The sequence below is a fragment of the Helicoverpa zea genome, chromosome 31 (genome assembly GCF_022581195.2).
Source record: "Helicoverpa zea isolate HzStark_Cry1AcR chromosome 31, ilHelZeax1.1, whole genome shotgun sequence".
NCBI classification, from domain to species: Eukaryota; Metazoa; Arthropoda; class Insecta; order Lepidoptera; family Noctuidae; genus Helicoverpa; species Helicoverpa zea.
Window position 1 is genome coordinate 1073473 of NC_061482.1, and position 116795 is coordinate 1190267.

General features: G+C 35.9%; 3 protein-coding genes and 1 long non-coding RNA gene across 5 annotated transcripts; 1 reads left to right on the forward strand and 3 right to left on the reverse strand.

Annotated features, from left to right (window-relative positions):
- Positions 1 to 843: 843 nt before the first annotated feature.
- LOC124645185 (L-galactose dehydrogenase-like) lies at positions 844 to 23594 on the reverse strand. Its single transcript, XM_047184958.1, has 7 exons — positions 23415 to 23594; positions 19109 to 19226; positions 13111 to 13272; positions 7508 to 7741; positions 5719 to 5850; positions 3167 to 3339; positions 844 to 1116 (listed from the first exon to the last, which is right to left on the reverse strand). Exons 1-7 carry the CDS (start codon positions 23495 to 23497, stop codon positions 1032 to 1034), a joined length of 987 nt encoding a protein of 328 aa, XP_047040914.1. The 5' UTR covers positions 23498 to 23594; the 3' UTR covers positions 844 to 1031.
- A 1393-nt stretch (positions 23595 to 24987) lies between these two features.
- LOC124645180 (alpha-mannosidase 2) lies at positions 24988 to 102570 on the forward strand. 2 transcript variants are annotated; one of them, XM_047184946.1, is made up of 8 exons: positions 24988 to 25142; positions 25976 to 26110; positions 82791 to 82867; positions 84535 to 84618; positions 94191 to 94283; positions 97051 to 97245; positions 97835 to 97946; positions 98044 to 102570. In XM_047184946.1, exons 2-8 carry the CDS (start codon positions 25984 to 25986, stop codon positions 100752 to 100754), a joined length of 3399 nt encoding a protein of 1132 aa, XP_047040902.1. In that variant the 5' UTR covers positions 24988 to 25142; positions 25976 to 25983; the 3' UTR covers positions 100755 to 102570. The 2 variants fall into 2 exon arrangements, with proteins under 2 accessions (XP_047040902.1, XP_047040903.1); XM_047184947.1 differs by lacking the exon at positions 24988 to 25142 and adding an exon at positions 25174 to 25401.
- On the reverse strand, positions 102567 to 116350 carry LOC124645186 (ADP-ribosylation factor-like protein 5A). Its single transcript, XM_047184959.1, has 5 exons — positions 115997 to 116350; positions 114872 to 115080; positions 110970 to 111095; positions 107237 to 107346; positions 102567 to 102810 (listed from the first exon to the last, which is right to left on the reverse strand). The coding sequence occupies exons 1-5, from the start codon at positions 116040 to 116042 to the stop codon at positions 102762 to 102764; spliced, it is 540 nt and encodes a 179-aa protein (XP_047040915.1). The 5' UTR covers positions 116043 to 116350; the 3' UTR covers positions 102567 to 102761.
- Positions 103301 to 107230, reverse strand: LOC124645188. The gene is made up of 2 exons (XR_006986174.1): positions 104519 to 107230; positions 103301 to 104403 (listed from the first exon to the last, which is right to left on the reverse strand). It is a non-coding gene; the product is annotated as an uncharacterized LOC124645188 (long non-coding RNA).
- Positions 116351 to 116795: the final 445 nt, after the last annotated feature.

The window sequence follows — 116795 nt, forward strand, 5'->3', positions numbered from 1 at the left end:
TATGTAATGGGATTTGTGTTAGGTAACTCTCCGATATTTTTCAAAATAAACATTCATGTAGGTGCACTGGTTGGTTACCTTTAAAATAGGGTTGCTAATATACAGAACAAAGTTATTTTAGTGTCTCAGACTTCATAATCTTCTTGATATATATTTTCCATCAAGGTATGTTTGTAAAATTTTCGATATTTTTCACTATTAAAATATGTTAAGCATTTTTTAAAGATGACAAGCACGTATGTATTTTAACAAAAAATAACATTGCAAGCATTGATTTTCGAATTTCATAGCTCATCAATTATTTTTCCTAAAAATAATGGGATCTAAATAAAAACTTTGGCTTCGATTTCTTAAAATACAAATATTGAAGGTGTAATGCTTGCGTAGAGGTGAATATAGTTTATTTATTTTTTAATAAATTAGACTTATTTCATAGACTAAAAAAAGCTGTTGTGAAATAATAAAAACATGTTTATTGGACATATATGATAATTTTATTGGCTTGATAAATGTCTTCTAACATTGTGTAAAAAAAGCAAATACTATACATTAATAATATTTTCAATGGTAGGGTAATTTAAATAGTAAATTATATGAGATTCTTGAATCTTGTCGGTTGTGGTATGACGATATTATTACTTTGTATTATGCTCAAGTTGTGATTCAAAATTAGACTAACATTTTCAAAAATGTCCGATATACTTCAGCGTGTACTAACTAGTCGATTGTGAACATGAATTAAATGCAATAAGCAATATTGTTTTATCTTATTGTACCATTCAAGCAATCTTTTGTGGTGCATTCCAGTTTGAAAATCTTGAAAAAACAATAAAAAAGTCAAAATAATAAAATATAGTTTTATTTAGCTTTTTATTTTACATACAATATGTTTTTAATTTTCGACAATGATGTATTTTATTTGTCTTTAACATAGTATTCTTTTACCACGAGGCGGTAAAATTGACATCTAAAATTAACAAAGAAGCAAGGTTCCATAATGTTTCTTTGATTCTGTTATATTTCCTCGCATATTACTTGTTTTTTAATGCATTTAATTTTGCCCTATAAATGGGTAGCTCAACGTTATCCCAGTGCAACGCCACATTGTCGAAGAACCTAGAAACAAGAGAAAAAAAGTAAATTATAGGTATGTAATAGATCCTATGAAAACCAGATACCATGGTGTAATTGGCAAATACTCTTTAACTAAATCATCTGCCTAGCCTTTTCCCAACTATGTTGGGGTCGGCTTCCAGTCTAACTGGATGTTACTGAGTACCAGTGTTATACATGGAAGCTACTGCCTATCTGACCTCCTTAACCAAGTTACCCTGTCAACCCAAATACCTCTTGGTAAGTCTGGCTGTCAGTCTTTCTGGCTCCTAAGTACGCAACGACTACCAAAGATGTTCAAATGATGTTCTGAATTATGAGATTATTCTGTACATAACAATTAACATGTAATTATTGATGGCAAACAAAAAATGGTAAGCGCATTTTTTTAACAATCTAGTAGAACGCCATCTATGATTTCATACGAGAACTAAAACGAAACCTAGTGCTTCGAGCAAGGCTAGTCTATACCTATCCTAGGTCGTCTCGACGCCGATGTTACGTACTTCATATATAGTAATAAACTTTTTTACTACGGACTAACTAAACGAGTCACGCGCGTAGGTGCGTTTAGTAGATTCACGCACGGCGGCTTCCATTTTCAAATATACACGTCACGCCCATTCAAAATCACGCGCGGCAATGCGGGATGCAGTGTGCCATACCTTGCGTCTCGCCCCGCACCTACGCGCGGGGGTGCGTGTTTCTCCGCATGTATGTGCGTGATCCGCATGAACGCGCGTGGATGCATTTTCAGTGTGTTGGACTATGCGTGTTTTCCATACAAACGGAGATATTTCCGTACAACGGAAAACAACGCATCCACGCACTACGCTGCATCATGCGGGGCAGTGTGATAATCGCCTAAATTATGTGGTTACTCTAGGTATCTCGTTGCATGGTAATTAAACGCATCATCGCCAAAAGGTATATTCATTAAAGCAATTAACTTCTAAGGTACTGGTATCTGCGTCTTGATAGCTAAAAGACTGTTTCATTGTCCAAGACAACTTTTTATTATTTGCAACTATTGCAACAGTTGAAATTAACGATGACTACTACTAAATCTTCTATATCCGCTTATTTACTTTATTTCTGCGGGATTAATCCTTCTTTACCTACATAATACGATACGACGTCAAATATTGGTCATCAGGTTTGACCAAAACTAGCACTATTAGATTATAGCCCATTTTCATAAATAACACAAACTTGTGTTTTTTTTTTTTGAAAACTTTAAACATTTTACGTCACAGTAAGAAAACAGTTTTTTTAAGAAAACTTATATTTAAGTTGTCTGTTTACTTGAGCCTAAACAGATTCATATAAGTGTTCTTTGGGAAGCACATTTACTTGGCACATGTTACATAGGACCTAACTACGACATTCGCGTTTGATTATACAACAGAAATTGTCTCCATGACTAAGAGACTTGGAAATCTCCAGCGAAACAAAATCGCGACGGCGTGCCTTCCAGACACAAGTAAGTAAATACCTGCTCTGGTTTATTGATATTTGTTCAGTTAGCTCTAGTCTCTTTGGTAAATATCACCTCCTACCTGGCCTTGCCTTATTCATGCAGTCTCTGACATGTCTAAGATGTTCCTGTAGAACGTACCTATGGCTATAATTTGTTTATCTGAATTGCCTGCTATTCTGTATAGGTATGTCTGCGGTAATATAATATTCCCGATGTAGAACAGTTTCATAGGAAAATTGATTCAACTATTATTGTATGCGAAACTAACTCTGTCTGGTAGTGTTCACGGAAAAACTGAGAGGCTAAACTAACTTTTAAAAAGTTGAGTGGAAAGGTTTGTATATGAACTAGTAAAGCACCAAATTGTTACTGAAATCACTAATAGAAAAAAAAAACAACCAAGTTAAAGCTAATGAAACGCCTTAACTATGAGGCACTACCATTCGGACCACAAAAGACCTTTTATCATCCGATAACCAGAACAAAATGAAATGTACAATCAAGGGACACAACGTGGTCGGACACCACATTTCACCTCACCATCCCAATGTGGCAAAACGGGCAATTTCTCACCTTAATTGGATGTCTTCTAGCACCCGTGCCTCGTGCTCAGTCAGGCCATTATCCAGCACGTCGACGGTATCCCTTAGCTGTTCCACGTTGTAGAAACCACATATGTTAGTGTCGATGCCTGGCTGGTTGAGCGTGAACCAAGTGGCGAGGCGGGCAAGCTCCACGTTTTGTTCCTAGAATTGAGAGGGTCTTTAGGCTGTGTTCGAAGCAAACTGACTGTCAGCCGCTGATTGTGAGCGAACGCGACGCATTTTTTGTATTTTATGAAGTAACTATTAAGGTAATATGTGTTTCCACACATGTTCCCTTTTTCGTTCACATCTAACCGACGATAAAAGGCGGCTGACAGTCAGTTTAGTTTAAACGTAGCCTTAGAAGGTCGTAAATTAAACAGACGATGTTTCGGTATTTTTTATTGGTGAATGTAAACTAGCTTCATCGATGTATTCGCTCCTGAAACCTGCTGAAACCTACTGAATTTTATAAATATCTTTGGACTCGTTTCCGAGATTCATAAGTAGATATATATTGATTATATTTACAAAACGTTAGTATAAAATGAAGTCTAGGAAATATACGTAGACATATACCTATCTATAATTCCGACATTATTTTTCCGTGTACCTATGTTTTTTCGTGACTGAGTCACGATTATTTTTTTCTTAGCTAAAACCACAAAGCAATAGGTACTAGTGCTATAATTATAAATACTGGTTTTAAATACCAACATATGTTAAATTCGCAATATTCTAATGCATGTGAATATTCCGTCTCTTAAGTACCATCTACCGTCTGAAATTGCGTCCTAAACCAGAAACTGCTTCATTCAAAGAGACAGCACACCTCTCTAGTTTGTGTGATTTTCATCAAAATTGAATTTAGTGGAGCGGTTCGAATTTAATAAGCAGAAAGCATACATCGGTCGTCTCTCACGGACGCTTTGCACGATGCAGGGTGCTTAGAAAATGTATTTAATGGTAGAGATGCAAGTACCTGGTATTTGGTACAAAGCAAACAAAAGCAGTGCTTGCACATGAAGTATGGGACACTACCTCCAGGGTCTGCGAGTCATGGAGAACGAAATGATTAGCGAAGATGCCATAACGGAAATTTGCCCAAGAAAATGTAATAAAATGCGGCTGTGCGGGGGACGAGGAACGTTACTGACTTCGCCCTTATACGCCTTGAGACCCGACCATTTTTGGTAATAGCAAAATTCGTTGACCAATGTCAATGCGAGAACCCAATCGCCCCGTTACTGGTCGTTTTGGTCATACTCAGCGAACGAATTTGACCTAGAAGAAGGCGCCCGACCTACCTGCATTATGGTATCTCCGCTCATCTTACTCTGTGGCAGGTATTTACCGCGGACAAACAGTCCCCTCGTATTATTATCTCTTACAGATAGTGCACTTATTTGCTGAAGGTAGCGTGCAAATAACCGCTCGACCGTTTTGCAATATGAATCTTCTGATATGACCAACTTGAACAAATAGAATAGGTACTTTCATATGGAACTGCGCTTGCTGTAATGAAGTATCGCAAGCGACTGTGGACTGCATTTGTTTATTTTCAGGAACAAATATAGTGACATTCTCCGATGGCTTTTGCATAAAATTATCGTTTTGATCAAATTTATGTGGAAAATGGGCTGACATAGCGTAGTCTCAATGTATGACATGTCATCGACATGAAAGAAGAAGAAGAAGAAAAATGTGGGAATTTTAGTTTAAAATACTGGACGACTTTTAACCTAAACATAATTGTTAGGTAACTGACAACTTAAGTACTTATCCGTAGGTACTAATATTTGATAGAGTTTGTTTGTATGTTTGAACGCGCTTAGGGTTGCCAGGTCCTCAGACGCAAAAGCCGGACAGACCTGTGAGTTTATCCTGACATTTGGGTAAAAAATCCGGACACCTTGTTTTTTTTGTCCATATTTTTATAAAAAGTGTAAAACTATTTTTTTTTGTCCTAACATTCGGTCGAAAAATCCGGTCGCATTTTTGAAAAATTTTGGTGTTACTTAAAAAAAATGGAAATCCGGGATTTTCTGATTACATTTTAATAAAACAAAAGCAAAATAAAGCTAATATTTCTTTATTATAAATCAGTCTCTAACTCTCTTAATCATCAGTCGTTATATTACAACAAAACAAAAATTATTTTGTTACTTAACATTATCAAAATTAAACACAACAACAAAAATAAATCAACATAACGTAAGCGAAACAAAACATAACTTCTCCTTTATTTTTAATTGAAAAATCCTACCTAAATCCTAACAGGCCGGATGCCGCTTATTTTGGCCGGACAGGCAATCAAAAATCCTACGTATGTCCTGCTTTATCCTAACACCTGGCAACCCTAAACGCGCTAATCTCAGGAACTACTGGTCCAAATAATAAAAAAAATCAGTGTTACATAGCCCATTTATCAGGAAGGCTATAGGCTACTTTTTATCCGGGTTCGTGCAGAGGTTCTTACGGGATGCGGGTGAAACTGCCGGCAGAAGCTAATTATACCTCTAGATAAATGTGAAAAGTTACCTTACAATAGTCGGAAGCTCTCTTACAAATGGCCTTGATGTCATCGCTAGCAGGATGCCATGGCTGCGGACCGTGGTTCGACAGCAAACCCATCCCCGTAGCAGCCGCGTTAATTACGCTTATACCTTTGCTCTGAAATAAGTTTGTAAATGTATCAAAATCTGTCTATACTTAATAACTGACTATGAATCCTCTCACACGGAGAAAGATTAATTACTACGATTTCTCAATGCGGGTTGGTGATTTCAGACTTTATAGTCCAGGTTTACTCGAGATATTTTCCTTCACCTTTTTATCAGCTATAGGTGTCTAAGATATACCTACTTAGAAAGTATAAGGTAATAGGTACCTATTCATTAATCGAGACTGATGGAATGATCGACGGAACGAGAGGTGCGGAAGCGAGATGGGGAGGCCTTTGCCTAACAGTAGGACTTTAAAGGCTCGTAAAAAATAACGAATTAAATGACTTTAGGCAGAGAAACATGGGACAAGCATTAAAAACTGAAACAAGGGTTTTTTGTTACTATAAAAAGTATGTAAGCATAAAATCCTGTAACTATTACATTTTCAAAATGTTATTGACGAGATCCAGATGCAGGTAACATACTCCTACTACACAGTAAACACAAGTTCATCTAATTACACAAGAACTCGGCCTACATACACGCAGCTGAGGCTAATGGTGCATTCTCTGATGCACTCAAATAATTAATTTGTGCAGCCGCATCGCGGTCATCATTACCGGCAGTAGGTATGTAGCTGAATTATTGCATAGGTAGGTAGGTACGTATGTAGGTAGTACGTCGGTGTAGTGGTTTACACTATAGGTACTCAGTTATATGGATAGAAATACCTGCTGTGTTCATCTATGTAAATGTGTGCCATATTAAAGTACGAAATTAATTTTATTGAATTTATTAACATAACTAGGTTTATAATACTGGTACTCAGCTGCCGAGCTAACCGAATGTTAGACTCGAAGCCGACCCCAACATAGTTGGGAAAAGGCTAGGCAGATGATGATGATTAACATATCAAGAGCTCTGCTTATACTAAAATTGAGCCCTGCTTGCTAAGCTCTTGCATCAGGAGTTACTAGTTATTACAGCGTTTTCACACTACACTTTGTCGCGCGTAGAAGGTCGATTTTCCTCCGTGCGATACATTCGAGCGGAAATTTCTGTCGCATGATTTCAGGCGTTATCTTTCACACCAGTAGGTAGTTGTCAATTGTTAGGTGTAGGTGGTATTATTAGGCGCTCCACCGACTGTACTGCGCTTCATAGCATAGCAGATTTTTTATATAGAAATCACGCCTATCACAGCACACTGCCGACGCGGAAATGCGCGGGAAAGCACAATAGTATAAATCTGCCATCCCGCGCTACGCGACGGGGCGCGGTGCAATGGATGGAGTGCCTTACAAAGGTATTGCTAAAGGCGTTACGACACCCGGACGACCCGCGCTGGAAAAACCTAGCCGGAAAATCCGTTTAATAGTGTGAAAACGCTCTTACGATATTACAAAGAACCAAGTCTAATAGGTTTTAGAACACACTTGTTCTTTTAAGACGTAAACAATAATAATTCTTTGAAAACGCATGAATAGATAAAATGTCATTGTTGATACAAATAACATAAGATATAAGAACTCAACAATACTATAAAACACTTATAAAGTCTATAAAATAATTCTATAGAAAGAGTCAAGAGTCTTTCAAGAATGTATGTAGGTACTTACACTCTATTCTTACACTACTATTCTTTAAATAAACCACATTCTTACCTTAAAATACTTGGTGTAATTCTGCAACCGATTATCACATAATGTCGACTTCGCGTACGATAGAATCGAAGATATTTTTACATCAGATTCCTCAATGATCTCCTTCATAAGATCTATGTCGTAATCTGCAAGGCCTATGTACAGCGCTTTACCGTCTTTCACTGCTTTTTCCAACATCGGCAATGTCTCTTTAAGGACAATTGATATATCTGGTGCAAATGTAGCGTCGTGGACCTAAAATAAGGAAATTAAATTAATAAAGACTAGAAAACTGAATATTGAGTAAGTAACTTAAAGACAAAGCTTTAATAAATATCGACAGAAGACGTCAGAAAGGCTTTATGTTCCCGTAACTAGTCTATCAAGTTCTAGGAATAGAATATCATGGAATACCAACACTTCAGACAGGCCGTCGCTCCATTTTAAGCACAGGTACCTACTCTGCTGATTCCACTTAGACTGGAAGACGACCCAATGTTGATATAAATACAAGATTTCGCTGTAACTAAACTTTTGGTGACGTGTCTATACGTTCATATAGTTAGCAATTTACTACACAGCCGAACGGGCCAATCAGTGTCAATCATCTATTCATACCTGTCAGTCCATTCACACTATCACACTACATATTCCGTAGTACGTCGATACGTGATAATAAGCGTCCGTAATTTCACGATTAACAGTGGTACAAAGACGACAATTTCACGCCAATCCGGTTCGAAATTAACTGATCATGTGCTTGCTTTCGGCTCAAAGTCAGACGCATACAACATGGAAGTTCACGTCGGGCATTATTAGTTTTCGAAGTACCGGGAAACGGGATGCATGTATCATGTCAACTGGCATATTTGCCCGTAAATAAATGATTTATTTTTCTTTCTGCACATGATGAAAATAGATCTCAGTGGCGTGCACTTGGAGAGGCCTATGTCCAGCAGTGGACTGCGATAAGCTGATGATGATGATGAGAAATGATTTATTAGATGTGTTTTAGCTGGGAGCACTTCAAACAACCAATACGGCGGGAGATGTGAATAAATTATATTATCAAAGAAGATGCATTTTCAGTTTCCTCAGGTAAAGTAATCAAAGTTACTCAGCCCTCTGTTTACCTGTTTGTTATGCTTTCCACGGTAAAGAGGATTGGAATCAAAGAAATGTGTAAATAAAACCTTTTCAAGGCAACTATCCGGGTGCAAGATTTTTTTTCTACGTTGGTATAGGTATCAGTGAAAAAGGAGTAGTATAAAACATACGATTAATAAGTGTGTTCAAATAATGAATGGTAAACAATACGCTAAACGAATTAATAAAATGATGTCCGAAATGGATTCATTTAGTTCGGAGCACCGGTAAGCAAACAGTAAGTAAATGGGATTGGGAAACGGGACCACCGCGGCTTTACACAGAAATATAAACTCGGTTCAATCGGCGATTGCAATGCGAGAGACAGATCATGCAGAATAAACCATTTTATTAAAAACGAGTCCAATAAATACAAGTTTTTTATACCTACATTCACACTTAAACGCGTCATATTTACTGAGAGAGTTCACGTTGAACTAATCGAATTATATCTTTATTCATTTTACCTACATTACTGCAAGGCTTTGCCATTTCGCTGCATCGTGCACTACGAACTTTTCTAGGTTTTATTTATTTCCTTGATACCGTCAATGCAGAATGTTCCAACAGTATTTTTATTTATTTGTACTTTAATGGTGTAAAAGTTCCTATCGAAATTTTAATTGACGAAATGAGAAATGGAGCATGGTATCTATAGTTTTGTTCAGCCGTGAATTTATTAACATTGCTATTTACATCAGAAAATTCAGGGAAAATCTATACATATAATCTATACATATAATAAATCTGTAGAAAGTGATTGTTTGTTCGGGATTCACGTAAAATCTACGAATTTAATGCAGACAATGCTTATATACAAAAGTTCTACGTAACTTGGGGTATTACTTAGGCTTTGTTTCATCGAAATCGGTTCACTCTATCAAAAGATATGATTAATTTAGTGAATTCAAGATGTAAAATATTACGACACGCAATCTGTTTGACAAAACAGTACAGGTTAAAGTAGCTCCATCTGTGGTAAATAAAATACATCAAGAAGCGAGGTGGTAAATAACAATGAATTACCATTTACATTCTTTATATACTATTATTTCAATAGATGGAGTTGTGTATTTTCCGTAATTCACCATATTTTAACACGTAGTGTAATTTTTCGATAGACATTTCAATAGTGTTTGTCAGTTTGCCGTGCCACATCAAAATCCAACTATAATTATTACCTTGATGAAAGGAAAATTAATAGATCTCAGCCAAATTTAAAACGGTGCCATCTAAATTATTTTTTGAACATTATGTCAAAAATGATGACTTTAGTGGAACAATTAATTATAATTTAAAGTTACAGATGGAGTTCATATCAGGATTTTTTCATAAACATAGTTTAGCTTATCTTCCACTAATGTGGTGGCCTTAAACAAATTACTTTGAGTGAGTAGTATTATTTTTTCTGATGCAAAATATGAAAACTTAATCCTAGAAGAAATCAGGATCTATCTCTCGCAAGCGCTGCTAAGCGTGAGATAATGTAGGCTTCTGTAGCTTTAAAAACCAGCCCAGATACAAAGTGCAGATAAGAAATGGGAGCTGCCTTATCGCGTCTGAAAACGTACAAAATACGCGTCGCATACCAGAGACATGCTTACTTTCAACTTCCGATCGCAATTAATACACTGTTCACGATTACGAACAGTCTCAGTTAGACCCGAGCCAAGTCTAAAAAAAAACCTTTTATATAAAACTACGTTTGATATCATTCAATTACAAAGACAGAATTATTCTCTGTTGCAAATCCTATCCACCTATATCCTATCCTAATCCAGAATGCATTGCAGGTGTGCATTGCACAAAAACCAATGGTATCCTATTCGAGAAGTCAAAAGAGTTGACCTGCCAACGTCAGCTTCTGCGCTAAGCAAGTGTTCTTAATAGTACCATCAGAATTACATTCATCGTTGAATGAGGTGAATAAATTTTCAGAAACCACAATAACAGTAGGAGCCAAAGCGTATTATCGCTTCATAGAGCTCTGATTGGCCCCAGGTGACCAAGTCAGGTCTGATTTGTTCGTTCATCAGATCTTTGAAAGTGTTTCGGTGGATACTTACGTCCTGTTTACGTGTGACACAAAATATGGTATATAAACGTCCTCCGCAAGAGCGAAATTTTCCCAGTGTGCGATAGTGACGCACAGTATACAACACTTATGTTTCTTTTGATTTGCTGGCTCCACCAAGAAATGACAAATTGCGAGCGTACATTTTGAAAATCTTGGCAAAACTGCAGGTTTCAAGTACGAACACATGAAGTGGACTCTCTCAGATACGTACATTTTGCCTATTCGTGAACTAATGCAAACATTTCGGTGGAGTCCCAGCTTAGGCCACCACATTAGGCGTGCGCGATCCTCGGGCGTGTGAGTAGCGCGGGAGCCGCGCGTGCGTCGCGAGCGCGCCGCGTGAGCGTCGCGTTTTGCTGCCCTGCGGCACTTGCAGCGCGCTCGCGGCGCGCACGCGCCGCTCTCCTTGACGTTTAACTGCTAAGGCGTTTAGCGGGCGGCGGGGATAGCGGGCGAAGGGGTAAGAACGCAACTCGAGCGCCGCGTGCTCGCCTCGAGCGCGTCGCTTGCACTCTTCACACATGCCGCAGGGCAGCAAAACGCGATGTTCACGCAGCGCGCTCGCGACGCCCGCGCTACTCACACGCCCGAGGATCGCGCACGCCTAATGTGGGGTCAGCCTTACCATAGTGAGTAAGTGAAACTATCCTACCCTATGCGCCTGCTGATGATGATGACTCATTTCATCATCCATCCAGCCATGTTGGTGTTGGCTTCCAGTCGCCGAATCTGTTCGAGTACCAATATTTTGCTTGGAGCGACTACCTATCTGATCTCTTCAATCCAGTCACATTACAAGACATTATCCATGGTAAGACTGACAGACTTTCTGGCTTCTGATTAGTCACAGCAGCTGCAGAAAATGTACAAATGACAGCTTTGTCAGACTCAAAGCATATAGACATAGATTATAGCTGTTTCCTGTGAAAATTACTTACGCACCATACGTAATAATTTTCCAAATTGGCTGACTAGATCCAGAGATATTCACAACGTCACAAACTTTACTTCTTTTGTTTAGATAAATGGTCACATCCACAACACAACCTTGATCATTGAATCTATGCGACTGCTAAGTGCTAATCCTAATTATACTGTCACGTGAAAGAATGCACCTACGGGATAAGTAGTATTTTGACGATTCTATATTGCCCACGCAAACGAAGTTGCGGGCAACAGCTAGTCATTGTACCTATAATTGGTTTCCGTCATATTTTAATTAACTGAAACGCAGTTCTGTTTGGACAAAGAATTGAGTGCATTCGGGGAAAAGAGAATACCTGCCTATCCACCTATAAGTATGCCAATATAATTAATGTGTGTATTCGTCGAATCACTCTTTATGGTTCAAGAAATCAGGAATATCCAATATTGATAGATACTCGTTTATGCCAATCAATGCTGAATCAACTGTCCGTTGGAAAAAACAATTTGCAATAATTGGCAACCATTTTAAACCTTTACTTCCACGTAACTTTGAGTCCACACCTTTTCTTTCCATTCATATTTATCAACTCTTACCATTAAAAGATAATTTGTACATGTATACCTAGCAGACAGGTTTTTTACATAAGGTATTCAAATAACATCAGACCCTTACTTATATTTTGCCTGTAATTGGCGTACAAAATTTTGCAAAGCGAAACGTCACAGTGTTCACGTAAATAGGCATCATTCATTGAGAGTATAAAAAACATTTGGCAATAAAGAACTCTTTCAATTCAAACTTATTTAAGGATAGTGTCTTTATCCGTTTCGGTACTTTAATAGGTACCTTGTCCACGTTCTTGCGTCTATGCAGAGTATCTTTCGCCTTCAACCTGAAGTCACGGTCATGCAGCTACCAACCGGAGCTGCAATATAATGCAGCTGTCAACTATCCCGGCCGTGATTCCAACTGTCATACAGAAGGTCAAGTTCGCGGGTACTTTAGTCTATTACGACGCCCCCTCTGTCGAGATATTAATAGCCGGAACTATCAGTCTGGATGACGAGTATGACTAGATTAGTTCGTGGATGCGTGACAGATGCATGCTCCAAGCTGGGGACCTAATGCTTGTTGATGGAAGCCCGTGGATCAGCACATCCGTCGTAAATGCATACGTGAACGTGAGTCTGCATGCTTCGGCAAGCATTTTAAGATGTTGTAAAAACTTTTGGTTCTGGGAAAATCTTACGGTGGTAAAAAGTATGGAATCTCCAGTGGTACCTAGAAATATTAGTCCTTCTAGTATTGATGGTCGGTCATCCGCCTCCATATTATTATGCATATGCAGAGGCAGTTAAGTAGCCTCTTTACGTAAAATACTACCATTCAGCAGCTTCTAGTCAGACTGCAAATTACTTCTAACAAAATTGTTTTATTGCATAATGAATAAATAATTGGATCCTCCAAGCTGACCTGTATCAAATCCACATAATCCAAGCCGAGTAGACGCAGCGTGTTGTCTACTCCAGCTTCGGTCTTCTCTGCTGAGAAATCGAACATTCTCTCTGTCGCCATCTCGTATCTGCCGACCTTACTGCCGATGAAGTACGTGTCACGTGGTACTCCCACCAGTGCCTGTAACAAAGAATAGATATTTTTAAAGTTACCGGTACAATCTCTACTAATATTATAAAGAAGAATACTTTGTATTTTAGTTCGTTTACTTAAATCGTTCGTTTAAAAAAATACGGGACTGATTTAAAAAAGTCTTTCACTATTACAAAGCTACGTTATCAGCGAATAACTATATTTCATCCCAGCTCAGAGATGCGGGTAAAACCGTGGCGTGGTAAAACAGCCAGTCTATAATAATATTGTAAAACTGAAGTATGTTTGCTTGAACTGGCTAATGTCGGGAACTTGGGTATTTAAAAAAATAAAAAATCACACTTTAATTTATCGACAAGGGTACCTATATTATGTAGGCTAAGGCTACTTCTATCCGGTTATCCAAGGTCGCAGGAGATGTATCTTGTGAAACTTATGTAAGGAAATATTGAATCATAAACAAAGAACCATATAATGTAAACCTAGATAACGTAAGTACGATCCAATCAATGGGATCACAAATCGTCAGTATAATACTCGATCAGTGTAGGAACTAATTATTACAGCTTTAAGCTTAAAACTTACGCACACTGCCGACTAAACAGTCGCCCGCCATTTGTTTTAATATATTATTTGATAATTATTTTGTCTCTCACAGAGTGTCAGAAGTCCAAGTTCAAGGTTTGCCAAAGAGCAATGGAGCGTAGTATTTTAGATATCAAGCGGATGGACCGAGTACGCATTACCGTCATAAGCTCCAAAACAGGAATCTTCGATGTGGGCCAAAAAACAGCAAAATTAAAATAGGACTGGGCTAGGCACGTCAGCCGAATGCATCCAGACAGGTGGGCCAATGTTGTTGCTCAGTGGATACCACAGGATGGCCACCGCAGACGTGGTAGGCCCCGGAAGAAGTGGCGTGACGATCTGGACGCCTACAACCCTGACTGGTGGGAGCACTCTAAGGATCGAGAGGTGTGGAAACAAAATGGGGAGGCCTTTGCCCAGCAGTGGGACAATAAGGGCTAAGAAAAAAAAAAACTTTTTAGTCGGTTTGATACCGGACCAATGCCTGATCGTTGTTACGTGTGTACTTCCATTCATCTTCATACTGATTTATGAGCCCAAAGCAATTGTCGACCGACTAAAAGTTTGTAATGTGTATCCCTTAAGTGAACTAGTGTTGATCCTAAATGTAATTATGGCTTGTAATGCATTTGTGTTTCAAATCAGGAATTATTCGGAGGTTTAATTAAAATTGACCAATCCTATTTGCTAGGAAGTGCGTTGATAAACTAAGTGCCAATAAGTATAATGCGATTATAGATGATAGTGCATCACCATCATCATCATCTGCACAGAAGGGATGAGCGTTAATCACCACGCTTGCTCAAGGCGGATTGCCGACGATTTCAGACTCTCTAGTCCTTTAAGTAGCACACTTAGAATATTTTAGTTATTCGCATGTTCTTACACTAAATGAAATAGCATAAGAACTTAAGAACATTCAGCTATGAAAGGCAAAATATTAAAATTTAATTTTTGACACAGAAAATCTCAACAACTCTATACTGAAAACTTCATGTCTATGACTATATTTTATGCACAAAAGCTAACTTGTTGCGAACGCTTCGTGTTCCTTCTACTTACTAAAAGTTTTCTGACTACAATGCATTGTACATCGTATTTGATATGACAACACAGTCCAACATTTATTTCATTCTCCATTTTTACTTAATTAATTAATAAAATTCTGTCCAGAAACGTGCAGGCATAATGGATTGGCCACCAATCCAATCTCTCGTCTCTCAGTATCACAATACCCAATACTCGATATATTCGTACAATTCGTTAACAAAATACTCGTGAAATCATAACGGACTTTATTGACTTATTTCATCAGCTATATTTTATGAAAACTGATTCGATTGGTTCGGTTGCAAAAATATGATTTTTGTGATAGAACTAATGCAACCATGCGGTGAATCAGGCTTATATAAGTAATTCGTACTTTCAGTAAGTACATCTTTCATTGTTATGTTGGCAAAACTCTTACCTCGTACCACAAAAACTTTTAAACGTCTGTTGAACACTTGTCTAAAAAAAGACAGATTATGACGTCGAATCCAGCCAGAATCCAGCAGTCCGATTTCCAGCCACGCGTTTTTTAGACAAGTGTTCTACAGATGTTTAAGTTTTTGTAGTAAGGCTGTTAAGTTTTCCTTATAACCACTGTTCTACCAGGTCCTATGGAAGCAGAGCTACATTCACCCCTCGTCGACACGTAAAGAAGAAGTATGAAATACTTAGGACTGAAGTAGGTGCAAGTTACAACTTTCAAACGAAGTTCGTACTTTCCTATTGTACTTACAGCAAAGCTGATTTGTCCTGTAGTCTACGCCGGCCGCTCTCTGAAACCTGTACGTACGTAACTAAAAACTGGAAATAGCCGCTTCTGTGAGGCACAACTATGGAAAACTTTTACTTAATACTGTATGCAACTTTTGATATAACTTCGCTACAGTATTAAGTACTTGTTTTGTTATTAAATGTTAGTTTGCTATCGTTTGACGTTTGTAGTCAGTACTTTTGGGTACTTAGTGACTTTAGGTGCCCCTGCGTAACGTAAAACTTTTAGGGGAGCCGTGGTGAATTAAAATCACAGCATGGGACATGGACGTTGGACAAGTTCCATACTTCGAGAAGGATTAATAAAATGACAATGTCATGAGGTAAGTATACTATGGTACTATTATGGACAAAAGACAATGTTAATATAAATGTAAAGTGACTATAGACTGGACAAGTATAGTGTTTGACATTAATTTATAATTATTAATTAATTTGTAAATTGCATGCCGACAGGCGAAACATAGTGGACTTATATTATGTATGCTTCATCATGTCTTATGTACTTAAAGTTATTACCCATGTTTGCAATAAATACATTTGAGTTTGAGTTTATACCTACCTATATATTATCAAATCAGCCGACTCTGGCTCTGCGTCACTTTCAAGGATTTGATCAATTAAATAAATAATTACATCTTTTCGTGCGCAGTCTGACTGGTTTTTATCTAGAGATCAATTTATAACTAGTACTAATGTCAAATGAAGTTGACTCATACAGCGGGAGTTAGAATTACTGATGATAGAATTTGGAAGTGATTTTGGAAATTAAATTTTATAATTATGATTTGCAAAATGGAAATTATAGGTAAGTACCCCAAAGATAATAATAATCTTTTATGCAAATTAAAATGCTAAATGAACAAAGAACATTAATGAAGTTGACAGTCACTATCCATATATTTAAAACGAGCTTAAAACTTGGGAATTTCCTCAGCTGCCAACGACGCCTAGGAATCAATACCTATGCCATACCTTACTTATGTTGCACTTAAGCACAGTCAAAAAGTTGTACCTACTTATGACCACGGCTAACTGATGATTGTTAGACATAAAATTTCAAGCAAGTTTCTGTAGCCGTCAGAATCAGCGAGAGCCGCTAGGTACTAAACAGTTGGTCTAGAAACAATTTTTTTTAGCAAATCTTGATTCAAGTCAAAGTTTTCAATCGGACTGACACCAGCTAAATACCTGATCTTTATAATATTAATCATTTTCATATTGATTCATGAGCCCGAAAAAACTATGGGCCGGCTAAAAGTAATTATTATTTGGTATTGAAATGGGATACTGCAGAACTTTTAGTACTGAATCTCTGAATTTTGCAATTGTTGATTGCAAAACGAAAGCGTGCTTCATTAATTGTTTTATCGGTTTCCTACCGAAGCAGGATTGTTTCTTGTACAAACTTTGGGCTCTCGCTTGTAGGGTAAATTGACAGAAATCCCCTTCCGAAGTTCATTGTATAAAATCAACAGACAGCTCGAATTTCTGTATATTGATTGGTGCTGGGCGATGCAAATAGAATAGAAGTAGAATTGCAGGGAACATAAATACAATGCGATGAAGTCAAGTTAAATACATTGACGGACACTTTAAATTTTGGAAGAGTACGTGGCATTAAATCTCGCATGGTACGATCGATCAGCAACTTTTGGCGCTGTTTGTCCGAGGATCGGTAAGTTACTTCGCATTTCGTAAGGCACGTTAATTTGATGGGTCTCGGCTGCTAATCTTGGCTGAAAATCTGACAACCAGTTTTACCTGTTCAGCCGATGATCTGGTATCAATTGCCTACGTACACATATATTAAGATTTCTGACGACACCAACATAATAACACAGCTAGCAGTAGCTTGCACTTAGTTGACTAAGTAATATATAACTTAATAGTTACTTGAGCTTTGCCTTTAAGTTAATTAATGTTCGACGGAAGCTTTAACCTGACGATTGGGTCGATAGAGTAAGTCCAAATAAGTCGAGCGTTGGTGGCACAGATGTTTAACAGATATCATGAAATTATTTCTATTAATTTTTAATATAAGATGATTATGATAACAACATTTGTAAGCTATTGATGGCCAAGAAACAGCGTTCTGTTTATGTTTTTCGACATCTTCACTTTTGTTTACCTATGTTCTACCAATAAAAATATTTGATTTAATTTGAAAGCGGGTGAGCCATAGGTATTTGTGTATGTAGGTAAATGCACATGCACATTGTCTTTGTATGTGTAAGCTCAGGAGAGCTCAGTAATGGTCGAGTCACTAAGTCATACATAAAGACAATGTGAATATACTTACCTACACTCACACGTAAGTATGTATGGCTCATCCGCATTCGTGATCTTTAATCATCTTCATAACAGGGATGATTCCCTTAAACCCTAAGTTTTTTCGAAAACCATACAAAGCACTAGAAACCCAGAGTTTATTTAGTAAGCTTAGCACGAATAATATTGACACGGGGCTTCGGGACGTGGCTGAATTTTGTATCGGAAATCCTTCTTGCAACTTGCATACTGACTGTTGTTATGATCCGACTGCGAAAGAAAAGGGTTAGGTCTAAAACTTTTATGAATAAATAAAACCGACTTCTATAGATATATAGACCTAAGTGCCTAAAACAAAACCTCCTCCAAGTCCGCCAAATACTGTGCTGAAAATCGTATTAAAATAGGCTCAGCCAAAAATTAGAGATAGGTAATTGCACAAAAATACACATGCACACTTATACACACAGGTAAGACTGAGAACAACCTTTTTATTAGTTTGGTTAAAAAATCGAGAGTCAAATAAGTTGCAAGAAATATGTTACTGAAACAGTGAAGATTGAAACTTCATCCCCACTAAAGGCGAATAGACTTATCCCACAAATGTTAGTTACTATCCTTAGAGCATTAAACCAACCGATACCGCCATGAGAACAAGCTTGCCTATGTATTATTTTCGATCGCATTGTTACACAGCTACATGACAAACCACCGTTCCTAGTATTCTATCTTTCTGTAGTTTTGCTAACTAGAGGTATAATTTTGACTGTAGCCCAGTACAAGGAACGTCGAATTCCTATCTCTTGTGAGCAAAACAAAATACGTACATATGGAATACTAGCTTCTGTCAGCGGTTTCACCCGCATCCCGTAGAAACCACGGCACGAACCCGGATAAAAAGTAGCCTATAGCCTTCCTCGATAAATGGGCTATCTAACACTGAAAGAATTTTTCAAATCGGTCCAGTAGTCCTTGAGATGAGCGCGTTCAAACAAACAAACAAACAAACTTTTCAGCTCTATAATATTAGTATAGATTGGGAATGGCCGAAAATCGTCAAATACAAACGTAACTTGGTGTAACTTGATGACATGTATGGCTGGCAGTCTCGTACTTTTAGTACAGCAGAGGAGAAGACAGCATTGGCGCGTCCAGTTAGTTACATGATCTTTGTGCTACCTACCTTCCCAATAGTTCGTTCGGAAGTTCCGCCGCCATACCAAGGTCCAGTTTCCACATAATTCACTCCGCATTTCAGCGTTTCTCTTATTAGTTCCAAGCCCTTTTCCTCGTCGAACGATCTGAAACAAGTTGCAGTAGAGAAATTGTTAGTTAGTATTAAAATGCAACTAACATTGATTTCTGTCGCAGCTAAGTATGACGTAGATTTGGTCATATAATAAAATGTCGCAGGTTCTGGTTGGACTAAAAAACACCAAATGATCTGAAGTGATCGCGGCTAAGTCGATATGCTATGAAATGCAATCATTTTATAAACTGAGCAGGGTAGGTACTTGGTACTGGCTACAACATAGTATATTTTTGTATAGTAATAATTTTGTCTTTTTGCAATGTTTTTCACCGAAGAATGGCTTAATAACGGTCAACGGACTGGCTTGTCGTTTTAATTAAATTAGTTACTGTTACAGCCTTTTTTTTGTCCCACTGCTGGGCACAGGCCTCCTCTCACATGGAGAAGGATTGAGCATTAATCACCACGCTTGCTCAATGCGGGTTGGTGATTTCAGACTTCATAGTCCAGGTTTACTCAAGATGTTTTCCTTCACCTTTTGTCAGCCATTGGTGTCCAAGATATACTTAGAAAGTACATACCAACTTAGAAAAGTTGCATTGGTACTTGCCTGACCTGGAATCGAACCCACACCCTCATACTCGAGAGGTTAGTTCTATTAAATTATTTTATTTAATTAAATTAGTACGCAGACGAAAACCTACGGAATGGAGTCCAAAGTGATACGATACGAATTTAACCGCACAAAACAGCCAGTATCTTAACAAACATACATACGTTCTAAACTCAAGAAAATATTGCAACACCATCATCAATATTGGAGTTACAAGCCAACAAAAAACCTAGGCACACATAGTCCGCGTACCTCGAACGTGGAAGTTAAACAAAATGGACTAGCACCTCCAGTTTTGTTCTATTTTCGGCTGCCAGTTGCAAAACGCAGTGGCTTGTCGTTCGTGTGAAGGGGCATTGGAGGGCGTTCCCCCGACCAGGCAATCAACCCGAGACGGCAACACAGGGATGACAGATTATTGACAGAATCTAGTTTTACTTAAATTGAAAACGAAGTCTGGACTCCGTTTAGCGTTTGTGCTCCGTGGTTTTGATGGTTTAATTTTCGAATGTCAATTGTTTGTTCCGAGTTTAGGAAAAGAGGCTGTTTGGGAAATTCGATCTATTTTTAAAATCACTTTTCATTTCGGTTGGTCAATGTCGATATTTTTATTGAAGACATTTTCTGAACCTTTCATATAATTTCTATCGTTTGCACGCCCTAATCTCAGGTATTTTTAAATCTGATTGCTAACATCAAAGAAAATACCTTTAAAGATAAATGAAGGAATAATTAACTCTGAATATCAAGCCGTTCCTGTTTAGATGCCAAGAGTCAAAGGACGCATGGTGTATGGAGTGCTATAGACGGGTGAAACCGCGGGGAGTGGCTGGTAGCACGTCGAAGGGTGAAATTTCCCTTCGTATTCGGCTAATCTCTTGTCAATGGTGCAACGGTGACATTGTGCAGTTGACAGGACACGGCGGGTAACATTAGCGTTATAAAAATGTATTTGTTGATTTGCTTATAGACTAGAAATAGAATGCAATGCCAACTTCCTATCTCTAACAACAGATAGACGGAATATTGGGATGCATTGTGGTGGCGTAGCTTGTACTTTAGCATGTACAAAATGCTTATAATAATTTATAATATTAACGAAAATATGTGAAGTTTAACAATTGTATTTCTTTTCTAGTGTAGGTAAATAACTCCGAGGCTATTTCGTATGAACTATTGTTCCAGACAATATTTACCACACACATAGTCTACAAAAAATACATACACACCTTTCCTAGTATTTGACTGGCTTTCCAATATCGTATTACGGTAACAGCAATGCTTTCTGTGAATTAAACGTCCCGCACGCGCATAGTGCAGCGGACATCTCCGGAAACCATGCGTACAGGACATTTCATTCATTCATTCATTCCTAGGAGTTGTGCACAATGACCGATTTCATACATTTCCTGTAACATCTACGCGTACAGTGCGGCAGAAAATTATTTGATGTTTTTTTAATTTCATTCTTTTTGTACTTCTGTTTTGGATTTGTTTTTTGAAAATTACTTGCATTTGATGTTTTTTTTTTTTTATCTATTTCTTTTTATTCTCCTAACAGCTTTGAATTTGTTTTTCTGAACGTAAAACAGATAAGGCGTCAGAAACACTGGTTCTTAAATGCATACGTAAGGTTAGATTGGAAGCCGACCCCAAAATAACTGGGAAAGGCTAGGCAGATGATGAACAAGACTTAAGATATCATTAAAAATATATAACTGGCCGTCTTTGCATGTTTATCACACTGTATTACATAAAAAGTCAACAAGCAGTTGTTACGCAATTACCTATCACAAAATTGGTAAACAATATAAAACCATATCGTTTTATTGTGCCGTAATCTGCTAATCATTGACGTTCGCTGATGACCGAGGCTTTAAAACAAAACAATATTTTTATTTCAGTTTGTAATATTTTAGTATTTTAAGTTTGCATGCCCAGTTATAATTTTCAAAAATTATCATCATCGTCATCGTCCTCCTAGCCTCCTGCCCTAAGCCCAATTGTATTTTAAATAAAACCATCATCATCAGCTGCCGAGCCTTTTCCCAATTATGTTGGTGTCGGCTTCCAGTCTAACCGGATTCAGCTGAGTACCAGTGCTTTACAAGGAGCGACTGCCTATTTGACCTCCTCAACCCAGTTACCCGGGCAACCCGATACCCTTGGTTAGACTGGCGGCGTCAGACTTACCTACTGGCTTCTGACTACCCGTAACGACTGCCAAGGATGTTCAATGACAGCTGGAATCTACAGTTTAACGTGCCATCCGAAACACAGTCATTGGTGTCTAAAATATACTTAGAGAGTACATACAAACTTAGATTTTAAATAAAACCATTATTTTCATTTTACTCTGTAACATATAAGTATTATAAGTTTGTACGATACCTAATTACAGTTTTATAAAAAAAAAAACATCATAATTTAGTTATTATACTACGTTAGCAACCATGTTTAATACAGGTATAAAGCTGTGGTCTGACTTGTAGCGGGGTAGAACGAGCGGGGAGGCGACAGCGATATTCGCCTACCGAGCATACCGCCCGCTCGGCGTTCTCGAAATACTAGTGATATGGAAATATCGAGCAATTTCATGTCGATAAAATTCAATAAGTAACATTTTATGTCAAAAATTTTCATTCGAAATTCCCGTGCATCGCATTACTGGTAAACGTTTAATCGATTGACAAGTAAGTATGTGGAACACGAGAAGAATTTGCACATGAAGGGTTCCGTATTATCCTAGTTACGTGCTAATGTTATTAACGCGAAAATTTTGTAAGGATGTGCCTATCTTTGATACTCTTTATAGGTAAGACAGAGACTACCGAACGGTTTTAAATAATTGAACTTGACACAGGCTAGTTATCTATGTGCGGGAATTAGGTACCTAACCTACCTATAATACGGCCTAAAAGCGTCTACCTACTTGTTGCTGTACCCACTACCAATGGGAGTCAAAAAATCACGTTAAATTTTTGATGAACACAAAAAAAATGTTATGTTCTAGCCTATCTATCCAGATATCAAGGTTCAACACATATGCAGGCTGGTGACAAACAGACGGACGGTGAGCGAAGTCTTAGTAAGATCCCGTAACGTTTCATATAATATATTGGGTGCAAAACCCTAAAAAGCGATGCGTCTAAAATGTCCACAGTCAATGTGTGTCTGTGTAGTTGTAGTAGCATGTTGGCGTAACAAATATAATCAATGTCAACGATCTATAAAATTCGACCTTGACCTCTACATAACTGAGTGTTAAACCGAGCACAAGTCATATCCCAACCGCTCCTCCCACCAAACAAACTTCATACGAGCTGTCACGCAGCACGTTAGGGTTAAAACAAAAATAAATTTGCAAAAAAATCATAAACAATAAAGCCAGCCGCCGGCCGACGTATACTCATAACTACAACTTCATAAATCCAAATGTTTAACGACCGATGATAAACAATACCTACGTACGTATCTTCAGCTGCAGTTTATTTTTAAGTTAATAAATATGTTTAAAACGTTGCGAGTAATGATAACTGGCATGTTATTCGATAAAGAAACGTCACAACAGAAGAAAACAAAGTATATGCATTCATTAAAAGTATTATATATGAGTATAATTACCCGTAAAAGTTACTGAACGCTGCACCTCCCAGGCTGATATGAGAGACTTTCATACCAGTGTGTCCGAGCTCGTTATATTTCATCTTTAATTGAAACAAAGTAACTAATTATAAGACACGATACGTCGCCTTACTAGCTAGCAACAGATTGCGCGTGGACTCGGTCCAACCAATACTGTGATAAGCTACTAAACATCCATACTACTTAATAATGCAGCTATATTTATATAAACACCTACAATCTCTATTGTTTGTTTCCCTGTAAACAACATAATTAAGATACTTGGTTACATATAGCTATCATACTTTAGCTACTTACTTATAAATAATCTATAAATACGGCACCATTTATTATTAAAATCTTAATGTGCCTAAAATTAAAACTCGTGATTAAACTTGAGACTTAAAACTTGAGACTTAAAGTGTAATAAACACAATTACAGTCTGCATTTCTTTTTAGATACTTATTTTATCCTTCTTGTGCTTTTGTGATGTGCAATAACATATAATAACTTCTTCAAATAAAATAAAACAAGCAACAAAAAAGGTCCGAAATGTGCTTACAGTTTATAAGATGAAGCTTTTCTACTAATACGGTAACTTTCTTCTTGGGCTGGTATTCAGAATATGTCAAATAAGGAACGGTGCGTTCAGAAACTGAACACGGTATCCTAATCAAAAAATATTATTTTTTAAGTTTGTACCAAAAACATCAATGTAAATTATTTGTCCGAATAGGTACATTATCTGTGGATACAATAATGGCATTGTGAGAAGATGTCAACATCATAGAATAAAAATGCAGAAGTGACAGCACTTTTTTAGCTGTAAATTCTAATCTATACAACTAATATTATAAAAAGGATTATTTTTATTTTTGTTCGTAATGTATAAACTTAAAAATGACTGGACCGCTTTTATTTTTTTTTCTCCATTATAAAGCTACATAATGTGGTAATGTGCACTTGGAGAGGCCTATGTCCAGCTGTGGACTGCGATAGGCTGATGATGATGATGATAATGTGGTAATAAATCCAAATATATTTTATCCCGGTTCGCGGGAAAACAGCTAGTTACTAAGTAATATATTACCCATTCTATTCCAAAGCGTTGTAAGTTCTTCTATCGCAGCCGCAGCCGTCTGCACTGCACAAGACGTCCTATGACAGTAAAATAGCAACTATAAATATAATAAATATATATTATTTAGTCTTGATAATAAAATACCATTTTACCCTCTGGGTAAAAAATAAGCGGATGATGACAGCACTATATATATATCTAGTTTGTAATTGAGAAATATTCGATTAAAAAACAAATAGCATTATTTCCAGGAAATTGAATCATTAAAAAAAAAACTTTTTTAATACGTTTTTCAAATTGTAATTAAAATTTCAGTTTTTTGATTGTTTCTACATTTTAAACTGACCAAAAAAAGAAGGAATATGATGCAGAACTAAACAATATAATTTCAAGCGGTGTGCAATTTTTTGGCGCTTGGTAGCATTTAGGAGCGCTCCTGGCAACCCCGCGGCAAGCGAGTTGCCATCGCCAATCGGTATTGTAGCCGTAGTCGTGGGTTGGTTAGAGCACGCAGTCGTCAGTGGCGTCTAGCTGCTGCATGCAAGCGTGAGCGATAACTTACACTGCAGATAAATAAATAATCGAGTTTGTTTCGAATAAACTAAAATGTCAACTTCGTTTTTAATATAGTGGTGACAGATAAAATGTGAGTAAATTTATTTTAAGTAGTTTGAAGTGTTTGCCGCATCTTGGCTGTTTACTATTTACGCAAAGTCGATTGAAGGAAGAAGAGCAAAATTTTTTTTGGTCGTGACTTTTTTGTGCTTAAAGTTTTATTTTAGTTTTAAATTTTAAGTTTTGATGAAACAAGGTAACTTTTATTATTCTTGCACGGTGATTTTGTGTTCTGTATGGCTTGTGTTAATCGTCTTGACGTACGTAATCTTTGGTTTTCTTCATATCTGGTAAAGTATAAGATTTTTTGGTTTTCTTCTTGTTATTTTTTGGCTGATATTTGCTTGATATTTAGAGTTGTCTGTCGGTAGTGATTGTAATTTAATTGGCAATTAGATAGATGGATTACGGGAGTTTGAAATAATGTAAACAAGTAGAATTCGATGGCGGTTTTGGGGGAATCTGTCGGTGTTTTAGAAGGCAAGCTAAATAATAGCACTTTTTAGAATTATTGGAATTATTTAGTCTCATGTTGTTCGAGATTCGTAATTTACCTCGTGTTAGAAATTTAATAAAATAAAATAAAAACATTTACACTTAGACATTTTGTAAAAAATCCTGAATAATGTTTAAATAATATCCATTTTAACGATATTAAAATCGAACACCAGTAAAAAGTTTTTACTGGCATTTTTGAGTCTGTGAGACTTTATCTAAGTATGAAGAATACCTATATTAAAATTGAGATTTGTTTCAACGTTCTTTTTTACTTCTAATTTATGTTAATTAAATACTTTAAATAGAAATTAATATAAAAATAAAGGCTTTAAGGAAAAAATTGTAAATAAATTCCTTTGTTAACAGTTTCCACAATGAGGACCCGCATCCTCCGTTGTCGGCCATTTTCCACCCGCATCCTGCTGCTCATCCTCTTCGTGCTGGCTTTTGGGGTCTACTGCTACTTCTACAATGCATCACCCCCCAACTTCACCAAGCCAAGTAAGTGCTTAGAATAAGTTAAATGTAAATTTTATTTCAGTTGAAAAATATTTTTTTAGTTTAATTTTTTTGTAATTTTTTTCTATGTTGTCTATAATTTTGTTAATTTTATTCTCTGTTATTATAATGTATATTTTTCAGGTTAAGTTGTAAAAATAACATTTTCTAGGAAGTTCTTCAAAACACTCACCAACATCTTTATATTTACAATTATTTATCCGTTTCTATCATCAACCATCTTCACATAAAATGTATTGAATTCAACTTACTCAAATAGTAAGCTAGAATTAAAAAAAATACATATTTTAAATAGGCCTTTACAAGCTGTTTAGAAAAGACAAACACATATTATAGTTACATGATTCCATAAGGGTATCCCATGGAAAACAACCGGCAAGAAACATTGAAATTATTTTTAACAGCTTAAATAGTTTCTTTTTAACTATATTCACATATACAACTTCATTTTACAAAGGAAATATTATCAGCAACTCAGTCAGACAGTCAATATACCAAGCTGGGATTTCCCACACAACTAATATAAACAACAGATACCACATACATGTGTATTGGTATAAGTTCTAAGTCTCATATGTACTTAACTAAACACACATATGTAATCTCCATCTCAGGTAATTGTAACCTTGACCATTCCACTACAATTTTCGTCAGCTATTACCTTGTAAAAACTTGCTCAAACTACTCACATTATTTTCTATTCAGTAAATAGTAGGTACCTACTTTGTAAGCTATCTTGAATACAAACTATTTGGTATAATGTAGCCGAAATTATCCAACAATGCGTACGGACGTACCGACATAAGCACGTGAGCCGTATTCACAAGATGCTGAACTATGACTCAGTTCCTAATTAGTCTGTAATAGAGATAATAGGCATCTGTTTGATGAGGAAGGTAACTCGTACCGTACACAGCAGAACTACGTCAAACTTTGCACACAAGTGCACCGTAATTATATATATTTAACCCCATTAACACGCCGAGTAAAATAAAATGAATATAACAATGCTACGGTCTCACTCCAGCACAAAATTTCATCAATCCTTCAATATATTAGCTGACCAGGATTCTTGGCCGTTCTCCAGTTAAATATCCATTTGAATCGACCCCTACGCCCGTCTACGAGTTTACTATGAGCTACAGATATTCGTGAAAGCAATTTACAATTATGAATCATATGAAATATATTTTCAACGGTGTTAAAGTTTGTAATCGGGCAACCGTATAGCAAACAGCACGATGGAGTGAGCAACGACAAATATTGGCCTAGGGCAAATAAAAATATACTTGTAACTAACGCATGTTGCATTTCCTTGATTTAAAATTAAACATAAAATAAACATGCTAGTTCACCCGTCGGTCGGCATGTCGCGCGTCGCCGACATTTTCATATGAAAAATTAATTCATTAAAATATTATTTTCATCCACGTTAGCTGGGGTAACCTTATTACTTTTATAATTATGATAGTTATCCGACGCCAGGAAGATATCTGACGGTTATTAGGTTGCTAGTTAGCTAGGAATTAATTTTAAAATACATGGGTAAGGAGGTCTCTTGCTGACACTATTTCGGATAGAGCTCCATAAAAGCTACCGAGAGATTCTGAGAAATAGGTATATCGGATAGATTGGCAGATGTTGTCGAAAAGCCCCGAAATTCGGTATTGATAGCGTTTGAAAATCAACCTGCTTCGTCCGTAGGTATCGGTACTAATACAGTAACAATTTAACGTAACGCCAGAAGCGAGCATTACTGCTACAAATTCGCAATGAATAGATTGCTCTTCTATCTGTAGCACAACGGCAGCTCGCATTTCCTATTAAATTTCTCTACAAATTCATTGCAAAACACCTGAAGTTGACCGTCAATTGCACTCAACGTCCTGATGTCCAAGCTTCGATTAATGGTGTTCGCCAATAAAGTTTTTAAAGTTCATCAGAAACTGTTACAAAAACCAATAAAGCTGAAAAAAGTCCATGAGCGTTTGTATGGGACGAGGGGGTGACGAGTGGGCAAATATGTGTGGAATAAGTGTGGACAGCAATGGGTTCCGCAGATTTGATTCGTGCGAATTCCAGATTTTTTAACACCTCTTTGAACGCTTGGATTTTTTGAAAACTAAAAAACCGTTCTGTCCGTGATAATTCTTGGAACTGAATCTTGGCCCAGTTTCCACGTATTGTGGATATTGTGCACTATGCTTATCGGTTTAACGGTACACCCGTGTCAACGTGTAGCTATGACCAGATTAGTGAATTACCTGTGTTGGAATCTAGTCAGCTTGCAATTGGTCGGTAGGATTACGACTAAATCCTTTCGGCATATTTAACATGACATGGTTTCGAACACTTTACATTCGAGTGCATTTCGAATGCAAACTTTATTGCTTTGGAAACACCATCAATTAAGATAGTGGTTACTACGGAATTTCTCACTTCAATGCTGTGACAAATTGGCTTAATAGGTGTGACTGTGACATGAGTTTCAATATGTTTCTGAATTGTTCTCCGACTGACATCCACAGCAATTTTCCTCGGGTCATCATGATACAACTTTGTCACGCAACGTGGATAAACATTTTTAATATTATTTCAGTTAAAAGCCGATTGGCCTATAATATCATTGAATGAGTTTCGACGAATTTAATTCATTTATAGTGTAATACTTTTTGATTCAGATTTACCACTGTAAATACCGTAACACTCGGTAATTGACATTTTATACGCGGGTAAATGTTTGCATTTTTCGGAAAGTAATTACAATTTAACTGGAGAACCCTAAAAATAAATGTCGTCTTAGTAATGCATAGTTATTCCTTTTAGAAACAAACTAGTGTAAATAGTGGGAAAGGCAGCGGATGAAACTTTCTGCATAGGAATGAAACATACGCAGGTATTCTCGACGAAGGGAACCGCAGCCACCTCGAGTTATTTACGATATGACCAGCCGCAGTGGAGGGACTAGATCAAACTTATAATTCATGGGATCTTCTGTTATTCTAATCTTGTACGTTGACAATAAATATTAATGTTTTTATATTCAGGAAATGAAGCTTTACTTATATTCTGAAGTAAGTTTGGTGGATCAAGAAAAGCAAAAAAAAGTTCAAGTCGTTAAATGTCCGCTAAAAATTACCCATCATCATTGTCAATGCAAAGGGTAAGTTACAAAACAGAAAAGAGTTTCCTCCTTTTCGAGAAGTCGGTTTAAAATAACATGGAACGGCAGAAAATTATTTACTCTAAAACAATAACGTGGCTTCTAAACCTATACTTATTATTAACTTTTGTTTTCCATGACGGGCTCTATACTAAAGGTAAAAACCCCAACTTCCTTATTTGCTTTGACAGTGTTTTCCTACCCTTACGATCTGAACGAAAAACATTGTAATACACTTTTGTCAACACGATTTTAGTAAGAGCACACTGAAGACAAAACAGTCGGCCAACAGTTGGCCCAATATTTATAAAAAAATGATTTTTTAATGTCGTGAATTCAATCAAAGTTTTTAGTTGGTCTGATACCGGCCTCATACCTAATATGCATACTACTTTTCATTTCTATACTGATTTATGACTCCGAACAAACTATCGGGCGACTAAAAGTTTGCAGTGTGCTCTAAGTATGTACAAATAACTGAGTTCCTATTCGAAGTAGAAATAAATGTATTTTTGTTTATCTAACATCGTTTTACCGGTTGGTGTAATTAGTAACGTTATTATTGGTTCGGATATTTAAGGCTCGTCTCGTCATTTATTTCTTAGCAAAAAAAGAAACATGCTCGAATACGTACGATATTCTGTTTAATAGTTCTTATATTCTAAATACGGCCATTACTTTTTATTTAAGCTAATTTAAGAAAGTTAGGGTTAACACCGGAAAAGTACCTACCATTGAGTTCCGAGTTTGAATTTATTGGAATTGATTCGAAAGTGTCAGAATCAGTATCATTTATTTGCCAACAAGGCGTGTAAAATTGCATATTTGGGCTCGACATAATAAAATAACATTTCATAGAATGCAACGAAAATGTAGCAAAAGCTCTCCAGTTAAATTGATGTAATGAGAAATATAGCAACACACAATTATTTCAAACAAACATTCACTACAGAATTCTGAACACACGATCGAATTAAAATGGTCGAGTGCATTTTGCTGAAATTTGCTTAATTAAAATTATTTACCTTACCCGTTAATATATTCTGCAGAACTTAATGCAATGTTTATTACGAACTAAGGTAAAATGTATGGACATTAGTAGACGAAGCTGAAAACTCATCTAAACTTTGGAAAGTATCGATTTAAATGAACCTGCGTAAACTTAGTCTTAGCTGCAGTATTTAGTTGCAATCAGAAAACGTATTAATGAGAACCGAAATACTGATAAAGTATAATTGAAATTCGATTAGTTTCGTAGCTGGGTTCATTCGATAGTGGATAATCTTATCATTCGCTTAAAAGAGTGTCGTTAAATTATTGTTCCAACTAAAATCGATATTCATTTTATAACAGAAATATCGCTATCAACTATTTTAATTAATATTTTCAAGCATTCAAATTGAGTCGGCATAAATCGTAAACTCTTTAATAGCTTATATTTCTCTTCCTAGAAATATCATATTATGAAGTTATAAGTATACCTAAATATCGAATTGTCAATTCCGCTAGGTTTTTTCTCAATTCTTAACCAACTTGCAAAAAGTACTTAGAAATAGTTAAAAGTAAAACTAAATAAAATGGTCAATACCGACCTCTTTCTACGAGGGACACAAGAATAGACGCCGTGACATAAAAGAATAAGTACCGTAATTAAAAAAATAATAGCCTTCAATAGACGGTTTATTTGAACTCTGCAAAGATAGTTATTAAGTATATCTATATTATTGAAACATACTCGTGTGAACTAAGGACAGTGTTATATTGTAGTGGTAGGATTTATTGCTGACTAGAACATTTCTTCTCACGATTTGTGTCATTGTGAGATCGCATAACACGTGTCGATTCGAGATGAGCCGTGAGAATTTCATACAGCCTTTTTGCTCAACTCAGGTAGTTGAGTAACACATACAATAGCTTCTTGCTGACAATGAAACCATGATCATCCTCCGAGCCTTTTTCCCAATCATGTTGGGGTCGGCTTCCAGTCTAACCGGATTCAGCTGAGTACCAGTGCTTTACAAGAAGCGACTGCCTATCTGACCTCCTCAACCCAGTTACCCGGGCAACCCGATACCCCTTGGTTAGACTGGTGTCAGACTTACTGGCTTCTGACTACCCGTAACGACTGCCAAGGATGTTCAATGACAGCCGGGACCTACAGTTTAACGTGCCATCCGAAACACAGCCAATGGTGTCTAACATATGCTTAGAAAGTACATACAAACTTAGAAAAGTTGCATTGGTACTTGCCTGACCTGGGATCGAACCCGCGCCCTCATACTTGAGAGATTGGTCCTTTACCCACTAGGCCACCACGACAATGAAACCATGATATACTGCATAAAAAATATCTCTTAGTTTGTAACTCGGATCTAGTTTGGCGCACGTACGTAAAAATAGGTTAAATAAAACTCTTGTCGGAAAATCCAATTAGCAATCAAACCCGCGATCTAAGTCCACGGTAGTAAAACGCGTAGGTAACGTTTGCCAATTAATTACAAGGTACTCTTTTTTACGGATCTCTATCGCAATTTTACCTTATAGTAAGGAAGCTTTGTTCCTATTTCATACACATTTTTAGCTCTTATTCGCTAAACGCTCTCTTAATAGCCCGATGCAATCACATAAAGAGTGATTTTACGGCGCGCATAAAATTTGAGAATTTATTTGAACCAGGTTTATGAGCGCCGAGCGTGTACCTCCCATACCTGTATTCATATTTAATCTTATTCAGATTACGCGAAGGCGTTCTGATACTCTTGCTTGCAATATGTCATGAAAAGCGTATGACCTTCCGCGGGTCTGGCCGGCGATATGGCAGGATCTGCGCTACCGCTCGTCCGTCACTCGTGACGAACAAACTTGTTTGACAAGTTTCGCGACGCTTAAAGAAATCGAAATTGTAGTTCGGACATGAATTGCCATCCGTAATTGGTATTCGATTGTCTAATACCTTTAAAATCACTGTCATCGTGATGTTTACATTGGACGATTCAATAATGATGTTTATTTCTTAGAAGAGATTCGTTAATCGGGTATTCAATTCATTTATGATATGGATTCGCTTTAGAAGCATCGTTCTCTCGGGTTAATTGGAGCACAAAACTTGCCGAATTTGCCCATACCAAGGATGCAGCGGAATCTGGCACGTAACTGCCTGAGGCGGCAATTGCCATTGACACTGGCGACGAGCGTAGGAGGGCAGTGTTCTCCGGCCTCTTTGCCAGAAAACTTAGTATTTGAAGACAAATAAACCAGTGTCTGAGCTGTGAAAACAAAAACAATTTTTGCATCAAGAATCGCTCATGTGAACATCAGTTCTCGTTTTGTTTAAAAACTGCAATTGAGACACGAGATCTAAAATAAAACCAAATAAATAATGCGCAATATAACTAAAGTATTTACTTGTTCACTGGTTTAGGGAAATCAGCAAACTAACGATTACTTGTATTTCCATTCGGGTAATCTCGGCTCGAACTTACTTCTACATAACAACTTTAATGTCAACAGTTGTGGGAAACAGAAGATATTGAACCCACAATAATATAACCATTTAATATTAAATGACTTTGTAAGTACATATTCCAGTATAAATATAGCTGCGTTGTTTGCCATCGGTAATTATTTTTGTAATGAGGAAATATTCGTTTGCACAATGATATTCTGTGCTGTGTGAGACGATTATTTACCTTCAATAATTATTAATAGCGTACGTAAAGGCTAATTATAATGCCCAGAAAATTTAGTAATTTTTTTCCGTCAATAAAAAACAATGGCTTCAAAAAAAAAACGTAAGTCCTATATATTGGAAAATTCAAAAGACTGCAGAGCCTTGAATGGTGCCGAAGTCGGTCGGAATGCACTGGCCGTTGAAAATTGCGTTCAAGCTATTGTGAGCCTCGGAAGGCAGTGTTTAATATATACCCCTTCCAATATTTAAACTCTTTTAGATGTGTAACTTATGAAGATTTTTGTACATTGTCAATGGAGTATTTTAAAGTCTTATTTATGTGTTGCCGGTTTAAACGCAACTTTAATTTTCAATTTTAACGTGTCAATGTTTTTGTCAAAACCCTCAATTCGTCTTCAGATTATCATCAGATTTTGTGTAGTCTTGCGTATAAAATGTTGCAATACTTTGCCCATTCTTTTTACAAACCAACACTAGATTCGCTGAGTAAAAAACTGCAACATTGCGTGATCAATTAAAAACTACGGCGAGATAAAATAGAGACACGACAACACATCAATCAGTACTTGACAGAACGAAATATTTGCATTTACAAACATGGATAAAAAATGTTCTTATCAGTTTTATTTTTATATTACTTTGGTTGTCTACCAATACAGATAATAATTGGGGTTTCTTTAATTAATTTTGGTTACTAAAAATCCGTCATCATCTGCCTAGACTTTCAGCAAGTATGTTGGGGTCGGCTTCTAGTCTAATCGGTGCAGCTGAGTACCAGCGTTTTACAAGGAGCGACTGCCTATCTGACCTCCTCTAACCAGTTCTCGTGCAAGACAATACCCCTTGGTAAGACTGTAGTTTAAATCCAAACGGCGAAATACACCTTCTTTCGTGAAAAGCAGCTACTGACTTCAATATTGTAAAAGGAAACAAACAAAAGCCTACGTATATTTTAATTAATAGGCAGTTGAATAAAAACATTGCATTTGCCGTGTAACAAGTTACGATAAATAATAACTGTTATCGCGGCGAGCATAACAAAGCACCTTTATAACTAACTCTATCGGCGAATGTAACACTTTTCATATAGTTGCTACGACTGTTTACCCGACTACAGGATGTAGGTTATGGTTTCATACGTACGTCGTATTGTCTCTTTGTAAAGAGATAAAACGTCATTTGTTTAGGTTCGGCTGAAAATCAGCACTTTTTGATGGTCAAGTTTACAAAAGACAGGCCCAAAAAACTTTTCACCACTTCCCTCACGTTGAATCTTAAAATTACTGAACATGGTACATACATTTTTATTTAAAAAAATATAACGTCATATATCTAAAGTCTGTTTAATTCATTTGTTTAGGGACAGCTGAAAATCAGCACTTTTTGATGGTCAAGTTTACAAATTAGAGCCTCCAAAAACACACCACTTCCTTCACACTGAAACTTAAAATTAATGGCCATGTTACAATTTATTATTAAAAAAAGTAACGTTATTTATCTAAAGTGTGTTTAATATTTAATATTAAACTTGACTCAGTAAATAAATCCCATATTCACTTACACTAATCAAATAGCATTTCACCACGGCCGGATCTAGTTCTTTCTTTCCAATTATTTCCACACTAGCTTCTGCCAGCGGTTTCACCCGCATCCCGTGGGAACCTCTGCACGAACCCGGATAAAAAGTAGCCTATAGCCTTCCTCGGTAAATGGGCTATCTAACACCGAAAGAATTGTTCAAATTGGACCAGTAGTTCCTGAGATTAGCGCGTTCAAACAAACAAACAAACTCTTCAGCTTTATAATATTAGTATAGATTTAGATTTAGCTTTTAAACAAGTTTGTTTTCTTACGTGAATGTTTTTACAACTAGAAGCTGCTATCTTGGGCGTCTTTTCATTTCAACATGGTGTCTTCACGTCTTCTTTTATGGCGTGCGTAAACTTTTAACAGCAAACTGCCGACTAAAAAGTCGCCCGACAGTTGACCCGATTTTTGGCAATTTTGTTTTAAGATAATTTTGTGTCCAATCAAAGTTTTCAGTCGATCTGATATCGGTCATATACCTTTTTGTTTTTTATGGGAAATCATCAAAAGACCTCTCCAGCTGTGGGTTAGCAGCGTGACGTGAGGAAATGTCTGACTCTTGCTGACTAAAACCCGTCATGTTCCTTCTTAACACCTTTGTGTACCAGGGCCGCTGTAACTCTTTCGAACAATCCCTCAGCCGGCATGACCGGTCAAGCACCTGATCTTTGTAATGTGTGTACTACCGTTCATCTTCATACTGATTCAAAAGCCCGTTCAAACTGTCGGCCGACTAAAAGTTTGCAGTGTGCTTGTGTTCTTAAAGGTGTCATAAAAGATTTATTGTGACTGTAAAATCTTGGTACAGCGTTGTCGTATAGGTTCTAATCTCGCAATTGTGCCCGTATTTGATACAAACTCTGCTTATATATTTTCCAGTATTTATAACAATATTATAAATCTGAGAGGTTTGTTTGAACGCGAAAATATCGTTAAAATTAAAATTATTTCAGTGTTAGGCTAGCCCATGAAATGAAATGAAATAATTTATTTGCTGAAATGAAATTATATTTATTCCATTTATCGAGGAAGACTATTACTTTTTTCCCGATGGTCGGAAAAGTTTCCAATGATAGTTTTCATATGATAGAAAAAAATCTTCCCGTTTATTGACTGTAACTAAAAAAATACCAATTAAAAATATTAGCATATATCAGTCATTACTTATAATTAAAAAAATAAAATAAAATCAAAACTTTCAACATCGCTCGCTTGTCCAATTAAGGTAATTAGTCGTTTTCAGATCTCTTTTTGTCAAACTGAACTCATTCGAAATAACTTAATGTGGTTTACGTTATTTTTATTAACTGTGGTAACTGCATACGCCTTTATCAAGCATGGTAACTAATTTGCAGTTAGTAACATTGCTATGATACGCTTTGAAGGATATTGGTGTCAGTACAATTAGAGTTGCTTTATCTCGGCCTAGGCTGACATGCGATGTCTAAGCGGATTATGTTATGTCCAAGCCTGTTTTTGTAAAAGAAAGTTACTTAAACGAGAAAAAAAATTGTTAGAAGTCATCTTAGCTCATTTTCGCTACGAAGATAAACGCATGATTAAGAAATATGTCTGTTTATTTGAACTTATATTACCCCCAAAACTTGGAGTTTAAAGTTTTTATTATTTAGGGCTTTTGTTCCTAAAATGATTCATTACCAAAGAACGTAGGTTAGTAAGAACGTAAGTAGTAGGTTTCATGAAAATTCCATATTAATAAAATTGTTGTCTCTTAACCAACAGATGACAACATCGAATGTTCTTAGTTAGTTTAGTTTAGCAAAGGGCTACTTTAACAAGTTAAATGAAAAAGCAATATCTATTAATACTATGAGATAATTCTGTAGCATAGTAAGTATTAGATAGAGGTAAACACAACGTTGATTTAATTTGGACATTACTGGCATGCACTACCGTAAATTAAAGGATTGTTGATTCAATTTTGATTATAGCTTTCAGCAAACCGAATTTCCAAGAATTTTACCATAGATATATTCACAACAGCGAAACGGACTAACGTAATCCCTATTCCGTTCGTAATCTAATTTGGCTGAAACTAATATGTTCTGAATTCATTCCGAATTTCTATTAATTCACGATAATCAGAGCTAACATTAGCAATGCTATTAGTAAAATGCTCTGAAATACGTCGAAATGTATGGTGAAAATGCTTTTCACTTTGACGTACCTAATTATTTGGTATTTGCAATCGCATAGGATGTGGTGAAGGGTGGGAGTTTTGGGGTCTGTCTTTTGTAAATGTTGACGTTCAAAACGGTTTGCAGACAAGTTTGAATAATTGAATTTGAAATTGAGTTGATTTTTTACTCTATGAAATTAAAATATTAGAGCTTGTCGTTTGGTTCACGTTTCATAAACATGAACTTTTGCTTTGCTGCACATACACGAGTGGCTTATTACAACGTTGTCTATGTTAACAATGGTCTTTTGTAATAATACCTAGTAAAATCCTTACTTTTCTTTCTTTGCAACAATTATTTCAAATTCTCGATGTGTCCTATTGATACGATGAGTGATTTCAATAGAAAGAATTGCAATCAGAAAGTATCAGTTAATACTCTTTCCCCATATTGAACTCTTGTAAGACCATTTTGTATTTAATTTAATTGCAGCAACAGTAAGCGGTTTTACAGTCATAAGTGAAATTGAAAAGCAGGTACTGTAAACTGCTTTTCAACTGTTTCGAATCGCATTATTTTAGATCGTTGAATGCTCTAGGGAAGAACTGAAGTACATTTTACTTACTTATCTGAACGGTTTCGAATGTTACGGGAAATTGTTGATGCAGCTTGCGAAACCATTTGGCTGAGATGAAATGTGTGCAGTCTTAAGATTTTAACGGCCTGTAGCATTGTTTGGAAGAGATACCTTGGTACGTAAAGGGCTCAAGAAGGAACATGATGGGTTTTAGTCAGTAAGTCTGACAGACTCTCAGTCATTAGTACCTACTGTATATGCGTCTACGCATACACAGCAGTTTTGTACATTGTAACTACAATTATAAATTACTCTTAGGACAGTTTTTAATTAACTTCACGTCCATGGGCGAATTTTGTTTTTCGCCAACGTTTTTTGTCTTTATTGCATTTTAATTTGAGTGACTTCCTCATAGTCTCGACTATTATTCTTTCATAAAGTACCTGCTTTATTACTAAACCTAAATTTAAACAATTCTTTGTGCTGTACTAAAAAGATAATTAATAAAATTTTGAGACCAGATTTTTAATATGATGTGGACTGAATTTGTGTTAAAGAAAAAGAAACGCACATTATTAGGTAAGAAAGTAACTTTGATTCAAGTACTTTAACTCAAGTATAAGTCCATGAAGAGAAATCGTCACTTTTTATGAAATATAAAATAATTTTGTCGAAATGAAACTACTTTTTTTATTAAAAAATATTGATATCTTCTGTAAAGTGTGGTAAATGATTTTAATCCCCATACATTAACGGTGAATCGATTGATGCAAGTTAATAGGATTTGCTTTAAATTTCACATTTTACAGAAAATATTGGCTTTCCGATGGAAATTCATTTTTCGCTTTTCATTGCCATTCAATATACATGAGCCTGAAATTAAAGTTCAAATAAAAAAAGGTGTGAATCGGTTAACGCTGCTGACTTATTAAATTAAACATATTTAATATTACGAGTATTTCAGAAAAATATTTGTCTTTTAATTATGATCGAGTGGTGCGGTTTATACTTACTACACCTACTTCGTTTAAAAAAAAATCTATGTGTATTCTAAGAGTAATCCTTCGGTATAAAAGGATTGGTTTCATCATTGCCCCGAGAGCCCTACCTACTTCCCGCAAATGGGTAAAAAGTAACTAGGTAATGTCCTTTCTCGGGCTTTAGTTAAACAGATTTCCTAGCTAGAAATTGGTTCAGACAGGGATACTTTCGCGACAGTCATATTGTTAACGGGGATTTTTTTTCACTATTGTTTCGAATGTAAATGCATTTTTTTCAATTTCAATGCGGTATTTCGATGCTCAGTTGATTGACAACAAAGTCACAAAGTATTGGTGTGGTCTGAATGTTTTACATAAAATTAAATAAATACATGCCGAATGAAAGCCTAGTATGTTCAAAGGATATAAAGAGGCCATTGAATGCTATGAATATGTATCGAAAAGTATTCAACCGTGGACAAACAGTTGATGCAATGGTATTCAGTATGTGGCTTGTATTAATGACAAAATTCATGGAATATTTATTTTTGCAAAAATATTTGCAGCTTCTGGCTATTAGACGGTAAAAGCTTTATAAAACTATACTGATAATACTCTTAAGCGCTTCTTGAGAACTATGTTTGCGCGCACTTATTACAAAAGTTGAAAGTGCATCTTTGAAGCATTAGTTCGTGCACAATGGCCGAGCCAATATTGAAAATGTCAGTCCAGGCTAGCTTTGAACATTTAAATTAAATGGCTAGGCAATTCGTTGGACCATGAGACGGATATTATTTTTGTTAGACTCTTTGGAAACTTTATTTCCTGATGTGGCCCGTTTCTGCTGTCTAATAGTGAGGTGTGCACGGGACGGCTGTGATACATACAGTTGACAATATAAAGGATCTCCTACACTGTATTACGTAGTGCGTTTTCATGACGTTTATCTTTGAAATGAGTTTGACCGCAATAAGCTGGCTTTGTTTATATTAAAATTATGAAAAGGTACGGCTGTCATAGATACAGTTGACAATATAAAGGATCTCCTACACTGTATTACGTAGTGCGTTTTCATGACGTTTATCTTTGAAATGAGTTTTACCGTTATAAGCTTTGTCTATTTTAATAGTATAAAGAGGAAAGAGTTGATTGCTTGTTTGAATTGAATTCATTCAGTGTAACTACTGAACAGATTAGAAATATTCTTTCACTGTAAGGAAGTTACACTGTCTCAGTTACATAGGCTATATTTTATCTGAGTATGGAAAGTGCTCCCAGGACGCTGATGAAATCGCTTGATAAATACGAACTTTCATCAAACTTACAACAGCTTTTAAGTCTTAAATGTATTTAGAATTGAAGCCATCTCAAACAGGCGATGTTAGCCGACGCTAAAGTGCGGTTTAACTATGTACACCAGACTCCAGCCAGTCTAATCGACGTGTTCACCTACGAAGCAATCGCGTGGCTCAAGCGAATTGTATGAACGCTGCGTATGTGCACCGGCAGTGTTGTGACGCCTTTACAATAATGTCCAGCACTTATCTCGGTATAACTTGTTCCCATCTGCTCTACAAATTCCATCCCAACGGGTCTAAAGCGAAACAAACAATTCTTTAAAAAGGATAAAACCCTTCCTCTAAAAAATCTTAAATACAGAGACGTAATTTTAATATTTTGCTGACGATACACACAATTTTTGGAGCCATAGAGAAGGAATTTGAAGATATATTTCAATTTATTTATTTTGTTCTACAAAATTTTGAACCCATGTCGAAGAAATGTATGATAACTTTGCTAACAGAAAACAATGGATTTGGAGTAAATGGCAACAAGCCGTTGTGATTAGCTGTCGACTGCAAACTATAATTTGCCTTTTATTTACTTCTTGAGTTAATAGACATGTGACAAACAGTTACGTGCCATATCTCGTGTAATGGTAGATCAGACACACAATCTCTATGGCGTGAACTATAGTAACATAGCATAGGTTTGCTTTTAAATGCTATTATTGGAAAACGTGCTTCCAACGTACTCTGCATATAAGGAAACGTATCTATGAGGTAACGTAGGTGGAAACCCCGCTTCGGAAACCTTGTTGATAGTTCATGACTAGCCATTAAATTTTTGAAATCATATACGGATTTTGAGTGCAGTGCGGTCTAATGCATTTTTAAATATGGGTTATGGTTTTATTCGTTCACGTATTCTGAATCGGTTAAATCTGTGAAAGAAGGAATAGTGTTGGATTTTAGAGATAGAGTAATTTTAATGTCTGTTATATTATTTTACAATGAAATCCTGTTTGTGAGAATATAATCGCTTCCAATTTACTATGGCGATTAGCGCGGTGTTTTGGTTTAATTATGATATCGGTTGAAACAACAGCGCCTAATTGTTATTTATATAGACAACGTTATTTGTAACAGAATAAGTTATTTATAAAATAATGGTCTAGTCTTCCTAAATTATCTTCCATGTAAATGCATAACGAAATGCCGTGTAGTTTTGAGCCATTTTCAAAAATATGGTCTTAGAATAAAGCATATTCATATTACGTTCTAAATGAGGTCTCAGATTTATTCCCGGTCTAGGCATCTCGGGTATAAGTTGCCTTATTAGGGTGCATGTAAGCGGAGCCGCGGGCGCAGCGAAAGACAGGGAAATATTTCGCTGTACTGCATTAGAGGCTTCTAGAATTTTAACAAGCGTCATATTATTATGTAAGGTGAATGTTTTGTCAAATATAAGTTATGTGAATGAAGCTTGTGGAGTTTTGTTACTAATATCTATCTTATCGAAGTGAAGTATGGATATTACTGCATTAAAGTCTTCTAGAATTTTAACAAGCGTCATATTATTATGTAAGGTACATTTGTTGTCATATGTTACATACATATTAAGTATATGAATAAAGTTCGTGTAAAGGTTTTGTTGTTATTAATGTGTATCTATCTTATCGAAGCCAAGTGCGGGTATGTTAATTGATTGCGTGTATGATATGGTGTATTTATTAGTTTTGTATTTAACCAAAACACTAATATAAGGCTTTTAAGTACTGTAGGACCGGGAGACAATTATCTTGCTCAAAATGAAAAACTGATTCGATATCACGACGTTTATTGTTTGGGCTCGAGAGGTGAAGTGACATACTTCAATATAAAAATTCTAATCTACTATTTTCCATAGAACGCATTTAAAATGATTGTCCGGACAGTATCAATTATAATGAATAAAACCTTACTATATGAAAAAGTTTCTAATTAAATACTACATCTCTACAGTACCTACACGCAATTATGTGGACAGTTATATTGAAGATAAAGTTAAAAAAGTTACAGCTGTTGATTTCAACATCTGATTTAAATGTAATTAAAAAGTTTTAACTAGTTCTGACTTGATCTACCTAGGTTCACTTTCTACTCGGTTATTTCGCCCAGTAAGTTAAAATTAACACGGCAAAATATTTTTCTATCCTTATGTTGTCAAATAGGTACGTCTTACAAACAAATTGGAATTTTCAAGTTAAGCTTCGTTTACTTATTAATAGGTCAATGATCTTTACTCGAAACGGAACGAGAATCTCAGAATTCCGTCTACAGTACAAACAATCTGTAACAATTAATTAACCATGCCTCACTGAGGTGCTACAACAAACCAACCGGCATTCGTTCGCTTTTTATATAAACATTCGTAAAGCTCACTATCTCATAATGCAGTTTTAAGACAAACTGCAAAAGACAGTCGGCCGACAGTTGACCTATTAATTGGCAAAATTAAAAAAAAAACTTTTTTCCTATCAAAGTTTTCAGTCGGTCCGATACCGGCTAAACACCAGCCGTCGCGTCGTACCACAAAAGCTTTTAAACGTCAGTTGAACACTTGTCTAAAAAAATTACAAATTGACGTTGAAATAAGGTCCATTTTGCAGTCACACTTTTTTTTGACAAGTGTTCAACAGATGTTTAAGTTTTTGAAGTATTCAGTTGTTGCTGTATATCTTTGTAATTTGCGTACTACCATTCATCTTCATACTGATTCATGAGCCTTTACAAACTATCGGCCCACTAAAAGTTTGCAGTGTGTAGACCAGTGTTTCCCAAAGTGGGCGATAACGCCCCCTTGTCGGCGCTGCAGGTCTCAAGGGGGGCGGTAAGAGACCCAGAAAGAAAATAGGGGCGTTGTGTAGAGGCCTGGGGGGTGATTTGTAATTTTATTTAGCTAGGAGGCCTCTTAGACAACGACTTGTGAACATCAACTAATATGAATTACAAGATTGTTCAGACTCGGTTCTATATTTCTCTCCACGTAGTTCATATATCTGTCCTATTTTACTGAATATAGAAAAAATAAAAATCATGTCAATGTCAATCGGTCGCTCCGTTTCGTAATTAAAGTAGACACAAACAAACAAATAAAAAGGCAACAGACACACTTTCGCATTTTGATAGTTATAAGTACTCGTAGATATCTATCATGTTTTAACAAGTTTTTGATAAATAACCCGAATTGTGAATTCCTGTATCAGTCGGCTGGTTCAAGTTGTACGACCAGGATGGCACGGGCAGAAGAGACAAGTCACTGAGGGTGCCATTCTAATCTGCAAAGCCTAGGTTCACTTCATTATTCAAATTTTAAACAAAACTACAACAGTGCATGCGCAAACAAGGCATGACGTCGAGGCGGCACTGGAGGGGTGCCAGTCCGGCTGTCACCCCTCTCTTTCTCGTTTATTTATGTTTTTTCCCGGTTTACTTAAATTAATTCCTCAAAGTTATAAAAAAAAACAGTTTTTTCAACATTTCTGGTTTATTCTGCGCCCTTTGAGTCAGTCAAAAAATTTTGCGCTCGCTGCACTCGCGCCTTTCACTTAACAGTGACTATTTTCTAATTTCTTTAGGTATCATTGCGTCACAAAAATAAAAAAATTTGCGCTCGCGGCTTCTTCTCTTTGCAGTGTTTTTTTTTCCACACTTGTTGAGGTACTTTTGTGTCCCAAAACTAAACAATTTGCGCGGTTTTTTTTAACTTGTTTTGGTACTTTACTCTTCCAAAACTCAAAAATTTCGCGCTCGCTTCGCTCGCGGCTTTTTCACTTGTGACTGGTTTTTATAAAACATGTTTGGGTTCTATTATGTCCCAAAACTCAAAAATTACGGGCTCGCTTCGCTAGCGCTTCAAAAGTTTGCAGTGATCTGTCTCCGGTTTGTTTATGAGGCAAAAAGCACCATGAATGACCATATTGCACCATATTTTGTCGTTTTTTTTGGAGGGTGCTCAATAGGTAGTCCGCCCCGGGTGCCACCCGATGCTACGCCGCCACTGTAAGAGTCAACTTGAGACCTAAGCGCCGCGGTATGTTACCTACCTGCGCTCAGGTTTCAAGTTGCGGGTTATAGTAAAAGTTTCGTTTAGAACTCTCCGTTAGGTCACAATAATTAATTAATTTAATTTGAAGTTATAGTGGTTTTTAAATAGGTGAAAAAATGGGGGGCGCTAAAAAAAATATTTATTCTCAAAGTGGGCAGTAGACAAAATAAGTTTGGGAACCACTGGTGTAGACTCTTAGACCTGTTTCAAAAGCAAGAACTAAAGACTGCATAATACAGGAGTATTATGCAGTCTTTAGTTAAAAGTTTACTTTCGCATATTTAGCAAACTGCTCTGAACGCTCGCATCGCTTTACTTACCTGCTCTTAAGTGTAATAGCGTAATGGTGAGCTTAGGAATTGCAAAAAGAAACTTCGGTGGCGATGATTGCCTTTTAACAAATAAATGCGCTTTTATCTAAATAAGTAACAAGATACAGGAGTTCCGCACGAATTAATCAATCTACTATTTTGTTTCTAATTGTCAAAAAAAGAAAAATCGCAACTGAAATATGATACTTTTTCAAAGCGAAGCCTATACAGATAACAAAGTCCAATAGAGCAAAAATAACTACTTATAACATTGTATGACATAAACAAACAACATGTAACACCTAAATACATCACTCGCGTTAATCAAATTTATATACATATTTACAACACAAAAAAAAAACTTTCCTAGTAGAATAAAAAAAAAAATATATATATATATACACTACACCTAAATAGGTTGCGGAAAATAACAATTGCAGTGCCGCCGGCAGTGTTTATTATGCAAATGTCAGTTATAGGCGTATGGCGTACAGTTGGATCAATTTCGCGTCAAACGGCTCCCCTACGAAGCGCGTCCGCCTTGGCTGGGGCAGGCCCGTAGAGAATGAAATCACTAGCGGAGGTGCCATTACGGACCAGACAGTCACTACAGACCAGACGGACAGACTAGAAAAGACCACGGGCGCCGGGTGTCGAGAGACGACTCCGACAGCAGCAGGGGTATTTGATGATTTCCCATAAAAAATACCATAGCGGAAAATCACCTAAGAAAGTAGCTCGCCAAAATGCGCGTGAGCGGGGAGCGAGGAATATGTATTTCGCTCTTATTCGCCTTCTTTGGTCTTTACCATTATTTGTAATGCTAAAAATCGTTGGTCATTTTGGTCACCGTACAAATTTGACTCAGAAGGAGACGCGTGGCTTACCTTCATTATGATATCTCCGCTCTTTCTTTACTCCATGTCGAAACCGCATGCAAAAGGCACGGCGATTATACTATCACCGCAGGCGTCGATGCTGCTGACCTACGGTTACTCTGTGAAGGGCTGCGGGATTGTTTCAAATAGTTACCCGCGGTTCCTGAACACACAAACTTCCAGAACTAATATATATAGGAGCGTTTTAGTAGTCTGCAGTCTGAAAATCTTGCTTTAAACATAAGAGACACTGCAAAAGATTCAGAAAATGTACAAGCTTATCACTCATTATCACGAATTTAAAAATAAACGCTTAAAAGTATAATAACAATATGTATTTCTCATGAATTGCGGACGTATAATGATTATCGGGCTTATCATAAAACTTTGTTGCAAAATAATACAATTACTCTTAAATTTTATGTCGTTTGCACATTATTCCATTAATACAATAAGTTCTTTGTGCAATGCATGTTTAATTCAATGAATCAGTAAGGTAAGACAACATAAAATAAAATCTATTATCTCTCACAATATCCCAGGCTTTGTATAAAATCCTTACTTCCTCTTACCCACGGCAAATCGGAACTTGTGTTCAAGATAGCAAAGGGTTGCACGGGTAATTGATTTACAATATTAATAAGTCTTCCTTTAATAATCTGCCTTAGACTAAACTTCATTGTAAACAACAAATTCCCAAGTTCTGAACTCATTAATCTGTAAGACTTATAAGACCTTACTTATTGCATAAAACCATGTGTGAAGATAATTCCTCATAAAAGATACACAGTTTTTCCCATGTTCGAAAATACATCGGAACTAAAATATATTATATTTGACAGCAAAAGTGTTTTCACCGCGGTCGTAAAAATGCGGACGGAAAAGTCAGTGCATTGGACACATTTTAAACTGTCGGAATATATTGAGACATTTTGCAAACACTTTTTGTTTGTATCATGGAAATGTTTGCTCTTCTCTCACACGTAGGTCATACAAATATTAGTTCTCAGAGCGTGTTAGACTGACAGGCAGCGCGAAACCTAATCCCCGCAGTCTAACACTGCCAATCTGATTTAATTAATCTGTTAATTGTATATTAGTTGGCAATAATCGAGGCAATCAAGTAAAATCAGCTATATATTGACACAGCTCGCCAATTCAAATTCTTTATACCGATATACACTTGTCTCAGACCTCATTAACTCACTAAGACGAAGCAGCGAAGTCTATTCAAACGACCCGTCCAATAACCGATCATCTCATTAATATACCGAATAAAACCTCCGTAGTTTGATCCTTAAGGCTTAATAGAGCTCTATTGATTCCAGTTCAGCATTTAGAAATAAAGCAAATAACAAACGGTGATCCCAGTTATTATTGGGAAAAATGAAAATGTAGTCAGCGAATACCGTGGCACCCTGGATCGCTCTATCTGCAAAGTCTCAAACAGCGAACTCGAGGTGTATTTTTTAATCGTGCGGCTTTTCATGATTCAATTTCGTTTGCTGTGCCATTTTTCGTTGGGCTACCTGAATTCTCTTTACCCACTACTTAAGTGCAGTCGCAAACAATAATAAACTGTTTATCTTTACAAAATCTCAAGTACCTCGAGTATACAGGAGCCGGAATTTTAAACAAATTGATCCATATGTGAATTTATGAACACCTTGATGTCAAAATCAATATTCGACCGCAACAACCGCCACGATCGAGCGACCGAGACCATAGAAACAAGCGGACATGCCACCATGTCAAAAGTAATAATATTATCGATAACACACATGAAGTAAAGTATGAAGTATGTATGAAGTAGTAGTGTAAAGTTGTTCAAGATAATATTCTTAGTATCAATCTCAAGGTATATAGCTAATACATTTCCATACGTTTAATTATACCTCACACGTTATTATGCTTACCGTAGTTAATTGGTACATACAATTTGTCCAAATATTCTCACAGCACCCCAGATTTATTAAAAACAATATGTCGTTGTATGTCCGCTAGTTTCTATGATCTCTACCCAGCGTGCGTGGATGCGAGCACTCCGAATGACAATTATGTTCGGTGCTAATGAAGTTAATATCGATAACAAGGTACGCATTATGGTGCATATTCGCCATAGAGTTTAGAATTTAAGTTATCACATCATCGGCTGACTAACGCATCGATAGCATCGCGGTCACTCAATTGTTGCGAAATACGCTTACATTATACTAAATGCGTTTAAAAAAATTCACGCTTCAAAAAATATGGTGAAAGGTATTGAAACGCGATAGTTGAAAACTAAATCTATCAATATGGATCATGAAACTGATTGTATTGTTTTGTTTCCGTATGAAAAAATATATTTAAGGCTTCGTTTAAAAAATTAAAGGGCATACCTATATGAAATATAGACTGCATACGTGAAGTTTGATGTAACCAGTCATAAACGATTGAAGGGGAACGGGAAATTCGGAAATGCAATCAGTCTCCTGACTGCTAATTCACTGCACATAGGGTGCTATAGTTACGAGTAGCCATAGGGTTTAGACCCCCTGTGCTGGGCAATTCCGAGCCGATGGTTCGGTAGACAATGGCCATGGTGCTAGTCATTTAATGCCTGCGCCATGTACCAATTGTTGTAGCGATATTGTTACTTAACTAGACTGGTTTTACTGATAGACGGTCTGTTCGATAAGCTGCCTAATTTTGAAGCGTTAAAGGTATTTCGGCAAGTGATGATGGTGTAAATTAATTTTGGCGATTAATGTGTTGGGAGACTACCCAGTTGTGCGTCTCTTTAGAAAATAGAATTTGCTTTTGTTGTTAAAACACAGTTTTTCGTTTAACGTGAACACAATAATACTTCAAATAGTACTTCAGCCTGTTAAATAAAAGGATTAATCAATGGGATTTGTGAAACTACGTGGCTTTGTATCGAACCTACGTTTTATTTTATAAAATGAAATTTCGTTGCAGATTGGAAATTGAATAGTTGACAAAAAAAAGTTTTTGTTGTTAACAAATTAATAGTTCTGGTGTTTTCACTCGCAGATTGGAGGACACTTTATACATTCGGTTCAAATTCCCTTTGATAATTTCTGGTTATGCTGAAACTGACAATTACAATTAATTTATTTTAAAAAAACATTCACAAAATAAAAATTGAAACAAACTAATTAATACAAAGTACATGAATTACCTTTTAATCATTTTTATATACTAATGAGAATGCAAAAAAAAATATCTCATTCGCGTTGTTGAGTACGGAGCTTGACATATTTTTAACTCCACAAAAGCTGAAGTTTTTTCATATTCTATTCATTTATGAATGTTTTATTCGTGATTACTGGGACGAATTACGCGCTTTTCTGCGCCTTTCAAAGCCCCCACAATCAGTATATTCTAGTTTTAACACAACTATAACCAGATTATTTTCGTCGGCATAACATAAATAGTAAATTCTGTGAAAAATATTTCCCGGTATTTGTTACAGGTTTTTTATTGCAACTAACTGAAACAAAGTTTATTAAAAACTGTTGGTAAACAAGATTTTTTCCATATATCTGCGTAAAGGTATTTTTATTTTTTTGTATTGGTCAATAGTATAGACGAAAAATTAATAGTTACAAATGTTCAGACATTTTCCCGGAATAATGATAAAATTCTAGACTAAGATTTAATTACATTCATCACGCAGGGATATTTTCCCCAAATATTTATATTCTTACTAACCATATAAGTATACAAGGAATTATCGGGAGCAACTGGTACAGGAACATTCTACCTCTTAATAACGTTAGTGTTTTCAAAACGGACGATAAGGTGCAGTAAAATAACTATAACTTGATAAGTTCTGGAAAATTGTTTTTGATCCGAACCGATGCGCTTAAGTTTGACTTGTCTGTCTAAGTTGTTTAGTTTCTGACAGCAATTATAATAAACTTACCGTGAATCTTTATTACTTCCTTTCCATAGTTCGTTACTGTTGCGAATTTTACGTCAAAACTGAAAAACGAGATCTAAAGTATAGCATGAAGCTGTATCAGAAGTTTCTTTTAAATGTTGCTGTAGTTATTGTAATTAGCAATCTTATAACATTGCCTTGCTCCATTCTTCTTAACGTGACGATGGCAATCGAATTTAGGAACACCCAATATTTCGCCATGCACACGCCCTATTAAAATAGATATTTCGCTATAAAATATAAAAAGAACCGCATTGTTTTTAATTGTTGGCTCGCGTATGACCACTATCTCACCTGATGATAAGCGATAGCACTCTTAGGCAAATTATTATTAACTTTCGTAGGATCCTAAGCGAAAGATAAATTGGAATTTTCCTGGGAAAATAAACTTCCACTTGCTAACAGATAGGTATACAACTGTAAGCCTTCATATAGCACTCAGCTCATAAAGGGTCAAGTGTGTAAAAGATTCAATTGTTTCACGCTTGAAAACTTCAGAATAATTGTATGTATATGGTTTACCATGCAGTTGGTGCGCCTATTAATTTTAATTGCTTTCCATTAAAGTGCTAGTACCGTTTACGTCACAATGGTTCTTTGCCAGCTCTCGTTATCGCGAATTATAGATATTGGCAGATTGCTAGTTGGGTATTTTATTCCTGATTTAATTTCAACACTGAATAATATCTCATTTGATTTATTAATCACTTTTTTTGAAAAATAAATGTACATTAGTAGAGGACTATCAACGTGTTCTGTAAACAATTGTGAAGTTCCAAGATTCCCACTTAAATAAATTAAAAATAACTCGAAACATTCCGAACAAATGGTTTTCCAACAATTTTCAAGTACTAAATTTAGTCGATCAACCGTTTACACCACTTAACACAATCTTTCTCAAATTAATGGGATTTTTATAGCGTACACGTATGCTAATGATTTTTGTAGTTTAACGAGAAAATGCTTCGTTCACCGGAGTTTTAGTAGCACCAACAATTAGTTAGATTACTCCGATTCATAGTACTAATAACTATTCACGGGGTTATGCACCAATTCACCTACGTACGTGCATTGATGCGACGGGACAACGTCACGTTATCATTTGCCTATTTCGTGATTAATATCTACAATAGGCTACTGAATGGATTGCTTCTCTTTTGAGTTTGGTGCGAATTAATCAATATTGTAATAGCTCGCATTATAACGGGTTTACGGGGGCTATATGTCAAATGTATACGTACTCGTATGTATAAAAAATATAACCTAGTTGGTTTAGTAATCGCGTAGCGTGGCTGCCGTGCTGCGATGACGGGTTCGATTCCCAGGTCGTGCCGAAATTACTTTCTGGGCTTTGGATACCTTCACGAACGACGAAGAGTCTTGAAGTATGTAAATACATACTTCAAGACTCTTGGCTGCTGTGTGCATTTGCAATTTTTGTGGGTATTTGTCGACCTTAAGCCTTATCTTTCTCCGGTTTGTTTATTCAGCGGCTATCATACATATTTTAGAGGGCTTTGTAAATATTATTAATTTAATATTAAATCTTTGCATCAACAATAAGACAAAAAGGTATCTGAAGGGAAAACTTTGATAACCGAATACAGCAAAAAATCTGCAGTTTATCGTCATTGATGTCCTGAAGTCCAAATTTTGACTGGACTATAGATTTATGACCCAATAAAAGTTTTTAACATAACCATATTAAATCTCAACCATGGTTTCAGTAAACCACAAAATGAATGGCAAAAACCACTTCCATTTGGGTCATTGGCTTTAGTAAATGTACTTTAATTAAATTTATAAATAGCATTAACAGTAATTATCCACCAGAGTTCAGAAACCTTTTCATAATTAATATTCTTGTAATTGTACATATTCCATTTTTAATCAATTCTATTAAAGTATAAAGTAGGAACCCTAACTAGTTATCTTACTAAAAAGTAGTGTATACTTTTTAGTTTAGTTTAGTTAAATAAATATTTTGGGGAGATTCTCATACAAATGATATGATTTTTTACCGTTTCATAATTGTACGAAACCCTACATACGCAATTCCGACTCTTACTTGACCTTTGTTTTGTATCAACAACTGTCATTTCTAAACCAGATTTGAATGCTACACTTTATTAAATTTCTTGGAGCCGTGTTCCTTTGATTTGAAAACAAATACTTTGTACATCTACTATATAATATTGATGTTTGTTTGTCCCGAGCTTCCGTACAGGCTTCGGAGCATTTCTCCGGTACAACAGTATTATCTCCATATAGTATGTTTGCTTGAACTAGCATTGCTTTAGATACATACAGTCATAGATAAGTCAAAGTGGTGTACGCTATGGTAAAGGATTTTGGTTCTATAGGACTGTTCAAGCGAATGGCCTTAATCTCTCTAGAAAACGTCTTATTGAATGTTACACAAAGAGATGAAGGAGGAACATAGATTGGTTTTAGTAAGTAAAAGTCTGTCACTCCAGCCTATTGCTCCGCTGCAATCACAGCAGGAGGGATTACCCACTTGCAAAAAGGGTACCTAGTAGGTACTTATATTTACTTTTTGCATTTGATATTACGGTTAAAACGAGAGCTAGGCACGATCTTTTGTTACGTCTACATTATTATTTCATTAAAGTTTCTAATAGTTAAAACAACAGTCGTCAACTACGCATCACAAAATATTTAGTCTCGGTCTAGTCGTAAAATGTTATTGAACCTAGTTTGCTAAATAGAAGATCAAATAACAGACTTGCTTTTCAGCACTGTGTTACTACATATAATTGCATAGTAACAAATATCAATACATACCTATTATCATTCTTGCATGAAAATAATAGACAAAAAAATCATTACTATACAAATGCAAACAACAATGAATAAATAGACAAAATACCTGGTAAGCAAATCGAATTTGCAGCGAGAAAAAAGGAATCGTATGCGTGTTACACACTTGTCTGCCCTACGCCGCACCGACAAAAAGTTTGGCGAGAACTATATCTAATTCCACTAACTTCAGTTTCACATTTTGTAAAGACTCTTCAAAAGCTACGCCAGGAATACCTTCTAATATTAACGGTCAGTTTCTTCATCAAAAGTAAAAGTCAAAGTAATGTCTAAAGTAAAAGTAACGGTCAAATTCGTTTTTTCAAGGCTAAAGTGACAGCAAAACTTATAAAAAAAATGAATTTGACCGTTACTTTTACTTTAGACATTACTTTGACTTTTACTTTTGATGAAGAAACTGGCTGTTAGTCTCCGTAGGACACATATAAAACATTCACTTAAATCTGCATTAAAAGAAACATGAAAGTAGAATATTTGCAATCGATACAAAGCTAGTTATCGTCGCAGTTGGCTCTTAGCTATAAACAAACATACGGATGTGCACTTTGAAATTACCGAAATAGACACGAGTGATACATTTGTATGTCAAGTGCAGGGCTACTATATTAGGTCAAGTTCCCCACAGTTCTGTATTAGTTTATGCTTTCTATCTTTAGAGAAATTCGTTCAGATTTAGGCCTACAAAGGCCGTCAATCATGAATGGACGCAACGAACAAATACGTAGGCACACGATTTTTTCACAGCTACTTGAGACCGTAGACTTTATTATATAGTTTTTAAAACTGGTTAACTCTGCATTATTTTTTAAGGGTTTCGATTTTTCCTTTTGAGTAACCAAACCCTGAAAACCAGTCGCAATAACAGCAACATCTCTATTTTGTTTTACGAGTGCATAGCCAAAATAGTTGTTGATCAACGATTTACAAACATGTACGCGGGCGGCTATCAAACGCCCGCTTTGTACCGAAATCTGACCCGCAGCATAGAAGCCATGGTTCAACCAACATCCGTTATCAAAGGTAACCCGAAAGCGTTTGTTTTTCACAACCAAACTTTTTACATTGCATTTTTATATTTGATATATGAACTATGATAATAGGCATGATGACAAATTTTTAAATTCCTTTGTATGATGTAGTTATACGTCTATTTTATACGGAAAATCATTAATTTAAAAAAAATGCGAAGTTTTTTTGTCAAATAATTGCATTTTTCTCTGTCCACTTTGAATCCGGCGCGAAAACGCTTGTCAGTGTCATGCCGTCACTTGTGACGTCACGCCTTGGGTTGACAAGATGCAAGTAAACAACGCTCGTTCAATAATTAAGTTTTTTTGTATTATTAAATATGAATTCGAAAGTGTATAAGTGGTGTGGGGTCCCCCAGTGTAAGAACACATCCATAACAACTCATTTTAAGTTATTTGTGTACGTTTCTCTGGTTTCTCACATTAAAAAATACGAAAAAAGTGGCTTAAACTTGCAAGGCGAGATTCAAAACCAATATTGCCCAGTATTTTTACCCACACCATTATTTTTGTGAAGATCACTTTGATGTAAGTTTTTACATAGTTTTCTAGATTCTAGTATAATATAGGTTTTGTACGAGGTCTAAATGGTAAAAAACCGGCCAAGTGCGACTCGGACTTACCCACGAAGGGTTCCGTACCATAAAAAAAATCACGTTTGTTGTATGGGAGCCACCCAAATTATTTATTTTATTCAAATTTTCAGTATTTGTTGTTATAACGGCAACAGAAATATATCATCTGTGAAAAATCCAACATGGACGGACGGACGGACGGACGGATGGTCGGACGGACGGACGGACGGATGGACGGACGGACAGAGGAGCGAAAACAATAGGGTCCCGTTTTACCTTTTGGGTACGGAACCCTAAAAAGGTGCACAACTGTCTGTTACTTTTAGTTTACACATAGACATAATACATCTTTTTTGCATCCTAAAGATATCTTTATTTGATGCCAAAAACTCTCCTAGCATATATCGATTCTAGGCAAATTAGCGTTGTTTGCCTAATAAATCCTTGCTTCATGATTCGTGTTATTTTATATTCGATTTTAATAACATTTACATTCAAATAGTACTCGTTATAAACAATTAATTAATGAAAACACAGAGATTCGCAGAGGAAGTTTACAATACGAAATGTGACGTTTGTGCGAGTTTTTAATGCGTCGACCAAAAGGTGACGTCACGCGCTCTGATTGGTGTTCAAGATATCATGGCGGATTGCCTTATTTCGTAGTTTTATTTTATAAAAATAAATATTAATCACATTATTAAAAAAGAAAACAATGCGCGTTTTATATTCCAAGCTTCAACTTTAATTTAATAAGTATAATATTTTAATGATTTTTAATTACTGTCATCATGCCTATTCTTTTTAACTTGTGTGTGTACACCAAATATTTTACTGAAAAAGAATTTTTAGGTGTGGACACGATGTGTTTGCAATCGAGTGTAAACGTTTTAGGGTATGGCTCTCGAAATAAAAAAACAAAACTGGATTCATTTTTTCAATTTCACTCGCAGATTTTTTTCAGTTGCCGATATTTATAAACATCAAACCAACATGTACCTACGCCTGAACTTTCTGAAATTCTTATAATAGACACTATTTGATACCGCATATTCGCTAAGTTTAGATGCACTCGTAATTTGGCGTCTAAATATTATTTCTACATATAAATACACAGACTGTAAAACACTGATACTCAGATGCATCCGGTTAGACTGGAAGCCGAACCCAACAGAGTTGTGAAAAAGCTCGGAAGATGAAGATCAATTCACAGACATTAATTTCTATAACCAGGTGTTACTAAGCCTACAAAGTCGTCATCGTAACACAAAGCTTCAGACTTCTAACAGCTATTTTCAGTGGATACGTGCCGCTGTAATCGGCAACAACACTTTTATTGCTAAAGGTCAAAACTCAAGTACACAGTTAGCACGCAAGTCAGAACCGCGTTAGACCGTATTAAAATAAGTTTTATGTGATTTTTCTACAGGCATAAATATATATTTTTTGTTCTAAAGTGCAGCTAATTTAAGCAATGACGTTAATTTTATCTTTTTGATTACTCACTGCATTCTTACATTATGAAAAGATGAATCCACAAAGGAAACGTCGTTCTTTGTTACTCATGACCGCATTTAGCTGTATTTTACGACATATTTTATTGAAATCTAAAACGGATGACAGTAAAAGTTTATTTAAAATCCAGTTACACACATACTTTCACATTTTATTTAGCCAGCCCATCATCTGGTGCGTAATCTTTCAGTAATAGGTACATTTTTAATTTATAGTACAGAAGAGAATAAAACGTTTTGGTGCAAAATCGTTAACGTTACATAAATTACAGTGAAACACAAAATATTCAGTCGTAGTCTCGTTTGTATTTAACCCAGTTACACTACTTGTAGTTTATAGCAATTTCTCTGTTTGTCTCGCATTGAGGCGGAATACAATTGTATCTGCACACTTCTTTTTGCTTTTTGTGTACCTCCTGCGCTAATTGTGCTTTTCTCTAGATTTGTGCTTCAACAGCGGCTGTGTGCTATTTCGCTTTTATGAACTTTTCCGAACCCTAAGCTGAGCGTTCAATGTGCTACTCTATATGAAATTGCCAAGTTTTTATAGTTATGTGCACTTTGAAGTTTCTATAAAGTTGCGTAACCGCTGCGTCTCATAAATCCCACAATGTGCATTGTATTATTTTTTAAAGATTGTTGTTGCGTGCGAATTTTGCGATGCATTATTTTTTATTCATTGTCGTCGGCGGAATGCAATGCGACTGTCTTTTTGTACTAGTAAAACCTATTTTTATTTGACGTTCAGCTCCATTTAAAATTGATTTTCAGTTATTCAATAATAGTATTGGTATGTGATGGATTCGATATCCATGTATTGTGTTTATTGGCACACAATGCAAACAGCAAAAACTGAAAGCACACATGCAATTCACTACTTCATACCAATTGTCGTTAAATTTTATAGGTTAAGCTTTCCGAATAAAACACGGGCGCTCGCAAAAATCCAATAGCTTTAAATAGATTGGCTAAGCAAAGCTTCAGTTTTTTGTGATGGAGCGTACAGGAGTCAGGGCTAATACTGTGAACTTGTCATGCACAGTCAAAGCGAAATCAAACAAGCCTGCACTCTGATTTATTTATTCTTCAGTTATTCAATCTAAACTGGACGATACTAAACTTTTTGCAACTTTTACTTTTTCACGTTGGGTTTATTCTGAACGTTAGTTTGTGTACCTGTCTAAGCGAATGCATTTTGTGCAACTTTTTAAATGTGATTTACCGTTTCAATTTATTATTTCTTTTTTCTGTTTGAAATCTGTCTGGGTCACATAAAAACCACTGGTTGCTATTTGCTACATTTCACTGCATCTGTCTGGACCCTTATTTTGTTGCTATCTGCATGTAGTACATAGACTCAAACTTTTTAAAATCCTTCTGTATACAATATACTTCTGTATTCTGTGAATAATTAACTTTATTAATACAACCTCACAATTAAAACCAAAGTTACTTTTGGTTATTAAGAAGCTTTTTCTCTTAACTTTTTCGTCCACAAACCAACCACCAACCAACTTGCATTAATGTGCAATGTTTTTTTTTTTTAGATAAAAACTGACACGACATCATTATTTCTGTTCTGTTTCTACTTTTAGATGGATATCGCTATAATTGTTGCTTAAAGGGATATTACAAAACGAGATTGGACGAGTAAGTGCTACGTTACTGAGCGATTACGTCCCATCATTAGGGCTTATTCATAGGAGCGATTATAAAATCGTTACTTCGATTAAACTTCAATATAAGGCTAGTTGTTTCGTTGTATTGTAACAAAATTAGCAATTAAAGGAAGTAAAAAAATGAAAAATTGCATTACCGAATGACAGCGATGAGGACCAATTTTTTAATACGCTGTATTTTTTTAACTGATTTTCACATAAAGATTAGTTTTAGACATGAAAATATGTGTATATTATAAGGTTAACCGATATTATTCGAGGTACAGAAAAGTTAGAAAATGACAGAACATTAAATATTTATTTTTCTATCTCGGCTCGACCACGTGGACGAGATTGTCACGGTCGAGTTGACTTTTTTTGTTGTTAGCCTGAAAGAGCTTTCAATCTATTTCAACTAAAAGCTATTTCAAAAGTTTCATCAAATGCACTCCGTGCGAGTGCTAAGTTTTTATAAATATGACAGTTTCTCGAAGTTCATTTACTAATATTGGCGACTATTAGTAAATCCAGATATTTTTGTACGAGCCTTATCAGTTTTCGTATATCGTAGAGAATATATTGTAGGAAAACCATTGTTTTATGATGTAATCTGAGTAGTCTTTAATATAATATTTATCATCTTCTCACTGTCACTTCTTATATAAACATATAATAATATTTATTCTCCAAATATGTTTTCTCAATTGTCGTCAAAAGTTAATGTCATAATACCTACATATAATTAAAATATCATTTTTATATTTACCCTTTAATTTTCATGCGTGAATTTTACTTACTGAGTATTATGAAAATCTGATTAACTTTTATATGGCATTAAATTACGTAGCGTAGAATTCTATAATTATGTATTTGCTTTCGGCCAATTGAATTGATCATAGTAATTATGGTTTTTTGGTGAGCTGATAGAACTAATACGAGTACAATACTAGTATTATGGTAATTAGTTACAAGTGATAATTACCGTGATCACACATTGCGTATGAAACCACACAATCGTGCCAAAACTGGCATTCTACGCGTCCTTAAAACTTTTTTCACTTAAGTATTTTAGCAAAAACTAACATTTATTATTAAAAATTACTAATCAATCAAGATTGTAAAATCTAGCATGCCTGAGTATGTTACCTACTCATGTTTACAAATTAATAAATCTATTCTATTCAAATATAATAAAACATTCTACACATATTTTTACCATGATACTTCGCAATTTATTACCTTCCATTGACAAATAGCTCAAGGAACTTCGCTAGATTACACAAACAATTAATTTCTCTGGTATTTCAAACACGCTAGTATCGGGCTCAATCGCTAATTAATATAATACGGCTCATTGGATTGGCCGAAACACCTCCGCAATCTGGACTAAAAGTATGACACTATAAACTTTACTCGGCCGACAGTTTGTTTTTGCTCATAAATCAGCATGAAGATGAATGGTAGTACGCACATAAGAACGAGCTGGTATTTGGTTGGTATCAGGCTGACTAAATACTTTGATTGGATTCACGATCTTCTTTACAAAAATAAAATTGACAACCATCGGGTCAACTGTCGTCCGACTGATTAGTCTCCAGTGTGCTCTTAATATTATTAGTAGACATTATTATTTCAAACAATTCTTTTAGCTGCCAATACTTGAATTACCGATTTACACCTACATCTGTTCATACACTAGTTCTCATTCAACTTTGTTATATTTTCGGCTGATTGACTGACGTAATTGTCTGAATATTTTCCGTAAAATTTCGGTTATTTCTGACTGTAACACGGCGTCTAATGTTACCGTTAATAGTTCGGTGAAGCTCTGAAGGATCAGATAGTATGAAACGTATATTATCAGAAATTCATGTCGTATCGGTAACGCATCCATTGCACAGAATACTCAAAGTTAATGTAAATACTTGATGTCTTATTTCTAAAATTAATATACGCTTCAAAGGACTGGGTGCATAATAAACTTACTTATATGAAATTCGGTATAATATAAGTGCATCACTAGCAACGGTAACTTAATGACTATGCCATAAGTACGGTAAGTTTACATCGCAAATGGAGTCTCATATTGACTACTCGGAAAGTGCATTAAGGCTGTTTATTTATTCATTAACAGCATAATATAAGAAGAAATATTATATGTGAAATATGGAAAGTTAAGTAACATATTGGAAAATTATTTAACTAACGAACTCAGGAAAATAGAGGGCATATTAAATTACGCTCAAGCTTACTTCTTCAAAGGTTTTAGATCAACTCGAGCCAGGCAATAGTATCGTGGTAGTATTAGTTTACCTCCGACACAGATTATTTAAACGAATTTAAATCTCCGGTGAATCTATTAAACGATGAGTTTATTCCGATTTCCGATATTATATTGGAAAGTTCAAAGTTGAAAATTGGTAACACGATATCAAAGTATTTTTTTATTTTATTTTAGTTATCCCAATCACAGCTCAGGAAATAAAGAACTTTGCTCCTAAAAATATCGAAATCGTACTTTCGTTCGTTGCTAATTATATTATCTAACTAATGTATATATAACCAATGTCAATGTTGAACTATTTAACATTCGATATGAGCATCGAGCGTTTACTTAAGATACTACGGCAGAGTAACTACCGGCGATGGCATACTGTGTGTAATTGCCAAACACTGAGGAGTTTCATGAGCACTTCATGAAGTTCATCCGAAAGCCACGAAGGCCAAGACTTCGGCTTAAGTCATACCGACAGATGCAAAATGTGCCCGCATAGGTTCACCTTACACTGCTCATGAAATGCCAACAATATTTGCAAGTGGGCACCCTACCGCTATACCAATATTGACTATTTACACTGAAAACAAATTACTCTCATTTCCCAGCATATTTTTTATTCATTTCGCAACATTTCCATTTCTATATAACTGAAAAATTTAACGTTCAAAACAAATTCGTGTGTATTTTTTTAATCATTAAAAACAACATGGGCAATATTTGATATTTATATTTTTGATTGATAGTGGAGAGTGCATAAATACCTATGCATGTTTGATATGGCAGGCAGACAATATGTTCTGACCCGGTCGTCAGGCTATCAGTCGAACTTGCTGATAGCACGGTCTTGAGTAAATCTGCGCATGACCTCGTCTCACACTGGGCTGGCCATGTACAATATGTATTATGTGGCTGTCGCCTTGAGCTTGTTTGTATAGCCAACCTGGAGCTTATTGTTGTGAAAGGTGAAAGCAAAACTTAGTAAAAGAAGTAGGTAAAAATTGAGAAGGGGTTGAATTTGTAATATTTTATATGTTACACTCGCAGCTTCACCAACAGCCAAGTTAATGAGGGATTATGTACCTCTAGAATCCTAATCTATAAAAGATTTTTTTTAAGCCGTTTTTGAATTTATTTGTTATTTTCCTCGCTATAGAGAGAGAGGAAAACTGGAAATATTATTTCGTTAACCGTTTTGATTTTGTCTAGTGCTTTACATTTGAAGTTTTGGTTTTCTAAGTACTAGTGTTACATTCATAGCTTTGTCAATTTGCAGCACATAGTTGTGGTTGTGGTTTCCTTTGTGTCAGTTCCAATCAATTATATTTGTAATAGATTCGATTAGTACCCAATTGATTAACTATGCCTAATACGGATTAGTTATAATTGCACTCTTGTTTAACACCTAAAGCTTTTCAATAGTACTCTGAAAATTTACGCACTCGTGAGCATTGTAGGGCTCGTTAATAAATCAGGATAATTGCCTAATGGCTAATTGCCTTATTTATTAACGAAAGTAATAGTTTTATACGCTTAGATATAACAAAATAGTGCACGTCAGTAAGCGATTGCTCTTATCAACTTCAATATAATTATGTAGAATAAATAAACTTACGTATTTTGCAAAACATACATCCATATCTTGGCATCGAATTAAAAGTTAACAAGGAAAAATATTTTTAAAGTCCTAATGATGTGTTACTGTACCTAACACCTCATCAGGTCTTTGAGGAAACTATACTAAGGATATGTACCTATTTAGATTTCCTAGATATTCCTATTTAGATTTTTAGAGTTCCTAGTTAGATTAGAGCCCAGTCTAGGTAAATGTAATGCGTCATTAAAATAGCGTCGTTGTTTTGTTTTATCACATCTTACGCGGATTTTAATCTAGGTATCTATCTTGCATAAGAGCACCGTGCAATGACATTTTTTTCCCTTTAGTAAGCAAATCAACGTATTTATATTATTATTTTTTTGACTATGAACTTGAAACAAAATTTGAAATTTAACTTTTCTGAATTTTAAATGTTCTGTAATTGAAGTAAATTACTTATTGATCTGTATGTGACAAACTAATTTGAAGTTGCAATGATTATTTATCTACAAGCTGAGGATGAGGAAATTAAAATAAACTTGTATTGAACAAACATAATTTACACTTTTCCCATTAGAAACTCAATTTCATACAATGTACGGAACTGTCAACGCGGTGCAAATCGTATTGACCAGTTAGAATTTGTTTCCTATGTGGTTAAAAACTTGTAAGTACTTTGTTACCGTTTACTATGGTTTTGCAACAATTCAATGGTTTTCCTGACAACCTGTCTGAAACAAACAAATTAACTCTGGGATAAACAAAGCATTTTTATTTATTTTTACGGTTTAACGTATGATTTTTGTTCAAGTTAATGGGAACCGTAGCTTCTCAACCAATTGCCTGCTAATATATGAAGTCAGAAAATAAAACGTTTTGCCGATTCGGTTAAGATGTTTTTCGAAGTGATATTTAAAAAAAATTAAACCTCAAATGCACAGTCAACCTATATTAACGGTTTGTGAGGCGTATGTATAATTACATAATAATATAAGTACTAATATCATACATTGGACATAATGTCACCAGGCATTGTCTACCAGTCAACCACCCCATCAGTAACACGTTACACGTCAAAATATCCAATTAAGGATCATTATACCAGAAAAGTAAATAATAACTATAAGCCGACCATTAATAATGCCGTTTCAATGGAATATGATAATTTCGTCCACTAAACCGATGGTAATTAAATCATTAATTTATACTATTTTGATGGATTAAACCTGAATTTTGAGGGTTTCCACTGAATTATGGTTTTTGACCACTTTTACTGTTTCAGTGATATTTGTTTAATGTATAGTGTTTATTTGGTTTTGTGGTAATTAATTTACATATGTGGGGTTTTGCAATCGATAATGTTACTAACAACATAAAATAATCCATAAAAAGTCCATGTAAATTGGATTCCTACAACATATACTCGTAAAACATGGGACTCTCAATGGCAGAGAGAGGTAGATTGGAAACCTGAGAAAATAAATAGTTTTTTATCAGGACGTTCCTTCAAACGAGGGAAGCTTTGGTAAAGCAGCGAGCTCATCCATGATACTTGTTTAAATAACATACGATTGCTAATGTACGTCCAGAACACAAAATAAAAAGAAAACGTTGTCCAGAGTTTTAATAAGCTCCGTAATATCAGTGAGTGTAAACGCCGAAAAACAAAATTCAGAAATGCGAGCTTTTGACTGTTTTATATTGGAGCCGAATTAGGTACGTAGATTTTCATTACTCTCGTGCGGTTGGTCGCGTTATAATCAGAGCTTGGTCCTTCACTACGCTTGTCGATATTTTTGTTTGTTCGTTTTACATTGCAAATTCACGTGGGGTTTTTGGTTGAAACGCTACTGGATTTTTTCTATCGAGTTACGATTTTCGCGTTTCATAGTAAACATGTAAGGGGTGTTCTGTTTGTTTTCGTCACCTGCCTGTCCTTTGATATCACATGCATTCCCCGGTGACTAGTTTTTGAAGGCACCTACAAAACAAAAAGCTAGAATTTTCAATTTAGTGGCGGTTCACTCGACTTTGATACTGAGAGCTGGTTTTCCACAAATTATTCTCAAAAATCATTTGTCAACCATTACAAATGAGAAATCAAACAATACAAATGAAGCATGTGATTGAAATTAGCGTCCAAAGCGGTATTATTTACCGGTACACATCACCTTGTTGGCTGCGGTTCGTGTAAATAGTCCACACCGGGGTGCATCGCGTCACCTGAATGCATGCCTTCAGGGCAGACACGCAGTTGACGGCCCGACAGCCTAATTTGAAATCACGCCACCTAAATCTGCCGGACATACTGTAAATTTACAGCTGGGGTCACATTTACCCATGATTATTCAGATGCAGTTGCGAGTTCTATAATTTTCATTTTACAATAAATAGTTACGTAAAATTCATGCATAGATTAATTTAATATGCATATTTCTGCAGCCTCTAGCCTTTTGCCTCAATTGTGTTTTCAATAATAAACGGAGAATTCAATCATATCGCAACAACAGTAATGCTACAAATTGAATACTAATTACTTTTAATTATTGCTTAACTCGGAATCAAGCGCATAATTTTATTTATTGAGAAGCTATTTGCAATTTCATTTACCTTTGTATCATGTCATTAAAGCTAATAGGGTTAACTAAGAAGGGAACTGAGGGTAATATTGTTATGTTTCATTTAAGTTCTCGGTGTCTGCGTTGCTTTCAATTAGATTGGTCTAACAAAGCGGATGCGATGGAATGATACTCAGAGATTCCATGCAAAATGAACCTTTATTACTTCTTTTCTCTTTAGAAATATCTTGCGTTGTAATGTATCGGAATTAATGTCTAATTGTTCTTATAACAATAACATTCAACCTATTCTTGACTAGCATATTTTTAATGACTAAGAAACAATTGTAAGCTGTTAAGTTTTTATTGAAAAAGATTTTTAACAATGATAGGTACACTACGACGATAATCTGGCCGGTACAATAGTTCGTTTAATTAGTGTCATCGTCATACTGTTAATACCTTCGCTAAATACCGTCGACGAATGATCGTCACGTACACTTATTGATTCGGCTTATCATCTGTTTCACCCTTCGATTTCTCACAGCCAGACATTATTTGTTCTACGAAATGCTTTTACTAAGAGTCCCACACTTTTAGTCGGCCGATAGTTTGTTTGAGCTCATAAATCAGTACGAAGATGAATGGTAGTTAGCATATATCAAAAATCAGGTATTTGGACGATATAAGACAGACTAAAAACTTTGAATGAATTCAAGATTTTCTTTAACAAATATTTTTCAACCTTCGGCCAACTGTTTAGACTGCAGCGTGGGCACGCTTAAGCCGATATAGCGACTGCCTCTTAAGCTTTATAGAAAAACACTTAAATTAGTTCCATAATGAGTCTAGTAAACATTAAAAAAAACACTAATACTATAAGTCGTCAGAGAAAAACAGGGTAGGAAAAATACTCTTAAAATATTACAAATTGTTGGTGCTTGACAGATTAGCACTGTTACTTTTTAGGGCTCTTTATTCATACGGTAAAAAGAATATTTGTGATGGACCCATTTACTATTAATTGGCTATTTGCTGTCGATTGATTTCTTTTGATTCGAGTAGCAAATGGCTGGAACTGGTAATAAATAAAAGCTTACAACTAACTACAAAAATGTTTCTATGTAATTTTCTTTCAAATAAATCGGAGTCTATTAGCGTGCAATTTTACCATTTACACAAAACTTTTTAAAAACTCAGTTGAGTGCAATGTTTCAGTTTTATATTTACTTGTAACAATTTCAGAAACATCATAACATAAAATGTTCAAAGGTAAATTCCCTTCGCAGCATTTGTGTAACTTTTATCGTGAGCAATTTCCTCTATGAAAAGTAACTGAAGTGATTTCAAATGGATTTGAAAATAATTTTATAGCAAAGTTGATACTTCTCGGTACTCGCTGTTAGTATTGCGAAACAAGTAAAAACTGTGATGCTCATAAAAAGTGCTCACGGATTCAGGGATTAAAAGTAGAAACTGTCTGCTAGTCTGTAAGCATTTTTATAGCAAACACATTTTAGTAAGTACCTCTATATAGTTGTAGAGTAAACAATACAAAGGAAAAAACACCTCTAATTCACGGCCTAATCTTACTTCGATACACACCTCAACGCATGATACCCGTTGCTAAGCAACACTCGACAAGAATGACGGAATATCAGATAACAATAAGAAAAGCCTGAGCTATTAAGCTATCAATACATTTGACTTGTATATTATATAAAAGTAAGTGTAACTTAATATTTCTTTAGCGTCCATAACAAATGTAGTACATTTTGTTCTCATTAAAAGATGAATGGCACCTCCATTATGGCTTTCCTCACGTAATTTGATTTACATCAAGGCTGAGAAAACAGGATTTTTTTATTTAATGCAGCTTTCTTTGTTTATTATTTTCGTTCAATACACTGAGCCATGTTCTAACTAGGATTATAAATGTGATTTTTACTTACTTATTTTACTAAAACTATTATAGATTTTGAGGATTTTTTATCCGGTTGGGGTAAAGTTCTCTGGGAAAACCTCAGGAAAAAAACATATTTTACTGTAATGCATACGCTTATCAAGTACTACATATTATAATTAATCATGGTTATAGCGTACACCGCACAATGCAGACTAATCTGTTGGCCGATCTGACGGATTATTTTGAAGGTAATCGTGAACCTAACGAAACTTTTAAATGTTTGACTTTCTACCATTTATCTCCATATTCATTTCGGAGCACGATCAAACTATTGGCCCACGAAAAGTTTGCAATATGTAGGAGTTCCATTGCACCGAAGGAACTGTAATCCCTGAAATGATTTTTAAGAGGACCCTCACACTATAAACTGTCGGCCGGTTCTTATGTGCGTACTACCATTCATTTCCATACTGATTTATGATTTCAAACAATCCATCGGTCTAAATGTATGCAGTGTGCCGATACTCTCACGGCCGTTACCAAAATCTAAGTGTCTATGTTTTGCTTAGTAGAGATAGGAGTTTGACAATCTGGGCTAATGTTAAATTCTATCTTTAGTGTGAACAAACCTTAATCCACAAATACAGTTCCTAGGTAATAATATTTTAGCTAACATTTCTGTATCAGGTGTCAGACTGAAACGGAATTCGCTTGACATTTTCACGATGGTTTAACTGAAGCGAAACTGATCAGAACATTCAGTAATTATTGGAGTTATGATTCAGTACAGTTGGTTGGCTAACGAATATCGGTTTTGTGGAAGCTATTTCTGTCTTGCATCTGATATAAAATCTAAACTGAGATTCTGCGAGTTAATTCGTGAAATAGATATCGAAATAGTTTGTATTTTCAAAAGGACTGGTTGTAGACTGAGCCGTCCTTTGAAGAGGACGCCATATAAGTAAAAATAATAATTTTTATATAATCTTCTATTTTGTACAAATGAGTAGCGATAAATGTTAGGATTTTCCTTTGAACACTAATCCGCAAAGGACATAAAATCTATACAGGTTTGCGCTTCATACAGTCGATTTGTGGATTAAAAAACATTTTCTATTTCACGTAATTATACACAGATATTAAAGGGAAATGCAGATTTTATAAAAAAAAAGAAACTTAGCTTTGCGCAGAGATTTCCTTTGAAGGGTAACGTAAAAGAACATTCATTATATCGCAGCTGTTTGTAACTTTTCCACGTTGTTGATTTTTATAGATTTAAATAAAAATATATTTCTAGCTCACGTTTTCATGCAAAATGCTGGATTAAAAGAGATTTTTTTATAAAAAAAAATAAGCGATAAACGAACGTTCAACATAGAGATTTTTATCTTTTGCTGAAAGCATTTCAAATTCTAAAAGTATCAACTGTTTATTCAAATACAAACGCAGGACTTCATATTGCCTAACGGTACGTAATTCAATTTCGTGTAGCTATTAATAACTGTATTATCATTAATATTTCACCACTATCGTACACACTATAGCGCGAACAGCACGTCTCTGGTGTAAATACTTAAACAATAGCTTATATATTCCTATTGTACTAAATATATGCATTATATCTTACACTGCAACCTCAGAGTGCACGTAATATGAGATATGTTTCAGGATATTCCAAATTATATAATAATAAACACATTTAAGCGGTTTAGGGTGTTCTCAGATATATTAGTTGATGTAATCTGTTGTCTATTGAATATGTTTGTATGAACATTATTTCTCTAATAGCGACCTACACAATTAAGGGATTAGTTTCACCTTTTATTTTTACGTAAATAAATGCGAAAACTTTATTTTGGTTCTAATATAAATGTGTTTTAATAATATGTTAAGACTGTGGAATTTAATTATGCAGTATAGGAGACACTGAACAATTTGGATCGCTAGCACAGAATAATGGGTTAACGGTTTCTAGCGTAAATGTCAAAAATATCTAACATTTAATACACTGAAACATAGCTGCTATAAAACGGAGACTAGACAAATAGCAGTAATTATAATAATCGAGCCACAGCTTTCGGACTCGTAAGACACGAACCAAGACCTCTGCGGATGAGTTTCTGCAGCCCTGGTACATAAAAGGCCTAAGAAGAAACATGATGGGTTTTAGTCAGTAAGAGTCTGACACTCCCTCACGTTGCACCCACAGCAGGAGGGGTAATTTGACATAAAATAATATTCTATTAATTCATTTCCTTTTGTCTACGCATAGCTAGTATGCCATAATGTGATGCACTCTGTCCCCGATGCTAAGTTTAATGCAATTACTCAGGTGACCAATGAGTTCGTTCACAAACATGTCGCATCTCGCAGGGGTGGGGTGGCTATCCCCATTAACGGGGAGGACGCCCCGTCTCGATGTTGACCTTTGCTCATAATTTTGTTATACGTTCCATGAACTTTTGTGACCTCCAACTTAAAACTTTTGTGAGATAACTGCGTGTAAGTAGTAATACCTTTATTTTGGTCACAATAGCTATATTTTTGGAGTCCGTGTATGTAAACAGTTATTTCCAAGAAAAGCCTCCTTGATTCACTGCTGAAGTATCTATGAATATAATAATGCTATCAGATTCTCGAGAAATCAATCAATAATAGATTCTAGAATTTTATTTTGGCTCTTCATTCAATATTTTTAAAATAGCTGAATACATACATAGGTACGTATTCTTCATAATCGCCTTCTAACAACGCTAGTTATAACTTCAAAAGATTCCTCCCATTGTACAGTCCAAAAATACTTCCCATTATGCCAGTACCGAGCCAAATAGCGCTAATTTAAAAACACAATCGATTGCTTGTGACGTCATTACAGTTCAGTTTCAAACTGAACCGACGCACATTAAAATACTAAACAAGAAATCCAACCTCGAAAATGTTAATTACTTTTCCCCTCATGAAATTAATTGCAACTTTGATAAACACATCGTGAACATGAAAATAAATGCAGTCACAAGCTAAATTTAATTTCCCTTGTATCCTATATTATGCAGTAAAATAATAATGTTATGTCAATTAAAATGGTGCATTCATTATTTCTGAGAATGGCTGCCGGATCTCGCATGGCAGCGATGACTGCACAATCCCAGGAGAGGAGACTCACACACATACACATACATATTTACACTTCATAATTAAGTTAACACGCGCAACTATTCCAAACAATTAATATTACAACGTCAAAGTTTTTCACCACCCTTTCAGGCATCTTGCTAAGTTCTTCAGTTTAAAATAGGTACACATCGCGAGCAAATATTTTCAAACGCATATTATTTTAGGGTAAACTTATAAGCTAATCTTGTGTAGACAAAGTTTCTTGCTTTCTGTTTCTAGTGATTCTTTTTGCAGGTGAACGGTATTATGCTTCTAAGATCATCTTAACGCATAAAACAGCTCATAAGACTATACACTGGGAAAGACAGAATATTACATTGTGATCTTAACGGTATTTTTAATATTAATTATCTCTTGAGCAGGAACTTCAAACGCAATATATTTTGCTAGAGAAACTTCATAGCAAGTATGAAGTATGCAATAAAGTCTTATAATATAAATAAGGTACTTAACTTTTACTTAAAGTTTTGCTAAGCATTTTGTTATGACTCTTCTAACCTGTAGAGTCATCTCCCGAGCCTTTTCCCAACTATTTAGGGGTCGGCTTCCAGTCTAGCCGGATGCAGCTAAGTACCAGCGCTTTACAAGGAGCGACTGCCTATCTGACCTCCTCAACCCAGTTACCCAGGCAACCCGATACCCCTTGGCTAGACTGGTGTCATACTTACCGGCTTCTGACTACCGTAACGACTGCCAAGGATGTTCAATGACAACCGGGACCTGCAGAGTAAAAAAAAGATTAAAAGTGAAGCGAGATCAAATGTATCCAGCGCAGTAACGCAGCAGCGGTTAAGTAATCTGTGTAATTATTTCCCGCGTTTTATCGTTCTCCAAGGAAATCAAAACCACACTCATAATAATTACTGTAAGATTTATCCAAGAGGAAATATACAACTGTTGCTTAATAATAATAAGTAAAAAGTCTATTGCACAAAAACGTAATCTTAGAACGACATACTACAAACTTTTAGTCGGCCGATAGTTGGTTTTAGCCTCATGAATCAATATGAAGATGAATGGAAGTAAGTACGTTATAGCGGTCAGGTATTTTTACGGTATCAGACCGACTAAAAACTTTGATAGTATTTACGATTTTCTTTAAAAAAAAACAACCAACCACCGGGCAGACTGCGTAATCTGCAGTATGCGCGTTAGATAAATATGGATGCTATAATTTTTATAACGATATACAATAAGCAATTTTATTTTTATAGTGCCACAGAGAATTTATGCTATTCAAACAAAGTGTAACATAACATTATAACAATGCAGTAACTTAGCGGAATTCGTAAAACAACATTCATTTTAATGCATCTTGTCTCAAGAAAGAATGCGTGAATACTTGAGACCTTTGCATATGTCGTGTGTATTGTTTAAAACAAAAACTAACGTAAGAATGGTGCATAGTCACTAATCAATAATAACTATACCTAGTGACAATGCTTGTTCATACACTGCGTAGTTTTCTTAGCTGCGTTTTTCACTTTCTCTCGAGTAAAAGCGAGATTCTAAGTACCGTTGTATGGACGTAACGAATCGGTCTCACATAACCAATCAAGATTACAAATGTATGTGTGGATTGAAATTATACTTTTGAAATATATAATTTTGTTTCTTTGTTTGTAATTTATAAACTCAAAAACTACTGCCCCGATTTTAAAAATTCTTTCACCATTAGAAATGTACATTATCTGCGAGCAACATAGGCTACATTTTATACCGGTAAGGGCAGTAGTTTCCACGGGACGCGGGTGAAACCGCGGGAAAATGGCCAGTGTAAAATATAGGCAGTCCGAATTTATGTGGTTACCCATTAATGAACCCGGTTCGGACCGAAATGCTGTATTTTCCCTTCTTGCTTTTGAGTACTTAGATTCATTTATGCACCATCATTATGGGAAAGAGAATCATTTCATACATGCTGAAATTCAGAATATCTATAAGTAGGTACTAATACTGCAAAAGGCAAGGATTTGGTTGTCAGTTGTTTAGGCTCAAATATTGAAGAGATTTGAAAAGGTATGGGAAAAAATTGAATAATATAACAGCGATGTCTGTCATGATTATTCTCACTATCGTACTTAACTGTGCTTAAACATAATATGTCACAATGCACCTCTTATATGTTTTCTACTGAAGAGAGGTTCTTCTTTCTTTCATCTTAAAGTAAGTAAGCTTGTTATTTTCCATTGTTTTAAAAAAATAACTTTATAAACTATTTTCCTAGAACTAACCATTAACTTCACATTCATCCAGTTTCGTTAAATGAAGATAAATAAAATTTGTTTGCGCTATCTGAGAATTCCTAGAATTATTGTCAAAGCTCACAGCTTAAGTCCTTAGACCTAAAAGGCTGTTATTTAATGTACTTAATACAAATAAAGATTACTGATGAAAGGAAAGCCGGAATACTTAGAAGACAGTTGAAATCGTTATTCCTTTGTTTTGGTTGTAACTGTAAAAACTGAAGGGAGTGCGACATAACATAGCTATCTACTAAGATGACTTCTGCCACATATGATGGATGATCAGATCATATAGTAGGTCTCATTGATGCGAGAAACTTGTACAAATTATGATGGGTATCATTATTTTGACTGAATCTGTACTCGTACTTATGTCAGTTTGTAGATATCTATAATAAAATTACACAGGATGTTAAAGTTTGCATCAAATGGCATAAAGTCTACTTTTTGTTTTCAATAATATCGCATATACCTAACCTTCTCCTTATCCCTCCCTTTGATAGTCAGTCGAATATAAGTACAATAATTGATGTTACATAAGATTTAACATTACTGAATATTCCCCAAGAAACAAGATCGGTTTTGCGTAAAATAATTCCGCACCCGGAAAATTCAAGACTAAAGCTTGTGGCACATTATAGCAGCACGGCAACAGCGCGGCTGCAGCACGGCGTCGCCTCGAATTAAGACTACGGCGAGCGGACAGCGCGCCAACCACGCGCTGTCCGCTCGCCGTCGGCGCGCCGTCCGCTCGCCGTCGGCGCGCCGGCCGCGCGCCGGCCGCGAGGTGTAAGCTTGCTGTCACCGCAAACTCAATATTATTTTAAGACGATTATGATTGATGTTATGATTGAACACGACGTAATGACGTTGTTTCGCTGCCGGCTCGGAGTCGGCGCGCAATTAGCACGCCGTCGGCGCGCTGTGCGCATGAGGACCGCTCGCTTGCAGCACGCGGGCGGCGAGTCGAGTTGTGTGGAAGCGGCAAGCACACTGACTGCTCGCCATTGGCTTTTTCATATTGACATTACGAAATATATTATAATATACACGATTTAATGCTCTAAATTGAATGACAACTTAAATGCTGGTGTGGAGCCGTGCTGTTGCGGTGCTGCTGTAATGTGCCACGTCCTTTAAATATTTCACGAATGAAACTGAACAAAAAGTACTGAAGGATGCGCTCGAATCGGAATGGAGTGATTCTCTCCGTTCTTTGCATTCCCTACAAATTATACTGTATTAATTCAAGTACTGCAAACAATTTAAACAGTAGAACCGTTTGTAGTTTTGTCAAATACGTAACATTGTTACATATTTATGATTTCATCTCGAAAGAATTTACTGATTCAATTTAATCGTCTGGCGAATTTGAATACGTTTAGTAATATTGGCAATACTTGAGCGTGTGTGAGTGATTTATGTATTATACGAGATTACATTGTAGCAAATGTAGTACATAGTTAGGGTACACCACAACCACATAGGTCTTGGGTATAGTCTGGCACAGTTAGATAACTGTAGTGCAAAGAATCTAAGCTGTCATTTACACTTAGTGGCCCAGTATCGGATTAGTTGCTACTCGGCTTGAAATAAGAGTATCTTTTCTTTTTGTACGACCTGCCTTTTGGGTCAATTGAGTTTATTAAATACTAGCTTCTGATAGCCGTTTCTTCCGTTTCCTGAAAGGCCTTTATAAGTTATTCTAATGTTATTATATCGCTGTTGAGTGTCAACAAATTCCAACCGTCTGAACGTGAAGAATAACAAACATACGTACACTCACAAACTTTCGCCTTTGTAATGTTAGTGTGATATTAACTTGACAGATTCTGCACCATTGAAGTAAGAATGATATCAGTTGCATTTTGCTTGTCACATGCAAAGATTTAGTACCGCTTAAAAAGTGAATCCAATCAGGTAAATCCGCAATTTAAGCGTCCGTGTGTTCGACAATTCATAGTAAGCATAAAAGACAAAGCTGTATTTTCCTAACTTTACTCCAATTTTCCTTTTCCAAGTAAACACTCAATAGATTTAACTCTTTTAATGTCGTATTGTTTGACCTGAAACAAACCTAAGGTCAACGAAGACCGCCAACATCATGTCGAGACGTACTTTAATTAGGGTTATATAAGCCACTACGTATACGTACAAATAGGCTAAGAACGTTGTGGTTAGGTATTCTGATAAACAATCGATATTTTAGGTTACCGTTTTCGTCCTTTAATTAAAAAACGATTAATTCCAATTTTTTTCTTCAAAACGATAAAAATGTCTAGGTAATATAGGCTTTAAAATCGTTTGGTTTTGCAAAAAAACTCAGACTTCCGGCGCCTGATATTTCAAGAAATTCCTTCGGGATTGTTTTTTGATGTTTATTTTTTAAATCTCAAAATAGCTTGCTGCCTACGTCTATGTCCTTATCAAGGCAAAAATATTGGCGATTTTACATATGTAGAACCGATACTGCGAAATGGAAATTGATCTTTCAAAATCAGAATTAAATTGCAATTCATAACAATTAAAAGAAATGCTATTATAGGTTATAGCTTATAGGTTTTATTACAAACCAATCCACTTTGTTCCTTTTTATACCTTAACAACAAATAAAAATAATTTACTAATTGATTGCGTATATGAAATGAGAGAGAGCGTGCGGTCAGGCAAACGGACGGACTCACCAAGCTTAATGAAAGTGCTTCAGCAAAGATCCTTTTGTTATTACAATATTATTTTTCATGTTCCATTATTTTACGATACTTCATTAACTTGAAACACTCTTTACAATTAAGCCAATAATGGAAACATTCAATACATTTGTACTAATTGCATAGTGGTTTAACTCAGCTAGCGAGAAAATAAATTGCACTTTCAACGTAAGAAGTAATTGTGCGAACTTGAGAAGTGCGTCGTCGCATTTCTGAGTAAACCAAATATGTTTGTGTATAGGACAAGTGTAGGGCCGTGACTTGTTTGTACTGCTGAATGGGTGCGTTGACCTCTGGCGAACCTAGCGCACTCTATTACCGAACGGATGATATCAACTGGAGTATCGGGGGACCATCACGGACTGTCACTTAAAACGATAAACTCTTAATCTATATATATATATAATAAATATTAGTACTTTTTGTCCAAAAGTAAACCTGTTATGCAGGTTTTTCCATCACAGTTCACTGAAAAATGTACGAGCGCTTGACTCGCAGTAATATGATATCACGGAAAAAACATCGGTTTGATTTTTTGCTTTGCTTCCCTGTGGTGAATTAAAATGTTTTAGCTGCTCGCACCCACAAAATTTGCCCACCTTGTTTTACTATTCCCGGAACTGGCTTCCGAATTTAAGCTGGTTGCGACGAAATGAACATAGCTCTCACCGCCACCCAGTTTATTTGATGCTTTTTACTACATAAATTCTCGTGCCACGAAGATTGGCGAGTCCTTTTTGGGGCATTAGCCACATGCTCCAAAAAGACTCTCTAATCCTCGAACTGCAGTATAAAGAGTTTTCAAAGCTTTCACAGAATTTTAACTGCGGGGAAAACATCGTTAAATTACGAAATTAAGAGAAATATTTTGTACAGTCAGCATGGTAAACTGAACAATACTGGTTAGTTAGCCAGTAAGGAGAAACTGGGAAATAATTGTGTAAAAATAAGATGCTTACCTCAATTTTATTTTTAATCGTCCATTTCGTTAATAAATCTCGAGAACCGAAGCTCTCGAATACTCGTTGTAGAACAAGTCCGTTCCTAATAAATAAAAAATGTGCAACTGGTTTTATTTGAACTGTGCAAAACGAGTAAGCCGATTAAACGTTTACCAATAGATTGGAGTGCAGGACCTATCATACTGCATACATTTTTTTGTTCGGAATCAGCGTTTTTCCAATCATTTGATTGCGACTATTTAGTAAAAATATTTATTGAATTATTGTTCGCCGCGTGTGTTGGCTTTTATGAAACATTGTCACGATACAAAGGGCGTTCATGAAATAAACAATATCTATAGGATGTTAAGTTGGTTTGCACGTGGTTTTCCGTCAACGACCGATGATGCGGTAACCACTTACTGGATGTGGTAATGGAGGTAATAACCATCCCGCAGCCTAACCTAAACACCGTGACGTTGCCGTGACCGCTGGAGACCACCAACAAATTAACATCATGTCGAAATAAAAGTACCAATACACGACCAACAGGAGATGATTGAATCTGTCATTGAGAGGTGAATAGTCTGTAAAGTTGGGGACTTAATTAAGTTTTTATCATTTAAGTTCGCTTCAGAATTGTTCGGTCGGTATGGTTAGTCTAAGTCAAAGCCGCGCGGATCGTTCAAACATAAGATTAAGCACGTGCATTATTGAAGATCTTGCATGATTTTGGCGGGTCCTGTCTTCATTTAAACATATTTGGCAATCGATACAGGTAGTCAAAAGTCAGATAATAAGTCTTACTAACGTGTTGCGCGGGTAACTTGGTTGAGGAGGCCAGCTAGGCATTCGCTCTATGAAAAATACTGGTACTAAGCTGCATCCAGTTGGAATGGAAGCCAGGCAGATGATGACAGTTCTGATCTCCGTGGTCCTGATCCATACAAGTGTAACACGGACTCAAGTACATAAAGACTTGCGGGGCATTATGTAGCGTATGTATTTGCGGTGCTCATCTCACCTCAATAAATTAGCCCATCTCCGGCGCGAGCGGCTTAACAAGACTTCCCACGCACGCTGCAGAACTACTTTTATCGTTATACGTATCTCATTATTTATGAACCATATTGGTATCAAAAGTTAACTATTCAGAAATTAATTATTGCTAACAAATCTACATGTAAATTAACTGGTAAAACTGTTTGAAAAATTTAATTACCGATCAAAGAGTCTACCTACACAGATATTAAAATAGTTTGCTGAAATGAGCGTCGGGACAGAGCTTTATAATTTATGCATCATGTTTAAAAGTATTCCAATATTTTGTTGATCGGCTTAATTTGAAATGTTTCAATTTGATTTTTTATTAAATGTTTATTAACTGGGTATTTGAGGGAATGAATATTAATGAGAGTGACAAGAGAAGGAAAACGTTTTTGTAGAGCAATAATAAATATATTGAGTCAAAGGGTGTGTCATAGTGTATGATGTTTTGATAACATGTCATCCGATTGTTTTAACAATTGGTAAGGACAAGCCGATATAAAAATTATGGTAATGTAAGCAATACTTTCACTAAATAATCAAGTGTTTCAGAATGTTTCTATGAAATAATCATACTGTTTTGATTAAAACCACTGCTACTACTAACAATATTTGTATGTCCTTATAACTTTTAAGCAGTTGTAAATTAATCAATACCTCCGGCAGTCAAAACAATAGAAACCAAATGGAACTCCTACGGGCATGGCTATACTTCCATGCTGAAGTTACAAGTACTTAGGTCTATGCTTCAAAGTGTACGATATAACTTTTAATTGATCATTCATTTAGAATACCCTCACACGTCATACTAAACAGTCAGCAGACAGTTGCCACGATATTTGGCAAAAATATGATTTAAACAAAATCTTGATTCCTATCAAACTTTTCAGTCGGTCTGATACCGGCTAAATACCTGATCCTTGTAATGTGCGTACTACCATTCATCTTCATACCGATTTATGAGTCCAAAACAACTCAACACTCAATTATTTTATTAGCATTCCATATGTTGTACGCTTTACAGTCTACAAACAAAATGGACCATATGAACAAAATGGAATGGACAGCTTAAAGAAGTTGGAGAGTTTAACAGTAGCTTGCCAGTCGGCCGACTAATTTGTAGTGTGTAATAACTTATGTATATAAATATATGTAAAAGAAAGTCGTGTTAGTTACACATTGGCTGAACCGTTTAAGCTGAAAATTAGAGGGGAGAGATCCGGGACGCGGGTGAAACCGCGGGCAGAAGCTAGTATGTCGATAGATCATGAACATGATCTGTACTTCACTTTAGTACACGCAAGTATGCTCCGATGCAATTTGCGGGATTGTGGGAACGCATTCCGATAATTTCCGAGGATCCTGATATAGGGAGAAATTCGCTAGTGAGATTTTTGTTGCGTGCGTTTTGGGTAGTCTGTAATGTAGTGGTAGCTTAATGATAGACCTATTTCGATTCAAATCTGTGAAATAAGTTTTGTAAGTGAAAATATAGTCTCTATTATTATCAAAGTATGTTGTAGACACTAGGGATTGAGTAAAGGTGATTGAAAACATCTTGAGGAAACGTGGACTTTTAAAGATTGGTGTCATCAATCCCCCTTGATTTGCACGATGCACCCCTTGAGCAAGCGTGGTTATTAACGCTCACCATTTCCATCTCTTCATGAGAAAATGTAGCCTATAGTGAGGCAATGAAAAGGCCGTTTATGTGAAAATAGCGATTAGTTTTACAGGAACATTTTGTTATAATTGGAGAAGCCGCAGTTACAGCATTTTGTTTTGTACCCATCCTGCCACATAGTTTTTACCCAGTTACGCAAAAACTCAATTAAAAAAGCCAGTTTCGTGTGTCCTAATAAAAATAAAACAAATACAAAACCATGTCGTAGCAGTTACGGTATTAGAAGTTTCAGAATAAATATTTAACTAGTGAATATGAAATGTTGTGTGAAAACTGAATTTTCTACGTACGAACTAGTTCATACATTGTTCGAGTTAAACGTAACATAGGAAACTTGGACTTTGTGACTTCACTTTTAGTAAATACTTACTCTATAGCAAAGCTATACTCATTCATTATTTTCTAATTGATTTTATGTCGAATTTTAGACTAATTATGAGGTACAAAAATTTCACCAAACAAGTGTCTTCGATACATTTTTTTCGAACACAAACTCAAAATCAAATTTAGACTAAGCAAAATATGTCTGTCTTTAGGTTAGAAAGATTATTTTTTTTAGTTAGAATAATTATATTTCTTTCCATCCTATGCACGTCCTATCCTATGTATTGGAAATACAACCTACAAACTTTCAATACTTACAATTTACATATTAAACATACTTATACTTAACAAAGAATTAATTTACTATTATTAAACATAAATAACCAAAAACTGTCATGTTCCTAGAAATCAAATTAAACAGCAACAATACAAAACAGGTGCATTACTAACCTCAAAAGCCCTTTCATAACCTACACAACAGTAAGGTATAAGCTACACCAAAGAGTTTCTAACGGGGTGAAGTTTCAAATGAGTTTGCTACTGCGCCAAGCAAAGGTTTATGGTTTTTGCCTCAACTCACCTGTGTTCGCGGCATTTTGAGTCAAACACCGGTTAAATCTCGTTACCCCATCTATTAATGCACAATTCTGCAAGTTTTGACGCCTGATAAACTATGAAATGTCACCTAATCAGACTAGTCTTTTTATCATTTTTGTTTGTTTGTAATGGATGAACCTAAAATTTACTGGATCGAATTCAAAAATTATTTCACCATTAGAAAGCTACATTATCTGCGAGTAACATAGGGTTTATTTTTATTTATAAGTACGTTAGATATTTCTTAAATTCGTTGGTGTTGAATTACAGTCTTCTGTGTTTTACCACCCTGAAGCGAACACGTAAAGGATTCCCTCAACCATGTTAACAAAGTAAAATTACTCTGGTAACAAAACAAAAATGGTTGTGAAACTATCTGGCTTTTGATTACCCGTATGGACTACTAAAGATAAAAAAATACATTGAAAAGCCTACAGCTTAAACTTATATAAGTATTTTCTGAAGCAGGGAAGATATTAGGTATACATGCAGCTGCTATTTTTTTTCTTTCAATGATCACACATCGAATGAATGACCGCGCTAAACGCACCTTAAACTATGGTCAGCCAAACCCTGCGGTTACCACCGTCCCCAAGTCTTTGTAACAAACAGGTGTTCAAATTAGAATATTCGGCATACCTGCGTCAGTTACGAACCAATAAATAGTTGTGGCGTTAGTACGAAGCTTGTTATAAAAGTATGTTGCCAATTTAACACGAAAAGGGGTAGTTTGACGGAAACTTGCAGACGGTAACGTGCGAAGCATGTAACTTGTGATGCAGGAGATCAAGCATGTAATGGGTGTTGAAGGTGTGAATAAGATATTTGAAAGGTGTAAAAACCGTGAAGAGATATGCAATGGGTGCTGTAGTTACAATTTTTAAAGTAAAATCCGTAAATATGTTTGCTGAAATATTTGTGAACACATTTTTTGCAATGCTAAGAGCGCGCTCACACTATAAAGATTTAGTCGGCAGATAGTTGATTTTTGAGTTAGTTGATTTTTCATAAATCAGTATGAAGATGAATGGAAGTACGCACGTAACAACGATTAGGTATTTGTTCCAATCAGACCGACTAAAAACTTTGTTTGAATTCACTATTTTCTATAGTGAAATATTTTTTAGCAACGTAGAACTTCTTCTTTCGTGTCGATGACATGTCATATATTGAGACTACACTATGTCAGCCCAATATGCCGCCACAGCGAGAGCACGGCCGGATGCGCTCATTAAGTCCTCCCGCGAGCAGGTTTCAGGGCGTAGAACTTAAACATCTTTTAACTCACTGTTTAACCTGTCCCACAAAATATCCATATTGTGAAGCCACGTAAAACTTTGCTACACGAGTTAATTGTATTAATCCCATTTCATAGCTTTTCAGCTTAAAACTGTTAGTTTCAAACGCTAACATTCTAAATAGCCAAAATTAGGATTTAATAAGCGCAAGCAGTTCACGTTAACTTTTTCAAAAGGATCATTATAACGGTGCTGGTTACTCTGTGTGGATCACAAAAGGACCACAGGGTGCTTTGAAGTCCAAGCGTTTATGTTTGTTATTTATTACTGAGAAATTAAACTATTCATTTATGAATATTGCTCGTATAATAAAGTGATATCCCGTAGATTGCAGAGCTTTTGGTACCATTGACTCAAACGCACACTTCCATGTATTTCGAGTTATTTGCTTGAGCTATTTTCATAATTAAATCGATACCTATGCAATGGTTCACACATGAAAACGTTATCTATATAAGTATTTAGATATATTGTTCTATAAAGGAGCGGTAAAGTCGTTAATTTACGAGATTGTAACTAAAAATACTTTCAAAATCGGTTCCTAAGAACCCCCGTTCTTTTTTTGAAAGTATTTTTTACCAATGGTTACAAGCCGCGTTTATTGTCGTAGGTCTGTTTTACCCTATCGGGACAAAGGTAAAACCTTTACTTTCTTAATAGAGAAGCATATGTTTTCGTGAGTTCATACTCGTAATTCTTGAGCTTTTATCCTACAGGCTGAATACATTAAATATCAAACAGTTATTGTTGAAGTAAATTATCGGCTGGTTTCGTTATATTACAGACTTTGTTACAGCTCCCAGTCTACAGGACACTAATGGAAATGCATTATGCATCAACAAAATGACATTGACGTTAATCATACTAACAACCACCTAGTGTTTTGTTCAGGAAATCAGCCTTTATCCGGTAAATACTGGTTTGGGAAAACATTTTGTCTCTGCTAGTCCTGTCTTATTGGCCGGTCTCTCAAGCCGTCTAGAAAATTTAAAGGCTCATCATGTATGTAGTATATTATAGATTAATTATTTAAAACTTTCCCAGCCATGCTACTTAAAACGTTCACCGATCAGGTAAAATAAAACTTCGGAAATTGAGTTTTAAGTTAGTAAAATGTGCAACGTGAGACGTCACTTGCAAGGAAAATCTATTTCGTGCAGTCAATATACAGAGAGTTATTGCGATATTATATACCCTGAATATTTATAGGCATTATTAATAGGTAAATTGCGTATCAATCAAATGTAATTTCATGTTTATTCAGGTAATGAGTAGGCCGCTAATTAATTTCTATTTTTGCATTGAAAGTATTAAATTCAAAATCCAAAGTACAGACCGCCCACAACTAGTGTAAATTGATGAATTTTGTATTTACCGTGTAATTAAACCCCAATCAAAGTTTACGTGTCACTATCTGAATAATTTGGTATCAACATTGTGTTTCAAACACGAAAGCGAAGCTTGACAGCGGACGTATCAAAGCATGAATGATAGATCTATCATATTCAATGCTATATTCCGAATGTCCATTATCTGTGCAATTTAGACATTGGTAAACGTCATCTGTCCGTGATTGGTCATCGGGATGATATTGTGGGAGCCGCTTTGTTCATGTGAGGGACCATCGTAGCTGTCAGCAGTTGCATGATGATGGATGTACAAGCGCCTTTGTTGTCGCGACTGCCGGTGTCGCTGATTGAATCGTTCTACTGCACTGGTAAAGGTGTATGGTAGTAGCTTCCGCCATTTAGTTGCAGTGCTGATTGTAATGTAGGTTTGTAGTTCGAGTCCTCAATAGGTAAATCTGATTGTTTAAATATCTTCCCAGCAAAAACACATAGGAAGTGGTGAAGGGCAGGCGTTTTGGGAGCTGTCTTTTGTTTTTGACGTTCGAAAAGTGCTGATTTATCAGCCTCATTTTAATCGTTTTTGAGTTTGAGTTTATGTACGAAATTTCTGGCTAATGACGTGTAAATTAGTAGTTAGTAGATATTAGTAGATGAAATTGATGATCATAAAATTATTAACTTAAACAATGTCTTGCTTGCGTTCTATTAATGGCAATTTCTGAAGTCATGTAATGATATTGAAATTAAACTTACCTATTTAATTCTGTGACAGCGGTTTCACACCAGCGCATTTCCACTCAGTTGTTACGAAAGCTTTCCTTAGCATATAAAAATCCGCTTGTATGAAAGTACTGGACATGTAAAATAATCAGTCAAAATGAACTTTATTAAAATTGCTGAATTGCCATTTTAATGACAAGAGCTGCTGAACGAATTCGGGGTCGAGTAGTTTTTAAGAGTACTTTGGTAGAAATATCTTACAAGTAGTCTTGAGATTTTTACCTGATTCTTTGGCAATATGCTCATTACCAATTATTTTCCAAACATAAGTTACGAAATGTGATATAATTAGACCCTTTATTTCTCTTTTTGGAATTCGTGATTCCTTGCACTGTTGTTATTTTTGCTTGCCTTGCAATCTTTCATACATACTTAAATGCGTCCCTACTCTCCCATAGAACAATTACAATGTTATGTTAAGTTTGATATAGTGTGTATCAACATCTATCAAAGTTATTAGTAATATCGATCTCACTGAAGAGCGTCTGTCACCTGAACAGTCTAATTATGATAGTGTCGCTTTGTTACGATATTGGATATTCAATGATCAAGCCACGTGGAATTCTAGCGCCAAATTAATGTCGGCCCAGTGTTCGCTCTACTGCGTATGTGCGAGAGATTAGGTGCCCTACGTGAGGTAGGGACTAATCATTGCTGATGTAGCTATGTAATGAACTTGCAATGATGCGTGATGGTTTGGAAAATGTACTATATTTCTGGTTCCATAAAAAATATATTTAAGGGAGGAAGAGGAAACTGTTGAAATTTAGGAAGCAAAAAAACTCAATCCAAGTAAAAGTGTAAAGTGACTAAAGGCTCCGAAACTACTCAACCAATTTGAAAAATTCTTACACAATTGGAAAGCTACGCTATTTCCGAGTAACATAGGCTATATTTTATCTCAGTAAGGGCAGGAGTTCCCACGGAAATTCCAGTGGAATAGTGGGAAAACGGCTAGTATTTCATAAATTCTTAACCAAAAGTAAAGTGGCCAACAAAAATAACTCGATGCTTAAACGATATTTGTTTACAAAACTTTTATTCCCAGAAGCTTTGAAACTCTAGTTTCTATTCGTGTACAAAACATCGATATTTTACACTAGTTGCCACAAGTTCCGAAGATACTATTACGGAAATCGGTTGATTCCATTCACGAGAGCTTACAAAAGTCGCCTACTCGTGCACCTTTTCACGGAATGAAAACCATATGTACGTAGGACCTACTTCTTATATTGTGGAAACTGAATGGATTTTTTGTGTTGCCTTAAAGGTGCTTAAGTTTTAGCTCTTCAGTCGGCTTTCACGTAGTACTCTTTCTTTTGCTCCAACCAATCTTACAATGTCTATAGTAATATGAAGTTCTCAATTTGGGCATATTTTGTTCATGATTTTGACTGGTCTAAGTTTATATAATTATGAGGTTTACGGAAACTACGAGATTATCAGCCATTTGTGGGTAGTGAAACTTGCCTTTAGTCAGCGGAAACCAATCGCCGGAACCAAATGTGTCAAATAACGATTGCCGGTAGGCTGACAACAGGCCGGATGTGCCGACATTTTGTATTTTATAACGTTCGTGCAGGAAACAAGGCAACTGGGTGCTCGTGACAACGTTAGGTACAATACCATAGACATAATAATCATAACAGAAAACGCAAACATAACAACTCAATGTTATTTTGTTGCAATAACATTACATTTTATTATGAATCGCCTGTTTTTATTGAGCGATACCAATGAATTGTTTTCAAGCATAATATAGTCCGAAATAAAATACATCTACTGTTTATTTAAGTGTGTAAAACGATTGGAACAAAAACTATGAAAGCATAACAAACAAATTCATTGTCCAATGTCTTTTATTTTTAAAATAAAAATTAAATAAACTAATAGTTGTATTTCTTTGTTGCAGGACTTACCATACCAGGACCCAGTGGTTTAGACTTGCGTCTGAAATCACCGCATACTCACTACCCAGGACAAGACGAGGCAAGTATTCCAATGTACCAAGTAAATTAGCTGTTAACATCTGGCTCTTTTTTATGGGAAATCATCAAATTATCCCTCCTCCTGGGTTAGCTGCGTGAGGTTCAGACTCTTAGTGACTAAAACCAACTGCTGGGCATAGGCCTCTTCTCACACAGAGAAGGTGTTAATCATCAGGCTTGCTCAATGCGAAATGAAAATATATCGCGTCTACATACTATCTTCTGGTTTCTTTAGCAGTAATTTTGCTATAATTGTATAGCTGTATCTATCAGTTTTGCATTCATGGTACTCGACCCATTGAACTGCATTCATTTCATTTTAGCTTCAATTGTCTAAACTCTAAAGTCATAGGTGTGTAATCTACTTATACTTAATTTTACGCGCTAATCTCGGGAACTACTAATTCGATTTGAAAAATCTTTCAGTGTTAGATAGCCCATTTATCGAGAATGGCTTTTTATCCGGATTTTTAGAGAAGTTCTCATAGGTCGCGGGTGTTTCTACCAGAAGCTAGTATAAAAATATCCGGTTAATATCAAATCGTAATTAAAATCAGCACCCCGAAAAACAAATAAATTCTACTATGTATTTAATTACGTACGTTATTCAGAGTATAATTTATTCAACTGCTTCTTGTTTATAATGTTTTAGTAAATCATATTCGTGTTAATTATGAAATAATTGTTGACAAAAGTCAAAGGTATGTTGACTGAAATAAATAGAGACATTTAAGCTAAATGTTGATGCGCTGAAAGTCCAGATTACAGAGAATAATATTTCGTATTAGCATTTGTACATTGAAACTAAAATAAAATAATTTAAAAAGTCACGAGCATATAAAGGTTCGAGCTGTAACTGATAACTATTTTTATAGGTACTTTAAAAAGTACTTACTGGTCGAATAAGGCTTATTTATGAAAAAAATACTTTAAAGCTCATGGTATGTTCAGTCATACTCTATATTAATTTTAAGCCCAATGTATTGATATTGGTTGATTTCTCCTGAACAATTTTTTATCTAAATTATTTCAAAGAAAATTAATACGTATGTAAGAATTGCATACAAAGAAGTCCAAGAAAAAAACTAAGCTAATTGAAATAAACTGTTCATAGAATTTTAACTACTTTGTTAACTTAAAGATATTTCGTGTTATCTACATGTTATTTGTAAAATGAAATTGTACGATTTTGCAGTAGGTACTTAACGTTTAATTGAAACGTTAGTATGAAAAGGTTTAATTAAAATCCTATAATCAGTCATCTAAAATTATCAAAACTCGTTTCCCACCCTGCCTGTGAAAAGAAAATTATTTCTTTCTCTACATTTTTCAACAACATCTTTTATAAGCCTTGCGGTCGTCATTAAAGTAATTAATTTCTTTACAATGTCTAGTACTAGCTACTACTACTATATCCTGCGGTTTCACTCCTATCCCGTGGGAACTACTGCCTGTTCCCGGATTATATGTATATCCCTATGTTACTCGGGAATAGTGTAGCCACCCAACAGCGAAAGATTTTTCAAATGGGTTCAGTAGGTTAGTAGACTCGAGTACGAACAAACTAACAAAAAATGTCATCTCTATTACAATAGTATAGCATGTATAATCTATTAGTAACATTATAAGTATTATTGCATAGACTTAACTGTATGTTTTATTTGACAGCCGGCCCCGGATCAATGCCCAGTGCTGAAGGAAAGCGTTGCTGACATCGACACCGTGTCTATTTACCCGACTTTTGAGTTTCAGGTATGTACTAAATATACTAAATTAGTTAGTGGGAGACAGATTGCAAGCCAACCTTAAGAGTTACTGATTATGAAGAAATTATACCTAGATGGATCGTGTGAAAGACAATATGGATGGAAAGAAAGTTACTTGTGATGACAAATATGTGTAGAAGAAGAAAAAAACATGCTGAGAGGACTAAAAACACGAAATAGGGACAAGGTCAGAAGGAAGTGGAGTTACTGATTATTTTATGAAAATTGGTTTAAAATCATTTCTGGCTACAAAAATCACGTTTTTTACATAAGTGCTACAGAGTATATCTTCAAAAGTAAAGTTTAAATTCATTAAATAACGCATAACGAACGTATTCAAGCATTTACGATTGTGGCGCGTCAATACATTTGTCGCTGGCACGCCCGACCACGCCGCAACCGACCGGCCTACTTACTACCTCTATAATCTCACGCATTACGCATTTTACTTTACTAGCCTATGTTATATTATATACAGCAATAGTGTAATTAACCGACTATGTTTGCTTTTACTATCGTTTTTCACGTGCGGCTGTCACGCGCGGCCAGTTTTTCGTTTACGAAATGGTAACACCATGTTTACTTGATACTACGTATTTATTACTCAAGAAAATCATCTTATACTGAATGGATTTTATACGGTTATCACTCTGAAAGAGACACTCACTGAAGACTAATCAGTGGGTCAACAGTGACGTTGGTTATCAATTTTTTTAAGAAAATCTATACTCTAATCAAAGTTTTCAGTCGGTCTGATACCGGGTAAATACCTGATCGTTGTAATCCGCGTACTACCATTCAGTTTCATACTTATTCATGAGCAAAAACAAACGGCTAAGTTTCCAGCGTGCTCTCCATACTATAGAGCCATTCAATAGCAAGAAGTTTGTATAAATTCAACAAGTACGAAACCTAAACTGATTGCTACTATACGATCATTTTGCACATTCCATCAATCTGAAAAGCCGTAAGCACAATTAATACACTTACGCCGAAATCATTGAGAGTGCCATCAAAGTTCAGAGGCCTTTTAGGTAACTACTCATGTTATTAATTATTGCGGTGAAATTCGGCACCGTACGGCCGTCCGCCCCGAGCCTCTAAGCTTCTTATGAAACTGGCCGTCTGACCATCGATTGTACTGAATATTCCACTTCGTTACTCTCATTCAAAACAGTAACCACGCCACTAATAGTCCAGTCAATTTAGACATTTGAATTTACACAAATTCACAACAAGCTAAAAATTACTAATTATTAGTTATATCTCCGAAACAGTGGCTCGTAGGAAAAAAAGTATTATATAAGTTCATAGATAATTTTATAATCTACAATTTTACTGAAGATATTATTACTTTGGGTATATTATTTATTGAGAAATTATTTACATAGATATTTACAATACATATTTACAATAAAAATCAAAAACTATCCTAGTGAAACAAACAACTAAAAAGCGTCAAAAAATATTATTATGATAAAACTTATCGTTTGTTGGAAATCACAAAAAAACGCAAAAAAATCTTATTTTTTGCCTTTGATCTTGAATATTTTTTTCTTTGCATACAGGGGGAACTTTGTAATTTTATTTATTATTATAATTTTAAACGATCTCACCAAATTTCAATTTGCTTGTTGTGAATTAATTTAACTTTACCTACACTCATTTTTTGGTCAAAGACCGGACTATATAATAATTGGTAATGATGACTTCATCACACCATTCAATAAATCAATTTCAAATTAATCTTTTACACTTTTGTTCTAGATTTGTAGTATCTGACCTAAAAAGGGTACCTTCTCGAGTCTTGAGCGTACATATTTTATCGATTAATCGAATGCCTGCGATATTATTGGTTCAGGTTACATCGGAAAATATCTTTCGATATACATGCTTCAAACCAATATATGAAATACTTTAAGATTTTATTTGGATAGTTCAAATTTTATTGGCTTTCATAAAATATTTCACATTGTTTGTGTTTTTACTTAAACAATGTACCTAATGAAAAAAATAATCATAGAATTCAATAAAGATGAGATAAAAGAATCAAGTTGAATATGTTATAACAAAAATATAATAAAACATTTAAGATTAATTGCGGATAATAATAACCGATCCATCTGCGGTTTTTCGATTTCAGATTGCAATTCGACATAATTTATATATGAAGCTAATGTTAAAATTCAATTTCCAATCGCTAAGTAATTGATTCCGACAGCTCCCATCCGCATCCCGATACAAAACCAGTTAAAATCTCAAGTCTTTTCATTCAAGCTTTTCATTCAGCTCAACCAATAAATTGTCAGTCCCACTACTAAGTTAAAGAAACTACTTAATAAATTATTAACGGAAACTTAACCTGAATAAAGCGAGCCAGTGGCCGGTCTTGCATAATGAGGTAAAGGTAAAATGCATTGTTCTTTGTCAATGCTTTCTTGACCAGCCAATCATTTTCATATCGACCAAGTGGCTAATTTATTATTCACTGACCAAGGCTCCTGTCGACGTTGTTAACAACTATAATGGGTGCACTGTCAAGGTTTATAATACTTAATGTAATTTTCATAATTGGTTATCCGACCCTTTGACCTTCTTGGAGCATATGCGCATTATTTTTTAAACGCAATGTCAACGCGAGTGAATCGATGCGGAGAACAAAAGTGTGCATAAGCCCTTATTATTCTTCTTCTTATCGAGTGAGCTGCAGGTTTTAATCACCTAAGCCCTAGTGTCAGAGTGTTCTCAAATCCGCCAGACGGTCACTTACATGGAATTATATCAACGACTGCTACTGAGTAGCATTCGGGGACGCCGGCTTTACGTGCCCTCCCAGGCTCGAGGTTGTAACAGCGCCAACCCTTATTGATAAATGGAGTTATTCACGATTTATTATAAAATCAAATCACTCTATTAACTCGGTATACAGTGGCGCAGATATACGCGAGGCACAATTGATTTTCTATTGTATTATGCATGAGTAGTTAATATTAATATTACAATTCAAGTTTAACTTTGATCAGCGGGGCCCACTATGGCCGTGACTGCGGCGTTGTACGGAACAGTTACCACGAGTTGCTACGTAAAGGGCTTAGTAAGGAACATGATGGGTTTTAGTCAGTAAGAGTCTAACACTCCCTCGCGCTGCACTCACAGCGGAAGAGATCATTTGATGATTTCCCATAAAAAAAGATCAACTTTCATCTTAATCGTTACCCTTTAAAATTTTAACTTAAGATACAACGCTATCTTAATTCTCGTTTATAATAAGTAAGGATATCACGGCAACATAGTTGTTTTGTAGTTAGTCTTTATTGGCTATTTATAACAGCACAGTTATCTCGGTTCTTCCTTAGTTTACACGCCGCGGGCTGCTCTCAATGCTGTTTATACATTCTCTGCTGCCGTGTCTTATTACATCAGTTTAAGGAAATAAGATGGCCTTTTGTGTATTTAACATCGTTTACTAGTGTTCCCTGCGGTTTCTATTACGTTTTTTAAGAGCCACTTTAAGCGACCAGGCAAAAAGTTAGCTATGTCCTCAACATAACTTTTTTCAGGCAGTTGACTACCTGTGTACTTTTAATTTGAATCGGATAAGTAGTTGCGTGAAAGCGCCTCTGATAGACAGAGCTACTTTCGTATTTATAATATTTCTAAGGATTTATTTATAAGTTGTAATAATATACCCAAAAAAACTCTTCTTGTTTTTGAGGAAAAACATTAATATGTCAAATCCTTTAATACCGTTTATATCAAGGACAAGAGCCTACTAAACTAGTGATTTCTATACTAATTACAGTTTTGTCACGATAACAATGTGTGGGCGTGATATCTATTAAAAGAATAACGCCCCAAGGTTAATACTTTTATGGAAGTCGTATTAGTTATTAACGAATGTTATCCTTGTCTGTCCACGCTACCTACTTCCCGATATCCCGGAATGGACTTCCCGAAATAAACCTGAGATATAGTTTCCAAACAAAGTTTTCACTCTAGGTCATAATCTCTTATTTCCTACTTGATTGATGGGACCAACATCAATCAACTTTCAGCTTCAGTCCTCTAGATTTCAGCTCACTTTTCTCACGTCTGATTTTGTTGACAATATAAAAATGCCAGGTTGAGAGCAACAATGTTTAACACTACAAATTTTTTGACTTTGCATAATCATAATGCAAGATGCTCTAATTTATGCATGTATGAAAATAGCAGTTTCTAGCAGCTGTTATGCAAAATGTCTGCCGCGAAAATAATCAAAACATGCGATACTTCGTCCCTACATAATATTATATTTATAAATGCTTTGCCACGGGGTGATTCACACGCAGCAACAATGTTTTAACACAATAAATGAAAAGAATCTAGAATCCATGCAATTGTAAAATCGAACAAAAATGCTTTATAATGGACATGATTCACTTCTACAGTCTTTTTACAAAATGGTCCCGTTCATCTCAGATTCCGAGCGAATAGAACGTGTTGCTAACTTTGCTAATTTGTACCGAACTCGATCGAATATTCATTTGCTTCGTAATCGTGTAGGTTTTGTCGTTCAAGGGCAAAAACTTTATGTAATTTACAAAGCTGGTCCCCATTTTGACTCGTTTTGGTTAAGGCGAGGAATTGGTCAACAATAATTCCATAACCGGCACGCGCATCTAAGGCGCCAAAAGGGGTCGGAGCGTCTGAGCGGGGCGAGGATAACAATACGCGCGCTAGCTTATAACTAAAAGTCGTAAGCGACAAAATGGTTTTGTAATTTTATTATTTAGAAATGATAATTTGATAAAAATTCCTTCTACAATTTTAAAGAGTATGTACATACTCAACTACTAAAAAAGTTAAGAGGCTTAAATCGGTCCCGTATGCCCATAATATGTGAATCTCTTTTTAAAAAGAGGTATGTTTGATGTATTTTTCTCTGTTATAAAAGTTACCTAATCATGTTTCTACGTCTAACAAAATAAGGTTTATATCATGAACTTTCAGGTAACCAAGTTGTATTTTGATCCGTTTTGTATTTACTGAGAAAAATTGAAATCCTTGGCGCCAAAAATTCCAATTCGTCCTCTTAAGGATTGAATGCTGATGTTAACCTATGGAGCTATCTTGGTTGTGCTAACCCCTCGGGTCATTGGACTATGCAAAAGCAATGCAAACAATATTGCTACTGTGCATGATATGGTTATGCCTATACTTATGTCGCAGTTTAACGTAGATTTGCTTACTCCGTGATATATATCATGGGGCTTGTTTTCCCGGAGGGTTTAAAAAATAAAGTAGTTAATTGTCTTGATCGAACGCATCCGAGTCAAGTTGCCACGATATGTCATTATAAAAAGTGACTAAATCTACGATATGTCTACGACTCCTAGAATGAAAATATTGTCGTCCTTCCGCGTTGAAGAGACTGTATTTTTCTTACAAAAACTTAAACTTTACTTAGAACAAAGGTTTTTTAAGGAAACCGACCTCGTGCCTGTCGGTCTTCCCGCCATTTAAGCTGGGAAGTTGTCTGCCTTTCCACCTTACACCATTAACAAATTGCTCGATTATATTGTATAGCGAGCCCAGAAATATCCACCGAGAAATATAGAAGTTTAAAGTGTTAAAACTTTATAGAAAATACATTGTAGCTGCTTAGTGGCAAATTGTATTATGAAATAATCGATAAATAATACATCTAATAAGTTAGAAACGTATACAGGTATATGGTCAAAAAGTTTCCCGTGGTTCTAGTCTCAAGACTGTCAATGAATTCGTAAGATTTGCTCGAAACTTTGTACAAGATAAGACAGTAAACTTCATCAGGTGCATTTTGAACCCCGTAATTAAATCTTCTGTTAATGTTAATTCACATCGAGTTTGGAAACCAGCTTATCAAGCAAGAGAGTGAATTCAAACGTAACTTTACTTAACTAACTTCACCCGTGATTCTAAAATGTATCTTGCACCTCACCGAATACTGAGATCACAAAACTTCAAGAGAGACTTCTAACTATTAATGTAAAAGCGAATCCATTCCTTATTTATAATCTGAGCACAAACAACACAAAATGCAGAATGAAATTTTAATTTGTTAAGCTAGAAAGGAATTGACATTATACTGAATTGTTACAAAGCTGCTCTCTAGCGAATATTAATCCCCCGGCTTAGCCGTCTCTGACAATGTTTATGAAATCACGAGCTACAAGATTTCTTTAATTCCTACTGCATTTCGAGAAATAAAATAAAATTGCAGAGCTTTGACGCTTCAGATAGAAATATTATTTTATTAATTTCTGTGAACGTTTATAGGTAATACTTTGCTGTCGGTAAATTAAGTGCGTTCCTGATTAGTTATTAACTTGAATGGCTCTTTACTGAAGTGCATCTCGTGTTTGAGTTATTTATTTATTGGGAAAATGGCGTAATCACCCTTTGATGATAATTTTATGGTGTTCAGATGAAAATATTTTAGAGATTTTGTACTTATTTGCGTGTTTTGTATGTCATGTTAAAAAGATGGATCTCTTCAATACGGGTGGATCAGTGACTGGACTAGACTCTAAGAAACTTATTAGGCTTATAACGCACTTTGTAGAACATGTGAAGTATAAAAATATAAATCAGTAGTGGTACGGTATCTTTTACAAGTTGGTCTGCAAAAAATATTGATGAAAAAGATTAAATTATCTTAATTTTTGAAAAAGTAATTAAAGAATAAAACTGTATAGCCTTATTATAGAAACGTAAGTATATAAAGTACATACGACATACTTGCGTGCCTCTGATTCCAAAGCACACACATTAAAGTCGATCGATTGTCAGCTATTAGGTAAATTCAAGGTTCCTATTGATTCCTTTCATTAGTCACCACAATTCGTACGCATTTATAAAGAGATGCACCTGATGTTTTCAATTTGCATACAACTGATATGAAGCACTTTATAAAGTTATCATTTTAAATAGCGCTGAAAATATTTCCTTTACGAATACATTAAATACCTTTACAATGTCGGAAAATGTATCTAAAACTACGCGACATGAAATTCGTGCGGGTAAACTTTCCCATTCATATAATACTCCCATTTGTTTCGCAGTTAAAACTTCATTACACCATTGAAATGAAGAGCTGCAATCACCATAGAATGTTGTTAACAAAGCTTAAACAATTTTCGCAAAAGTTCTTCAAACGTTTTCCTTAACGAAATAATTTTCCTATTATTTTATGAATGGGAGCGTATCAAATTTACGGGCGTCTGTACTGTAGCTGTTTCGAATAATGTTTTGAACATTTTACATTGCACCTGGTAGTAAGAACAAATCCCGAGATATTTAGCATTCGCATATTCTATAACAAAATGAAACTACCTGTTTGAGTTGCTTTTGGCACATTCAAATAATAAATGTATTTGTTCTCGCTTATTCGTCTCCGAAAGTAAAACTAAAACATCTCGTGTATTTTACGAAGAATGACATTTCGTTTGTTTTATATTAAAACTTCAGGATTTTAAGGTGAGACGAGTGAATTTGCTCAGGAATTCAGTTTCACGCGACTGAGACGAGAAGCGGTCTTTAAGAGTACACACGCTGCAAACTTTTAGTCGGCCGATACTTTGTTTGGACTCGTAAATCAGTATGGAGATGAATGGTAGTACTCAAATTACAAAGTATTAAGTATTAGTAGTATTAAGTCCGACAGACAACTTTGATTAGATTTTCTTTAAAAAAATTCACAACTGTCGGCCTACCATTTTGTCTGCAGTGTGCTATACGTAATTGTTTTCTACCATAGTACGGAACAAAAAACAGAATAATTCGATCCGTCCCATCGTCGAGTATCGAGATACCCCTTACCTTGATTGGTCCTGAGTAATCAAGTTAATGAATTGTAGGGATAAATAAATAATGCATGGCCAATACGAAACTATTTTGTTCGAACGGCTCAGAGATACATGTTGATTTCGTTAGTGTATGAAAGTTCTTGTATATATGGATGTATTTACATAAATATATGACCGTAGAAACCTGCCTGTTTCCCAAGGACCTACTTCCCGTGCCCCGATTACATGAAGCCTGTGTTTTTTCAGGGTCTAGGCTTGCCACCGAATTAAATTTAAATCAGTTCAATAAAATATAATGTACAGATTTTGAGGTAGGTAAATAAAAAATTGAAATCTCTTTGTTATTGGAGAGAAAATTCGAGTACAGTTGAACATGCTTTCATAGAATAGAGTAAAAATCAGTTCAGTTATTATAGTAGTTGTAACTTGAAAATCGGACAGACAGATAGTTGCTTCCGCATTTATAGTGTTGTAAGTCATTTTATATTAAAACTTTATTGCTGCGCCCTGACAGGGTATCACGTATGTACTACATTTTATAACACCTATGTACCTTTTATGATTGCAATAAATATTTGGAGTTTGAATTTAAAAAAATACTTACACTCAAATAAACCAAAGCTAATAAATACAACAGCAGCTCCTGTCTTTTCCCGTTTCTGAGCCGGCTTTTCGCCCGGCTATCATAATCTCGCGGTCAGCTTTCAGTCTAAGCGCCCGCAACTGAATAACGGTTTACACGAAACGGCTGCGTATCTGCCTCTAACATTCAACTACTGGGTAAAATGATACTTTAGTGAGACATGTAGACATTTCTGGGCTGTTTATTAATTTGAAATATAAAGTAGGGAGTTGACTGAAGTGGATGGTTACTTGGCTGGTCATATCATATGCGAAACATATTTTTGTAGGAATTATCCAGTTTTGAACCTCATCTTTCATCATTTTTTGTATGTAGCAAAGAGTGAGAGGCGTCCAGATCGATTGTAACCCACGGCGTCTACTAGCAGCGCAGGACATATTATAACGCACAACCATTTTCGCAAACACAGGTGCACTCTACTCCTTCACTCTCATAGCCCGATGGGACGGCAATCCGGAGCGAGAGATAAAATTAATTAACTATCAAAAATCAACCTGATTAGTAAATTAAATTAAACATGCCAATGATAAAGAGGCACAGTTGTTCACGTGGTGGTGTCAACGCAAGTAGGTACTCATAATGATATGAATGCACGAGTGAGTTGAAGCGCACTCAGTCTGACGGCTAGCCGCGTCGTGCATCGGAGATTCACGCTCGCTTTCTGAAATGTAAACCAATGAAAGTTGCGGATTGTACGAGTGTGTGTATGTGCGTATCTTATGTGTTTTATATCATTGATTGATTAACAGAGGCATTGTGGTGGAAAATACACCTTCGATTGTTTCTTGTTTTTATACAATAGTACTGTTCTTTGTTTAGCGTAAATGTCGTAAATATGCGACAAGAAATCCAGTAATTTATATAGAAAACAAAAGGTATAAAGTCGTACAAATAATTGCTAAAAGATAAGAAATGAAATACAATATGCATGAAGACTGAATATATTTCTACATAGATAGAAAAATATTGTGAGTGTATGTATTGTAATTCATAAAAAATCTAACGACAGATCTAGGACGCTCGTATAGGAATAGATTTTTTGTATTTTTCTAAAAAGGGCTATGAATAAGTCTAGTTTTGTTTCAGCCGAACTGGTTGCGAACTAAGGAGTTTTGGGACAAATCGTTCGAGGATCGCTACGAGAGGATTCATAATGATTCTAACCGACCTAGGCTGAAGGTAAGTAATCTATTAACATACATATATTTAGTATCAACTGTTCCCCGCGGTATCACTCACGTCCCAGGAGATCTACTTTTAGGAACCGGGTAAAAAGTAGCCTATGTCTGTTCCCAGGCTTTATACTGTATAACTAGGGCATGCAATTTCGGTAAAACAAAAATTACCGGTAAAAATTCGGTAATAAAAATATTTTTACCGGTAAACCGGTAAAACGGTAATTTTTGTAATTTTTTTAAAATGTGATATTATAACAATAAGATTGGGTAGTCTTAAAGTAAAAACTAAATAAATATGCAAAGTATAAGGTGGTAAACGTTTTTTGTGTCGTGGGCCGTAACAAAAAACATGTCAGTACCATCCGTACGCGATGTTGCCGACAAAATGCAAGAAAAACGGCTGCGATGGTACGGACATGTAAAAAGGAGTGACACCTGAGGACATCGGCAGTGTGAATGTGATACTCAATCTCAATATACCCGGTCAAAGGCGCAAACGCAGGCCGAAACCGTGGTGGTTGAGTGTCGTAATGAATGACATGAAAATCTGCGAACTCGAAGAGGAAGATGATATCTATTCAGGAGGATAGAGCGAAGTGGAAGAAGGAAGATACGGAAAGCCGACCCCGTCACAAGACGGGATAAACGCTAAGAATTACCGTAAAAAATATATTTTTCATTGAAGGGAAAGCCCTTTTTTATGGTAAATCATCAAATGACAGACTCTTTCTGTTTAAAACCCATGTTTTTTAGTAGGTGTTTTATGGACCAGGGTAGCGGTAACTCTTTCGAACAATCCCGCGGCCCCGGCAGGCCTTGGCCCTGCTGGGCCCCACTGGGTTTGCTGACATCTCCCTGAGGAGCCTGTGGAACAACGCGTGCTGCTGACACGGGTCTGTTGTCTATGCAGACGGTGAAACGATGAGCCACCCGAACTCACCGCCCACAGACCGACGCCTACGGTGGCCGGGAGTCGTCTCTCGACCCTTGGCGCCCGTGGTGTCTTCCTGGTCCACTACAGCGGCTGGGATGAGAGGTGCTACTCGCAGTCGCTCCGCCGTCTCCTTCTCGAGCATGACTGCTTCGCAGAAGGGGCGACGGCTTCCCATTCCCTCTAGCTCCGGACCATAGCTTGAACCAGGGAAGGACGCGAAAGGTCGCCGCTGCCTATTGCCTCGACGACAACACCGCGGTACCCTTCCCAGGCAGTGCACACCTGGACTGTGTGCTCCACCGTGTCCTCAGAGCTGTCCGCATGGTGGTGAAGTAAAAGCCCTTGCTCAGTAAGGTCATAGAGTAGGTAAAATAAGCAATAAGCATTTGTACCTTGTATGAGCTGACAGCTATGAGGAAAAACAGAATAACCGAATGAATACAATTTGTTTAGATTTTATAAATTAAGATGAGAAAGAAGATTTGTATCTAACCTAGAGATAGTTAAGGACACACAAGTTTACTTTTCTAAAAAACAGCAACTTTAACACTCTTACAATACGTAATGTATGCAACATTACATTATATTCAGGCTACATAACAAAGATTTGACGTTAAATGAACAATTGCTATATTTTATCAGAAAAACGTAAAAACCGGTAAATTACCGGTTTCATATTATTTTTACCGGTAATTTAAAACTCGCAAAAATGGGCGATTTACCGGTAAAAACGAAACCGGTTAACCGGTATTGCATGCCCTATGTATAACGTGTAATAAATTTCATTTGAATAGGTTTTCTTAATAGAGTTACTTTCGCATTTTCAATATTAGTAAAGGATGTAAGTTTACTATAAAAATCACAACAGGCATTACAACTCAGGAATACTTCAACTGTCCATCGTTGCAGAAACCCTTAACCACATTAATAAAATGGAACTCTATTAGAAAATTTCGTAGTCCACAACTTTGACTACAACGCTCACCATGTACGTAATGAATTTCATGCTGAAAAGTATTGAAAGGCCTTCAATATCGCCGACAAGATATGATCAGCAAATAAAAAATATTACTCGCACTGGCCACGATGCTAAGCTATGAATAATAAGGTGCTACACAATAGACCAGCCTCTGAAAGACAGACACTGACAGCATGAATAGCCACAGATACTACATACGGACAGCAACCGACTTTGCCTATGGAACTTAAAACCTTATTATTATTACTAGCTGAATACGGCTTCGCCCGCGTTCGGTTATATCGCGTTTCTAAGAGAATTCATCAAAAGTCCGGGATAAAAACTATCCTATGTTCTTTCTCGAGGTCAACTCACAGACAGACAGAGTTACTTTCGCATTTATAATATTAGTAGGGATAGTAGCTATAGTCTACTCTAGAGCTTAGTGACCAGTCGTTGCTACTGAAAATTATTTTCATGTCTTAATTTGTTACGTACATACGACATGGTAGCATTTATATTCGTGACGAATCTATTTACTGTTGTTGTCTATGTTTGTTGTAAAAATACTGAAAATACTATTTAGTTTTTACAAGTCAACCTTCAAGATTATAATATCCAAGTTCACCGATAACAAAAACGTTGTTTTTTCTTAACACAATGGCTTACTTTGAAAATTGAATGTGAAAATACGTACACAAATAAATACCTACTGTCTCTAGTCTTTGTAGTAGTATTAAGAAAACAACTGATGTTTATTTTGGCAGTGAACTTGAGCCTACGTGTGTTATACTTTCTACATTCATTGTTAATCCATGTTTAATAAGATTACTTCTTGTTCTTTTAGTAAAGTAAATACCTTCTTCTTACAAACAGGTGATCGTGGTACCCCACTCCCATAACGACCCTGGCTGGCTGAAGACCTTCGAGCAATACTTCGAATGGAAGACCAAGAACATCATTAACAACATCGTGAACAAACTGGAACAGTACCCGAACATGACCTTCATTTGGACGGAGATATCCTTCCTCAACGCCTGGTGGGAAAGATCGCACCCTGTCAAACAAAAGGTAACTTGCAAATAAAACCAAGCCAAAGTCGCAAATTTATTTCAAAGGTCAATTTATTCCCCTGTTGTTTTTGTGTACTAAAACCGCGATGCTGGTAGTAAAATATCACTAACCTTTGGCAGACAGTAAATAGGTCGTTTGTATTTTAATTAGGTTTACAGAGGCGAACATGTGTGCCTACGTAATATGTGGTACATAGTAGAAGCCATAGGAAGTCTTTGTGAAATGAATGTAGCAAAAGACAATTTTAATGTTCCCCACCACTGTATTGTCGAACGTAGCGACGATCCGATTATATTGGCAGATGCATTTATCTGTAGCTCTAAGATAGAATAAATAAAAGTTGACGCGAAATGAAATGTGATCGGGATCCGTACTCCGATATTTAGATTCCAGGGCGAGGGAAATTTCAGTTTTAAACGATTTGAAGCGTGTCTACTGATGCGAATATACATTATCAAAGATACATTCCGGGTCATCAAGTTGAGACATAAATAACATTGTATACTTAGGTAGAATTAGTAGATACTCAGTACACGTAGGTAACAGGAAAATCGTCAAGTAGCTGTAATTATTGATATTATTACAGGCATTAAAGAAATTGATCAAGGAAGGTCGGCTTGAGATCACCACGGGCGGCTGGGTGATGCCTGACGAAGCGTGCACACATATCTATGCTTTAATCGACCAGTTCATTGAAGGTAAAATATTACTCCTAGGAGACGATCTATACTATCTTTAAACTCATTCAAAGAATTTTTAGTTCATAGGTTATTACACATTTTATTTATCCTCTAGGCCATCACTGGGTGAAAACGAACCTCGGCGTCATCCCTAAGACAGGTTGGTCAATCGATCCCTTCGGCCACGGCCCGACTGTTCCGTATCTGCTAGATAAAAGCGGCCTCGAAGGAACCATTATTCAGCGAATCCATTATGCGTGGAAACAATGGCTCGCCGAGCGACAGATCGAGGAGTTCTACTGGCTGGCAGGCTGGGCGACTACTAAGCCTTCTATGATCGTACACAATCAACCGTTCGACATCTACTCGATCAAAAGCACTTGCGGCCCGCATCCCTCGATCTGCCTCAGTTTTGACTTCCGCAAGATCCCCGGTGAGTACTCCGAGTACACTGCTAAGCATGAGGATATTACCGAGCACAACCTGCACAGCAAGTCTAAGACCCTGGTAGAGGAGTATGACCGCATCGGATCGCTAACCCCACACAACGTGGTGCTGGTCCCTCTCGGAGACGACTTCCGATACGAATACAAAGTCGAGTTCGATGCCCAATACATCAACTACATGAAGATGTTCAACTACATCAACGCTCACAAGGAAACCTTCAACGCTGAGGTGCAGTTCGGAACCCCCCTGGATTACTTTAACGCCATGAAGGAGAGGCACCACAATATTCCCAGTCTGAAGGGCGACTTCTTCGTGTATTCCGACATCTTTAGCGAGGGCAAACCGGCTTACTGGTCTGGATACTATACCACGCGACCTTACCTCAAGATCCTTGCGCGCCAGTTCGAACATCAACTGCGAACTGCTGAAATCTTATTCACTCTCGTGTCCAACTACATCAAGCAAGTAGGCATCCAGGGTTTCGGAGCTTCTGAGAAGAAGCTGGAGAAGTCGTATGAGCAATTGATTTACGCGCGCCGCAACCTGGGTCTGTTCCAACACCACGACGCTATCACTGGCACATCGAAGGCTAGCGTGATGCAAGACTACGGAACCAAGCTGTTCACGAGCCTGTACCACTGCATCCGTCTGCAAGAGGCCGCGCTCACCACCATCATGATCCCCGACCGCTCCCTGCACTCCCAGAGCATACTGCAAAGCGAAGTTGAATGGGAGACCTATGGCAAACCGGCTAAGAAACTGCAAGTATCGTTTATTGACAAGAAGAAGATCGTACTGTTCAATCCTTTGGCCGAAACCCGCACTGAAGTGATCACTGTTCGCTCGAACACCTCTAACATCCGAGTTTACGACACGCACAAGAAGCGTCACGTGATGTACCAGATCACTCCCAGCATCGACGTGCATGACAACGGCAAGCGCGTGGTCAGCGACACCAACTTCGACGTGATGTTCGTGGCCACCATCCAGCCCCTCGCGTCCGTCACCTACAGCCTGCAGGAACACACCAACACCTCGCACCACTGCGTCATCTTCTGCAACAATTGCGAAGACTCACAGAAGTCCAACGTGTTCTCCATTAAGAAAATGATGCCAGGAGACATACAGCTCGAAAATGCGGTACTGAAACTCCTCGTCAATAGGAATACTGGGTTCTTGAGACAGGTCTACAGGAAGGATATCAAAAAGAGGACAGTCGTTGATGTGCAGTTTGGAGCCTACCAGAGCGCGCAGAGACATTCGGGAGCTTATTTATTCATGCCGGATTATGATTCTCCCGAAAAGAGTGTACTGCATCCATATACTAATGGCAACAACAACATGCAAGATGATAATTTGATCATAGTTTCGGGCCCGATCTCTACTGAAATTACAACTATGTATCTGCCCTTCTTGGTTCATACCGTGCGCATTTATAACATCCACGACCCGGTGCTCTCGCGCGCTATCCTTATTGAGAACGAAGTCGATTTTGAGAGCCCTCCCAAAAATAGAGAAACTGAGCTATTCATGAGAATTCAGACTGATATACAAAACGGGGATATTCCTGAATTTTACACCGACCAAAACGGATTCCAATATCAAAAGAGGGTGAAAGTGAACAAATTGGGCATCGAAGCGAATTACTATCCGATTACGACTATGGCGTGGCTGCAGGATGAAGAGACCAGATTAACTTTGCTAACGAACCACGCTCAGGGCGCTTCGGCCTACGAACCGGGACGCTTAGAGGTGATGCTCGACCGTCGCACGCTTTACGATGATTTCAGAGGAATTGGCGAAGGAGTTGTCGACAATAAACCGACTACTTTTGAAAATTGGATTTTAATCGAATCAATGCCCGGAGTCACGCGAACTAAGAGGGATACTAGCGAGCAAGGATTTAAATTTGTTAACGAGCGTCGTTTTGGTCCCGATCAAAAGGAGAGCCCTTACCAAGTGCCGTCCCAGATGGCAGACTATCTGAGCAGAAGCTTCAACTACCCGGTGAACGTATATCTGTTGGACACGAGCGAAGTGGGCGATATCGAGGTGAAAGCATACCAGTCGTTCCTGTCGAACTGGCCCGCCGGCATACACCTGCTGACCCTGCGCACGATCACTGACGATGTGCTCGAACTGTTCCCCAGCTCCGAGAGCTACATGGTACTGCACCGATCCGGATACACCTGCGCCGTCGGACAGAAGCCGACCAAGAAGACACCCAAATTCTCGTCCAAAACCAGATTCAACGGCGTCACCATCCAGAACATAACGGCAGTGAGCCTGACCGGCCTCAAGACCTACCGCCCCCTGACCGGGCTCAGCGACATACACCTCGAGGCTATGGACGTCAAGACATACAAGATCAGGTTTTAAAGACTGTTTTATTAGTAGGTATAGGTGTACACTATTCGAATTTTATAATAATTTACAATCATTATTGTGAACTTGCCAGCTATTACTGCTTCGGCAAATCTCTTAAGATATTGTAGTGGAAAAACTAGGAAGATGAAATTTTAATGGTACTCTATTAGGTAATAGTTGCATTTTATCTGACCGTCTAGTAATAAACTCGTTGTAGAATATTTTTCGGTTTACGTTATGCACTCACTAAGTCAATGGTAATTTGCCCTGTTTGATCTTCATATTATATTATAAAATAATTTATTGTCCACCCGATGGCTATTTAAGTTTAACAGAAATTTCGACTACGAGATAAATCTACCTCAGGACCAAATGTTATAACCTGTTCATCTATTGATTCTATTACAAATGATTCATTATTATACTAGTACAATTAATTATAGTCTATTTGAATCTCCTATTACACTTTTACACTATCTTTGATTTATTCTTCGCTCGATTACGTTACTTGATATTGTAAAGTTAGTGTGTTCGGTTGTGGACGGATGTTTGTTCATAATAACTTCTTACATTCATAATAGGTTGCTGTGATACCGTTCATGACAAAGCGAAATGTATTTTGTTTAACATTTTAGTTACCGAACATTTGGGATTAATTCTTTTGTAAAAATAATTGTGTTATTTAAATCATACGACTAATACGAAGACGAGCGCGCTTGCTCAACGCAATGTTTGTTTTATATTAAAATTTACATTATTTTCATTTCGTAACACATCACCACAAAGGCTTTTAGGTTGTGTTTCTTATTTTTTGAAATGATTTAAGTATTTTTAAGTTTGAAAGTGATATTTGAGTTACATTTAATATAGTAAGTTATAATTTAATCTGTATGCTAGGCATGAATTTAAGTAAAGGGAGGGTGTTCGTCTACATATTTCTATTTACTTCATCCTTGCCTTAGTTAAATGCCTTATTGATAAAAAATATGCAGTTCTAAAAGAACAAATAAGTAAACATAATAGGAACTTAATAAACTTTGGATACATTTTAAGATCTGTATAGGATTTATTTAATAAGGCTTATCTCGTTTATTGCATTTGATGGACCAAACATTATGTTTCTTTAGTTGTAACGTCTTAGCTTGTTCTCGCGATAGTTAATTGAATCTCGCCTTTCCACTGTTCATATGTTTGTATATAATTGACGTCAAACTCTTTATTTTAAGATTATACTATTTTTTATTTATAATTTGACAAAGCCACCATTAATTAAGACTTAATTGTTAATATTTTTATTATTTATGGCTTGTTGTAACTTTTAATTAATTTCTCCATGTTACAAAAGGTGGTTTAGCTAGTCTTATCGTAAGATTTTATTTGATTCATTGCATGAAAAATAAATTTGGAAGAAGACTATGTTGAACCTCTTTTTGCAATAATCGGATGTGTTTTAGAGTCCTGTATCCCTAATTTAATTTTTTGTATACTATAATATGATATAATGTAACACTTACACAACCGATATCAATTTTTAAATAAATTATATTAATGTGATAAGGAATAATTTGAAATCATTACCATCGATAATGTTTAGTCAATGAAATTTAGATCTTAATAAGTAAAAATGTTAATCAATACTAATAATAATAAATGTAAGCAAACATTATTTAATTCATGGATTCGGTGTCTGATCAGTAGGACCGTAATGTTTCGTTGTATAATTTGGTTGTACTTGAAGTAATTTAATCATAGAAATAATCTACTAAAATTGTGTGTACAATTTTTTGTCTGGAAACTTGTAGTTGATGAAATAAAACAATAAAGTATACAAGAACATTTTTTATTATAATATATCCCATCCTTTCAAAACAACGGACATTAATCCTGATAGGTCTCTCTTTAGAATATATTTATTTAGTAAATTTAATGCAAACAGTTAATTCAGGAATTAAATTTTATGTAACTTTAACAATAGTATGTACCTATTTATAAAATTACTTATGGAAGATCAGCGTCGTGTCATTTCTTCTTTATCCGACTCGCAATCCACTCTAGGCCTAAATGTAATCTGCAAATACAGAAAAAAAAAACACATAAGTACTTATTATACTACATCCTTCTTACCCCCTATCACATAAAGTCGTAAAGCTACAAATATAAACCTATACTCAATAATTCCACACTATTTACCAAAACACAATGCAGATAAAGCGTAAATCAGAACGCTCCGTACTACGTACACATTTCAAAGTTGTCGATGTAAGTTTAATGGAAACTTGGCAGGCTAACTTGAACACGTGCTTCAAACTTTGATTTATTGCCGGAGGGGACAGCTAGTGCCATCTAGTGCAATTGCATCGAACTGCATGGCGAGAGGAATGGCGCGCAAATCAAAGTTGCATACGAAGGGCGTTGACCCCGAAATCAGCTGTTGTCTAGTAAGTACTGCGGAGTTTACGTAGGTTATAAATAACTCTATGGATATTGACTGAACTTCAAGGGTTTTAATATTTTAGAAGAAATAAAGGATTTAGGTAGGTAAGTAAATAAAAGACATCTGACAATAGCAGCTTTATTGCAAAAAGGGCTGTATACAGAAATAAAGAGGTAGTTCGCTGGTACCTGCATTGCTGCATTTAGCCAACTTACATAAAACAAGCAGATTGAAGAAATGGGAAGCCAATGTCATGGTTGCAGATTGGATCAGCGCCGATAAATGCTGATGGTAGAGGCAGAGGCTAAAAGCTTTCTTTCTGTATATGGCCTTACGAACTATTTGAAATGCAGGTTCCTGGTCAGCTTCGATGACCTAATATTACTCATTCTTCGCTCAGGATGCATATGCGAATAGAATACATAGTAAATTGCATTGATTTTTTGGAAGTTTTAGTTAACGTAAGAAAAAAGATTCTTTTCTTTACATTTTCCCACTTTTAGGTAAAAATGTTTTTCAATCATAGCTGTGTAGGTATAGCTTCCTCCGAAACAACTTGTAGAAAACCATTGTGAACTCTTCTTTCAGCAACAAGTGTCTCCAAAGTTTCTTGCCGGTGCTCACTCTCACGGAAACAACGAAAAGCCTTTACCTGTTCCTGTGTGTTCTACCAACTCTGCACTCAAAATATTGCACATAGTTATTTACTTCTGGCTTCTTAGCCTCTTCAACGGAACCTCCAATTCGAACGATCTGTATAAATAACAAAGCCATCGTCGTCACCACCGAAAGACGTCCACAGTTGGAGCGCTGGGGACCATCCATCGTCCTCCGAGCCTTTTACCCAACTATGTTGGGGTCGGCTTCCAGTCTTCAGCCCCGGGCGCTGGGGACATGTGCCCATATTCACCGCGTTGGGTACGAGTGCTGCTGATATTTTTAGTAGCTTTGGATATGTTGCTGCTCACCTCCAAGCAAGGCATTTGATATCTCACTATCGGTAGGTACTCTAATCTGTGGTAGATAAACCTTAGTTATACAACCAGTCGGTCGCTAGAGCCTCGTCCGTTTTCCGGAAAGACTATGGACTCTTCACGTCAATCTAATGAATATAAACTTCCGACATCAGTACACTGTGCATTATTTCTAATCGGTGCAGTACGTCGTTATTAACAGTCTCCAGTTTCTCTTATCATTGTGTCCTTCCTCGATTTTTGGAGATTTTATCTGAAAATAAAAGTTAAACATTTGTAAGAAACATTTTTTGGTGAATACAAATACATTGTTAATAATAGTAAAGGTAAAATGGATAAATGAATATTAAAGATAGATTGATACTCACATTTGGATAAAATTAATTTTTAACAGTTCCGTTACCAAAGTCTTGATAAGACTCGATAATTAATTGATATGTAGTAGGTAGGTGTATTGATGGTGCTCACACTATTAATTAAACCTTAATCTAAAGGGCCATCGAGTATCTTCATAGCAGGAGAGTACTAGGCTTAGGCATATGAGAGTATTTGGTATCACCATTTTTTTTTTTTAAATACCGAGAAATAAGTTAATTATCATTATCATTTGCTCAGCCTACTCGGTGGCGCCTTACTGAAAACTACAAAACTCAATTACATAATGGTTACATACAACGTACATTTAAAATATATCGTTTACAGTATTTATTAAAAAGGTTAAAAAGCATTTTCAACATTGCTATGTTTATGAAACATGTTATTTGTTTCTTTTTAAGAAAATGTAATAAATTCATGAATGCACCCTCGACACTATACATATCTATCTGCTAATTTAGTGTCGTCAGATCCTACAAACATACCAATATCGAAAATGCCAATGCTAGACATTCTGAATTTATTCAACTAATGAAAATTAACAAACAATAAGTGTTAGTAATCTGTAGTAACAAAAACATTTATAAATGTGCTTAAGGCATAGTATAGGTAATAACGTCCCTACACGCATTATCACAATTTTGAATCGCTTAGAAAACTGCGATAAAGTATAAAGCGAACGTGACATTCACTATTGAAATCACCTCGATGATAAGATATGTTTCAGATACGTAGGATGAAGATTAAAATAATTTACTACATACTGATAAAATTCTTAGAACATCTCGCCCATTGACAAAGGTTCTTTTATTTGTGAAAAAAATAATATACTGTAATACATTGTACCTTCGCTAAAAATTTGATAATTACAGTAAACAGTGTTTTTGAATGAAAAGATTCGAAAAGAACGAAATTGCAAAAGTCTAGAAAGTGGTTTCCCTTTTTGGCAATATACAAAAAGCATTATAGTCATAATCCCCTAACCATTATTCAAATTTAATCTTGGATCGGCACAACATGTCATTTTAGTATTTACAAAAATCATGATCAAGCCTAGAATTTATTTGCAAACTCGCTGTTGGCCGCTAATTTCACATGGTTATCTCCAAGCTACTTATACCAATTTAAACCGCTTCAATTCAAATTCAAAATACTACTGCCAACTCTTATAAGACTTCGTAAGACTATTTAAGTTACATACCCGATTCCTAGAGTACACAGTATGAGTCAGACAAGTATACGTAACATTATTCTTAGGACATTACTATTCACAACTCGTTCCCCGGTAATGTTGACCCATGCTTCTAACTTTCTCTCTATTCGCGCGACAAGTGGAAAATACATACGAAAGAGTTTGTTCTACGTATGAACGTAGTTTGATCTGTACTACTTATAAAACTTAAAGCAGGTAGTTTAAGTTTTGAATTGTATGAAATAGAGCGGGTATCCTGGTATTTTGCTCTTATTTTTTTTGGAAGAGAGGAGATTTGATATTACTGTTACAAAAATAATTACATGGAAAATAATATAGAGAAGTAAAAGGCTAGGCAGATGATGATACAAATAATTCTATTAGCTAGGACGATAGAATATAAGTGTTTCAAGTTTCTTACTTTAGACAGAAAGATACCATAATTTATTTCTCAACTTCCATTTACCACATTGGGCCAAATAGGTTTGAGAATTTGTACCATATACGCAAGCCAGACATAAACTTGGTATTAATAAGATATCTAGAGGTACATTGCAAAATGTGCTGCATAAGTAAAACCAATTTCGTAAATCGACGTGCACTTTTACGGAAAACGGGTACTTTACCCAACTACGCAACAAATATAGTAGGCTGTGTTTTCCAATACAGAAACTTAATATTAACTAAGTTACTGTGATTATATTTACGGAAATGTAAGATATTTTTACTGTAAAAGTAAGCACTTTTCAATAAAAATCGTGTTACAACTTTAAGCAATGTCGGCAATTTATAATATTGGAGTCGAGTGAAACTTGACCTACTTAAGTAAGTTTCCGGAAGGTCACGGCTACACGATATTGCGAGTTTTTTGTTTCATAAAACTCTTTAAAAGAATTTCTTTATAAGATTACGTAATCAAAGTAGTATTGTTCCCATTTATAGTACAAACTTGGATGAATATAACTTTAAAAACATTTTGTTATTAAATAGAAGTTTTTTTTACGTTATTGTGAACTGTTACTTAAGGTGTAATAAGAACTCTGTTTTACCTTTCGACAGCTGATATGGGGTTAACGCGCTATCAAACGTAAATAATAGAATTAACACTGCCAAGATTCATATAGTGTAGACCTACCTACTTACTGTCGATAGACAATGCAATCAGTCGAAGATTGCTTGGCTTCACCTATTATAATCAGTCCCTCATCATAAGTCTATAACCTCTACATGTTTTATTCTGGACGTACTGAGAGAACTTAAGACTACCGGGCATCACCCATATTTTCCCTTACTAAGGGTGCGTCTACACGGTGCAAGTAGCTTGCGCATGTTGAGGCACATGCGCAGGTAACATGCATTTTAAAAACGTGCGGGTCCAGCGACTCGCGCATGTACCAAAGCACAATACCCACCCGCGTGCTCTTGTCACTTGCGCATGTTAACTTGCTCCAGCTACATGCACCGTGTAGACCCTAGACTAATAACCCAGGTCTATAATAACACATTGAACCCTTCGTACCCTTCTCCGGTGAGGGCACAGCACGCCTGTATGTGCCACGGGTGCTGTTTTATCGACGTTAGGTCCAGCTGTTCCGAGATCTCCGCAGCTGTCATCGAACCTTTGACATCCTGGAAGTAAGGAGAGGAGAACGAGTTAGTAAAATAAAGGTATGTTATTTCAGGAAATATAATGAACTAGCTTTCGTTACTTCACGAACCTGGATAAAAAGTAGCCTGTATGTCTTGGCATTATATAAGTCGTTTTCCCGTTTTACTGGGATAAAATATATCCTTGGTTACTCGGGGAGAGTGCATGCCTTTAGGGTACAAACAAAAAAATGATTCCTCTATATTGTATAAGTTCAGATAAGATAAGTCCTCTATATTGTATAAGTTCAGAGGAAGGAACTACCCCCCAACCGGGATAAGGAGACTATAAGTCATTCTGATATGTAAGCTAAATTTCATAAAAGATATAATTGTCTTTATAATTGTATAAACCCACAAAAAATTTCCATTCTCAACCTATCCAGCGACCATTCTCGAATAAAAAATCCTAAAACTTTCCAGGTGCATTTGAGTGCAGTGTATTTCCACGGATCACGTGTTGCACTCTAGCATCCGGCGCTATCTGTGATAACTAGCAAATTGGACCCCTATAGCGCTCCGACCTTCGCGGAGACTCCATTAAGTCTGTAACGACCGGCTTCCTCCTGTCACATGTTATACAAACATCGGGTCTGTTGGGTAGTAGGATATTCGAATCGGAGACCTATGATTTTAGTTGAAAGATACATTTGAGCTATAAATGAACCAAATTAATATTCCAACTTTTATATGAAAATTCTAATCTAAACGTACACATGTTTCCTAAAAAGGTACAATCGAAAATCTACTTGTCTGGTTTTTAAACTTTGCTGTCCTTTGAAAGTCTTTTTTGGACTTTATACATTTCTTAAATCTAATTGAGATGAAGATATGGTCCGTGTGTTGATACAATAGGGACATTTAAGAATACTGGGACGTAATATAAAACACCTAGTAAGCCCAAGGTTCTGTTTGCTTGGATTTTTAATCATAAACAAAACAAGTTTACGATACCAATTTAAGTACAGACGTACCGACGTACCTTGACATTTTGCACATATGAGTGTACACAGATTCTTACAGAGGTCATATAGGAACTAAATCTTTCAGCACTTTAGTGCTAATATTCAGTAATTCTAACTAATGATAAGTTTGAGTAACACATTTTGTTTATCTCGAAGAGCAAACATGAACGTTCAAGGATACTGTTGTCTGCCTGTGTGTTTTGGATATAAATAATGGTGACGCGATAACATTGACACAGGTGTAAAATTATGTTTTACTTTTAATATCTTTAATGTATCCTGTTGAAAATTTTGTTTTAACGTTAATTTTATCAGCGGTTTCTTGCATTCTATGGTTAAAAGCGTATGTCCGACCCATATGAATCAAAAATAGCATCCCGCGGTTTCACCCGCGTCCCGTGGAAACTACTGCCTGTACCGGGATAAAATATAGCCTATGTTACTCGCAGATAATGTAGCTTTCTAATGGTAAAGGATTTTTACAATCGGTCCCGTAGTTTTTGAGTTTATTCATTACGAACAAAGTTTTCCTCTTTATAATGTTATGTTCGGCCATTCAGAGAATGCGTTCCTGACACGTCGCGATTGAACTGACGACGTAACTTTGCAATGGCGTTGCAGTTACGATAAAAATATTTTTGCTGGTTGTTTACCGTTTTAACAATTGAGGAGCATTAAAACAACATTATTATATCAATAATCAATGAATGTTATAATTTTGTGCCAAACTGAGAGTCAAATAACTTGGTAAACAATATTTTTCTAAATCTATACTGCGCTATTACAAGGTTATGTCAGCGGTTTATATTTTGTAGTGCTGTGCTAAAAATAACAGGCAAGTATCGTAATCTGTTCTTATACAGTTATAATATAAAATAATACGTTTTGATTTTCTTTTTAAGAATTGGAAAATAATGGACTATAAGACTTAATTATAACTTTTATGAAAAATAAAAATAAAACTATGACCAAACCGCATTTTTATACTTAGATTAAAAATGGTAACCCCAAATGGCGTTATGGGCCGCCATTTTGTGACGCTAAAACAGTCGTCCGTTGTCGTTTCGTGCGCATAGACCACGTTTTTCAAGTGTTTTCGATCTGTTTTTATTTGATTACCCGGCTTTTGTTAGACCGAGATATCAGGATTGATTCTGTTATTGATAATAATATAATTATACATGTAGGCGAAGATGATGATGAAGACACCACCTCCTCAAGCAAATCGGAGTCTGATTAATATTCTGTTCGCACATTCAATTCAATGTACTTGTAACAAAGAATAAATAAAACAATTTTATTATATGAATATTACCTTTTTTTGGTTTCCACTTAAATAACTAAAATATAAAACAAATGATTCCGCCAATTTAAAACGAAAATAATCTTAAAATAATGCGGCGGTTCATTTTGAAGGAACGGTAACGAACTCAGTGTTATGTTGTGCCCATCACTAGTCGTGACTAACTGATAGGTGTCAGGAACGCATTCTCTGAACGGCCGAAGTATAGTATAAATATTTACGTCACTTAAACGTGAAAGACTAAAAAAATCAGAAAATGCATCTCAATATTTTTATTTTAAAATAAATAGCTACAAAAACAATTCTGACTTTATTTGTTCATTGGACTTTGTGTATTTAAAGGTGTAACGCCAAAAAGTTAAAAGTCAAATATGGTGTGAAAATAGATTGGAAATACATGTCGATTTTTATTCGGGTGGGTGTACAATTTACCCTGAGGCTGGAAAATTGCGGGAAACAACCAATTTTGTACCGTTTATTTATATCTGTACCAGAAATTGCAGCCTGTGGGCGTTATTCAATTTGATGGGACCTTCAAACTTATTTCTGGAATGTGAAAGTGAGCAGATAATGTTTCGACTTTATATGACATTGAATATAGGCTGTTGTTTTTTGAACGAGTATTTTCGTAACTCGATAATGTTCTTGTTGGGTTATGTTACAGTTTTGTGTTGCAAATCTGTTAAGGTTTTAGTATTAAAGCCTGAATGACGTAGATAGTTTTTAATGAAAAACTTTCTTCCTGAGCTATAATTAATTAAGGTCATATGTAAATTCGGCTTTGTAATGTTATTCAAAGTTCTTTACACTTCTGTCATTGCTTCTGTTTTTAAAACGAATAGGTGTTTTTATTTCTGTTGACAAATAAGTAAAAACAAATCGAAATATAATGATGGCGCCAACACTGCATCAAACTGGTATTTTGTTTATTGTATTCGTTATTGACAAGACACAAACACCTAAATTTTTTCGTCACATACCTTTTGTTAAACAATTAAAATGCACCAATGGAAAACCTGAGTAGCTGGGAGCTGAGTATTCTATCCTGAATAACGTTATAAACGAGAAAAAGAATATCTTAATTTGACACTATTTTCTTCCAATTAACCAGGCTGGTAGATGAAACCCTAGCGCAGGTTATCGACTACTTTTCACCAGGAGATATTTTCTGTGAGAGCTACTTCTTTAAGAAAACGGATGAATCCATGAGATGTGGCCAAGGCAATATGATACTAGGAGATATTTTCTGCGAGACCTAGTTTTTTAACTAAAATTCATGAGATATCCCAAAGGTAATATGTAAGTTAAGTATAGTATAAAGAAGTATGTATGTATACCTGTTTGTTCGCGTAGACCAGCAGACAGGCTCTGGTGAGTTCCTCGTGCTTCAGCATCTGATGGAGCTCGTCACGGCTGATGCTCAGCCGCTGCCGATCCGTCGAGTCAATCACCATGATCACGAACTGGAGAGAACATATAAATTGTATGTTGATTTTGTTTTTATACGCTTATATTAGCTCCTCTTGTAACTATGTATGTAAGAAAATCTTGGAGTCTTAATTTGACCCACTTCCCGGTCTACGATTAGGATGAAATTTTGCACACGCTCTGAGTTCTGATGACAATAAGTATATGACTATCTAAGAAGCGTACGAATCAAAAATCAAAAGCGTGTTTTTGAATTTTCTTTTAACTATTATGTTTTTATGTATTTATGAGGCTATTTAAGAAAAAAACAATAGAGGATTAATTAATTTATATCAGATAGATAATTAATTTTACAGAAGATTTAAGTAAGGATTAAGTCGGAAAAAAGGGCAGGTAATTATCCCCTAAAAACTTGTTATTATTGAAGAGATTTTGAGTAATAGTCTGGAGGTGTAGAAACAGCATAAAAAGTTAAAATGAGATTTACTCATTTTTTTTTATTACGTATAAAAACCTACTGTGTTTAGGTATTTCTTGTGCTAAGCAGTAACAATAAATACAAAATTTGATACGACGTGAATTTAAAATGCTACTGACACTGAACAAGAGTTATTAAAAAAAAAAACAAAGGATTTCAATACTTAATTGCACACGACACACTCATAAAAATTAACTATCGCAAGCCATAGATAAAAGTCAATATCTTTTAATAGATTCAGTCGCCCAGCAAAAGTATTGTAAACGAATTAGCTGTGGCTTTAAAAGACTTACAATATTTGAAATAATATTTCGATAAAAAACTTTGTCGGAACCAATTCCTGAAAATAGCCAGCAGCCTGAATGTCTAACATACATGTATAAAAGGCCGTTTCCCGCTATTTCCACCCACATGAAGTGTTTATTTTGGGATGAAAATCATCCTGTATTCATTACGATCAATTTATGTATTATATGGAGAAAGTTTTTTACCTATGTTCCGTAGGAAGTTAAAAGGTGGTATAAGCGTCTATAAATAAACTATTATTCGTAACTAAGACCCCAATATAAGAAGACTATAATACTGTCTAAAAAATACCTATATTGGACGTTAGGTAATAAGGATGAAAAATGAAGATATAGTCACGAGCCAAGACATAAAATGCATATTGTTAAATAAAGAAATCACGCTCAAATACGTCGATAAAAACAATAGCAAATGCAGCATACATTATCAATATATCGCATAAAAAGAAAGGGTTAAAAGACATAATTCTAGTTAAGTAAATGATAGGCTATCATTTCGCTGGTTCGCTTATAAATAAACTAAACAATGGTTGCTTTCGCTGATAGACAGCACTTAGCGACATTAACTATCTTAATAACATTGTAATCAAGTTAGAACAACTTAGACCGATGCATACAGGAATGAATTTTAAGCAGTGCGCAAAAAAAAACTGGTGGTCCAGAATCGTTAACAGAACATATCTGCATCATCAGTAAAAAAAATTTTTTCATTCTTTTGTCCGCCCTAAAATCAGCAAAATATGGATACCAACTATTCTTACGCGCGCCGAGCGAAGCTCCGTCAGTAAACCGGTTTCGCGTTGCCGCCGTGCCTACTATAACGACTGTGACCGTACTATCGGTTACAAAATAAACATCTTTCGATATCAATAACTTTTCTTTTTTGTACTAAAACACTACAAAATAAAAATATACGTATCTATAAAACTTATTTAACTATAAGTTGACAAAGTTTGCGCACTGGATAAAATTCATTCCTGTATAATAACCACTTAGGTCTTCGATAATGGTATACTATTGGAAAATCGCTGTCATTCGCCGAGTAGCTTTTACGATGAATAAATTATATGAAAGGCTTCGTCACGCTGTAATTTAATTTCAACTCGCTTTTCCTACGATTTCACTTGCATTGAAGAAAATGTTATTATTTAGTACTTATAATAGAACATTTCATCGGAATCAGTTCAATTATTTCTTTTGTAAGGACATCTATACTAATATTATAAAGCTGAAGAGTTTGTTTGTTTGTTTGTTTGAACGAGCTAATCTCAGGAACTACTGGTCCGATTTGAAAAATTCTTTCAGTGTTAGATAGCCCATTTATCAAGGAAGGCTATAAGCTACTTTTTATCCGGGTTCGTGCAGAGGTTTCCACGGGATGCGGGTGAAACCGCTGGCAGAAGCTAGTTTTAATCATAAAATATATTACTGGTTATAGTGACTATAGGTACCGTAGATAGCGCCTTGCCGACTGTAAAGTTCATTCTGTATAAAGAACTATTTCAAACAAATGATTCCGATAAAGAATAACATTTCCTTATCGCTTAATAATGGTCATGATATTAGAAACTTCGAGTAGCTATAATGTGAGTACCTTCAGGATGAAGTAGGCATAATTATGACTATGTTTTTACACACATACCTAACTGCCTTCTTTTTATTTCCCACGGTTTTGCTTGCGTATAAAGAAACTGCTTTATCAACAGTTTTATACTGTTACTTGTAACGGGAGTAATGTTTGTTTTGGTAACATAATCTATACTAATATAATTAAGAAGAAACATATTTTTGTTGAAGCTGAAAATCGATCTCAGTGGCGTGCACTTGGAGAGGCCTATGTCCAGCAGTGGACTGCGATAGGCTGATGATGATGATGATGATGATATTTTTGTTTGTTTGTAAATTAAAGGCTCCGAAACTACAGAAACGATTTAAATAATTCTTTCACTGTTGGGGCGCTACACTCCTCCCGAGTAACATAGGCTATATTTTATCCCGGTACGGGCAGTAGTTTCCACGTTACGCAGGTGAAACAGTGGGAAAATGACTAGTAAATGATAATTTGACAAATTCTATTATCCTTATTAACTGAAAGCGTATAACTACGTGAATGTGCGTCTACAAGGTCGAAACTTCGATGTATGTGTACTTTAGGGAGACTGTGCAATGAGGATATTTCGTTATAGGCATAATAATAACTAGGTAGATATAGCTATAATTGCGTTTAATCTGTAGGTACTATTGATATATGAAAATACATAGTTGGTGGAACGAAGAATTTTTAAAGTCTGTTCAATAAAATCAAATCAAAAATCATTTATTCAAACTTGGCTGCAAGACAGCTCTTTTTGAATGTCAGGAATTTACAAAAGACAGCACCCAAAACGCCCGCCCTTCACCACTTCCTATGTGTTTTTGCTCGGAAGAAGTGGCGCAACAAACTCCCCAGCAACAATATTTCGTAGGCTCATGGGTACAAACAAATAATTAAATAAAAAAATCCTCTTAATTATGAGTATTAGTATAGATTATTATGAGAAAATAACTGGTAGGCTTTCATGGTACGCAGGGCAATACAGGGAAATTTACACAATATTATTTTATTTAAGTACCTAAAGCACATTTCAAAAAAATATCACACGCTAGAAAAGATTTAATGCACATTACCAGTGCCACGTAAAGCTGATATTATGGCGTTGTAAATAAAATAAATTCATTATGTTCTATGTATTATAGTATTATTCAAACAATATGCGCTATTGTGCATAAGCAATGCTATTTAAGATTGAATGCTAAGAATTACTATTTTGCAAACTAAGTAAACTACCTTCAAAATATAATTGTGAATTTTTGTAGTTAATTTCATTATTACTACAATTGCTATATGGTTACTGGAGGGTAACAGGGGATCTCCTTAATGGCGCTTCATTAGTTTATGCGGTACTCATTTTGTTCTACTATAAACTACTAAGCTTAGCCTTATAATAATTCTAAAAGTTTTATGTATAACAAGTAAAAAGTGCCTTACCTCACTATTAGTATAGTACGTATTCCACGCGGACCGCAAACTCTGCTGACCACCGAGATCCCACATCACGAACCGGAGGTTTCTCCACACCACCTCCTCCACGTTAGAACCGATGGTCGGTCTGGTGTGTACCGCTTCTCCCAGCAGCAGCTGGTACAGTATTGTGGTCTTGCCGGCATTGTCGAGACCAACGAGGACCAGCTTGTGTTCTGGGGTAGTGAAAACATAAATGATTATTATAAATACACTAATATTATAATTTTTCTTTGTTTATTTGTAATGGTAACTTAAAAACTATGGGACCAATTTTGAAAATTCTTTCACTGTTGGAAGCTACACTCTTCCTGAGTAACATAGGCTATATTTTATCCCAGTACGGACATTAGTTCCCACGGGACACAGGTGAAAACACGGGAAAACTGCTAGAATAATATATTCCTGTTACAGTTAATATTATTTCCAGAGACTAAATTAATATTTTATTGACAAGATGAAGGGACTTTTCCTTGTATTTAATGTTTTATATTACTTGTTTAAACTCATACACTTGTTGCATAAACCTGTTGTACGTTCATAAAGCAGGTTTTGAATAACCCAGATTTGCAGAATGTCTTGAGAATATTTAGTATGAGTGTTTGGAACATAGTATGACACTTTATATACCTTAGGGTAGACCTAAAGGCAACAAACATAATTATTTGTGGGTATAAATTGGCTAACATATTGAACACTCAAATAAGTTTGTCAATAAGACAAAATATTTTGAAACTTAATTGTGGTAAAGTAAGTAAACAAGCTGTTATCTGTTACAGCTGAATTGCTAATAAATATGCAAATAACTGTAGGCTATAATTTTGTGGTAACACAAACTTTTCCTGTTGCCTACAAGTATCTTCATGAGATATTATAAAATGTTCTATACCAGCTTACATTATAAGTTTGTAGTCACTTACAACTCATTACGAAAGTGGGTCAGGCCGCAGGAACAAATTCCAAGCTTTATCAGTAAACAGTCTAGGAACTGTTACGATTTAGATGACTCCAAATACATCTTACATTATCTTATCGAAACCTTTGTCGACGTCAAACTTATTGTGATTACTTAAATTATTAAAAGTTACTTACCCTCATTACCGAACAAGCTCCAGATCTTCGAAATTAGTAAACCCATTCTGGCAAACTTTTGTACCAGTTTTCACTAAAACGATCAAGGAGACAATGACTGAAGGTAAACTACTTATTTATTCTCATTATTTAAGACATTTTGTACCAGTACACACAGTGTTATGACTTAAAATTCCACTGCATAGTACTCAGAGAAGTTTATTCATGCTCTAGTTCACTTTAATATTTCACTAACACGCATTTTGATTAGTAAATGTCGCAAAATATTGTTGGAAGGTACGCGTCTCCGGGCTTTTCTTGCGACGAACAACGTCGACGTTCCGAATTGCGGACTTGGGAACGAACCACAGATATCCAATAAACAGGGACGAACACAGAGAATAAAGACAGTGCGTCGAACCACAGATAATAAAAGACTCAGTGCTGCCAACTGAGCGGTGTGTTATCAACAATTAAACGATAATGGGAAATTAATATTATTTTCTTTTGGTGTTTTATAGCTAATTCAATGAGTAGTATCAGTTTTACGCTAATCTAGTATATGGGCTTATGTGTCAGTCCGCAGCAAACTCTACCTTATGTGCGTTGGGACTTACAACATTGTGAATGTATCTAGAATGTAGGTACCTAGATTTTACGAAACTTGGACCTTGGACCGGTGTTACCTACCTGTAGGTAAGAAACCAGAATGTCTGGCAGTTTGAAGTTTGAACCAGCAAACTTTCCTGCCATGAAGTAACGTGAAGACAAATGGCAATTAGTTTGTACCCTAAAGGCTCCGAAACTAAAGAATCGATTT

Coding starts and splice junctions, on each gene's coding strand:
- LOC124645185 (XM_047184958.1), bottom strand. CDS start 23,497: ATGAAATATAACGAGCTCGGACACACTGGTATGAAAGTCTCTCATATC. Junction 3,340..5,718: donor GAGCTTCCGACTATTGTAAG/GTAACTTTTCAC, acceptor TCTCAATTCTAG/GAACAAAACGTGGAGCTTGC. Junction 1,117..3,166: donor CTAGAAGACATCCAATTAAG/GTGAGAAATTGC, acceptor TCTTGTTTCTAG/GTTCTTCGACAATGTGGCGT.
- LOC124645180 (XM_047184946.1), top strand. CDS start 25,984: ATGAGGACCCGCATCCTCCGTTGTCGGCCATTTTCCACCCGCATCCTG. Junction 26,111..82,790: donor CCCCAACTTCACCAAGCCAA/GTAAGTGCTTAG, acceptor TCTTTGTTGCAG/GACTTACCATACCAGGACCC. Junction 94,284..97,050: donor CTAACCGACCTAGGCTGAAG/GTAAGTAATCTA, acceptor TCTTACAAACAG/GTGATCGTGGTACCCCACTC.
- LOC124645186 (XM_047184959.1), bottom strand. CDS start 116,042: ATGGGTTTACTAATTTCGAAGATCTGGAGCTTGTTCGGTAATGAGG. Junction 115,081..115,996: donor GAGCTTGTTCGGTAATGAGG/GTAAGTAACTTT, acceptor TCACTACCCCAG/AACACAAGCTGGTCCTCGTT. Junction 107,347..110,969: donor TGGTCTACGCGAACAAACAG/GTATACATACAT, acceptor CCTTACTTCCAG/GATGTCAAAGGTTCGATGAC.